The sequence below is a fragment of the Mixophyes fleayi genome, chromosome 4, assembly GCF_038048845.1.
Source record: "Mixophyes fleayi isolate aMixFle1 chromosome 4, aMixFle1.hap1, whole genome shotgun sequence".
NCBI lineage: Eukaryota > Metazoa > Chordata > Amphibia > Anura > Limnodynastidae > Mixophyes > Mixophyes fleayi.
In genome coordinates, this window is record NC_134405.1 from 104,305,054 (window position 1) to 104,449,232 (window position 144,179).

At 42.0% G+C, this 144,179-nt stretch overlaps 2 protein-coding genes across 3 annotated transcripts; one reads left to right on the forward strand and one right to left on the reverse strand.

Annotated features, from left to right (window-relative positions):
• The first annotated feature begins 6,464 nt into the window (after nucleotides 1-6,464).
• Nucleotides 6,465-70,540, forward strand: SLC27A2 (solute carrier family 27 member 2). The gene is made up of 10 exons (XM_075207927.1): nucleotides 6,465-7,070; nucleotides 40,958-41,167; nucleotides 43,058-43,216; nucleotides 45,284-45,408; nucleotides 47,698-47,892; nucleotides 57,626-57,716; nucleotides 60,744-60,942; nucleotides 64,747-64,844; nucleotides 68,330-68,460; nucleotides 70,262-70,540. Exons 1-10 carry the CDS (start codon nucleotides 6,593-6,595, stop codon nucleotides 70,436-70,438), a joined length of 1,863 nt encoding a protein of 620 aa, XP_075064028.1. The 5' UTR covers nucleotides 6,465-6,592; the 3' UTR covers nucleotides 70,439-70,540.
• A 21,437-nt stretch (nucleotides 70,541-91,977) lies between these two features.
• On the reverse strand, nucleotides 91,978-116,932 carry HDC (histidine decarboxylase). Of its 2 annotated transcripts, XM_075207930.1 has the most exons (12): nucleotides 116,879-116,932; nucleotides 115,150-115,322; nucleotides 113,169-113,282; nucleotides 110,300-110,422; nucleotides 108,457-108,591; nucleotides 105,024-105,167; nucleotides 103,148-103,214; nucleotides 102,879-103,041; nucleotides 101,802-101,892; nucleotides 100,593-100,691; nucleotides 97,005-97,106; nucleotides 91,978-93,030 (listed from the first exon to the last, which is right to left on the reverse strand). In XM_075207930.1, the coding sequence occupies exons 1-12, from the start codon at nucleotides 116,916-116,918 to the stop codon at nucleotides 92,344-92,346; spliced, it is 1,938 nt and encodes a 645-aa protein (XP_075064031.1). In that variant the 5' UTR covers nucleotides 116,919-116,932; the 3' UTR covers nucleotides 91,978-92,343. The 2 variants fall into 2 exon arrangements, with proteins under 2 accessions (XP_075064031.1, XP_075064030.1); XM_075207929.1 differs by lacking the exons at nucleotides 110,300-110,422; nucleotides 113,169-113,282; nucleotides 115,150-115,322; nucleotides 116,879-116,932 and adding an exon at nucleotides 109,113-109,985.
• Between the last annotated feature and the right edge of the window lie 27,247 nt (nucleotides 116,933-144,179).

Consider the following 144,179-nt stretch of genomic DNA (forward strand, 5'->3'; position numbering starts at 1 on the left):
TGACGTCCCGGTCGCCATAGCGACGACCGGGACGCCTACAGGAACCAGGTGAGAGTCGCGGCGGTGCCCACGGCCGCCGCGACTGCTAACAGTACCCCCCTTGAGGAGGGGTCAAGGAACCCCGACATCCAGGTTTCGTGGGAAACTTCTCAAAAACTCTTTAATGAGCCTTTCAGCATGGAGACGCCTCTGTGGTATCCAAGATCGTTCCTCAGGGCCATAACCCTTCCAATGTACGAGGAACTGAAGTTGGCCTTGAACCTTTCTTGAGTCAAGGATTCTTTCGACAACATATTCATGGTTCCCATTCACCATCAGAGGCCGGGGCCTGTTGGAGAAAGGTTGATTGAACTTGCTGGGAGCAGCGACTTTCTTCAGAAGCGAACAATGAAAGGTTGCAGGTATTTTTAAGGTGGTTGGTAGTTTTAACCTAAATGCCACTGGATTAATTTTCTTCTCAATTGGAAACGGTCCAATGTATCGGGGCCCCAGCTTTCTACAAGGTTGCCGCAACCTGATGTTCCGTGTGGATAACCAAACCCGATCCCCCACTTTCAATGAACATGGTCTACGATGACGGTCAGCGAAGACCTTGGATTTTCGGGAAGCTTGACCTAGTGCAGAGTGCACCTTTTTCCAGACGGACCTCAGTCTGGCAGTAAAAGCAGGTGTTCTGGAATCCCCGCAGGGAACAGTAGTAGAGAACGAGTTGGATTTTGGGTGAAACCCGAAGTTGCAGAAAAACGGGGATGTATGAATAGTGGAATGGCAAGAATTATTGTACGCAAATTCTGCCCAGGGCAAGAGAGAGGACCAGTTGTCGTGGAATTTAGACACATAGATGCGCAGAAACTGTTCCAGAGCCTGGTTCGTCCTCTCTGTCTGTCCATTCGACTGGGGGTGATAAGCCGAGGACAGACTGATAGAGATCCCGATGGAGTTACAAAAGGCTTTCCAAAACCGGGCAATAAACTGGGATCCTCGATCTGATACGATATCTTCAGGAGTCCCATGGAGACGAAAAATATGCGTAAAAAAACAAGGTGGCCAAGGTTCTGGCATTAGGTAACTTGGGCAATGATATAAAATGTGCCATCTTACTAAACCGATCCACAACTACCAGGATGGTGTTATGTCCTGCGGATACTGGTAGGTCGACAATGAAATCCATCGACAGATGGGTTCAAGGCCTGCTTGGCGCCAGCAAGAGTAACAATAGCCCAGAAGGACGGTTCCTATCAGTTTTGTTTTTAGCACACTCAGGACAAGTCCGAACATAATTCTCCACATCGTCTGATAAGGTGGGCCACCACAGCCAACGAGAAAGAACTTCGATAGTCCTACGAATTCCCGGATGGCCAGCGGAGCGGTTGTTGTGGCCTTCAATGAGAACAGATTTCCTTAAATGTACTGGGACAAATAATTTGTTAACCGGTGTCTGAACTGGAGCAATTCTCTGGAAGTGCCGGATAGTTGCTCCTAGATCCTGGGTAAGTCCAAGATGAACAGCAGTTGCAGAAACAATAGGCAACAGGTCAGGAGACTGAGGATGATGGGCCAAAAAACTTCGGGACAAGGAATTGGCCTTAGTATTTTTAGAACCTGGACGGAATGTAATAATGAACTTGAATCTGGTGAAGAATAAGGCCCAGCGGGCCTGCTTGGGATTCAGAGTTTTAGCGGTCTGGATGTATTGGAGGTTTTTATGGTCCGTGAAGATGGTAATGGTATGGGTAGCTCCCTCTAACCAATGTCGCCATTCCTCCAATGCCAACTTAATGGCCAACAATTCACGATTTCCGACATCATAATTACTTTCTGCAGACAGAAATTTTCTAGAGAAAAAGGCACAGGGATGTAACTTTTTGCTTCTTGGGTCATTTTGTGAAAGGATGGCGCCAGCACCGATATCTGAAGCGTCCACCTCTACAATGAATGGAAGTTTCGGGTCAGGATGTCTCAGCACTGGAGCAGAAATGAAAGCAGCTTTGAGTGCTGAGAAACTTGCCAATGCCTCCGAAGACCACTTTGCTGGTTTAGCTCCTTTTCGAGTGAGGGCAGTGATAGGAGCCACTAACGAGGAAAAAGAATCAATAAACCTACGGTAATAATTGGCGAACCCGAGGAATCTCTGGATCGCCTTCAGATTAGTAGGGAGGACCCAATCCTGGATTGCCTGAACTTTGGCAGGGTCCATTGCGAATCCTGATGAGGAGATGATATACCCCAAGAACGACACTGTGGTCACCCCGAATTCGCATTTCTCCCTTTTTGCGTATAGGTGATGTTCCCGTAATTTCAATAGAACTTGGCGAACATGCTGACGGTGCTGAAGTAAAGACTCAGAGTAGATTAAAATATCATCCAAATACACAACTACTGTTTTACCCAGGAATTCTCGTAAAACATCGTTGATCAGGTCCTGGAAAACTGCCGGAGCGTTGCATAACCCGAATAGCATCACGAGATATTCATAATGTCCCGACTGGGTATTGAAAGCGGTCTTCCACTCATCCCCCTTCTTGATTCGAATAAGATTGTAAGCCCCTCGGAGGTCAATCTTTGAAAATATAGTGGCTGATTTTAGTTGATCAAACAAAACCGAAATCAGCGGTAACGGATACATATTCTTGATTGAGATGTTATTCAGTCCACGGAAATCAATGCAAGGTCTAAGACTGCCATCTTTTTTTGACACGAAAAAACAACCTGCGCCTATGGGAGATTTAGAAGGACGAATAAATCCCTTCTTCAGGTTTTCCTCTACGTAAAGTTCCATGGCCTGAGTCTCCGGAATGGACAAGGAGTATAACCGCCCTTTGGGCAACTTGGAACCCGGGACTAAATCAATTGTGCAGTCATATTCTCGATGTGGTGGAAGGGAATCAGCTTTCTTTTTGCAGAACACATCACTGAAGTCCTGGTAAGGTACCGGCAACAAGTCTGGACTAGGCTGTAGGATTCTAAGCGGCAATGTCAAGCAAGACGTAGAACACTCGGAACTCCAACGGATAATCTCTCCAGTCTTCCAGTCAATAAGGGGATTATGACTGTGAAGCCAGGGATACCCCAATATCAAAGGAGCAGAGGAACAGGTAATAAGATAGAAGGAAAGTTCCTCCGTATGAAGGGCTCCTACTGACAACTGAACCATTAGAGTCCTAGCGAGAATCCTTCCCCCAGGCAACGGGTTACCATCCAAACCACATGTGGTGATGCTTGATCCTAGCTTGATATGCGGAATATCAAGAGTCCGAGCCAAACGTATATCCAGGAAATTACCGGCCGCACCACTGTCAAGAAAAGCTTTTAGATCCATGGATCTCCCACGGAAAGTTAGACGTCCAGGGACTAATAAAGAATTTTCTGAAGAGGTAATCTGAAGACCTAAGCGCACCTCTTCACCTGCACTTAGGCTTTGGAGTTTCCCGGCTTATTGGGACAAGAACGTACTAAGTGACCTCGCTGACCGCAATACATACAGAGGCCTAGTGAGCGTCTTCTGGAACGTTCCTCCGGAGGCAAGCGGTAAGCGCGCAACTGCATGGGTTCAGAGGAATCGAGCAAAGTGGTACCAGAACTAGAGAATAAATCCATAGGAACAGAGGACTCCCATTCAGTCTTCCTTTTTCTGATCCGACAATTTTTATGACGAGTTGCATCAACTCCTCCAGTGAATCGGATACCGGATACTGGACTAAGGAATCCTTAATCTGCTCGGTAAGTCCTAAGCGAAATTGACTTAACAGTGCAGGATCGTTCCAGGCACTATCGGTGGACCATCGCCGGAACGCCGCACAATATTCTTCCGCGGAGCGATGTCCTTGCCTCAACGCTCGGAGATGAGACTCTGCTGAGGCTACCCTGTCTGGGTCATCGCACAATAACCCCAGGGCCTGGAAAAAAGCATCCACGGACTGCAAGGCTGGGCTTGTTGAAGGCAAGGAGAAGGCCCAAGACTGAGGGTCGCCCTGGAGTAAAGAGATGATGATCCCTACCCGTTGTTGCTCAGAACCAGAGGAACGTGGTTTCAGGCGGAAGTACAATTTGCAGCTTTCCTTCAAATTATGGAAGGCTGACCGGCTTCCAGAGAATCGGTCCGGCAAGTTCATTTTAGGCTCCGGTGTGTCACCAGCGGGGACTTGCTGAAGCTGCAGGTTTCTGGAAGCCTCTTCTTGGACTGCCAACCGCTGGGATAAATTCTGCACGACTTGGGAAACCGTCTGTATCTGATTCGCCAGGATCTGGGCTGGAGACAGATTCGGTTCGTCGTTGTCCATGGCCGTCTAATGCCAATCTTCCTGGCCGGTTATAATGTTAGGAACTCCCAAGCCAGTACAGTGAAACTCGGGGACTACTCTGAAGGCCCGGTGTTCGCTGGAGCCCCTAGTGGTGGGGACAGACTTGGCTGTGTGCCGACCGAGGGTCGAGTAACGTATACTGACTTGAAGGGGCACCCAGGAGTGGAGTGATTGGCGGGCTGTAGTGAAGAGGGGATCCAAGGTCAAAGGTCACTAGCACAGGTACAAAATCCGGGGACAAGTGAAAGGTTAGACACACAGGCAAAAGAAGCAAAATCCGGAATCCAGGCAAAAAGGTCAGGGTCAGAAGCGAAGGTTCAATGGTCCAGGAACAAGCAAAGGTCAAAACACGGGTAGTCAATCCAAGGTAATAATAACCAACAGAGAGAACAAGCAGGCAGCAGAACTGAGGACAGAACGCTATAACCGGCAGTGAGGCTGCAGACCTCACTGCCTTAAATACTAGTACCAGCCAATCAGAGCTTAGCTCTGATATCACATGGGCAGGCTCAAACCTACAACATTAATCAGCCCACAGGCTTGTGGGCACTTCTGTGCATGCGCCCGGCTGTCCCCGGCTGCCGGGACGCAACGGTCAGGTGAACACAGGAAGTGACGCCCCGGTCGCCATAGCGACGACCGGGACGCCTACAGGAACCAGGTGAGAGTCGCGGCAGTGCCCGCGGCCGCCGCGATTGCTAACAGGACTAAACTGCTTAATATCCGTTGCATCTTGTATTCTGTTGTGTAAAGATCTGGGCATGTATTCCTTATTGAATGTGAATTTCTTATCTCCCCGTTTGTTCTGAAAACACGCATCGCAAATTCTGCACAAGATAAGATCAGTCATCAATTTATTAGGGGTCATATAGCTTCTATGCTTGGGGAGTATTTGCCTAAAAGATGTAAGAAGGTAATACTCAACCCAGATAATAGCATAACAATGATCGATCATGTTAAAATTCAAATTGAATTTATGTTTATGTTTATATTTAGCGTAGGACTGGTCAGAAGAAGAAGACTTTGGTGTGAGTTGGTCAGCTTAACGTATTGTAATATGTGAAACAAACATTCCCTGTTTAGTGCAGAATAAGTAGCTAGAATAACATCAACAATGTATTTGGAGGGTAATGTCTTTTTGTTTACACACTGTGGTCAACCCTTCTTGCACTTCAGCTTTCATTTAATTTCTTTACATTCATTAAATCCTTGTGGTGGGGCACAATACTTTTTAGTTAATTTTCAGGTTTCACAAGTAATATCACAGTGTGTGACTAGCAGCTGGGCTGTCTTAACACATGGGCACGCTGGGCAGTTGACTGGGGGCCCCACGAGCATAGGGGCCCCTTAGGCTTGCCAACTTTTCATTATATTATTTCAGGAGATTTATTCAGAAACTTCAAATCCTCTTTATTAAAACGTTTAGGTGGACTAATCACCTCAGTATCAGCTGATATCTGTATATGCAATCTCGCTGCTGTGAATACATATTTTGACCTTAATAAAAACAACGTACACATACTAATTGTACATAAGTGTGTGAGTGGTTGTGTAGGAAGGGCCCTGGTGCACTGCTTTGCCCTGGGGCCTATAATGCTGGTAAGATGGTCCTGACTAGCAGAGTTGGACATATTTTATTATGGTATTATATACTATGTAGTCTGTTGTGTATTGCTTTGAAATGGAGCAGGTCTCTTTAGATGGGTGTAGCGTTATAAATGCAGAGCTGTCAATTTAACAGAATTTGAGTCCCCCAAATATGACCGACCCCATTTCCCGATCTGACGATTTTATCCTCCAATCTGCCAGATTTCATAATCCATGCACATGATCATAAAAACAGTACGTCATGATATAGCTTGAAGAAGGGGAATTTGCACAGCACCTCTGTATTTCTATTGGATCAGGAGATTTGGATGACAGCATTTAGAGGCAGGTTATGTTTGTACTTGTAGGTAAACAGAAATATAATTTCTTTGTATTAGGTTTAAATCTGAACAAATGAGAGGAAACATTTCCAAAGTTTATCAAACTAATACACAGATCACACAAAAGTCAGTATTCAGTTTCACATCACCACCTGTGTCTGTCTGCACTTACACTGCCAGGATTACCTGTTGCCGTGTGTGGAGTGGGCGGGTAATGTAAGGAGAGAAGGATGTCAAAGTCGCCGTTCTAACCCCACCTTCGCTTGAAAGAGCTGTCACCTGTGCTGTCACTTATGGATAATCTTCCACACACAGCCAGGGAGACCAGGTGCTGAGCCCGAGTACCCTCACTAAACCCAACACATGATTACTATCTTCTTCACCGCCCTCCCCGGGCTGCTGCTGCTACCTCTCCTCATCAGCTTCATCTTCCCATACATCTTCCAGGACATAGCTCATTTTATCACCGTCCTGCGCTTTGGCATCAAGAGCAGACGGTATGCCCGTAAGACCCCTGCTCACACGATTGTGGACATATTCCTGGAGCAGGTGGACAAATGTCCTGACAAACCCTTTTTGAAATACCAAGAGGAAGTGTACACCTACTCTGAGATAGACAGGCTGAGCAACCAGGCGGCCAGAGCGCTGCGCAAACATGCTGGGGTCAGAACAGGGGACTGTGTGGCCCTATTCATGAGCAATGCACCCGCGTACATCTGGATCTGGCTCGGAGTGGCTAAATTGGGGTGTTCATTAGCCTGCCTTAATAACAACATCAGATCCAAGTCATTTCTACATTGCTTCAGATCTAGTGGAGCTAAGATCATCCTTGCAGAGCCAGGTGAGTACAGCCCAAGACTCGCTCATGTTACAGGAAACCGTAACGTATTTGATGTTATGTTTTATCCACATTTCTCGTTTTCAATTCTTTATTCTCATGTCTACATATGTTGTGTCTTTTCTGCTTTATCAAACTACGATCGTCTGATCTGACCAGCGGTAAACGATAAGAGCTAGTAACCTGTTGCTCACAGCTCACACATATCTCCTTATTTACTTCTAACACTTTGCTGTATTTTCAAGTATTTGGATCTTTATGTATTTTAATTTAATTGTAAACCGGTTTGTGATGGGTTGTGTGTATCAAAATGTATTGTATTTATGTGGTTGTGTTTCTAATATGTGAATTGTTTATTGTCTTGTGTAGAGCACTGTAACCAATCTCTAGATCATGTGTAAGTAACTGTACTAGTCTCAGTGTGCTTTGTAAATGTACTAGTGTCAGTGCGCTTTGTACCTGTGCTAGTGTCAGTGTGCTTTGTAAATGTACTAGTGTCAGTGTGCTGTGCACCTGTGCTAGTGTCAGTGCACTTTGAACCCGTGCTAGGGTCAGTGCGCTTTGTACCCGTGCTAGGGTCAGTGCGCTTTGTACCCGTGCTAGTATCAGTGTGCTGTGCACCTGTGCTACTGTCAGTGTGCTTTGTAAATGTACTAGTGTCAGTGTGCTGTGCACCTGTGCTACTGTCAGTGTGCTTTGTAAATGTACTAGTGTCAGTGTGCTTTGTACCTGTGCTAGTGTCAGTGTGCTTTGTACCTGTGCTAGGGTCAGTGCGCTTTGTAAATGTACTAGTGTCAGTGTGCTTTGTAAATGTACTAGTGTCAGTGTGCTTTGTACCTGTGCTAGGGTCAGTGCGCTTTGTACCTGTGTCAGTGCCCATTGTACCGGTGTTAGGGGGGTATTCAATTGTTACCGAATTTAGAAGTTCGAGCGTGAAAAGTAATTTTTTTGCTATTTTACCTTATTTTCGAGCGCGAAAACTTCTCACGCAATTCTATTCTTTTTTTTTTTTTACCGAAACGGTGTTATCGCACTCCAAGCGTTTGTCAATGTTAAAGTATAGGCTGGCTGCGAACCCTTAGCGGAAAAAGCTATTCAATTGTTTTTTAACGCCGAGTGTGAAAAAGGCAAATATGCTGTTTTATCTCGCACCTCCATGGTCTGCTCAAAGAAATTTTTTTTTTATTAAGTTAAGAAAAATATACATTAAACTGAGAAAATAGGTGTAAAAGTTCATAAAAGTACTAAAAAAAGTGTATAATAATTAATAATTTTTGGAAATTTCCCCCTTTAGAAATAACCATAGTGCTGCATGTATTTAAAACTTTTTTATATTTATTTATTTTTTTTAAGGGGGGGGTGGTTGTGCCAAAAAGTATCATGTTTTTTTATTTATATTTTAAAAGCAAAATCGTTTGCTCCCCACTCTATTTAGTCTTCACCCTAGTGCTGGCAGGCTATTGATGTGTGAAAAATTTGACGTAGGGTTCCCCCTAATTTAATTGAACCAGCACTAGGTAAACCAGCCGGGGTGATAGGCACTATAACAGGGGGGGGGGGGGGGGGGAACGCAGTTTGGGTCCCACGGCCATAATGACTAAACACCCACAGACTGCTCAGCGCTGGCCTGGATTCCCTAGGGATTGTGGTCCGCTGAAAAATGTAAGCGGGCCACCCCCCTAGGGACACCCAGGCCAGTGCCGATAGCACTAGGGCTCTTCCTACTACCCCTGGGCTGTGGGTGGTAGGGTAATAAATGGGGATTTTGTATGAAAAAAAACAAAAAAAAAAATGTTTTACTTGTGGAACTACATGTCCCAGCCAGCCATGTTGTCCTAAATAGTAGGGCATGCTGCTACTTGTCTAACTACAACCACCAGCGTACCCATAGCACCCAGGGCATGTTTGCACTTGTAGTAGAACCACAAGTGCCAACATGCTTTTACACCCACGGCTGGCTGTGATCTGTAGTTCCACAAAGCAAAATGTTAAATAAAAGCACAACACCCTCATTCCAATCACAAATCTTTATTAAAAATAATAAAACCCCAAGAAATACAGTAAACACCCTCATGTACACCATAGATTTTAATAATAAATAAAAAAAATACAAAATACTCACCATGGACGAAATCCTCAGTTTTATGATGCTTTACTTACACACACTCATTTACGCAAAGTCCCAACAAATATTTTTACCTTCGAAGAAAGGTCCGGCTTGCCCACTGTCCCACAAATATTTGTACCTTACAAATGTCCATGCTTGGCCAGTGTTCAAATGTTTGTAAATTTCAAAAAATGTACCTCCTTGTAAAATCTTTAATTCTGCTGTACAGGGGGGGCCATTGTTGCTTGCAGTGCTGGGGCCCTTCTTCATTGCAGTGTGGGGGCCCATTCTCTTGTGCAGTGCTGGGGCCCTTCTTGATTGCAGTGTAGGGGCCCAAACTCCTTTGCAGTGCTGGGGCCATTCTTAATTGCATTAATTTACTTTTATTTTTTAATAGTAAAATGAGTGCCTTAACCATTTCAAACTCGCCATGACCAATAATAGAGCGCGAGGGGGTGCATGCAAAAAAACAATTGAATTGAGGTTTTTTTTTTTTAAACGCGCGCGAAATTTTAACGCATCTCGCTAACAATTGAATACCCCCCTTAGTGTCAGTGCGCTTTGTAAATGTACTAGTATCAGTGTGCTTTGTACCTGTGCTAGTGTCAGTGTGCTTTGTAAATGTACTAGTATCAGTGTGCTTTGTACCTGTGCTAGTGTCAGTGTGCTTTGTAAATGTACTAGTATCAGTGTGCTTTGTACCTGTGCTAGTGTCAGTGTGCTTTGTAAATGTACTAGTATCAGTGTGCTTTGTACCTGTGCTAGTGTCAGTGCGCTTTGTACCTGTGCTAGTGTCAGTGTGCTTTGTACCTGTGCTAGTGTCAGTGTGCTTTGTAAATGTACTAGTATCAGTGTGCTTTGTACCTGTGCTAGTGTCAGTGTGCTTTGTACCTGTGCTAGTGTCAGTGTGCTTTGTACCTGTGCTAGTGTCAGTGTGCTTTGTAAATGTACAGTGATGGCCAAAAGTTTTGAGAATGACACAAGTATTGGTTTTCACAAAGTTTGCTGCTTCAGTGTTTTTAGACCTATTTGTCAGATGTTACTATGGTATACTGAAGTAAAATTACAAGCATTTCATAAGTGTCAAAGGCTTTTATTGACAATTACATTAATTTTATGCAATGAGTCAATATTTGCAGCGTTGACCCTTCTTTTTGAAGACCTCTGCAATTCCCCCTGGCATGCTGTCAATAAACTTCTGGGCCACATACTGACTGATGGCCGCCCATTTTTGCCTAATCGATGTTTGGAGTTTGTCAGAATTTGTGAGTTTTTGTTTATCCACCCATCTCTTGAGGATTGACCACAAGTTCTCAATGGGATTAAATTCTGGAGAGTTTCCTGGCCATGGACCCAAAATTTCAATGTTTTGATCCCCGAGCCACTTAGGTATCACTTTTGCTTATAGCAAGGTGATCCTTTATACTGGAAAAGGCATTGTTCGTCACCAAACTGTTCTTGGATGGTTGGGAGAAGTTGCTCTTGGAGGATGTTTTGGTACCATTCCTTATTCATGGCTTCGTTCTTAGGCAAAATTGTGAGTGAGCTCACTCATTTGGCTGAGAAGCAACCCCACACATGAATGGTCTCAGGATGCTTTACTGTTGACATGACAAAGGACTGATGGTAGCGCTCCCCTTTCCTTCTCCAGAGAAGCGTTTTTCCAGTTGCCCAAACAATCTGAAAAGGGATTCATCAGAAAAAAATACTTTACTCCAGTCCTCAGCAATCAAATCCCTGTTCCTTTTTATCAGAATATCAGTCTGTCCCTAATGTTTTTCCTGGAGAGAAGTGGCTTCTTTGCTGGCCTTCTTAACACCAAGCCATCCTCCAAAAGTCTTCACCTCACTGTGCATGCAGATGCACTGACACCTGCCTGCTGCCATTCCTGAGCAAGCTCTGCACTGGTGGTGCCCCGATTCCCGCAGCTGAATCAACTTTAGGAGACAGTCCTGGCGCTTTCTGGATGTTCTAGGGCACCTGGAAGCCTTTTCTCACAACTATTGAACCTCTCTCCTTGAAGTTCTTGATGATCCGATAAATGGTTGATTTAGGTGCAATCTTACTAGCAGCAATATCCTTGCCTGTGAAGCCCTTTTTGTGCAACGCAATGATGACTGCATATGTTTTCTTGCAGATAACCATGGTTAACAGAGGAAGAACAATTATTTCAAGCACCACCCTCCTTTTAAAGTTTCCAGTCTGTTATTCTAACTCAATCTGCATGACAGAGTGACCTCCAGCCTTGTCCTTGTCAACACTCTCACCTGTGTTAACCAGAGAATCACTGACCTGATGTCAGCTGGTCCTTTTGTGGCAGGGCTGAAATGCAGTGGAAATTATGTTTTTGGGATAAAGTTCATTGTCATGGTAAAGAGGGATTTTGAAATTATTGTATTTCATCTGATCATTCCTCATGACATTCTAGAGTATATGCAAATTGCCAAACTGAGGCAGCAAACTTTGTGAAAAATAATATTTGTGTTATTCTCAAAACTTTTGGCCATGACTGTACTAGTGTCAGTGTGCTTTGTAACTGTGCTAGTGTCAGTGTGCTTTGTAACTGTACTAGTGTCAGTGCGCTTTGTAAATGTACTAGTGCCAGTGTGCTTCCTTATTAGCTAGCAAATTCATTCCTCCCAGTACTGTTTGGTTCAGGTTCATGTATGTCTCACACACAACTGAGTTTATATGTGTTACTTTTGTGTGTGTTTAAATTTTTTATTACAATGAAACACATGTCTAAAAATGTAATTTCCCATATGAAGTTCCTTCTTTGGCAGAGAGGAAAGTGCTCTGCCCCCCCCCTCCCCCTCCTCCTGCTGGACAGGAGATGCCTCTATAAATGTGGATTATTCACCCCTTGGATCAAAAATAAATAATATCTACAAACAAAAAAATATTATTTTCTTTTACATTGTACCATGAATTGACCCTAATCCACCAACTAATAGATGTTATATTGTTCAACCTGCAGCCACTGCCTCCATCTTGGCCTGTAATCCCATGTGGTGCACCATAGATATGGCTGCATTTGCATGATGTCACAAATCAGCACTTGTGCTACATTTCTGTAAATGAACCTTACTACATCACATAAATTATGTTGTGTGCCTAGAGTATGTGTAAAATTATTTGATTATTGATTAATTGTGTGCATTATACAGATTGCAAGAGCTATAATTGTTTTTAGTAAATACATTTTAGACATTAATATAACTGGCCACATTAAGTAACATAAGTGCATACTTATGTACTATAGTACATATAGTATAAGTATATATACTTGCCAACTTTTAAAACCTGTCCTCCGGGAGATCCCCGAGAGATACCGGAGGACAGGTCATGTGACGGGGATAGGAGGGGGCGTGGTGATGCCCCGCCCCAACTAGAATTGAATAGTGGGGCGGGGCTTAATGACGCAATTCAGTGCTGTGAATTTTGCAGTTCTCTAGCAGCAACGTCACCATGACCACAAGGACTGTTCCCCTAAATTCAGGAGTCTCCAAGAAATTCCAGGAGAGTAGGCAAGTATACATAAGTGACATTGCAGAAATATTATTAAAAATTAAGCAACGGTAAAAGAATTGCATGTGATTATGTAGGATGGTACATGGATACTCTGAGGCTCATGCAGAGTGAGTACTATACTAGTTTGCATAGCGTATCTTGCATGAAATAGCAGTTGCCCACAAAGGTGGCCACATGCATATACGGCTTTGCAGATTTCAGTGATTCTGGCACTGGAGAGGGAAGGCAGGGGAGGTCACAGACACTTATATGCCTGTCCAAGCAATATTATTTATTCATGCTCAAGGGCATGCAATAATACTGGATGATGATGACGGTCACCAACAATAGTGAACCAGCTGATTGGCTGTTTGTGAATGACGCCGATAGATTCTTCCTTTGTTGGACGTGTGTGTGTGTGTGTATGTCTCTTGTAATAGAGAGGTTTTTGACGTTTTATTGGTGTCTACTAGCAAATACATATTTTGCCAACAATACAAATGGTCATAAACATGGGTATAAATGTATGTGATGTGTGCCTGGCATATAACTAAGTGTATGTAAGCCAGTGGTCGGGGAACCGGGGTAAATTACCCCAAATGGGGTAAAAATGAATTTCCTGGGGATAATGCTGCCGAGACACACCGTCGGCGGTCATGTGATTTTATTTTTTCAATCACATGACCCCGCGGCAGCTCCCAGCAGTCTCCTCTCATCCTGTCTACCACTGAATGTCGGGGGCGTGATGTCATCATGCCTGACGTCATTTTCAGTGAGGAGCAGAGGCAGAAGAAAACAAGACAAGAAGAGAGAAGAAAAAAGAAGTGAAAAAGTCAATAGAAAAGTAAGTAAAATAACAGAGGCACATAGGGTGAGGGAAATAAGAGACGTGAAACAAAACTATGGAGGCACATAGGGTGAGGGAAATAAGAGACGTGAAACAAAACTATGGAGGCACATAGGGTGAGGGAAGTAAGAGACGTGGAACAAAACGTTGGAGGCACATAGTGTGAGGGAAGTAAGAGACGTGGAACAAAACTATGGAGGCACATAGGGTGAGGGAAGTAAGAGAGGGGGAAACAAAACTATGGAGGCACATATAGGATTTCCTTCCTTTCAAATCAAGGGGGTAACGTTGGCGTATCTAAAAATATTTTGGGGTTAAAGGTAACAAAGTTCCCTGACCCCTGATGTAAGCGCATATGGTACTGGTGAAGACCTGCACGTATCTTGCAGCTTTGCACATGCCAGCAATTATGGCTGTTTTAGTGAACGCAATTTGTGCCTGCCATTTGGGGCGCATTTGCTTCCAACCAGGCATGTGGTTTCTTATGCAATTAGTTGTCTGTGATTAATTGTGAGTATAATAATTATGTGCCTAGTCTTTGCTACTTGAAAGGCAGAAATAAAAAGTATTTGGAAAAAGTACCTGGAAATAACACATTGCCACACATTAGGTTTGCCTGGGTACTGAAGGGGTTACTATGCAGCAGTAGAGGATATTAATAGTAACATGCTGTAGTAATGGCTAATTAAAATAAATACCCCCAGACTAAATTCATAAGGGGTTTGGGAACCTGGGACACATTCATTATTTAACCTCTTTGCTGCCATCAGAGTAGGGCTCTTGCCTGTTTGTACTGAGCATTAAAATGTGTTTTTCTTCCCCATCTGTGAATGATGTTACTGTGAATAAGAGGATGATAAGTGTTTGATCAATGCTAAAACAGAGCATTATATTTTCAGCTATTCCTCTTACATGTACTATATATAGGACCATCCCTGACCATGGACTGGTAGCTCAGGTAACATAACTAAATCATTGGTGCTTGGCAGGTCCATATGAGACCCTGAACCCCACGGGGTTATCTCTTAATGGGCTCCCCCTGGAATGTAACAGAGCCACAGCTGAACATGCTATGAAATATATTTCTCATCATTACAGATATCCCATGGGGGAACCTTAAGAGTTGTATTATATAAAGATGGGGGGTTGTTGTATTCACAGACATGATAACACACCACAGCAGCGTCCTGGATATGTATTATCTTAAAGGGAGCTTACCATTCTCACAACCAAGCAGTACAATGCACTCGGACCAGTTTGGCAGAGGGGCTTTTTATCATTACCCCAGCTCTACACTGTACAAGATAATTTTATATTCATTTTATATTTTTTAGCCATGTTGTCCAGCTTCAGCAACAGGACAGCATATGCATCTCCGTTTATAGGGAGACTGCAATAAAACACTTATATTGTGTAGCAACCGCAATTGTTTTGCTGCGTCCTCGGCACTTACCACTGAACGCTGCTGTAATTATACTTAGCGATGATCAATAAGAAATAAGTCAACTGCATAAATGTTGCTGTGGATGCTGCCCTATCTATATTCATATGTCAATGTACTCAGCTGTGAAACATAGAATCATGAAAAGTAAATACAGTGTCACTCCCACAAATCAATACAACCAATACAAACCAAGTTATGCTCTGTCACAATTTGGCTCTAATACGGTTTATAAATGAATTTTACTTTTCACCTTTAGATTAAGAAGATAATAAATATATTTTTTTCTCTTGTGGAAATGTTACTTTATGTAAGAAAAAAACCTCTTGCTACAAACAATATCCAAAAACTCCACGTTGATTTCTCCAGGCAGCTTAAATTTATAGGATGTTGCTTGTGTGATATTCCTCTTCTCCGTGGTTCTTTCACATGCAGATCAAAAAGATAAAAAAGACACAAGATAAAAAGATAGGACCTGAGTCATTAAGGAGAGCAAAGCAAAAAAACATTACAACACTGAAAAGTATGAAACCTCTCTTGTAAACCTTCCCCCTCTGCAGTGTTGGACTGGGGCACGAAGGGCCCACCGGGGGACTGCAACACTAGGGGCCCACCAGACTGGGTGTGGTCACCCATCATAGAGGCGGGACCAGACACTAGAGGGGGAGTGGTCAGTCCACGAAGGACAGCTAGCACTTTAGTGTAGTACATAAAGAATGCAGTGTGTGTATAAAGAATACACAGTCTTGACCTGGCCCTTAGATTGGGCAGAACAGTCACCAAAAATCAGGCTTGGCTAACCTGTGGCACTCCAGGTGTTGTGAAACTACAAGCCCCAGCATGCTTTGCCAATATATAGCAGCTTATTGCTGGAAGGGTATGCTGGGACTTGTAGTTTCACAACACCTGGAGTACCACAGGTTAGCCAAGCCTGTGCTAGACTCAGAACATTTGACAGACTGTCCTACCTGTTGTTGTCACTTTTATCACCTGTGGCTGCTGGTGTCTTTAGTTGCGGCTTGTCTGGATCCTGGAATGTTGAGGGCCCTATTTGAAAAAAATAATGGGTACATTTAGAAATGCCAACCTTCCCTGCCATTAAATCAACAGCACCCACATTTAATAATTAGGCCTCTCTCCAGCCTCAACATTAAAGTAAAAGTGCTCACATTTGATAAATAAATCTATTTCCCTCCAACCGACCCCAACATCAAATTAATAGTATTCCAAACAGACCCAGCAATAAATTAATAGCATTTACGTTTAATACATCCATTTCCCACGACCATTCCCAGCATTAAATAATATTCACATTTAATAGATAGCCCTCCTCCCCACACTCAGCCCCACATTCAATTATAGACCCAAACCACCCCAGCATTAAATTAAAGGTCCCATCACCCCCTCCCTATAGTGTTCTCTGTACAGCCCCCCTCCCTATAGTTTAACATGGGCAGTCCCCCCTAATTATAGTTTAGCATAGGCAGCCCCCCCTCACTATAGTTTAGTATAGATAGGCAGTCACCCTATGCCACATAGTAGTGCCCCCAAAACAATATTATGCCACACAGTAGTGCCCCCAAACAATGTTACTCCACACAATAGTGCCCCAATCTTATGCCACACAGTAGTGCTTCCAAACCATATTATGCCACACAGTAGTGCCCCCAATGTTATGCCACACAGTAGTACCCAAAATTCACATATACCAAGCAATAGTGTCCTCAAATCATATTATGCCCACAATAGTGTCCCCAATTTACATTATACCCGCAATAGTGCCCCCCAATTCACATATGCAATGAAATTCACACACACACACACACACACACATATATATATATATATATATATATACTCTCTGTTGTCAGTCTCTGCTCTCCCAGTAGCTAGAGCGCAGATGGGATATATATATATATATATATATCAATTCTCCCAGATATATCCTCATGACCTAGTAAGACAATTTATCATATATTGTTACTGTAGGAAGTTGAGGCATGGTGTCTGCACATTGACATAGTGGTAAATCTGATAGGGCATGTCAGCGTTAGCTCAAATTGAAATATACCCTACATTTTACATTGTTAATAAAACTTTTTTTAGTTACACTGTGTAGACTTTTTTTGTGTGTCCCCATTCTACTGAATTGACAGATGAATTTTAGTAAAAGGTGGCTGTTTAGTCTGTTGTCTCATCGTGGTGATTAATAAGCATAAATAAATAATAATGAGAGTGGTGATAACTGCACAGTAAGACCAACGGTGGGCAGATGAGTGACAGTTACATAACAATGGAAAAATGTATGATGGAGGGAGAAACAATGAATTGGATTTATGAGAGCCTAAATAATGTGCGTCAATGGATCCTAAAAAAATCTACTTACCCATATTTTGATTGATGCAGCCTCTCTGCTCCTCAGTCCTTCAGCGGCGGCAGGAGCATAAGACAGTCAGCTGACAGGAGGAGGGGGCGGTACACATGATCGCAGCTGCAATCTTATTTGAAAGATGACTGGCTGTCACTGACAGCCAGTCATCTGCAGCAGCGGGGATGCAGAGGAGGGCAGCGGGGACAGCGAATAGGACGCCGACCCCTAGATGAGTTGGATGGGCTCCGCCCACTTCTAGAAGGCGGTGTGGCCATAGGGCAGCGGGCCTACCGGTGGTTTTTCCGGTATCCCGGTGGGCCAGTCCAATGCTGTCCCTCTGTACTAAACACTCAGGGCCTGATTCATTATGGAAAGTAAGGCAAAAAAATTTGTAAGTTTGCTCCTGGACAAATCATGTTACATTGCAAGGGTTGCAAATTAGTTTATTATTTTGCACATAAGTTATATATTGACTGCTTTTTCATATTGCACACAAATAATTGATAGTTTTGATAGTTTTATTTTTACACTGAAATTTAAAGATTATCTTAGGACACACCCTACCCGTACTTTAAATCTGTCTAAACATTTTAAATTTACCTCCCCTCCTATGCAACATGGTTTTTCCCAGGTGCAAAGTTGTTCCTTTGTAATGCTTTATTCTCTTTAATGACTCCGGCCCATACTGCAGACTGCTACAATTGTAAGTGCTCATGTAAAGATTCTGCAACAAAAATATGCACAAATAAACTTGCCTCCAACTGGTGAACATACACCATGCCACCTCTCTTGTGCTGGCACTCACTTCATTTTAAGCATAAATAGGATATTTTCCATCATAGGTAGTGTATCATCCAACCATTCCCTCTCATAGATAAGAAACATAAAACATAACTGGCATAATACCTTCTTAATAAAATCTTAAAAGTTACACTATACACCAACATATAAAAGACAATAAATGGCATAAAACACAATAATGTTACAGGATCCCTTGCTGAGGTGAGGAAGTGTTTTCTACTCCCTTAACTTTCTTTATTCACTGAATATTTGGTGATTTGGGCATCTACCATTCATTGTGATGTTGGGCGTGAGTCACACTGTCTCCATCTTAAAGAGCTCTGCAGCCTTTGCCACTAATGTTGACATATAACTGATAATAGTCAGTCACAGACATACTTGCCAACTCTCCCTGAATGTCAGGGAGACTCCCTGAAATAGGGGTGATCTCCCTCACTCCCTGAATAGTCTGGCATTCTCCCTGATGCTGAGCCAGTACAAGACGTGGTTGGCTTCGCCATCTGTGGCATGATGACACAGTTCAGAAATTGTGTCCTATGTCCATGTATTGATGCCTATGGAGGTGGCCATTTTCATGGAGACCAAGATCTAATCAAAGACTGACAGGTAAGACAACATGACTTCAGTAATGTAGGCAGAAATGTAAAAGACACTTCAGTCTCTAGAGATTCTTTAGCTGCTTTTCTTTAACGCATAGTTATCTACTCTCCCGGAATGTATGCGAGATTCCCGAAATTTCTGAGAGACCACCCAGGATCCCGGGAGAGCAGGGCAACCTCCTGGTTCTCGGGCCCACAATAGGGAAGTGGTGGGGACAGGGGGGCTTCATGATGCAAATATTGCATCATCTTAGCCCCGCCCTCTGCTGTAATTGGCCAAACCTGTGACAATCGTTTAGGGGCAAGGCCAAAATGATGTGATTCGGCAAGCCCCGCCCCTGCACGCCCACCTCGCCTGGGATCTCCCTGAAGCCAACAAGAAAAAGTTGGCAAGCATGGTCACAGAGTACACTCCTAGTTGCTGCTACCATAGTAATATCAATCTTAGCCCATTCATTTGAGTAATTGATTTGAATTCCCAAGGCAAGGCAGAGATGATTTGTTGGTGAAATATAGATACATGGGTTAATACTGTACACATACAAGGCCTTATGTAAAGTTGGATGCAGCCTGCACTTACAACATAAGCATAAATTACATCCCATAGATTACTCAGTATTTTAAGCCGCATGTGTCTTAAGATACCTGTGAAATGGTATAAGAAAACATTTACTTATGCTTAAAGTGGATCTTATGTTAAAAGTGTAGGGTAAGCTTTAAGCACTTCCTATGCTACAGGGCAGGGCAGCACAGTGGCTTAGTGGTTAGTGCTGGGGTCAGGAGTTTGATTTTTCGACCATGGAGTGGTGTTAGTATTTTCTCCCCGTGTTTGCGTGGGTTTCCTCTGGGTGCTCTGGTTTCCTCCCGCACTCCAAAAACATACTAGTAGGTTAATTGGCTGCTATTAAAAATGACCCTAGTCTCTCTCTGGCTGTGTGTATGTTAGGGAATTTAGACTGTAAGCTCCAATGGGGCAGGGACCAGAGCCGTAACGAGGCAGGTGCGGGCGGCCACTGTGCCCCCTTGGGACTGCGCCCTGGGCGACGGCACCGCCCGTCCACACCTACCTCTGAGGAGACTGAAAAAAAATTAAAGAATAACAGACCTCAGAAACAGACTGCCGGCCGCCCGGCGCTTCCAAAATGGCGGCCGGCACCCGGCTCCACCCCCTTCTGAACTCTGCCATCTGCCCCTCAGCGTCTGATGTCATGACGTTGCTAGGCAGCAGAGAAGCAGAGAGGAGCCAGGCAGCGACGGCTGGACAGGAAGAAAGAGAAAAAAGGTAAAGGGGAAGGGGGATGTGTGTTGCTATTATGGAGGGAGGGGAGGGGGCGATGCTAATTATTTAATGGGTACTATTTTATTTGTGGGGTGCTGGTGGGTCAATTTAATTTATTGATGGGGCTTTTTAATTTAATGGTGGGGTCTATTAATTTAAGGTGAGGTGACCGGACCTTTAATTTAACGCTGGGGTGGTTTGGGGCTATTAATTAACTGTGGGTCTGAGTTTGGTGAGGAGAGCTATTTATTAAATTGTGAATATAAATTATTTAATTCCGGGGATGGTTGTGGGAAATGGTTATATTTATTAAATGTAAATGCTATTTAATTTATTGCTGTGGCTTGGAGGAAGGGAAATATGTATTTATTAAATAGGAATACTATTATTTTAATGTTGGGGCTAATTATTCGTTTTTTAAATTTAATGCACCAATTTTTTTTTCAAAATAGGGCCCCCAACATTCCAGGATCTAGATACTTCCTCTGCACTGAGGCCATGTTGTGCTGTCTCTGGACATCGTATGGTGAATAATTTTTCAGAAACTACAGTTACACACACTGAGCACGCACACACAGGTACAGATACTGGGCATACATGCACTGGTACATACACTGGACACACATACAGAGACAGACACTCTGGGCACACACATTTACAGTCTTTTGATGAGACTAAGGATAATGAGGGGGTTTAATGAATATGAATGAAATTAATTTATGACATGGGGATTAATGATTAAACTGGATGAGGGAGTTAATGTTGATAGGGGTTTTATGATGATCCTGGAGTTAACTATTTTGAAGAGGGGTTCATTCATGATTAGGGGTTGGTATTGTGAGGCAGTCACAAAAATGCTGTTTGTATTATATGGGGTCACTAGGATGGTATCTGTATTGCAGTCACAAGAATGCTCTCTGTATTGTATGGTGGTCATAGGAATGCTCTCTGTATTGTATGGTGGTCATAGGAATGCTCTCTGTATTGTATGGCGGTCATAGGAATGCTCTCTGTATTGTATGGCAGTCACAGGAATGCTCTCTGTATTGTAAGGCGGTCACAGGAATGCTCTTTCTATTGTATGGAGGTCATAGGAATGCTCTCTGTATTGTATGGCGGTCATAGGAATGCTCTTTGTATTGTATGGCGGTCATAGGAATGCTCTCTGTATTGTATGGTGGTCACAGGAATGCTCTCTGTATAGTATGGCGGTCATAGGAATGCTCTCTGTATAGTATGGCGGTCATAGGAATGCTCTCTGTATAGTATGGTGGTCACAGGAATGCTCTCTGTATGGTATGGTGGACACTAGGAGGCGCTATATATTGTATGTGTGTGTGTACATGTGTGATATATATATATATATATATTTCATTTAGTGTGATGGTGATAAGGGGGCACAATGTGATAAAGATGGCTCCATGGCACGGTGTGATAAAGGAGAAACTGTGATGGAGAGCACAGTGGGATGAAGGGGCAGTGTGATACAGATGGTACCGTTACAATTATGTTTTAATTTGTTTCATTGAGTTTTATTTCAATAACCAATTCATTTTTTATACAGCTAGCATGTAATAGCTGCATTTAAAGTACTTTGATTCTATGGAGGCTTATTGCATAAAGATCCTTACAAAGCCAGACCATGAAGAATGGGGAGGGAGGGGGTTTCAGTGTGGTTTAGAACTTGTAAAGTGCTAGCCACACCCCCACAGTAGGTTGACCACGCCCGCTCGACGATTGACACTCCCACTTAGATGAGGGGCGCCGGTGCCCTGTCTTGCCCAGGGCACTAAAATGTCTAGTTACGGCACTGGCAGGGACTGATGTGAGTGTGTTCTTTGTACAGCGCTGCAGAATTAGTAGCGCTGTATAAATAGATGATGATGATGATACTACAGTGTGCCCCTCAACAAAAGTCTAACCAGTCCTAGTGCTGCCAGCCTAGAGGTACTGGCAATATCACAGTAGACAGCCCCATCCCCCCAGGTATAAGCATCACTGTGCTGAAAAGCACAAGGGCTATTTCCACACCCTGGCCGGTGGGTGTGGGTTAGTTGGTAAAAAAAAAACTAAAAATAAAAAATCCCATGATGCACTGTAGATCCAAGCATGTCCAGAGCACCATTAAGTGTTTGTGCCCACTCCCTCCCGAGTTCTTCCTCTTTAAGGGGAGAGAGGTGCCCAGGGCAAGATACATCTCAGTCTGCTGTGATGCAAGAGCAGTAAGAGAAAGCACTCAGTTGGACTTGTACATATTCAGACCCTTGACCAATTCTCTAATTTTACTGAATATCAAGTCCTAGAATTAAAATATTTTTTTCTGTTAGTTTAATTTCAGAGCACTGAAACTCAAAATTAATTTTTCTAATCTGACATAAAAAAACAAAACATCTTATGGGAAAAAAATGAAATTTTGTTTTTGCATAAGTATACACATATATTGTAGAGCCACTTCTTTTTTTTTTTTTCTTTTTTTTTTTAGCAATAATAACTTTAAGTATAAGTATATGCCAGCTTTCCACATTGTTCATGAGTGACTTTGGCCCTTTCTTCCAGGCATATTTGCTTGTGGTTGTTCAAGTTAGTCAATGACGCTTGTGCACCCCAGTTTTCAAATAGTGCCACAGATCATCAATATGATTGAGATCTGATCTTTGACTAGGCCACTGTAGGACATTCACCTTTTGTTCTTAAGGCACTCCAGTGTTAGTTTGGCCTTGTGTTTGAGATCACTGTCCCGCTGGAAGATGAACTTTCACCCATTGTTATGTATTGTTAGATTTATGCCGCGTGTATTGCTTTGAATTTTTGCCAGAAATTTCTATCTTGATCTCATCTGATCACTAAACTTTCCCCACATAACAACTGAGTCACTTGCATACTTTTTGGCAAACACCAGACATGCTTTTATGCATTTAATTGTGAGTAATCGCTTTATTGTGCCCCCCATCCATACAGGACAGTCTTTTGCAGAGTTCATGATATAATTGGCTGCTGCACCATTACTCCTGTTTCAGCTATAAAACTCTCTTCAAAGTGATTATTGGCCTCTCTTTGGCTTCGCTCACAAGTCTCCTCCATGCTTATGCAGAGAAATTTGGGGCTTTGTCTTAAGATATTTTAGTGTTGCATGAAAAATAAATCAGTACTTTAAAATAAAAATATCACACAGAACAAAATTTCAGTGTAGGAATAAGATTCGATTCAGCAGCCTATTTTAAAGGGAAAAAAATTCAGGTGCCCAGAGACCCAGTCCATGGTAGCCCACTATGGGACCGGCCCGGTGGGCATATGCCCTCCTGCCCCCCAGCCCAGTCTGCCTCTGAGGCCCAGTGTGGATATCTGTGGGTATATATACATAGGGCATACTTCTGACGTGACTTTACTGCCTTTAAAAAAGACACTTTATATTTGTATTTTATGCGGCATTCTATATCATTAGTAGCAGTGACATCTTAGTGTTGTTACAAGTGGAGTGCTCATAATACGGTGTTTATGTAAATGAGACAAATATGTATAATATTCTATTTCAAATCTGTCATGTGATCACTATGGTAGTCCACAAGAATCCTATATAAATCAATAATCTATGCTTAATGCTTGATTCAATTAATCAAATTGTTTCACTATTGAAAAAGCTCATTTACAAGTAGAACTTTCATTAAGTCAAGTAACAATATGTTTACTGTATATACAGCAAATGGAACGTACAACATGCAAGAGTGCAACAATGTAGCCTAAATAAAAAACACATTTAGAATATACATAAAGATGGTGTTTCGTCATCAAAAATGTATACCTAATACAAAAACATGCATGGTTTAGTATTCCTGTAATATAAAGGCATTGTAGTCCAGCATGCAGATTAGTTGAAGAGGATGAAAAGTCACATACACAGTTATTTTAAATGAACTCAGGTGTATAATGGGGGAGATGTTAGGAGTGCCAGGCAGCCAATTGGGAAGGGAACTGGAACTAGTATATTACTAGGAGGAAATCAATGAGATGCTGTAAGCATACAAGGTATATGCAAGTGAGCTACCTTGAGACTTAGACAATAGATAAGCAGGTGACTCAGAAACAAGTTATGCATGAAGAAAGGAGAAAAACGGTGTGGAAGGTGAGTGAAATATGATAGTCATGGAAAACAGGTTCATACTTATGTAATATATTTTAGGTGTCAGCAATAATATTAACTGGAGTCCTCAGTTTTAGTGATTTATGCAGCAAATTTCAGAGTGAGCAGCTTTCCCAAAATGGGATATCAGTGAGCAGCTTCTGAGGGCATAGGTTCCAGACCTGTTGGGAAATAGACAATCACAATGTACTTACCATTTTCTGTTGTGGCAGTGTGTCACATTCTGAGGTGTCCTACATTTAGTGATGTAATATACAGACACAAATTAGTATTTTTTATTTTCACAGTGTTTTTTTAAGTATTCAAATGGTATATTACAACTGTAGCGTATAAAACAGCAATGAAGAGCAAATAATATATAAAGGTAGTGGCCACTATAACAGTGCTGATATCTAGCTTTTATAAGTCATATATAGGCGGACAGTAGCGGGCCCCAAAGAGGTAATAATAAATTTGCCCCTGGTGCACATCCTAACCTCTGTTAATGCCCATAGTACATACCGTCTACCTCCTATAATGTACTGCTGTCTACTTGTGATTCATAATGGTCTAAAGAATTTCATGTTTTATATAATGTGAAGTGTAAGTCTCTGACTTGGTCATAAAAACTCTGGAGCTTGCGTTCTAAAAAAGTAGCAGCAAGATTGAGTAAAATTCTTATGATACATAAGACAAAGCAGACTCAATGCTAGCTAAAAAGCTACGGCGAAAAAATAGCAATTGGCGTGATTGGAGAGCTCAAAAGTCAAAATGGGGCTAACTCAACCTATGAGCCTATACCCATCGCAAAGGAATTCAGAGACTATGAATCTCTATGTATCCTACCTAAACCCCCCATTCACTTAGACTCTGTATTTGAAGGCATTGACAACCTGTTGTTTCTAAATACGGATATTACTTTGGAAAAGACCCAGCAAGTGATCAAGTCATTGACAGAAACCTCTGCCTGACCATAAGGCCCTGATGGCCGAACTCCACAGTATTACAAATTGTATTACATCATACTAGCGCTGAACCTGATGGACCTATTTAATGCTAGAGGGGGGTCGCCTTTTGTTTGGGTACTATGTTAACCAATATAGTGGTGATTCCAAAACGGGAAGGGACCCAACCGATTGTTCAAATTATAGCCCCAACTACCACTACCAAAAATAGACCTTAAAAAGTGCTTGAAATTTATTTGAACTTCATTATAGCCTGACTAAGTTGCTTTTGTCCCTGCAAAGCCCCGGATAACTCAAGACAAACAATAGATCTTTTTCATAAAATACAGGAAGAAAAATCTCCACCTTAATATTGAAGTTTGACAGTGAAAAAGCGTTTGATCGCATTTCCTGTCCCTTCTTATTCTGCTGCCTCACTTCTATAGGTTTAATTGAAAAAGTTATTACCAACATCAAATGGGATCATGTTCACCCCTTTTGGAATCACCCATGGCATTAGGCAGGGCTGCTCCTCTCGCCATTCGTTTTTGTTCTGGTCAACTGCTGGTTTATAGCATTCACTTGACCTCCAGCATAACAGGTATAAACACAATTAGTTTGAAACACCAAACAGCACTCTATGATGATGACATACTGTATTATTGACAACAGCCCATCCCCAGGCTTCCCTTCCAGTGCTACTCAGGGAAATTGAACAATACAGCTCAATGTCTGGATATAAAATTAATATGCAGAAACAGAAGTTTTAGACTTCTAACTCTCTCTAGAGGCATAGCAGACCTTAATTACTGGGATCATCAATGCATCTTGTGGATCAGAAGCATTAATGCAGTAAAGATGAATATTTTAACGTGATTATTATATATTTTCCATGCCCTCCCAGTACGAGTACCCCTCCACATACTCAAATTTATCCAATATTTCACCTCCACATTTCTTTGGGCAGAAAAGCGTCAAACAATTTGGTTTGCAGATCCTGCTTAGCTTTACACAGGCTGGCGGGCTGAGTATTCCAAATTTAAAAAAGTACTAACTAGCAGCGCAACTCACCCAATGTGTTCAGAGCTATGTACCCAGATTTTCTAAGGTTTGATCTATTAATGAAGAAGAATATATTAACATGACAACGTTCTCCTCTCTTCTGTGGCTTCCACAGTATTAATGACTTGGGCTGTCAAAAATACACCCAGTTGGGGCCCTATCTCTGGCAGTGTGTGAAATAAACTTCCCACTTTTTTATAACACAGACTTTCATTCTGGTCGAGACCTATCGACTTTTGGACCTTGGTTGGCAAGCGGTGTTAGATTTATAAATGAGTTAACACTTTGACGTACATTTCTGCAGTTTTCTGACCTCCATGCCAAGTTCAGAGTCCTTCACAGAAACTTCCATCAGTTTTTGCAATTGTGAAATATTCATACTTCGGTCAGAGAGCACCTAACAGTTAGGCCCCTTGCAGTGGTTGAGTAACTTTGATTTAGGCAGGCTTCGTTGAAAGATTTGTTTTTGATGTTATTTCATGGTTACTAACTTTTCAATGTTTCCCTCAGGGAGAACCCGGAGGGAGGTGGGGTGTGAGGACAGAGGGAGGTAGGAGCAGCGAATCACGTCATTTTGGTCCCAGCCCACAACACACTGACGCGAAAGCGCCTTTTTCTCATGGCAGGCGGGAACAAAATGACACAATTCACTGTGGATTGTGTCATGGAGGCTCCCATCCTGCCCACTTCACAAGGAAGTGGGCAGAATGTGGGAGAATGCCCTGCTCTCCAAGTATGGGTTATATTTGAAGCTCACAAATCTGAGCTGTCTAGTGACATACATGAACTGACCTAATAGGTAGACATCACCGAGTCTTGACAAGGAGGAAAGGGGCAGAGATTCCGGAGCAGAGCTCTACTAGCTTTGTTTGATCACACAAATGATTATGTTGCGATATTATGTTCCAGTCAGACTTCATGGTATTTTCCCATATGTATTGCATAGAAGCTGGAAAGCTTGTCCGGCACCAGGTTCTTTCCTCCATATCTGGTGGTTATGTGCGAAACTCCAAGCGTTATGGAAATACATAAAACACCTAATCTATACAGTCATTTGAATGAATGTCCCTTTCAACCCCAAGTTCTATATTTTCACACTCACACCTACAGAGGCGACTCCCAAACTAATTCAGCATAGAACCATGGACCATGCACTTTAACTCCCGCTTAACCCACTTGGCTTAATAAACTGAGACTCTTCAGTTCTCAATGAGCTATCAGTGTCACCTACTCGCCTGGATCTGACTTCCTGAAAGCGTAGGTATAAGTTACGTCTGTTAACATTATGCAATTTAGGTAGTAAGTAAAGATAAGTGAGAGTCTGCATATTAGGCAAATTGCATACATATCAGTTAGATACGGTATCATACATTAAAATGGTATGATGATATGCTTTAAGCATAACATAAGTAAATTAAAAAAAAAGTTTTTTTCTAGGAGGAGGCTGCATTTTTTTGTGGGCCCAATTCCCCTAGGGAATTCAGCCCCATGCTGACCGGCTTAGGTCTGATTTCTACTTTGGCAGGGTGACTCCATGCTGCAGATTTTCCTGCTATATTGTCACCATCCCGGGTTGGCACAGCCTAGTGCTTGTATTGGGATCTTCAAGGGGACTCTTTTCAGACCCCAATTTTTACCAATACCAGTCTAGCGGTATTAGAGCTTGTTTTACTATTGGGGAGGGGGCCTCCCGTTAAAAAATAAATAAATAATATTTTTACAGGTGGGGTAATGTCTACTGATGATGATCAGCAGCAGCGGAGATCTTGGACCAGAGAGGGAGTAGGTACAACATATAAACCACATAAGACATTATCTGCACCTGCTTCCACCTCTACATACAACTAATGTGCACAAACCTGCCCTGCTCCATCTTTCTATGCTCAGAGAGGCGGAACAGAGGAGGAAAGGGTCATGCTTGCAATGGGCAGATAATTCTAAAATATGAACTAAGACATATGCATTTTTGCATTTACAAGTTATTCTTACACCCAACTCTAAATGAGCCCCTGAATGTGGCGTTTATTTTGCCACTCACCAACATGATGTCTATTGTCCTAATAATGACTACAAATCAAATTGCTGTTAAAAGGACCCAAAGCATCTACATATAGCATCTGCTAGTGTAGGGTTATTAACAGATAAACTGCTATAGAGAAAAATTGCAGCAAAACCTCCTGACAATCTGCCTGGCTCCTAACAGACTCTACTACAGCAGCCACCTGTGCAGCTCCCAGCCCTGCTCCCCTCTGTCTTCTCTGAGAGCTAAGAGAGGGGAGGGCCCCATCAAAATTGTACTAATTTCTAATTAGGCCTCTGTAGGCAAGTATATAACACTGGGTCAAAACAATGAAAAATGGGGTACTTTTAGGATTTTTGTCATCAGTCATTTTTTACTGGAATTCTCTCAGTACTGTTTGTTTTCTGCCATATACTCTTTTTGATAAATATACCACATTTTATCCCACCTTACATTAGAATTGTTATGCCATACCTGCCAGCATCCAAGATTAAAAAAAAGTATCAAGACAAATTAGCTGCTCCCTTGGCCCAACCAACATTCCTTTTTTTTGTTATGATAATGTCTCCAAAATGTAAAGCCACACACACTTTTGAGAACCTGAGACAGTTGGGAGAAATGTTATCCACACACATGAAAAAATCGCCCTACATTTTCTATTGCTCATCAAAGTTTGCCTATAAATTAACATTATATGCCAAATATAAGGGTACAGCAAGAATTTTGGAAGTTTAAAGATAATGATGACCTTTCCACTGTAGCTTTATGAAGAGAAAGGAAAGTCAAGATTAAATCTTGAATGTTTTCCTTGCAGATGAGAGTCCCATTTTCATATCCCCTTATTCCTTTCATGCCCTCTACTCCCTGCTATTTCCTTATTTTAAGTCATTGTTACCTACTATCATGGAATGTCCGGAAGACATCCGAATTAAGAGGGGGGCCTCATGGTCTCCTGAGAGACAAACAGTTGTCGCACAAGGGCACTTTTATGCCAGCAAGGTGTTTGGGGATGTGCCATGATGATGGAAATCTTGTCAAACTGACCACTGAAAGGGGAAAGGTATTATGTTGCATTTAGACTCATCACACAAATTGTCCTACTCACTTGATGACATGAATGGCATCATCAAGTCACGACAATATCTCTTCTTTTCATACCCGGCCTCCACATCAGCTTGACAGTCATGTAACCCACCCTGCATAAACAAGTCACGATTAAACTTGTCTAGGCCTGTAGTCATTGCCTGAACCTGCTTTCTGTTTTGTTAAGTTCTCAACTCTCAATGCAGTGTTGTCAACCATCTATGTGTTTGCTAAGCAGTACATTCCTTTATCAGGTTATGTTTCAGGCCAACTAGTATTTCCTAAACAGTTTTCTTTTACAACCATCCCCAGCAGGTCAGGATGCGAGGACAAGTGGGTCACTACGGAAGGGAGCCAGAGAAGAACGAGGTGCATATTAAGTTGCACAGAGCGTTTCCTCCAGACTATGGTCACCATTGCCAATTTAATAAAGGGGTAAATGGGGCATGAGTCCACCATGACAAAACACTCTCTATCCCAAAAGCAAACATCTATTTTGCCAATCTTGGACAATGACCTTTGTTTTAAAGAAGGGATTCTAATCTTTCAAGTTGTTATTTGACCAAAATGATGTGAAGATCTCCTTGGTTAAATTGGGCCCACTAATGTGTTTTGGCCTTTGCTCTGGTTTGCCCTTTTATACCTTAAAGCTGGCTTGGTTCTACGACACAATGCCATTTGTAATATATGCACTTACATTGTTTATCTGTCGAGCATTTTTTTGGGGGGTGCTTGGTGTTTAATTGATTCAAGTTTAATTGATTACACTGACACTGGTGCAGTCTATTGACACAGTGTACTGTTTAAGAGGAGCAGACAGTAATGTGCAACAATCCATAGCAAAATTTGAGAGAGGGGGCCTTAGAGCAAGTGGCTCTGTGTATGCCAGCCGTGCTAATGAGGTGGCTGGTAGGTCTGTTTGAAGTGAGTATGGATACATGAAAGGGTTCACAGTAAGTGAACCAATAAAATGTGTACTAGATTCATGCAGCTGAAACGGCACTAACTAATTTGACAAGGTTCATCATATTTAGTTTGGAGAGCCCCTATATGTTAGATATGGAGCTAAGTCTGAGTTAGTTGTCCTCTATGTCTAGCCAAGACAAAGGAGGCTATCGTTTGGCTTACGTGGGCTGCCCAATAGTAGACATTGACATCTGTGAAACCCATTCCACTTCAGTTTGTTGCTTATTTATTTTAACCGGGAGTGTCTGGAAAAAGAATTTGGGGAAAATATTAATTTTAATTGCAATGATCCTGTCCAGCCACAAGGTTATTAAGGACCTCCAACAGGTGCAGGTCAAATATAATCCTAGAAAAGAGACTGAGATTCTAGCTGTCATTTTGTAGAATGTACTAAATAAATGAAAGCTAGAATCTGATTGGTTACTATAGGAAACATCCCTACTTTTTCAAACCCGCAGCTTAGTAAATCTAGCCCCAGGTATTTATAATAATAAACATAAATAATATACATTTTCAATAGATTCTTTTTTACTGATTTGTAATTACTCTTGATTCAAAGTAAAAATAAACACATTACTGAAAATGGTGTTGTAGCAGCTACATTTTCGATAACCATCCACAACAGCTGTTTTTGCCGACACAAACACACATTCACATTGACGTTACACACCAATTTTTGCATTGATTGCTAGTACAGAATTAGTCTCTATATGGAGATGCTTTGAGCATGCAGAGGCCATGTAAGTGTATGCTTATAGCATATCCAAAGAATTGTTTGATCCTCCTGATGTTCTGTACTGGTGACTGACTGTGAGAGTGGGATGTGTATAAAAATTAATGTTGATTAATTATAGGGGAGAGCAAACAAAACCAAACAATTCAGGTAGGTTGCTGAGACTATTATAATAATATGATAAAGGTAAGTTCTTTCTCCTTTCTTATTATTATTATCAAAATTACATTTTGTTTTTTGGGTTTAATTCTACCTTTATCTGTAAATAGAGACTTAAGACCTACTCTCTTTAAATTAATGTTGACTAAATTGACTCTACAGTGCATTTGTATACCTGTATCGTAAAATTTAATTGTAAGGCCCTCAAACTGACCACATTTATAAAATTTTGAACCAGTTTTAATAATTTGAGTATCTCTATTTATACCAATCAATAGCAATTCAAAAACTGATCTGGCTCTTCATGCTGTCATTCACTGTCATGTTTAGATCATCAATTCCCCTTTCACCTAGTTTTATTGTTTTTGAATTGGAGACTTTTAGCCAGGTGCTGACTTTTGTACTGGTTGCTAAACACAGGATTAGCTCAAAGTTCAAATCATTACTAGATAAACCACTTTAAGCATATATCTATGTAGTGAGGAAGGTTTACTGCCATGATAAATAAGACTGAAGAGAGAGGAAGTTGTTGCAGTGCAATTTGCATTTCCCCGGAGCTTTACTAATTTAGGCAGTTTAACTTGATGATGATGATGATTGTTCATAAATAGTCCTAACAAGGACTGTTAAACAACATCCACAAGATGGTACACACTTTACAATGTTGTTTAATGCCCTTAATATACAGATTTAACACTCATGTTGGCAGCGGGTAAACCACCTCGCTGCCCATTTAAGCAATCCAGACTGATTCACACAGTTTGCATATGAATCAGTCTGGATCAGGGGCGCACGTAGGGGGGGTTTCTGAGTCTCCAGAAACCCCCCCCCCCCCTCCGCGGATTGGTCAGGCAAAAGGATCTTTTAAAAGCAGCCAAATAGTTTTTCACTTACAGCAATGACGCGATGCTTCTGTCACAGCGCCGCGGCTGCTGTATATCTCCTGTTCGGCAAGAAAGAGCTGCTGCGCAGGCGCGAGCGCAGCAGCTCCTCCCTTGAATACCCAGCATCACTGGCTGGCTTCCCTGGGGCACGGTAGGTCTCTTTCAAGTGTCCCTGCAAACATTAAATAATAATAGCGCTTTAGATACTGCCACAATTAATCTGATGTAGTTTATTTATTAAAGGACCAAAGACTCCATTTCTGGGCAGCCTGCAGGGTATGCAGAGCTGTGTTATTGTATATAAATATTTTATTATAGGATTAAAAAAGTAGAGGATTCCTCTACTTTTTTAATCCTATAACACAATATTTATATACAATAACACAGCTCTGCATACCCTGCAGGCTGCCCAGAAATGGAGTCTTTGGTCTTTTAATAAATAAACTACATCAGATTGATTGTGGCCAGTATCTGATTTCACCCTGTAACCCAATTACAAATATATATATATATATATATATATATATATATATATGTAAATATGTGTGTATGTATGTGTATATATATATATATATATTAGTCCAAACTTGTGTCATGTTATAAATGTTTTTTATTTAGTTTTTTTGTTCGTTTTTTTCATGTACATTAGCAATGTTATTTTTAATGTATGTTATGCTATTTTGATGTGCGGTATCAGTGTTAGTTTTAATGTGGAGTATCATTGCTAGTTTTAGTGTGTGTTATCAATGCTATTATCTTATTGTGGCGCTTTATTTTTTAAGTTGTATTTTTGCTTTGTTCAGAATTCAACTATTTGGAAACCCCCCCACCCCCCCCCCCCCTTAAAAATCCTGTGTTTGCCCCTGCTGGATGTAAAAAAAAAAAATCGGTGTCAGGATTTTGTGTTCTTCCCACCTTCTGCACACTGCCCTCTCCACTCTAGGGCCACTAAGTCTGGGAAATTTAATCTTATGGGAGATTTAATCTTAAAATTTCCCACCCAAAATACATCCAGGAAGCCTGTTAGGGGGCCTAGCTCCCCCCTTCAAGCAGAAATTGACTCCAGAGGGTGAGTGGCCAAATCCTGGAGCAGCAGTCTCCTTGTTGCCCCAGCTGGAGCTCCAGTGTGGTGCTTTGTCGACTGGGACTCACTGGGGGCACAGTACCTACTGGATTCATTTGAAACCAGGAGGTGCCACTGATAGTCTAGGATTGTAAAAATATTGGGATGCGATATCCTACATGTTTTGCTGCTTTTCTGTACAAATGTATAGACATTTTCCCATCCTGTTCCAGAACAGCAACATTCATAAAGATGCACACTTCGATTAGAGCACTGATGAGCTAATTGGGTGGTGAGAATCATTGTTCGTTGGTGGTGAGATTGAACCGTTTCATTGAAAATTCCCACAGCCATTCCATATAATGAACAGATTGTCCACAGATCGTAAAAATGTGAACATATTTTCACTGTATTCCTGATTTTAATGAGACAACATCTTTTAAACGCATCACTTATGGTCCATACTGACATGGATCTATCTATCTTACGAGTTAGTAGTGACTAGTATGGTCTCCCCTGGTTAAAAAAAAATAGTCAAAAATGAAGTTGAAGCATACAGTGTTTCACACCTTTATTACAATTTAGCTAAATCCATTGATTTTATAAAATAGGTTTCTCAGTGTCCTGGTTCCTGTATTTGCCATCACCCACTAACTATCCACGAGTTTATGTGGTCTGAAGATGGAGGCTATTGGCATGTGTGCGGCCATCTTCCCATTGCTCTTGAAGGTGCAAGTGCAGCATTAAAGTTCTAATATCATTGAATTCACAGTAAAACCAACACAGTGCGAAAACATGATAAAATGGGTCTGGTGTGGAAATGTAAACCACCTGGGTTCTTGAAGGGGTAAATAAATGTTAGCCTGTCATGAAACCTAAAATATTAGTGATTGTAACTCAAAATATCATATATATGTGTCCAGCATAAGTCACTGGAAGTCTGATGCACACAAAAAAAACCTTCCCCACGCATCCTGCATCCTGTAGCCAGAATTAGGAAGTTGTACTGTGTGGCTGGTCGTCATTAAAAAGCAAAAACATTGTTATGGACAAAAATGTCCATAAATAAACCCTGACTATCTCTGGTAACAAGACACAATTAGAAAACTAACAATAATTCAATCTTCAGCAATAGCAACCAAGTTGAATATATTCCTAAGCGGTATCATTTTCTCTCTCCCACCTATACATTTCTTCCCCTCATATGCCAGTTTTGCCTGTCAGAATAATATTTGTTTGTAACTGCATGTCAAATCAGGCACACATAGGAAACAATGAATGGATAATTTAATAATAAACAAAGTTCACTGGAAAGTAAGTTAAGATAAAAATAAAATGAATAACTTGGAAAGACAAAGGTCACCAAAAGGAAAAAAAAATTCTGAAAAACAAACAATGGTCAACATTGAAATCTGCAGCCAGTGCCTTCTGCAGTTGGGTTACTTCAAGTACACCCCCCCCCCCCACCCCCAAAAAAAAGGAAAAACAGGTCAGGGATTATATAGTTGAATAGTGACAATACCACATGGTACAATACTAATGCTCAGTGAAAATGGGCCAATTTGCAGGCATCTCATTATGTGGTCAGCATTACTGTATTACAGTAGATCATCAATTGTGTGTATGTTAGGGAATTTAGACTGTAAGCTCCAATAGGGCAGGAACTGATGTAAGTGAGTTCTCTGTACAACACTGCAGAATTAGTGGTGCTGTATAAATACCTCTGATGAATACCTCTGATGAAACCGCCCCAAGAGGCGGAGAAACGCGTCAGTTGTTTGCTAGTGGTAAGAAAATCAACCTCTCCAGCTTTTCAAGTCTAATCATCATCGTGTTTTTTGGATCCTTCCCAATTTCATAGAAATCAAATGCTCTTTGGGCAGTAAGGTACAACACTAATACAATTGTGGACAGTACAAAACAAGAATCTTTTTGGCTTCTTATTGTCGCCTAAAATGGACTGACTCTGTTGTTTTTTGAATAGTGATGTTGAGAAGTGTTCCCAACAGTGTTGTATCGAATTTGAATTATTTTTTCCTAAATAGATGCTGCCTCTTAAAGAGCATATATTTTTTTTGCATTGGATCCAGTAATTAATAGTGGCTAAAGGGTCAAACATACTGGAACTGTGAACCCTATGTATAACAGGATAAAGCTTTATGTGGATTTACACGGAGATGATGAAATATGAATATAAAACACAATTTGGCTTTGAATATATATAAGAAAAATTGGCATATGAGTGTCTGGAATACAAATTAATTTCATCTGGATAAATGAACGTATATGAGCCGACTCAGTATTGATTGGGAGGTTTTATGCTTTATTTTGTTTATTTTAATTTGTGTATTGTATTATTTTGCAAATGCTATCGTGTTGAATGCGTATATTGTTATATGTTACTTTTTATTTGTTTCCATTTAATAAATTAATATATATCATTTTTTACTCCAACAAGCGCTCATCAGTAATTTTGTGTTTGTTAGCCACTATATAAATAGATGATGATGATGATTATAGCACGTACTATTTACAGCCCTTGCTTTTGTTTCCCAGCTCAACAGAGTACAACTGCAGTGTCTAATTACATGTGGATAAGGGTACATTGTAGCTCTTTGTAAATATGTATATTGTTTATTGTATATAGTTGATATTGCAGTGAAGCTGTTATACATTGTTCTTAAAGTGAAAAGCCATGTGGGTTATGGTAAGGATGAGATTCCAGGATACAGGTGAGGGGGTTGTTGACACTTTTATTTCCTCCTTTCTCTACAGGAAGCAAGGAACAGCTGGAGACCATGTGACATCACTAAGTAGTGTAAGGGGTTAATTTTAGGAGGGGCTGATTGCTACCCTATTTTTGGAGGTGGGGGGCTAATTAGTATCCATTGTTCTCCATAGGACTTGTCCAGACATTTTGTCTGCAACCCAGCAGGGGGCTTCTGATATATATAGCTCATCTCCACTCCCCCCTCCAACCACCTGATCCAGCACCCACCAATGTTTAAAGAGGGAGAGAGCCAGTGGTTTGCCCAGGTAGGGGAAAACACTGTGGAAGTTTGACCCTAGATATAAAGAGCCACTCCAGAAGGGGAGAGGATGTTCATTCTGTGATTTGATTCTTGGAGGGTGCAAAATCTGGTGTTGAGTTGCCATTCTCTACCAGTGAAATACATCGGCAGATCCATGGGCCGTCAAGTCAGGACAGCCAAGTGACTGTAACTTCTTAAGCTAGTGGTGTAAGGGATAGATAATGTGGTGAACCTGCCGCACATTTAAATACTGTGTGTATATAATATTGTAGTGATTGTTTTTATTACAATAAATGTATTGCTTTACTTTCTAACTGCATTTGCCTGATTGACTATACGAACCTTAGAAGGTACTGGGGTAGGCTTCCCCGGCATAGTAAGGCACCCCTGGGTGGCCAGTCAGCGTGAATTGGGTAGAATTTGGCCAGAAAACCCGGTATCTTCACATTTTTTGTGGCAAGCAGGGGGGGGAGGGGTCACTCAGTCCTAGGTCCTCTCTGGGTAGAGCTGTTGGGGAACTGTATTGTGATACATTCCAGGGCTCTGCAAAGCAGTTAGTACTAGAAACCAGTTACCACATTATCCTGAACTTGCTCCTAAGGGCTTTAAGGTAGAAAGTGTATAAAAGCGTTGTGGGCTTTAGGCGAGGGAAGATGCCGCCTAAGTGCCAATTTGATAAGAGAAGGCGCACCCCGCTAGTGTAGAACGGAGGATGGAACCGTGTCTCAAGGAGGGGAAATCACAGTGAGGTGATCCCTGGAACTAAAATGGGTGTGAGCTCTGGGAAGAAGAGAGCAGATCATGACCCAGTGTTGAAAAATGTCCCAAAGGAAGAGATGAAAAATTTCAGTGCACCCAGGGGAAAAGATTTCTGGGATGAAGGACTGTGGCAGTGTCTGCAGGATGGGGATATGTATGTGTTGCACCACCCCACCACAATGCAGAACATTTTGGATTATTGGGATGATAAGTACCCAAAGATTATTATGTGGAAATGAGCCAGCCTAGAGGAGATATTAGATGTGTTCCTAATGTTGAAAGAGGAAGCAAGTGCCTGGAGTTTTCTGGATGAACCAGAATAGGCTGAGTTTACAGATGAAAGTATTTGCACTATGCAGAATTTAGCCAAGGAAAAATCCAGTTACAACAATAATCAGCAGTACCCATATGAAATGTCATTGACAACCAAGATAGAGGAAAGCAAAGACAAAAATGGACTTTTACAGCACAAGGATATGCCTGATGAATCCCCTACAAATGTACTAATAAAATGTGGCCCATTAGCAGATTCTACAGATCCACTAGAGACAATCGGTATGGAGGAGTTGTTAGTGGAATGCCAGATCCGGGGTGTACCATACCTGTACTGCATGCACAGGAATATCCTCAAATGTCTTTTAAAAGATCAGGAGAATCCCATCAATGCCTTTAGTGTCTGTAGGAAATAGATGCTCACTTTAGGTCCCCACATACCTCTGTGGGAAAAAATGTCTGCAACAGAGTTTTGAATAAATAGAGCACGAGGTATGGCGACAAGGACTTATTGACACTGAAATGTGGGCAGCACGGTGGCTAAGTGGTTAACACTTCTGCCTCACAGCGCTGGGGTCATGAGTTCAATTCCCGACCATGGCCTTATCTGTGTGGAGTTTGTATGTTCTCCCCGTGTTTGTGTGGGTTTCCTCCAGGTGCTCCAGTTTCCTCCCACACTCCAAAAAACATACTAGTAGGTTAATTGACTGCTATCAAAATTGACCCTAGTCTGTCTCTTTCTGTCTGTCCGTCTGTGTGGGTATATGTTAGGGAATTTAGACTGTAGGCTCCAATGGGGCAGGGACTGATGTGAGTGAGTTCTCTGTACAGCGCTGCGGAATCAGTGGCGCTATATAAATAAATGGTGATGATGAAATGTGGCAGGATCAGTGTTATCGAATAAATACTGAAAAATGTCAATTACAATATCTTTTGTCACATTCTGAAAAAAGGGCTGCTCATTATGTTAATCAAGGGGATGTCCATCCCAGTGGATTATACACAGCTGCCCAAGCTACTATCTTGGGGGAGGCTGGAGAAGAACTGCATGGGGAGGATGTTGTACCTCTGACTAATCCGAAAGGATTAGGAGAAATCCTCCCATTTGGTTACTTGGATGGAAAAAAGCTACCATGTAAGTACCAGTACCATGTAGTAGCATCTTCTGATAATCTGCCAGCGTTTTTGGCACCTGAGACTGTGTCTGAGTCAGAATAGAATAGCAGAAAAGGTCAGTCAGTTATCAACCCCTGTTGTGTTTGAAAATGTTTTATCCAATGAAGTAACGCAGGATAATACATGTGTACTCTCCAGTGCAAATGATGTACAGCTGTACCCAATTGTGACAGAAGAGAAACATAAACTTGCTCAACATATGATCTCAGCAGAAATCATGATCACAGACTGTAGGACATTTTATGGGAGATGATGAAGGAACTGTCATGTCAGGGGCCACTACCATGGGGCCCTGGGAAAACTACTCATACACCTTTCCCTATACAGAATTGGCAGATGAGGAGATGTTGACTAAGTGGGTGTCTGAGAGGGCACCAGCACAGCAAGATTCACCAGCCCCACAAGCTTTAAAGCATCACATTCCAGCTCCAAATCTGGGGACCCAGGACGCCATACCAGAGGCCTGCACAGGACTATCCACACTGATTTGCTGCCAGGAGTTCATGTCTGGGTCCAATGAGGATTTACGCTACCCCGATGCGCCAGAGGTGATAAAAGTAGTGCAACAGGTGGATGTGGTAGTGGGGGAGGGGAGATGCACCCCAACATACATACAGGGGCACCCACATGTGTATTGGGAGGGGGACAGAGGATTACAAAGCAGCAAAGAATTACTGGAGACCCCATATTTTCCTGCCACTGGGCAGTTGTCCCTTGAATCTTTGGGGGAGGGGGGATTGGATCTTTGGAAGAAGGACCCGGACAAGAACCCCCAAAGATTTCCTGCCAGTTTTTATTTTGGTATGTGGGGGAGGGGAGCGTGATCTCCAAGGGACTATTTGCAGTTGGGTATTTGAGGGTGGACAAGGCACCCAAGGGGTGGTGGACTACAACTCTCCTACAACGGATGTGTGCACAGGAGTGGCCCAGTTTTATTGTTGTCTCATCTTATGACACAGGGCAGTATAAAGCCCCACTCCAGATGGGTGGGATGACGCATGGGACCCTGGTGGGAGATTGAGGAACTGTGTACTGCTGTCTACATTACCATCAGACCCAGGTAAAACCACAGTAGGCCAGAGACTTTGGACTTGGGGAGATAGGTTTACTTGGGGCAAGGGAGCCACTGGGAAGCAAAGGCTTACAAAGTGAGATAGGTGTATGTTAGGAAACAAGTTTGATAACATTTTAACCAGCCTGTCCCTCGTTTCTCACAAAATGGGGATTATAGCATGTAAAAGCCCTGCTTTTGTTCCACAGATCAACAGAGTGCAACTGCAGTGTCTTATTACATGGGGATAAGGGGATATTAAAGCTCTTTGTAAATATGTATATTGTTTATTGTATATTGTTGATATTGCAGTGAAGCTGTTATTCATTGTTCTTAAAGTGAAGCCAGGTGGGTTACGGGTAAGGATGAGATTCCAGGACACAGGTGAGGGGGCTGTAGCTACATTCATTCTCCCCCTCATTCTCTACAGGAAGCAAGGAACAACTGGGGATCCTGTGACATCACAAAGTAGTGTAAGGAGTTAATTTTTGGAGGGGCTGATTGCTACCCTATTTTTGGAGGTGGGAGATTCTTATTACTATCCATTGTTCTCCATCGGACTAGTCCAGACATTTTGTCTGCAACCCAGAAGGGGACTTCTGTGGAAGCACAGCTCATCTCCACTCCTCCCTCCAACCCCCTGATCTAGCAGTCACCAATGTTTAAAGAAAGAGAGAACCAGGGGTTTGCCCAGGGAGGGGAAAACACTGTGGAAATTTGACCCTAGATATAAAGAGCCACTCCAGAAGGGGAGAGGATGTTCATTCTCTGATTTAATTCCTAAAAGGTGCAAGATCTGGTGTTGAGTTGCCATTCTCTACCACTGAAATACATCGACAGATCCATGGGTCCTCAAGTCAGGACAGCCAGGTAACTGTAACTCCTTAAGCTAGTGGTGTAAGGGACAGATAATATGGTGAACCTGCCTGGCATTTATTTACTGTGTGTATATAATATTCTAGTGATTGTTTTTATTACAATAAATGTATTGGTTTATTTTTTAACCACTATAGGAACCTTAGAAGGTACTGGGGTAGGCTTCCCTGGCATAGTAAGGCTTCCCACTTCACGCTGGCTGGCTATCCAGGGGTGGATAGCCAGCCAGCGTGAAGTGGGTAGAATTGGGTCAGAAAACCCGGTATCTTCACAGTAGTCATTCTCATTAGTCCCTGCCCCACTGAAGCTTACAATTTACATTGCCTTCCACGCACACACACTAGGGACATATTTGTGTATGATAATAATGTCACCTACAACACACTTTATTTCCAATGTATAAAACATTGGTGGTAGCAGAGAATATTAATTGAATATAGTAATATTCCTTGCCCCCTTCCTAAATTTATACATTAAAGTATGCAGCCATCTGACAACTTCACTCTGTTGAGTATATTGTGCACGTTTTGGTACAAAGTATCATTTTCATTCTGTAAAATATGCTTTCTTGTAATTATAAGATAGTTACATTTTCATTGTGAAAACGTAAATCTTTCATACATAACGCTGATTCGTCTGCCATTATTATTATTATTATTATTATTATGCTTGCTAATTTTACATTGTTCTATTATTCTACTGACTCAAAATTGTATGATTGTGTTTTATTGCTCTAGAACTGAAGGATGCCATAGAGGAAGTTATGCTAGAACTCCATAAAGACAATGTCACAGTTTATTATGTAACAGAAACACCCATGGGTGACGGGACTGAAACATTCCTTGACAAAGTTAAAGCCGCATCATGTGACGCCGTTCCAAAATCCTTGAGGTCATTTGTCAGTGGCAAATCACTTGCAATGTACATCTACACATCTGGAACCACAGGTAACTCAAGATATGAACTGATACTCATTAAATCCCTAACAGTTTTACAATAGGACGTCACGAGAATCCTGCCGCATAACAATATAGTTGTGTCTCTGATATCTTCAGTTCTGACATCTCCTTTAGCTTTACATATATACACGTGAGCGTTCCTTTATAAAGAAGAGACTGGTGTTAAAAAAAGCAATTTGTAATAACATGTATTTAACCATCAACATCATATCTGTGCAATCAACGTATACAATTAATTTTTATATTTGCCGGCATGTTTAGGGGTTTAAAAGTACTTGGAATCCCATTATGTCAAGAATTATTGTTAAATACTTTCTAAAAAGATTTCTTTAAAATGATACAGTATAAATTAGCAGCAACACTGTGAGAGTTCCCACATAGCTTATATTTGGAATCTTTCTCTGATTAAAACACTAGTAAAATTAATAAATCTATCATTACTACTAATATAATTTAAAAATTCACCAAAACAGTCCCTCGTTCAATTAAAAATGTAAATAAATCTTGCAACTCTAGTCACTTGGACATAAATTCTTTCAAAAAGCTAAATTTATAATTACTCAATTCCAAAAATTATTTAAATCACATATAATCAAACAAACTTGAATTCTAGTTAACAGTCCTCAGATATATAATATAATCTCAGGTATGTTTTCAATCTGATAATACCTTATGTACATTTATAATTAGATAAATGTGATGTGAAATTACCCATGCTACAATTGGACAACTGGGAGCATTTTGGATCATTATCATCACCATATATATATATATATATATATATATATATATATAGCCCCACTAATTCCGCAGCGCTGTACAGAAATCTTGTTTACGTCAGTCCCTGCCCCATTGGAGCTTACAGTCTAAATTCCCTAGCATATCCACACACACAGGCAAGAGAGACTAATTTTAATAGCAGCCAATTAACCTACTAGTATGTTTTTGGAGTGTGGGAGGAAACCGGAGCACCCGGAGGAAACCTATGCAAACACGGGGACAACATACAAACTTCACACAGATAAGGTCATGGTCGGGAATCGAACTCATGACCCCAGTGCTGTGAGGCAGAAAGAAATAAATGTTCTTTTTCTTTTTCCATCTATTAATAGTGCTCATAGAAAAAAAACAAAACATAAAAAACATCTTAAACCTGTAGGCAACAACATTTTCCATTTAGCCACTTTAAGACAAATATTATAATTACAGTAATTCTTTCAAGAACTGACTTAGTAAAATTATACAATTCTTTTAAAAGTGCCAACAAACTGATTCTGGCTTCTGATCAAAATAACGTGGAGGCATTGCAAGGAGTGGCATGGCTAAAAGATTCTGCTCTCATCAGAATCTATAACTTTTCAGAAATATGTGTGAATATTAAATTTTTCAAATATTTCTAAATGCACCGAAGGGGTGAACCGTATAAATTGAACCTTGCACAGACACTGCAAAAGGTATGCCATTTTGAAACTGAAATTAATTGGAGAAGTACATTGCTATAAAATCCATGGATTATGGGAAATGAATTACTTAAAAACTAAGAGTCATATCATTGCATGGTGGAATGTTCACTTTTGGGTCCTTCTTGAAGTCCATGTTCTTTAATTCCTACAATATGTTCTGTGTTCTTCCAATAGTAAAATGTTGTAGAGGTTATGTATGATTGGTTCTCATAAAGCACAAGCAGTGCTTAGAGGTTTCTCCAATCTAGACTGGCAGAGCCCGCTAGACTCACTCTTATCCCAATGACCCCCTCAACGCAAGGCTATTGCTGCTTCTAATCAACATCTTGGTATATTCTTGAAGAAGAAAACAAAAGCCACCACACATTAAATCTCAGTAATAATAATAATAACGGCACTTATTATGTCTCAACAGGGCTTCCAAAAGCAGCTGTCATAAATCACAACCGCATAATATTGGCTAGTGGCATGTTTCAAATGTGCCACGTCAGAGCCAGAGATATTGTGTACATTAGCCTCCCATTGTACCACAGCTCTGCCATGTTGATTGGAGTTCACGGATCTATCCTTAAAGGTAATATTTCTTACTGCTATGGTTTGTAGCTATCTAGGGAATCTGACCATGGTCCTTTGTGCAGGGTTACCAACACATGAAGATAGTTACTGACAATATTCTTAAACAAAATACTGATGGCTAACATTTTCTGCTCACTGATTGTTTTTGTTAATAAAATTAAAGTTATTATCATCTAGAGCAGTGTTTCTCAACTCCAGTCCTCAGGACCCACTAACAGTGCAGGATTGCCAGCTGACCAGTGAAATAATTATACCACCTGCTACACTGTGTCAGTCAGTAATGAATACACCTGTGCTCCAGCAAGGAGATATGGAAAACATGTACTGCTAGGGGGTCCTGAGGACTGGAGTTGAGAAACACTAATCTAGATGAAAAAGTGGCTCCAGACAGAAAAGATAAGACTTTTATGCCTATTCAGTCCTAAAGTATTGTTAGAGGACGTTATATTTTGACAGTACTTACGGAATGTTCGGGAAACTCCAGGAAGAGTGAACCACCCTCCATGATCCTGCTTCTCGTTCTTGTGTAGTGGGCGGGACTAGATCCCACCTCACTGCGCAGTCGTGTGTGGAGGCGTGGTTATACAAATCGCCCACCTCATTTGCCCCTAGGTCCAAGGGAGGTCCAAAAAGTAGGCTAGTATCATTTTTACTGATCTCTATTTTTTTTATTATTGACTGGCTAAAAATGTTTCTACTGACTGGTAGGCAGTTGGCTCACGATCAGCAACTGTAAAGCATTTCTTTAACTAAACAGCCGGAGATTAACATAAGTGTCATTTAAACTCAAATGCCTGCAGAATCTTTTGTTTCATCGGTTTAAGTTTAATACACTGTCTTCTAGTGGGGGATTGGCAGCAGTCTGTGGCAAATTCAGAGTTAATACTTTACTTTTTAACAGACCTGCAGTGGAAAGTCAAGTTAATAATGTATTTTACCTCCATGGGTCATATCTCAAATGTTTCATTTGATGTTTAGTGGTCCTTTAAATGATTACATTGTTAGAAGTATAAATCAAAATTGTTTTTCATTTGTAAAAATGGGTTCCTACACTGACCTTCAAAATTCAATTCAAACAATCCTCTGTAATAGCCAATAGGTAAATTATGTGACGGAGCAGCAGCTACTTGTACATTTAAGGAGCAGCCAGTCAGCATCATTAATAAACATAAAAACTATTGGAGGCCATTGTTCAGTTAAAGTATAAAAACTGCACTTTTCCACTTGACCTCCGTCACCTCCCTGGCCATCTCTCTGTACACTGAGATTCACTGATTTGGAGATTGTTCTCTCAAGATTACTCTAAAAACCTAAGGCAACAAATGTGCCTGTTGCATTAAAATTGGGATTTGTGATAATCTGGGAGTTAAATATTTTTAATTCTAATGAAAGCAAAATAAGATACAATTAACTTTAACAATATTCTCTAATGCAAGTGATTCCAAGCCATTGAACCCATGCATATTTACCTAATTTAATAAGCACTTCATTGAATTGACTTGCATTCTTTTTCCCATGCATTTAGTATGGGACACTGCCCATCCCATCCAACCAGAACTAGCAAAATTGAAGCCATTCTGACGCTCTAGGCCATGCGCTTACCAATATAAATGGGTGCAATAGCATAAAAAATAAGTGAAAGACGTATTTTGAGATAATATAACAATTTTTTTTTATTTTTTACTGTATTTGGCACCCAAAATGATTAAAAGCACCAGGAAATGTACTTCATGACTAAGATTCATGAGATCTGACTAATATCATGAGGCTGCTTTTCCCTTATTTTGGTTTAGAATGGCTGCTTTCATTACATATAGAACATTCCATCTACAAAATGTCTGTGTTCATTATGTGCATATATTGTAGTAATGGGGGACCAGCATTACCCTGGGGGACCTTTTTGTGTTGCCTCAGGTTTTGTTTAGTTAGACCATTATCTTGTCTTATTTTGTCATATTGTCTGGCTCGGAATAATATTGATATTTACAATGGTGTGTGTGGTTTTTTTATGTAATCTGTCTCGTTTAGTGTTTTTGTAATCATTGTGTGTTCTTGTTGCTCTCAGGAGCCACTATAGTCTTGCGTAAGAAGTTTTCAGCCAGCCAATTTTGGGATGACTGCAGAAAGTATAACGTGACAGTTGTGCAATACATTGGGGAGGTGCTACGATACCTCTGCAATGTTCCGAAGGTACGTTTACTGTCTGGAGTATTGTATACCTTTAGTATGTTTTTAATTTGGGTTCAGCAACTCAGACAGTCAGTACAGCATGCATAAATACATATAAGGATAGTACAAAAATGGTTACTTAATATAATTAAAAAAAACACATTTAATTCTTGCTACTGATTAAAGTTTTGGTTCATAAAAAATATGTTTTTCTAAATAAAAAACAAATACAAATTAATTGAATCAAGCACCTAAGAACACCATATATCATTCTAAATTTCAGAGGCACCCAGTATTGAGCCATGTCCAACAAAATGACCAACACTTTAGTGTTTTTCCTACCACAAAAACTATTTTTGTTTAGTGACTTTTTTACATATATATGTTGAAGTCCAAGTACTGCCTACATCCCTCCCTCTTATTAAGGAAGATGTCCATCCAATAAAAACGAATCCCATTCAACCCCTATGTCAACAAACAGTATTTACTAAATATATTAATCATTCTTGTGTTTGTCAACAAACGTCCAACCTTCTATGTCATTCTGAATTACAGCAGGCTTTCACTAGCACTCACCTTCATGTGATCCTGCTGTCAGTCTGCCTAAAGCTGGGTACACACTACAGAATTTTTCACCAACTTTTTATGCCGATCGATTTTACATGCGATCGATGGTCCGATCGCTCGGTCCATGGACTGCATACACACTAGCCTTGTTTTAGACGATAAAGGGAAGAGCGGACATCCCGTTAGCAACTTTTTACAACCATGTTGTCGTGAGCAATGATTTTAATTTCGTACACACTGAAGCAACATTTGCGCGGCATGTAACGATATACCAAAGACATTACCATAAAGGGGCAGAGCTTTCACTATAGCTAACACCCAAAACTGCATAAAAAGAGACCACACTGTTGAACTAGGACACGTCTCCTCACATCGCTAAACCTGTCCACACATTTTAAGTTTTGTTTTGCCAAGGTGCAAAATTGCACCTTCTAGCTGGATTTACTGGGACCGATTGTGATCAAATAACACGTGGAAGTATGGAGGGTCCAACTCCCTGAAAAAAGCTGTGACCCTTTATAATTAAAAGGCACACAACCAATTGAGCTGTCAACTCATCGTTTTCTCATTGTCATAGAAGTTTTGCAAAACCACATTGTTGTTTTTGTTATGTTTCAATGTATTAGCCTCAAAAAATGTGCTTACATAGTTATGGCTACGCAGAACCCTGCCCATTGATTAGTTGAAAATAATGCTTCAAAGCTGCCGTCTTGGCAATCAGAAGCAGATACAAAGAGAAGAAGCAGATGCGATGACACCCCAAAAGCAAAACTTAGGCCTTTACAATATACTATGTTGCATTTACCCATCATACCCACTGTAAAAAGTGACTTATACCTCTGCCCCATAAAAAAATACAACGGTTACGTGCTATCTCTTTTTGTAAATATCCTATTAATAGACATATTAACAATTAACAATATGTAACCATAGCACAACCTATCGTTTATTAGCTCAATGAAAACCGACAGACAATTGAGGCAACGGGACTTGTTTAAGAACATGCGGCGATTACGGTGATTGCCTATCGCTGCTTATCCTAGAAATAAATGCCGGTTATAACTACAATTTATCATTATCATCATCACCACCAACATTTATTTATCTAGCGCCAGCAAATTTGGTAGCGCTTTACACCTGGGGCCAAACGTAGTAGTAGATAATACTGGGTAATACAGATAAAGAAGTGAGAAGCTCCTGCTCGCAAGCTTACAATCTATGGGATCATTAACATCTCAGCTGCATTGGTGATACTGGTCTGGACCAGTAAGGGTTAACTTACCATTTAGCCGGGGCAGTCTGAGCTGACATGCTCCTGTGTGACCCGACTAGCCAGTTCTTACATGCTCAGTGGAATGGAAAATCAAGACTCCGTTCAACTTAGTAGAAAAAAAAACAAAAATGTGTTTATAAATAGAATAAAATAAGTAAAAAATATCATATATTTTAAAAATATGGATAATTTAACAAAAGTTTTACTATCGTCATCCTACTGCAGTGCTTGTTTAATAGGCTTTGCCCATTTTGGCCTATCAACTGGCTTTTTTTGTCCTATGATAAATATGCCTGAAAGTGAGATGAGGTATTTAGAAAAAATATTACAACTATTTATTATGTTTTCAGCAGTACAATCAATTGAAATAAAAACAATCAATATAACCTGCAAGGTTTAGACTGCGGTTCTTTGGTTGTTGTTGAACTACAGATACCGATGTTCTGTTTTGTTATTTTGGTTTTCTTCAGAGTGATGACGATGCCTCCCATAATGTCAGGATGGCTATTGGGAATGGTCTGCGGACTGATGTCTGGAGCGAGTTCCTGAGGAGATTTGGCGACATCCAGATATACGAGTTTTATGCAGCTACTGAAGGAAATGTTGTCTTTGTGAATCATACCAACACAGTTGGTGCAGTAGGAAGAGTCAATTTTTTATACAAGGTACGTTAATATAAATCAGTATTATCCTTGTTGATCTGATGTATGAAGTGCCAGTCATACCATCTAGTTTCAGAGACCACTGCTGATTAATAACTAATATATTATGTGTATTCCACACATTTTATACATCAACTGCACGCTGTGTAACTGTGCTTCCTTAACATAAGGGAAATCAGGGCACCGGGCATTCGCCAACAAGACAATAGTGTTTGCTTGGGGTTTAATGAGGATCAGTGCAGGAGAGAGGCCAGCTGTTTCTGGCTTAAATGCTCTGCCTTTAGTGACACTCACCAATCTAATAGATGTTTTAGGAGGAATAAAACAGCAGAAGAGAAGGGACAGGCCAGAGGTCTTAACGGTAAGGACTCAGATACCATTATTGGTGGAAAAGTTGCTGCCAAGGCTCAGATGCTATTTTAATAAGGAAGGACTTGTACAAGATTTATTATACCTGAAAGAGAGCAGGGCACCCCGGGTAGAGAGAGGACTTAGCATTCAGCACTGGAAGTGGTGCAAGAGAAGTCGGTGAAAGAGGTGACTTTAGGGAGAATGGTGGGACCCTTTGATGGTCACCAGTACCGAGTTTCAGAATATTGTCTTTGGGCATAGTGCTGAAAGCAGAGCTGAGGGCATTCAAAATGATGCCATTGACCCTGAATTATGCAGGATAGTATCCACTTATTTCATCAAAACACTACTAAAAGCCAAAGACTGTGGAAAAGGAGCATTAATGGCAAAAGCTGATATAGAGACATCCTTTCAATTAATCCCCATACGTCGCTCTTTCCATTTGCTGGGTTGCATAGTAGAAGAATGTTACTTTGTAGGCAGATGCTTTACCATGGGCTGCACCATATCCTGCACTCAGCTTCTCCCATTAGTCAGAATCGAGTAACAAGTGGTGTCCCTTTACCTGGATTTCCTATTTTGTGGTTACATTGCATGTTTTCAGGTCAAATTCTGGTACCATTAGCACCAGAAAAGCTGGTAGGTGCTGAAATATTTAGGCATAGAAATCAACAAGGTTTAGTAGCCATTTTGTTTACAGGAGCAGAAGCTGGAGGATATGACAGAAAGCCGCCACACTGAGGCAATTACAGTCTCTAGTTGTACATTTGGTATTTATAAATAGAATTATGTCTATTTGACGAATCTTTTGCAGGCGAATCATTGCTGCAACAATTGAGGTGGTTAGGACCCACTTTTTCATAAGGCTTACAAAAGAAATGAAGAAGAATATGAATGTAGAGTTTGGAGCATGCTTTGCATTAAAAAGGTGTGTGGAGAGGTTACCCATCTGAGTGGGTAGAAATAGGCCTGAGTCCCAGTGTGGCGTTGTTAGAACTGTTTCCAGTCTTGGTAGCTTTAGGGCTATGGAGAAATGAGTTAAAGAACAGACTGGTCTGATAATGAAGAAGTTTGAACACTTCGGGCTAGATTTACTAAGCTGCGGGTTTGAAAAAGTGGGGATGTTGCCTATAGCAACCAATCAGATTCTAGCTTTCATTTATTTAGTACCTTCTACAAAATGACAGCTAGAATCTGATTGGTTGCTATAGGCAACATCCCCACTTTTTCAAACCCGCAGCTTAGTAAATCTAGCCCTTCGTCAGCTAGAACACCTCTAGTGACCCTAAGATGCCTGAAGCAAAATATTTGGGTAAAAGCCATGCATATACCAGGGGTTAACAATTAACTAGCAAATGTGTTATCTAGGTTATCAAAATTTAGCATCTTGGCTTCACAGGCGGATGTGGCTCCACAGATTCCCTGCTCACCTTTGGGGCTTGAAACCACAGGAGTGTGGAACTAATTAAGGCCTCCTTACCTTAGAATACTTGGACAGTTTATTGCAGACATTGTAACTGGGTAACTTTATTCGGTATGGCACCTTGACCGCACCCTGCTGTTACTGTGCCGGTTACACTAGCCTGCACACAGGGTCTACGGGCATCCACCATGGAAACACCTCCTGCACGGACACCTTACTCGCACAAGTACAGCAGCGTACGCTGCATTCTACTGTGTTACTGACCATGTTACTAGCTTGACTAATGTACCATGGGCCTTGTGCCCAACTAACGTGTTTCAGGCTTAGACACAGGGGTGCGGCCTGAATAGCATGTGCCTGAAGGCCTTGAATTTCGTAGCTTTCAGCATCAGCAAGTTGATCATTATCCTTCCCCTGCTGCCTTTTTGTGGCTGCCAATGTTTTCTAGTTTGACTCAGTGTCTTTTTTGCTGAGTCTGAAGTCCTCTTTCTTGACTCAGAGCTCTCCGCTGGGCTTGGCTGCAGTCTTCTTCTTCAGAGCTCCTCGTTGGTCTCTCTCGCCCACTGGCAAAGGCCGGTTATATGGCTCACCACGACAATTTAATAAAAAATTCCCACAGTGATCTCTGATTGGTTTGCTGCGGCGTCCTCTGATTACGCCAAATGAGAATCTTAACAAACTTGTTTGTTCCAGGACTGGAGTGAGACGCCGCATCCAGCGAAGTAAGTTAGATTCTTCTTCCGGGACCTTCTTCATACAGTCAATAGGATTTCATGTTTTATTGATGATTTCTAGGGATGAGCGCACTCGGATTTCTGAAATCCGAGCCCACCCGAACGTTGCGGATCCGAGTCGGATCCGAGACAGATCCGGGTATTGGCGCCAAATTCAAAAGTGAAACTGAGGCTCTGACTCATAATCCCGTTGTCGGATCTCGCGATACTCGGATCCTATAAATTCCCCGCTAGTCGCCGCCATCTTCACTCGGGCATTGATCAGGGTAGAGGGAGGGTGTGTTAGGTGGTCCTCTGTGCTGTTTAGTTCTGTGCTGTTTAGTTCTGTGCTGTTTAGTTCTGTGCTGTGCTGTGCTGTGCTGTGCTGTGCTGTGCTGTTTAGTGCTGTGCTGTGCTGTGCTGTGCTGTGCTGTGTTCTGCAGTATCAGTCCAGTGGTGCTGTGTGCTGTGCTCTGTCCTTCTGAGGTCAGTGGTGCTGCTGGGTCCTGTGCTGTGTCCTGTTCAGTCCAGTGGTGCTGTGTCCTGTGCTCTGTGCTTCTAAGGGCATAGTTATTTCCCCAATATTCCCCTGTGTTTAAAAAAATAAAAAAAAGTTTTTTTTAAAAATACCAAAAACTACTTTAATATTTTTTAATTACCACAAAATTTTCACAACCAATCCTGCAGTATAAGCCCATTGGTACTGCAATATTACCAAGTTCACACATTCAGCAGTAAAAGTCCAGTGGTACTGCAATATTACAAAGTTTACACATTCTGCAGTATCAGTCCAGTGGTGCTGTGTCCTGTGCTCTGTCCTGCTGAGTTCCGTAGTGCTGCTGGGTCCTGTGCCGTGTCCTGTTCAGTCCAGTGGTGCTGTGTCCTGTGCTCTGTGCTTCTAAGGGCATAGTTATTTCCCCATTATTCCCAAGTTTTTAAAAAATAAAAAAAAAGTAAAAAAAAATAAAAAATGTTAAAAAAAAAAAAATATATAATAATTATAACCAAATTTGCAAAACCAATCCAGCATTATAAGTCCATTGGTACTGCAATATTACCAAGTTCACACATTCTGCAGTATCAGTCCAGTGGTGCTGTGTCCTGTGCTCTGTCCTGCTGAGTTCCGTAGTGCTGCTGGGTCCTGTGCCGTGTCCTGTTCAGTCCAGTGGTGCTGTGTCCTGTGCTCTGTGCTTCTAAGGGCATAGTTATTTCCCCACTATTCCCAAGTTTTTTAAAAATAAGAAAAAAGTAAAAAAAAATAAAAAATTTAACAAAAAAATAAAAAATAATAATTATAACCAAATTTGCAAAACCAATCCAGCAGTATAAGTCCATTGGTACTGCAATATTACCAAGTTCACACATTCTGCAGTATCTTGTGCTACATATAATGGAGACCAAAAATTTGGAGGATAAAGTAGGGAAAGATCAAGACCCACTTCCTCCTAATGCTGAAGCTGCTGCCACTAGTCATGACATAGACGATGAAATGCCATCAACGTCGTCTTCCAAGCCCGATGCCCAATCTCGTAGTACCGGGCATGTAAAATCCAAAAAGCCCAAGTTAAGAAAAAGTAGCAAAAAGAGAAACTTAAAATCATCTGAGGAGAAACGTAAAGTTGCCAATATGCCATTTACGACACGGAGTGGCAAGGAACGGCTTAGGCCCTGGCCCGTGTTCATGACTAGTGGTTCAGCTTCACCCACGGATCTTAGCCCTCCTCCTCCTCCCCCCCCCCTACAAAAAATTGAAGAGAGTTATGCTGTCAGCAACAAAACAGCAAACAACTCTGCCTTCTAAAGAGAAATTATCACAAATCCCCAAGGCGAGTCCAAGGGTGTTGGTGGTTGTCAAGCCTGACCTTCCCATCACTGTACGGGAAGAGGTGGCTCGGGAGGAGGCTATTGATGATGTAGCTGGCGCTGTGGAGGAACTTGATGATGAGGATGGTGATGTGGTTATTGTAAATGAGGCACCAGGGGGGGAAACAGCTGATGTCCATGGGATGAAAAAGCCCATCGTCATGCCTGGTCAGAAGACCAAAAAATGCACCTCTTCGGTCTGGAGTTATTTTTATCCAAATCCAGACAACCAATGTATGGCAATATGTAGCTTATGTAAAGCTCAAATAAGCAGGGGTAAGGATCTTGCCCACCTAGGAACATCCTCCCTTATACGTCACCTGAATAACCTTCATAGTTCAGTGGTTAGTTCAGGAACTGGGGCTAGGACCCTCATCGGTACAGGGACACCTAAATCCCGTGGTCCAGTTGGATACACACCAGCAACACCCTCCTCGTCAACTTCCTCCACAATCTCCATCAGATTCAGTCCTGCAGCCCAAGTCAGCAGCCAGACTGAGTCCTCCTCAATACGGGATTCATCCGAGGAATCCTGCAGCGGTACGCCTACTACTGCCACTGCTGCTGTTGCTGCTGTTAGTCGGTCATCTTCCCAGAGGGGAAGTCGTAAGACCGCTAAGTCTTTCACCAAACAATTGACCGTCCAACAGTCGTTTGCCATGACCACCAAATACGATAGTAGTCACCCTATTGCAAAGCGTATAACTGCGGCTGTAACTGCAATGTTGGTGTTAGACGTGCGCCCGGTGTCCGCCATCAGTGGAGTGGGATTTAGAGGGTTGATGGAGGTATTGTGTCCCCGGTACCAAATCCCCTCGAGATTCCACTTCACTAGGCAGGCGATACCAAAAATGTACAGAGAAGTACGATCAAGTGTCCTCAGTGCTCTTAAAAATGCGGTTGTACCCACTGTCCACTTAACCACGGACATGTGGACAAGTGGTTCTGGGCAAACGAAGGACTATATGACTGTGACAGCCCACTGGGTAGATGCATCCCCTTCCGCAGCAACAGCAACAGCTGCATCAGTAGCAGCATCTACAAAATGGCTGCTCATGCAAAGGCAGGCAACATTGTGCATTACAGGCTTTAATAAGAGGCACAACGCTGACAACATATTAGAGAAAATGAGGGAAATTATCTCCCAGTGGCTTACCCCATTTAGACTCTCATGGGGATTTGTGGTGTCAGACAATGCCAGTAACATTGTGCGGGCATTAAATATGGGCAATTTCCAGCACGTCCCATGTTTTGCCCACACCATTAATTTGGTGGTGCAGCATTACCTCAAGAGTGACAGGGGTGTGCAGGAGATGCTTGCGGTGGCCCGCAAAATTGCTGGACACTTTCGGCATTCAGCCAGTGCCTACCGCAGACTAGAGGCACATCAAAAAAGCTTGAACCTGCCCTGCCATCACCTCAAACAAGAGGTTGTGACGCGCTGGAACTCCACCCTCTATATGCTGCAGAGGATGGAGGAGCAGCAAAAGGCCATTCAGGCCTACACAGCCACCTACGACATAGGCAAAGGAGTGGGGATGCGCCTGAGTCAAGCGCAGTGGAGACTGATTTCCGTGTTGTGCAAGGTTCTGCAGCCATTTGAACTTGCCACACGAGAAGTCAGTTCCGACACTGCCAGCTTGAGTCAGGTCATTCCCCTGATCAGGCTGTTGCAGAAGCAGCTGGAGAAAGTGAGGGAGGAGCTGGTAAGCCATTGCGATTACAGCAAGCATGTAGCTCTTGTGGATGTAGCCCTTCGTACGCTTTGCCAGGATCCGAGGGTGGTCACTCTTTTAAAGTCAGAGGAATACATTCTGGCCACCGTGCTCGATCCTCGGTTTAAAGCGTATGTTGTGTCTCTGTTTCCGGCGGACACAAGTCTACAGCGGTGCAAAGACCTGCTGGTCAGGAGATTGTCCTCTGAAGAGGACCGTGACATGCCAACAGCTCCACCCTCATTTTCTTCCACATCTATGGCTGCGAGGAAAAAGCTCAGTTTTCCCAAAAGAGGCACTGGCGGGGATGCTAACATCTGGTCCGGACTGAAGGACCTGCCAACCATTGCAGACATGTCTACTCTCGCTGCATTGGATGCTGTGACAATAGAAAAAATTGTGGATGATTACTTTGCTGACACCATCCAAGTAGACATGTCAGACAGTCCATATTGTTACTGGCAGGAAAAAAAGGCAGTTTGGAAGCCCCTGTACAAACTGGCTCTATTTTACCTGAGTTGTCCCCCCTCCAGTGTGTACTCGGAAAGAGTTTTTAGTGCAGCGGGGAACCTGGTCAGTGAGCGGCGAAGGAGGTTGCTTCCTCACAACGTTGAAAAAATGATGTTTATAAAAATGAATAATCAATTCCTCAATGAAGTACAGCACTGCCCTCCAGATACTACAGAGGGACCTGTGGTTGTGGAGTCCAGCGGGGACGAATTGATAATGTGTGATGAGGAGGAAGTAGACACTGTAGGGGGAGAGGAATCAGAGGTTGAGGATGAGGACGACATCTTGCCTCAGTAGAGCCTGTTTAGTCTGTACAGGGAGAGATGAATAGCTTTTTTGGTGTGGGGGCCCAAACAAACCAATCATTTCAGTCAAAGTTGTTTGGTAGGCCCTGTCGCTGAAATGATTGGTTTGTTAAAGTGTGCATGTCCTATTTCAACAACATACCTCTCAACTGCAGCTCATCCCTCCTCTGCGGGGATAATGTCTCCTGTGCTCTGACACGTCACTCTGTGTACTCTCAGCCTCAGGATCTGACACTACAGCTACCATGCCTCTTGTAGCAGCCCTCACTCCAGGGCCTCTTCCATGTGCAGTGTCCCCCTCTCTCTTGGGTTCACTATAGTGGCATGGAGTTCTCCCCCTCATCCAGGGCACACATTCCTTGCCCTGGCTCAGTCACCACGCTCAGACTTCCAGGCAATGCTGGGGGAGCCTGGGAGCTTCCACCCCAGGTCCCCAGCTACAACTCTCCTCTCCTGTGTCTTCTCTCTCTTTCTGACACTTTAAAGATCGTGCCTTTAAATGAAAAAGTCAGTCTTCATTGCACGACTATGTGCAAGTGCAACAGGGACATTTTTTTGGGTTTACAAAGTCAAACAATAACACTTCGACCCTGTCTGTCTGGGGTCTCTCAATGACGAATTGTCTGTAGCATGTTTGGAGGAGGTATTGTGGCCCCGGTATCAAATTGGGTACCGGGGCCACCCCACTATGCAGTCCAGATACTTGTTTGGTGGAATTCCGACACGTGGAGGGTTTTTTAATTATATTGTGGCCTCGGTACCAAATTGTGTACCGGGGCCACCACACTACGCAGTCAAGATACTTGTTTGGTGGAATTCAGACCAGTTGAGGGTTTTATTATTATATTGTGTGGACCACTCTATCTATACCACACTACAACTCTATACCACTCTATTTCCTACTTTAATTCTATTTAATTCTATTTCCTACTTTAATTCTATTACTAATTAATTACCATAAAGAGGAACAAAAAAAAACAATTTTACCAAAAGTATAATATGACTTAGACTTACAAACACTACACTTTAAAGATCGTGCCTTTAAATGAAAAAGTCAGTCTTCATTGCACGACTATGTGCAACAGGGACATTTTTTTGGGTTTACAAAGTCAAACAATAACACTTCGACCCTGTCTGTCTGGGGTCTCTCAATGACGAATTGTCTGTAGCATGTTTGGAGGAGGTATTGTGGCCCCGGTACCAAATTGTGTACCGGGGCCACCACACTACGCAGTCAAGATACTTGTTTGGTGGAATTCAGACCAGTTGAGGGTTTTATTATTATATTGTGTGGACCACTCTATCTATACCACACTACAACTCTATACCACTCTATTTCCTACTTTAATTCTATTTAATTCTATTTCCTACTTTAATTCTATTACTAATTAATTACCATAAAGAGGAACAAAAAAAACCAATTTTACCAAAAGTATAATATGACTTAGACTTACAAACACTACACTTTAAAGATCGTGCCTTTAAATGAAAAAGTCAGTCTTCATTGCACGACTATGTGCAACAGGGACATTTTTTTGGGTTTACAAAGTCAAACAATAACACTTCGACCCTGTCTGTCTGGGGTCTCTCAATGACGAATTGTCTGTAGCATGTTTGGAGGAGGTATTGTGGCCCCGGTATCAAATTGGGTACCGGGGCCACCCCACTATGCAGTCCAGATACTTGTTTGGTGGAATTCCGACACGTGGAGGGTTTTTTAATTATATTGTGGCCTCGGTACCAAATTGTGTACCGGGGCCACCACACTACGCAGTCAAGATAGATAGATGCGTATTGCGTATCATAGATAAAGTACATTCAGTGGTGTGGGGCAAATTGAAAAATATTCCAAATGCACTGACATTATCAAAAACAAGAGGTTGTCACACGCTAAAACTCCAACATGTATATGATGGAGAGGATGGAGGAGCAGCCGTATGTGTAGTGTAATGCAGATCTGTTGAAGGTTTTTTATATATTTTATTGTGGTGCCCAGTGCCCACTCCTCTACGCAGTCCAGATACATTTATTGGTGCGAATCATAAAAGTTCAGGGTTTTTAATATATATTGTGGTGACCCACTCCTATACGCAGTCCAGGTACATTTATTGGTGCGATTCATAAAAGTTCAGGGTTTTTAATAGATATTGTGGTGACCCACTCCTCTACGCAGTCCAGGTACATTTATTGGTGCGAATCATAAAAGTTCAGGGTTTTTAAGATATTGTGGTGACCCACTCCTCTACGCAGTCCAGGTACAATTATTGGTGCGAATCATAAAAGTTCAGGGTTTTTAAGATATTGTGGTGACCCACTCCTCTACGCAGTCCAGGTACATTTATTGGTGCGATTCATAAAAGTTCAGGGTTTTTAATATATATTGTGGTGACCCACTCCTCTACGCAGTCCAGAAAGATACCTTGTTGCAACGTTTTGGACTAATAACTATATTGTGAGGTGTTCACAATACACTGTAAATTAGTGGAAATGCTTGTTATTGAATGTTATTGAGGTTAATAATAGCCTAGGAGTGAAAATAAGCCCAAAAACTTGATTTTTAAACTTTTTATGTTTTTTTCAAAAAAAATCCGAATCCAATACCTTAAATCCGAACCGAGACCTTTCGTCAAGTGTTTTGCGAGACAAATCCGAACCTCAAAAATAACGAAAATCCGGATCCAAAACACAAAACACGAGACCTCAAAAGTCGCCGGTGCACATCCCTAATGATTTCTATTATAAATATTCTGTGCTTCGGTTGCTGAAGTGATTTTAATTCCCCCATATGTGTGTATATATCGCCTTCAAATGTTGCGTATGTCTGAGTGCTAATTCACCCTGTTTTCCTTTTAACAGAAAATATTACCATATGCATTTCTTAAATACGATATTGAAAAGGATGAGCCTGTCAAAGATGCCAAAGGACGTTGTATAAGGACTCGGAAGGGTAGGTAATGCCTGGTTTGTTCTTTATGCACTTTCACAAGTAATAGTTTTGCCACTCTAAACAATTGTGAAGAAACACACACTTGAAGGAAATGTCCACGTTCAGATATAGTATGAGAGGCGGATGACTGAGAGTGGACAGCTTCTTCAGTCAGTAGATTACTATGCTCGTGAATAATGGGCCATTGCACAAAATGGCTGCCTTGGTGCTGGCGGTGCGTTAACTCCCCAATAGAGTTACTAGTTAATGACTAGGCTTTATTTTCATGAATACTGGCTAACAAATAACTGCCTTTGTGTGTAAGACTTGGAGCAGAAACCCTATTACATGAGATGCTACATACTCCTTCATGCCCATATTGTGGCAATTTCATGCACAATGAACATTTACTTGTCATGCAATTAGACAGAGATATAAATGTAGGATTTTTACATTCTGGGCAAACCATCCTTTAGTGTCTGTGGGAAGTTTATTCTCCTTGGATTGGACCAAAAACCTGAAAGCACAGAGATCATTGAAGGTTTGACAAAAGCCCGTTGTGGTTTGAAATGTCCCTTTATCATTATATTATATACATGTTCTTGTCACTTTCACCACTTGTGACTGCTGATTTCTTTATATCAGTTGCTGCTTGTCTGGATCCTGGAATGTTGGAGACCCTATTTGGAAAAAAAAATGGGTACATGAAATTTAGAAACCTCCAACCAGTCCCGGTGTTAAATCAATATAGCACCCACGTTTTATAATTCGGCCTCTCTCCAGCCCCAACATTAAATTAATAGCATACACATTTAATAAAAATACCTATTTCCCTCCAACCAGCCCAAACATTAAATTAATTGTATTCCCATTTAATAAATAAACCTATTTCCCTCTCTCCAAACAGCCCCAGCAAGAAATTAAATATCATTTAAGATTTAATAAATATAACCATTTCCCACAACCATCCCAGGCATTAAATAATTCATAATCACATTTAATGAATAGACCTCATTTTCCCTAAACAGCCCACATTTAATTAATAGCTCCCAAACCATCCCAGCATTAAATTAAATTAAAGGTCCAATCACCTCATCTTAAATTGATAGGCCCCACTATTAAATTAAATTGCCTCAACATCCCCCCACTAATAAAACAGCACCCAATAATTAGCCCTCACCTACACTCCACCATTAAATTAATAGCCCACATCCCATATTATATTAAGACCCCCCCCCACCCGTCCCTCACACATAATATAAATACACTGGCTCCCCTCACACAAAAACACATAGTTTATATACACTGACCCCTCACATACACACACACACACACATAATATATATTAATAATAAAACCGCACCCAATAATTAGCCCCCACCTGCACTCCACCATTAAATCAATAGCCTACATCCCACATTATATTAAGACCCTCCTCCCCCCTTCCCTCACACATTATATAAATACACTGGCCCCTCACACACACACATAATATATATATATATATACATATATACACTGGCCACACACACATAATATATACACATCTGCCCCGCACACTCACACATAATATATACACACTAGCCTCTCACTCTTCTCAAGCATCGGGGTGGTACATCCTGTTCTAGTAAGGCCATCTGATGATTTTCAAAAACCACTATCGACACAAATGATAAAAGGAGAAAACACAAGTAAAACTTGTTTTATGTGTTATGAGTCATCCATCATTTGTAATATAAAGAGATAATTCTAATCTAATCTTACTCTATAATCTTTGTGCAGTGCCTAGTAAATCAATCCTTTGGACTAAATAAAACACATAATATCTGTTAGATTACATTTGTTGACATTTGTTCATGTGAACAAGCTGAACATAATGGACTGCTGGCAACCTCTACCCAGTTGTGAGACAGATAAATGCATGTCAAAGAGCGATAGTTGTACTATGGAAGTGGATCAACTCTTTGCTCTTCTGTAGTTTTGTGGTTTCCAACTAACATGCCTTCTATGTGGTTAATGTTTTTCATAACAAACCAATATATAAAAATGATAATACACCATACCATAGTCATAAACAAATATGAGTAAATTAAAAAACATCAAGGTAAGTTTTTTCTTCCCCAGTGTAAAATTAAATATTAGCATAGTTATATTACTTTAAGAAGCCTCTCTTACAGCACCAATTCACCTATAACTTCTTGTGCAACATGCAGCCTGTTATGGTGATATACAAGTCATACTTGTCTACTTGGCATGTCCAGGAGACTCCCAAATTCTGGGTGAATGTCTTTGACTCCCAGGACTGCTGCCCATTCTCCCACATACTCCAGGAAGTGGGGCCTTGATGATGCGGTTCACCACAAAGCGCATAATTTTGGCCCTGCCCCTTGAGATGATATACCACAATTATGTCATTTCATCACTGGGTTGGGGCTAAAACGATGTGATTGGCTGTGCCTCACCCCCTCCATATCTGCAATTCACCTCGCCTCTGGATCTCCCTCCGGGAGGATAAAACTTTAAAGTAGGCAAATATGATACAAATGTGTCTCCGCACACTAGTTGGGAGTCCCTGCTGTAGTGTTACAGGGACATATTTAAAAAGCAGAAAATGAAAAATAGTTTTCAATTCTTATTGCATTGATAAGGATTTCTCATATTTATCAAAAAATCTTCACAGGAAGAGCCGTTCCGAAAAACGTCTGTTCCTGTGAAGTGTAACACTTACCTTTACACTGGCTCTTCACTTGCGGTCTTGATGGGGATCTGGTTTCCTGCTTTGAAATTGGCCATACGCACAGAGAACCCTACTGTGCAGTGTGAAGAGCGAACAGTTGTCATGTGACAGGGAGAGATCACATGATCCCTCTGCACATGCGCTGTCCAGATCTGCTCTTCGGAGCAGAGCTGGACAGAAATGAAAAGTGAAGAAAAGACCAATTACGAAGATGTACGTAAGTGTCCTTTGGGTAAATTAAACTAGTTGATAAATAGGCCCCTAAGACTGGGGATTGTGACTCATACTATAATGGGACTTTCCTTTTCCAGGTCAGCCTGGGCTTCTTGTCAGCAAGATCTCTACTCTGTCCCCTTTTGGAGGCTATGCAGGAGATAAGTCTCATACGGAAAAGAAGATCCTCAGAGATGTGTTCCGGAAAGGAGACATGTACTTTAACACTGGTGATATTTTAATGGTTGACCAGCAAAACTTTGTCTATTTTCATGACCGAGTTGGAGACACTTTCAGGTAACTAAGTAAAATCATGGTGTTAATTTATGTACCCAAGTGTATGGTGTACAGCTTTCTTGCCTAGAGTTGCAGAGTTCAAATATTATAGAAACATATTATAGCACAAGTTAACCCGTGCATGATACTCATGCATTCTAGTCAAATCAAGCTACTTAAGGTGTTAAAAAGGTTCTTGTCATGCATTTGGGCCTAGCCCAGGCCTCCTCAGGGGAAGAGCGTTACTTCCGGACGCAAGCGCCCTTTTTAATGTGTGTTCATGAGGTAAAATTACCTCACGAAAATGAGTTTGACCCCTTAACTCGTAAATTTAGCCTTTACTACCCATCCCACGGGGGTAAGGGGGGATGATGGAAGTTAACTGACTTCACTATTCTAATTTTTTTGTCAAATAATGTCAGTATACCAAATTTCAGGTCAATTAGATGAGCCCTTTCTGAGAAAATAGTTTTCTCCACACACACACACACACTAACACACGTCGCTACACATGTGTGTTCATGAGGTAAAATTACCTCACGAAAATGAGTTTGAGCCCTCAACTCGTAAATTTAGCCTTTACTACCCATCCCACGGGGGTAAGGGGGGATGATGGAAGTTAACTGACTTCACTATTCTAATTTTTTTGTCAAATAATGTCAGTATACCAAATTTCAGGTCAATTAGATGAGCCCTTTCTGAGAAAATAGTTTTCTCCACACACACACACACACTAACACACGTCGCTACACATGTGTGTTCATGAGGTAAAATTACCTCACGAAAATGAGTTTGAGCCCTCAACTCGTAAATTTAGCCTTTACTACCCCTCCCACGGGGGAAGGGGATTGATGGAAGTTAAATGACTTCACTATTCTAATTTTTTTGTCAAATAATGTCAGTATACCAAATTTCAGGTCAATTGGATGAGCCCTTTCTGAGAAAATAGTTTTTTCCACACACGCCGCTAGGCTTTTACTTTTATACAAGTTAACCCGTGCATGATACTCATGCATTCTAGTCAAATCAAGCTACTTAAGGTGTTAAAAAGGTTCTTGTCATGCATTTGGGCCATAGCCCAGGCCTCAACCACCAACCACTCCCCACTGTCACCCCCGGCAACCACCAATCACTCCCAACTGTCACTTCTCCTTCAAGAAATATATATATATATTTTTTAAATCTTTATAAACACTTTTAACAATTAACAAATTAAATTAACAAATTAAAAACATCTTAGTATACCAAATTTCAGCCCTTTCTGAATTTTTTTTTCCACACACACTAAGAATTTAGTAGGTCAGTGTATAACTCCGCCCAGCAGGTGGCGCTGCAGCTTGGTTTTATTTTTTCCACACACACACACAGACAGACAGACTAACACACGCCACTAGACATTTATATTATAGATATTAGATATTAGATAATGCTAAGAATTTAGTAGGTCAGTGTATAACTCCACCCAGCAGGTGGCGCTGCAGCTTGTTTTGCTTTTTTCCACACACAGACTAACACACGCCGCTAGGCTTTTATATTATAGATTTTATTTAATAGAGTCACTGGTGCTTATTGTCACATCAACCCTTGTAATAACCGCGATAGTGAATCATTATGTAAGATGATGGTACCAAACACTCTGAAAAACAATATGACATAGCACATAAATCTATATTTCATAATGAAATAAACATCACTAATATTTATATTTTACATAGTTAAATAATATATCTAATTTAATAATAATTTAAAAAACAATGGCCTCACCACTTTTCTAGTTTATCGTCCAATATCCTTTATTGATTCTACTAAAATGATTTGTTGTACTCAGTCAATATTAACAGAAATATCGATGTAGAGCTCTGTTTTTGCTTCTATAAGAGAGGAGATATAGGACAGATCTAATGAGTAACAGTGGCCACATATGAAGTCGTAACGTTAGGAAATCTGGTGTTTTGTGAACAATAACCCAGGCATAGCTCCATGTGCGCTGCTAAAATGACCAGCAACACAATCAGATTGGAATCAATTTAAATTGTACAATGACCACAAGCTGTGTATGTTTATCAGACAACAGTTCTACTAGGGCCTCACGTATTCTGATCCCACCTCACCAACATACTAACACGTGTGTGTGGCCGAACTGGACACATCTGGATATTACACTAAGGACTCATTAACATGTTTTTTTCTGGTGGTTATGAAGCAGTTTTTCATACTCACCTTAAAAATAGAACACATTATCTCTATGGGCTTGTTCCCACCAAAGCATCCTTAAGCTTGTGTTAGCACTTTGTGTAGAGATGTTTTATAAGTATGTGTTGTGTTTCCTTTAACATTGGAAGTATAAAGCCTAAAAACTACTTTAGATAAATCTAGAATAAGCTTCAAAACCACCAAAAAGACCTGTAAATATAAATGTAATTTATTCTTATATACACACCCCAACCGCTGCTTCTATTCATTGCCCGTCCCTCCTACAGTCTATAGACGAAGGGGGCGTGGTTAGCTAAGCAAGAGGCTGCTATTAGCACACAAAGAAAATTACTGTCTGGATCATGTATGTAGGCACCCAAATTTTACATTTTAAATTGTGTGTCTCTCCAAAGAACCACCATGTCAGAAGCTGCTTTAAAATACATACTTCATTTATTGAGAAATTTCAAACGTTGCACCCTCTAGAGTGCTGGAAGCAGGAAGGTCAAGAAACCACAGATATATTAGACTGTCACCAATATGGTCATTTTAGGAACACAGGACAGAGCTGATGAATCTGAGCATATATATTGTGCTTATTAACTTTAAACGTTCCTGAGTGATGACAGATAAATGCTTCTGACCACTAGCATAAGTAAAGAATGGAGACAGGTCACTGTTTCTTGAAGCATTTCCTTTAAATGTGTCACCTTTGGTTCATAATAAACCACTAGCACTTGGAAATGTTGTGCTCCTGTCCCTACCATTTCTGCACAGAACACTACTGACCCAAAGCACAGACCCAAACCTGTGCAATACCAGCTTTACTATGTCCGGCATATGCAACTCTGTCAATGAATGGAATATGTATATTAATGTATCCAGCACCATTGTGATTTCTTGAAGAGAGGCAAGGAAAGGTCAAATATAAATGGTATCCAAGGGAACGTGTGCACAGCTTTTCTACTTGATCCAGATATGGTGTTTTGGTGGCAGATTTATTACAACAGCCATATGTTGATTCATTGCATGGATTTAGCCAAGGCTGGGTACACACTACAGAACATTTTGTCCCAATGCATTATCATTAACGAATTTACCAATGACTGAAAGTTCAGATCACCAACTGATTCATGTGTACACACTATACACGTTTTACACGATTTACCTTCAGATCTGTGCTCTACATCTGTCATAACCAACAGCTGAAAATATTTTGACTCTGTGCACTCCATAGAGATCTATGGTACTGCCGGTCCTGAGTGCATACACACTGCAGAAATGGAACTACATTATTCCAGCGTTAAACAAGATTTTTAGTTTGGTTTAAAAATCAAATGAAATGATACAATGTGCTTTGGAATGATAATCGTTCAGCCTTGGAGCGTACACACTAATGTGATATCGGGCCGAACGGTCGTTTATCTTGATTGGCCAGATAATTTGGTAAAAAAAAAACCTGTAGTGTGTACCCAGCCTAAAGGAAAAGAAGGAAAATACCATATGCAAAGATAAGTTATTTTATGAATCTCTGCTTTTTACTTGAGATACCGATTTTCCTCCTGATGTAGATCTGAAGGTGTCTGTGATAAGTAACAAACCTCTGTAACATGATATCATCTGTATTTTCAGGTGGAAAGGAGAAAACGTAGCTACTACAGAGGTTGCTGATATTTTGGGTCTACTTACTTTTATTGAAGAAGTGAATGTGTATGGAGTCCCTGTCCCAAGTAAGGAAGGTCCTTTAGTTGTAGTCATCTGTACATACCCGTATTTGTGTCTTCAGTTGTGTGTTTAGATTCTTTCCTGCTGGCCTGAAGTATATGTACAAGATTCCATGTCACAATGACAATCATATGCTTTGTAAATATACATTTTTCTTGCTATGTGTCTATATAGTATCTGTATAGTAATGCTCTTGGTCTATTCTGCTGCTGATCCCATATTAAACTGGAGAAGTCTAGAGCTGAATAGAGCTCCTTCCTGTCCTTAGATGTAACTAAAATAATTTTATTGAACGTCACACGATTTGTAATACGAAGCCTTAGATTTATGATCCCTGTCTGTTTCCGTATGGTTTAGGCAAAATTAAGTTAATTGGCTATTTAACATTAGCATAACGCAGGAGATATCACTTGCCTTAAATAAAACTACTGCACAATACCACAGTCCCAATTATTCTCAATGGGGACTGTGACCTGGGCCAATTTATCAAGCTCCAAAAAGCTTAGCTTGACCCCAACAGGTAGAGCCATCTAAAGATAGTGTTAGCCGTTCTGTATTATGGGGAGAGCATCACAGGAAAGGGATACAAGTTACTGGGCGGTTGTTAGTGAAACTATAGAGTTGCACCAAACTGTATCTGGATAATCTTCTGTGTGACTTATTTCCAACACAATATTAAATATCGGTGGTTCTCCGACTGGGTACTGCTGGCACTGTGTAAGTACAGACTATTACAGCTTTCTGCCCTGGCAGAACATTGAACACAGCAAGACAACTGTATTTTTAGAATTTTACTTTACAGTGAACTGGAATAACATCCCAATCACAGCTTTAGTATTACACTATGGCGGCGGTTCCCAAAGTGTGTGCCAGGGGTGCCGCGGTGCTGTCACTAGGGTGCCGCGGGCCAGCCCTAGAAAAAAGAAAGCAAACAGAAACTTACCAATCCGCGCGGCGCTAGGACCCTGCAGCCTCCTCTCTCCCGCAGCTGTCACTGAATATCGATGTCAGTGACAGCTGCATGACGCGGGGCAGAGGAGGAGGGCAGATGCCAGAGGAGGGGGAGAGAGCAGAGGAGGAGGGCAGATGGCAGAGGAGGGGGAGAGAGAGCAGAGGAGGGGGTCAAATGGCAGAGGAGGGGGACAGAGAGCAGAGGAGGGGGACAGAGAGCAGAGGAGGAGGGCAGATGGCAGAGGAGGTGGACAAAGAGCAGAGGAGGAGGGCAGATGGCAGAGGAGGGGGACAGAGAGCAGAGGAGAAGGGCAGATGGCAGAGGAGGAGGACAGAGAGCAGAGGAGGGGGACAGAGAGCAGAGGAGGAGGGCAGAGAGCAGAGGAGGAGGGCAGATGGCAGTGGAGGAGGGCAGATGGCAGAGGAGGAGGACAGATGGCAGAGAAGGGTGACAGCGTGAGAGAGGGCAGAGGAGGGTGACAGCGTGAGAGAGGGCAGAGGAGGGTGACAGCGTGAGAGAGGGCAGAGGAGGGGGACAGCGTGACAGAGGGCAGAAGAGGGGACAGAGGGCAGAGGGGGCAACGTGAGAGAAGGCAGTGTAAAAATTTGGGAACCACTGCACTATGGTGAAGAGTTTCCTTTACAATAGCGCTTAACTTAATTGTATAATTATCAGGGGACATCTTTCCCATGTCAATTTATAATATAAAGATATAGTAAAGAGATGACAGCCGTATCTGCTGTTCTGATCAGCCACACCTCCTTTCTCCTGTGGATTTGAGGAATGGGCTTGTACTCTGCTGCTGACTGGTGTTACATTAAAACTATTCATTAACAGGCTTCCTAATAATGTGATTATTAAGCCTAATGTGGATTTAATTACCACCAAGTATGTTGGCTGTTTAAATCTCTTTATAAAACAGGAGCAGCATAAAATGAGAATAATGTAATATGTAGTTTAGTTTTGGACCAGATAGAAAACCTGGTACAAAAGAGCCCTCAAAACCAAGAGGTTAATGGTAACTGCCCTGTCTCTAAAACCAGGGGATAAATGTATCAAGCTGGGAGTTTTCCGGCGGGTTTGAAAAGTGGAGATGTTGCCTATAGCAACCAATCAGATTCTAACTGTCATTTTGTAGAATCTACTAAATAAAAGATAGCTAGAATCTGATTGGTTTTTCAAACCCGCCAGAAAACTCTCAGCTTGATACATTTACCCCCAGTAGTAATATTGTGCACTTCATTAGCACCTGTGACTATCTGCTCAATATAAATATACAGCTTTTTACCATTAAGTGGTAATATGGATTACCTATGTGTACACATATCCTCAGTGTTATGGTGCTATATAAACAATAAGAATAGTGATGCAGAGTGATCCATAGTCTTGTTATTTTCTGTCCTCTGCTATTTATTTCTCAAGTACATAATGTTTATATCCACCAGAGGTCAGCTATTCCCCATGCCCCCACAAAGTAACTCTCTCATGGTAATTAGTTTTACAATGTTAATAACAGAAAGTCTGAAATGTTTTGGTGACTGTAAATAAAGCAAATTAATTTGAAAAAAATTAAATGTTTGTGCTACAGATTTGACGGGAAACCACTTTATTCATACAGGACATAGAGTAGTGTCATCGGGGGGGGGGGGGGGGGGGGGTATTTGGGAACTGGTGTGTAGTATGTTGTGGGAACTGATGCTTGGTTAGTGGTATTGGGGGTTAATAATATGTGGATAGTGGTATCCCCCATATCAGTCCCACATAACATTAACCCTCCCATATGTTATGTGGGGGCTAAAGCGCTACAGAATATGCTGTCGCTATAAAAATAAATATTGATGGTATGTGTGTGTGTGTGGAGGGGTTAATGTTAAAAGGGGTGGGCATACTTGGCAACTTACGGCAAGTGTATATCGGGAGAGGGGTGTGACTAGAGGGGGCGGGGCAGAGCCAAATGCATAATTTTTCCCCGCCCCCCGCAACGAAAATGCCGTTTTGTCGCGGGGCCAATTTAGGCTGGGTAGGTTTGGGATGCAGGAGACTTCCCTGCTTTCCCAGGAGTCCGTGAGACTGACCCAAATTTCGTGAGTCTCTCGGACATTCCGGGAGAGCTGGCAAGTATGGGGGTGGGTGGTGGTGAGTATGATGCTCTCTGCTATGTATGGCGGTCTCTAGGATGCTCTCTGCATTGAATACTAGTCCGATAGGGCTTGTAGCTGTATTTGATTATGATCCTTTGACATGACAATTTATCATATATTTCATTACCTATGTGAAATCACACCAGCATGGTTTTTGTCACACTCATTATTCTGTTATGGCACCCTGGTAAAAGTGCCTGACCAATTTGCTTGTGTCTCCCAGGCCTTCCCTGAGTAGCATTGTGTGATGTTATGGCTGCTGGAAATTCTATTAGTGAAAGCACTGAGTCTAACTTGTTACTAGAAGTTCTCTGAGCTCCAAGTGTTTATGCGGGAATACAATATATTAATTTTATATGCCGTTGTAATCTGAATTAGTAATTTCTTTCTTTAATAGATCAAGAAGGCAGAATAGGAATGGCCACTCTCAAACTTAGGGAGTATGAGAACTTTGATGGTAGAAAATTATATGCACATGTCCGAGACTTCCTACCAAACTATGCAAGACCGAGGTTTATTAGGATTCAGGTATGGTATATTTTACTTTCCTTAAACTTAATTCTGTTCATTTTATCTGACACTGTAATCTACTGCATAGTTGCTTACTGTCCCGGAATGTCTGGGAGAATCCCAATTTTTTTGTGACTTCTCCCGGATTACCGAGAGAGCAGGGCAACCTCCCTCTTCCTGTCCTCTTTGTTGGTGAAGTGGTTGGGGGTGGAACTAATCGTGGCATCCTGGCCCCGGATGTCACAATCTGTGTGGCCACGCCCCCAGGATACAGCTGCTTTGGTGATCTCCCGGATGGGAGATCACCAAAGTGGACAAGTGTGATCTACTGGCATTATTCCAGTAGGTATAGTGTCACAAATAGTTGTATTTATTCTTCTGTATATGTTTATGAATATATTATAGCATGGTGTCACAATAACTTATCTGCCATTGCAATCTACTGGTATTATTCCTATAAGTACAGAGTCATAAATAGCTGTATTTATTACAGCATGGTGGCAGAATTGTTAGCATTACTGTCTGAAAGCACTGGGGTCGTGGATTTCATTCCATCTATGGCCCTGTCAGTGTGGAGTTTGCATGTTCTCCACATGTTTGCATGGATTTCATACAACAGTCCAAAAAAATACTGGTTAGGTTAATTAGCTAATGACACAATGGAACCCAGTATACGTGTGTGGTTGGGAATTTAGAATGTAAGCTCCAATGTGACAGGGACTGATGTGAACAATTAGTCAGTATAATGTTGCATAATATGATTGGCACTATATAAATAAGCAATGATAATGAATATGCTGTCTACATGTTGTCTACATGCTCTATGTTTACCCCAATATATCCTAGGAGTTTAAGCATAACTATTAGTAAATTGACAAGGCACATAAAAGGGTGAATTTAGCATAGATTTCACAGCACTAGAGCATTAAACCTGTTAATATATAATGTGTGTATATATGTGTGTACACATTATACATTTATAAGGCACCACCATTAAAACATACAACAAAATTATATAGGTGCATACAGATAAGAATAATGGGTACAGATAAGCAGAAACGCATGTATGCAGTTAACAGAACAAATCACATGGCATTCAAGAACAATTCAGCATAAGACCAGACAGGGACAGAAAGGAGGACGGAGAGCAGGCAGACATGAGGCAGAGTACAGACATGAGGCATAGGGTAGAGGATCCTTCTGTGAGAGCTTACATGATAAAGGGGAGGAAAACAATAGATGCAAATGAGAACAATAGACATAGTGGGGTTCCCTATGGTGCAGGGATCTGCAAGATAAAGAGGCCAGGATTTAGAGGTGCCGGGGCCTAGGTGGTACAGAGTCCTGGAGGGGCTAGATGGTGCAGTGGGCACATTGGGCATCATCCAGGACAGTGCAGGGGCATAGAAGGTGCAGGAGCCATGATGGTGTCTGGGCCTAGTAAGTGTAGAAACCCTGGAGGTATGACAGTGGCAATGTCATCAGTGGTAAAACAACAGTAGGGCAACACTAAGGCAAATCAATGTTTTGGTAGAGCAGTGGAATGGCAAGTACAATGCAGTACAATAATGGTAAAGTTAAGAGCAGTAAATACAAAGGTAAGGGAGAATTAGTGGCAGTAGAACAGTGAAGAGACAGGAGTGAAATCGTGAAAGTAGTAAGCGAGATGATTGGGGGCAGAGAGAGGAGCAATCGAGCAGCGCACACACACACACACACATATATATATATATATATATATATACACTTTGCCATCAAGCTTTTTATTGTGACTTTATCAATCTTTTGTGCTGATCATATATTTTTTATCTCTGATTAGGAAGAATTGGAGACCACAGGAACCTTTAAACAACGTAAAGTAGAGCTTGTAAAACAAGGGTTTGATCCTTCTACCATCACTGATCCCCTCTATTTCCTGGATGAGAGAGAAAAGAAATATGTGCCCATGACTCAGACCATTTATGAAGACATCAGAAATAAAAAAATTAAATTGTGAGACTGTGTAATACTTGTAAACTTTGTTTTCTCTGCATCCATCTTATCCTGGGTGTTGACATTGCAGCTGTGTATTTTGCATTAAAAGAGATTGTTAATATAAGTGTATGTTTGTTCTTTCTTAAGAGGGTTACTTAGTAACAACATCAGTCCCATCAGGGTGCCATTAAGTGCCCCATTGGGACCAATTTGTCATCTCTGACCCTCTGCACTGGTTACAAAAATAAACAACATAAGCGGCATATGTTGTAATACAGCTGCAATATTCAGCACTGCTCATTTAGTGCAATCTTTGTAACACATTACAAAAGATGATACTCCTTACCATTTAAATGTAGACTGACAGGGAGCTTAAGTTACCCTATACAATCCTCTTGGAAGGACACCGTTGATGGCCCTGATCATGGCCTCAGTGGGCTGGCTTATCATTAAACGCATAAGAGTTATTCCAACTGCACTCAGACTGAGCCTATTGTCTCGCCACATTGGACAGATCCAGCTGTCACTGACATTGTCAAGTCCTTCTGGGACCTATATATAGACAATTGTTCTCTTAAAGCACACAGTATACATTAGCCCATTTTTATTATGTACGAAGTCTCTTCATATCATGTATAGTACACATTTTCCTCACCATACTATCAACTTAATAGTGAAACATTACTAGTGGGTAGCACTAACTTACAATTTTACAATCACCAGCTGATACAATTGTAGCCATTCTGAGAAAATATATCTCCTTTGCTCAAAGTAAATGTATTCTGTGAAACAGAGAGCATGATAGCTGCATGTTATTATGTGAGATCTATACATTGGGTGGACAGTGTCATTTGGATTGGTTTCCATTACCCTCTTTTCTGCAAACAGTTAAAATCAAGCGCTGATCATTATCATTTTTATATTATTCTGTACAAATTCCTAATATTCTTTATTATATTATTAACAATAATAAACAGTAAAACAATTGAAAAGTGTGTACATAAATAGAAACTGAACCAGGAGCTGTGAGTGGATTTTACCAACACAACTGGTGTCCTTGTAGAAAAGGTTAAGAATAGCTGTACTGCAAGGTCTGACATGCTGGGTCCCCCATACCCTTTACTTAACCCATCTGAATTTATCTTTTCATTATTTTATATATACTCTGTTTTCACAGCTCTCCAGTGCTGCAGAGCACTATGGTTCCCTTAAAAATCAATAATAATAAAGTACTTTTTTATAACAATTATGTCATTGAACGTGTATTTATGTTGCATGTAACAGTAGAGAATAACAGGTTATGTCCCAACCAGCTTCAGTGTCCTTAAACATAACAGAATATATGTTATGAATTGCTCTGAGTAACTAACTAGAAGTAACTGATATTGTTTCGTCCTCTGATTTGGCTAGAAGTGTAGTTCAACTCTTGGCACTATGATGGGTGTAGACTTTGCTGTCTGTGTGACTAGGGGTTGGAGCTAGCAACACTGAGGTTTAATCAGTCTACTAGAATATGGGATAAAAGAAGATTACTATATGGTATAGTATTTTTCATTTAGCAAGTGGATTACTAGCAGTGCCAGACCAATAGCAGTAATAATAATACACAACTCTAGTTGCAATATGCCCATTATGCCTCTTGGTAGTAAGTAATGTGTTATAGATATGTCCTCATGAACCATTACTATTAGTGTTCTGCCTATTATCATCATCATCATCATCATTTATTTATATAGCACTACTAATTCTGAAGCGCTGTACAGAGAACTCACATCAGTTCCTGTCCCATTGGGGCTTACAATCTAAGTTGCCTAACACACACACAGACAAACACAAACAGACAGACACACTGACTAGGGTCAATTTGTTAGCAGCCAATTAATCTACCAGTATGTTTTGGGGTTTTTTTGGATTGTGGGAGGAAACCGGAGCACCCGGAGGAAACCCACACAAACACGAGGAGAACATACAAACTCCTCACAGATAAGGCCATCGGGACAAGGTCGGGAATTGGACTCATGACCCCAGTGCTGTGAGGCAGAAGTGCTAACCACTATGCCACCGTGCTGCCCAATACTGGAATACTGGAATATTAATATTATTACACTAATAGGCATAGCACTAATAGTAAGAACCAGTAGGAGAAAAACATTGGCCAGCATCCTTCTTTTCTATTCTTTCTTAGTCCTGACCTATCAGTGTTCAGTGTCACAATGCGGTAAGTGACAGTTATTTCACAAGACTCTATTAGCTCACCACCAGTGGCCAATTAGCAGCCAGGAGCACTCGTGGTTATGTTGTGTGACATGTATGCACCATTGGGGAACTGCGTCAATCAGTCCCCAGCCTTTCAATGAAAAAAAAATTTTTACACCTGAATGCGCCCCTTTCACAACCCTTTCTTTGGTGCATGCGCACTGTGGGTAGCTTGATTCATGTGTATATAACCAGTATAGTCACATTTGTGAGATGTCCTACCAATGTAGCAGCTGAAGAATGATGGCAATAAGCCCTGCCACAACAAGACGTCTTGGATTGTATATGTGGATTCACACGTATCTCGAGGATCTATGTGACTCAGCATATAGGAGTAGATTTGCAAACTTTTAATTTGCACAATTTTTCAGAGTAAATAACTCTCATTTTGCATTATGCTCTGCATCAGGTAAAATAAAGAATATATTATTATACTATATTTTTATATTATATGTTGCTTATTTTGTATGTTGTAGTCCAGAGAAAATAAGATGGCAGATCAGTGAAGGACGACTTGAAATAGCTAGATGGCCTCCAGCCTTCACAGGCATCGCACAGTGGAAGGAGGGAGAGTACTTTGTACCTGTTGTCCACTGTTGTGCTAGATTCATTTAAATAGCAGACTTTGGTTTATATACTAATGTTTTCATGTAATTTACAAAATATAAAGTAACTATTGTTTGGGTTTGATACTATGCTTTCAATGATTGACAAAAATACACTTTACATTATGGTTTACTAATTGCGCCATTTAGGAGTATAACAATCACCTTATATCAGAATTAGAGATGGGCGGGTCCGGTTCCCCGAGAACCGAACCCACCCGAACTTTGGTTATCCGAGTACCGAGCTGAGGAGCTCGGTACTCTCCCGCCCGCTCCGAATCCAAATCGAGGCCGAACGTCATCCTGACGTCGTCGGATCTCGGGACTCGGTTCTCGCGATACTTCAAGATTATAAATACACGCCTCCACAGCAATCCATCGCAATTTTACAGAGGGAGAGAGCAGTAGTCACAGGCTGATTAGAGCAGGGACAGAGAATCCAATATTCTGATTCCAATTGTTGTAACAAAAATCGCTAAAGAAGAGAGGAGGATAGAGGTTTTCTTTTTTTTCAATATTTGGCACTCCCCAGTGCTTTTGGGGTGTCCCCCATAATTGTGCATAAATATTTCTGGCTGTCAAAATTACTATCTGTCAGCAGTATCTACCAACTAATTTTTAGCACTCCCCAGTGCTTTTGGGGTGTCCCCCATAATTGTGCATAAATATTTCTGGCTGTCAAAATTACTATCTGTCAGCAGTATCTTACCAAATAATTTTTAGCACTACAAGTGCTTTGGGCTCAGAATGGATTCAAAGCAGTCCACATATGATCAGAATGAGCAACCAGGTTCTGTCACCAGTCCTGATGTTAGTGTTCCCAGTACGTCATCTGGGCAAGGCGATGTCAAACTACACAGTGTTTCGAAATCAGTCCAAAAAACAAAAAAAAAAAATTACTGTGTTGAAGCGAAAAAGAAGTGTTACTGAGCAAAAGTTAAGTGCCGATAATTTTTTTTTTGCCAACATGCCATTCTACACACGCAGTGGCAAAGAGAGAATGAGGCCTTCACCTTTGGCTATTAGTGGCAGATCCCAAAAAGTTACCAAACCTACAATTGCTGCACAACTACTGTTACGCGTCAAAGCTGAGCTGCAAGATAACAGTAAGACATTAGAGAATAATGTTTGCTCTGATTCAGAAATGACACCAATCCCTGTGGAGAGTCCATCCAACAGTGGGATGTCTAATCGTGAGCATTCTGCTGATGTGTGCCTTAATAACCCGAGAGTAGCCAATGATACACAAATTGAGGATGCCACTTTGGAATTAGAAGAAGATGAGGGGGAGATTTGTGTAGGCGACGAGGGCGCTAATGAGGATGTTGATGAGGATGAGGTTGTTTGTGTAAGTCCTGCACCATTGGCAGCAGTTCTGGCACGTGACAAGAAAAAGGCTATTGTCATGCCTGGGCATAAAGCAAAAAAATCCACTTCTTATGTGTGGAATTATTTCTACCCAAATCCAGACAACAATTGTATAGCCATTTGTAGTGTATGTCAAGCCACAGTCAGTCGAGGGAGGGACCTTAATCATCTTGGAACCTCGTTTATGTTACGCCATTTAACGAGAGTTCATGGCAAAGTGTTGGGAAAAGCTGAAAGTTCTTCCCAAAAAATTACAAGCACTCCATCATCAGCTATGACCCTCCGCTCACCGACATCCCGACGGCTACAAAATGCACCCACCACACCATCCTCATCAATATCCTCAGTAGCGCTCAGAGTTAGCCCGGCATCCCACTTATTAAGGTTGGATGACTCCTGCACTATTATTGATTTCTCTGAAGAAAGTGTTAGTCCCACTGCTGCTGCTGCTGTTGCTGCTGCTGGGGGTGAATCGTCAGCCCAGAGGCAGGTCAAGAAAATGAGCAGTCCTACATTTCAACAATTAACTGTGAAACAATCATTTGCTAGGGGAAGCAAATATGACAGCAGTCACCTAGTCGCCAAGCGAATTACAGACGCCATGGCTGCAATGTTAGTGTTAGATCTGCATCCAATCTCCACAATAAACGCAGCTGGTTTTTCACAGTTAATTGAGGTTTTGTGTCCGCGTTACAGAATTCCATTGCAACACCATTTCTCCCGTAAAGCAATTCCACAACTATACCAAAAAGTGTGTAAAAATGTAGAGATTGCGCTGAAAAATGCCATTCTGCCCACTGTCCACTTAACCACAGATATGTGGACAAGTGGAAGTGGGCAAACCAAAGACTATATGACTGTGACAGCCCACTGGGTTGGTCATTCACCTTCACCAGCAGGAACAGCAGCAGCATGTACACCACTATGTAACATTTGTCACAGGCAGGCCACTCTTTGTATCACCGGCTTCACTAACAGGCATACAGCTAACAATTTGTTACGCAAACTGAGAGATGTGATTGATACATGGCTTATACCACTTGGACTCTCCCCAGGGTATGTCATTTCTGATAACGCCAACAATATAGTGTGAGCATTACAGCTGGGTGATTTCCAACACATTCCCTGTTTTGCTCACACCATCAACTTGGTGGTGCAGAGCTTCCTACGAAATAACCGTGAGGTGCAGGAGATGCTTTCGGTGGCCCGTAAAATTTCAGGCCATTTCAGGCATTCAGCCACAGCATGTAGGAGATTACAGCAGCTCCAAGAGCAGTTTAACTTGCCCTGCCACCAACTTAAGCAAGAGGTGGTAACTACGTGGAATTCCACCCTGTACATGCTTCAGAGGATGGAGGAACAGCGCAAGCCATCCAAGCATATTGCACAAGCCATGACATTGGGAAAGGAGGGGGGATGTATTTCACTCTTGCACAGTGGGGAATCCTTTCAGTACTGTGCAAGGTGCTGAAACCATTTGAAGTTGTGACGTGTGAGGTGAGTGCAGACTCTGCTAGTTTGAGCCAAGTCATTCCTTTAATTAGACTATTGGAAAAGCAGCTTGAGAAGATGAAGGAGGAGCTGAAAGCAAGCAATTCAGCAAAGTATGTTGGCCTTGTCGATCAAGTACTTAATTCGCTTCACAATGATCCTCGAGTTATTAAGATCTTGAACTCGGATCAGTACGTTTTGGCCACTGTGCTTGATCCAAGGTTTAAGATCTACATTGAGTCTTTACTTGTAAATGAGCGAGATGTGAACTTTTGCAAGGAGCTATTGCTCAGCAAGTTGTCCGCTGAACTGGGCCTCAGCTTGACGACGTGTCCTCCTTCACTTTCTCAAGCTGTTGATGCTTGTAAAAAATTAAATTTCCTAAAAAGAAGCAGGGAAGACGCAGGGGGCAGACCAGAACAATTTAACATCTGGGGGTAAATGTATTAACATGCGGGTTCTTCAACAAGCCGCGAGTTCAGCGTCTTCGGCGATTAAATTTAAAGCGGCGCTGCATTGTAAAGGGAAGTTTCCCTTTACAATGCAGCGCCGCTTTAAATTTAATCGCCGAAGACGCTGACCTCGCGGGTGTTGAAGAACCCGCATGTTAATACATTTACCCCCTGGGCTGATTTGAAGGATTTTTCGAAAAAAAAGTGTCACTTTGCCCATAACTCCATCCAATATGAGTATAAACATCCAAAGGGTGGTGGAGGATTACTTTCAAGAGGTAGTTGATATGGAAATGTCAGGCAGTCCCTTTCCTTACTGGGAAGAAAAGCAGGCCATTTGGAAACCCATGTACAAACTTGCTTTGCAATACTTAAGCTGCCCACCCTCCAGTGTGTACTCTGAACGAGTGTTCAGCACAGCAGGGAACTTAGTCAGTGATCGCCGTAGAAGGTTACTTCCCAAAAATGTGAAGAAAATGATGTTTATAAAAATGAACTACATCTTCCACGAGGAAGATGATGATGATAACATCTTTTTAAAACTTTCTATGTAAGTGTAGGGTGCAATCTACCCCCAAAGAGGAAAGGGACTTGTGGCATTTCCATATCACGTGCCGTCTTGAAAGGCTGCTGTTTGGGCAATTTATCCTTAAGGGTAGGGTGTCATAGACAGAGTGACCCGAAACTGGCTTTGTCCATTTCTCTTAATATTGTACAGTCTATAACGGCTGAATTTTTTAGTATTTTCGACAAGTGGAGGGGGGCCTAGAGAGACAGAAAGCAAACTGCCTTTTTTCCATTTCTTTACATATTTAACTATAAGTGTAGGGTGTAACATACATCCAAAGACGATGGCTGCATTGCCAATATGCATAGATGGAGAGGAAGACAATCTGTTTTGTGTGTAGAATAAATGAAGGCCTACCTACCAGGAATTAAACAGTTTTTTGGATGATTTATTACCTCTACAAATAGATTACTTATCTATGAAACAGTTGGAGCACTAAATTGGGTTATTTTAGGCCCAAAAACATTGATTTTCCAACAAAATAGCAAAACAAAACCAAAAACAAAACCAAACCACGCAATGGCGGTTTTGCAAAACAAAAACCAAAACATGACGGTAATCCAGATCCAAAACCGAATCCAAAACATGGGGGTCAGTGACCATCTCTAATCAGAATCATAATCCTCAGTAAAGGCAAGTGGCAGTAGAAGTTACTAGGAAGAGCTATGAGACAATCACAGATTTACTTCAGCTGGTTCATAGATCAGCTACAATGCTTTACACTACAAGACAACTACTGTATTTCCCCATGTATAAGATGCACCTTTTTCCCAAAACTTTTGGGTCTACAAACTGGGTGCATCTTATACAGTGCCAGCGCTATTTACCTCCGAGTCCAGAATGCAGCATGAAATTGCTGACAGAGACTCAGCCTCCCGCTCCCTCGCTCTAGTCTCTTCTCTCTCGGAGCTGTCAATCACGTGACCGAGAGTTCCGATGAGCACCGATGAGTTCCGATGAGACAAATCTACTTGTCTACTGCACAGTGTTGTTGACAAGAGACAAGTCACGTAGACACGCTAGGGGCTTGTCTACATGACTTGTCTCTTGTCAACAACGCTGTGCAGTAGCGCTGCCTTCCTGTAACTGAAGTGGGATTTTACTGTAAACTCTGCTGTAGACACCTGGGGGTGCGCTGCCTTGTAAAGGGAAACTTCCCTGTACAAGGAAGCGCCGCTTTAAATTTAAGCGCTGAAGACGGCGAACTCGCGGGAGTTCAACAATCCGGAGGTTAATACATTTACCCCCTGATGTGAGATTTCTGCCTTTGTAGACTGAAATCACAACCAGACGAGACTTATGCTTCCTCCTGCTGCAAACCGCATATAATATAAATGCGATTTGTCATCAAATACAGATGAGGAGAAGCTAATGGCTGAGAGTTTTGACAGTGATGAGTAGTTTTATGTAATACATTTTTTTTTTTCAAATTTTGGGCCCCAAAATTAAGATGCATCTTAAACATGGGCGCATCTTATACATGGGGATATACGGTATATTTATATGAAAGAGCTACCACAAACTTTGACACACCTTTGCCAACAACCATATAAAAATGAGGGACACCAATAAATCTGCCCCAACAACCATACAAAAATTAGGTGCACCACTATGTCTGCCCCAACACTAATATAAAAATGAGGGCACCACTATGTCTGCCTCAACAACTATATAAAAATGAGGGTACCACTATGTCTGCCTCAACAACTATATAAAAATGAGGGACACCAATAAATCTGCCCCAACAACCATATAAAAATTAGGTGCACCACTATGTCTGCCCCAACACTAATATAAAAATGAGGGCAACACTATGTCTGCATCAACAACTATATAAAAATGAAGGTCGCCACTATGTCTGCCTCAACAACTATATAAAAATGAGGGCGCCACTATGTCTGCCCCAACACTAATATAAAAATGAGGGCACCACTATGTCTGCCCCAACACTAATATAAAAATGAGGGCAACACTATGTCTGCATCAACAACTATATAAAAATGAAGGTCGCCACTATGTCTGCCTCAACAACTATATAAAAATGAGGGCGCCACTATGTCTGCCCCAACACTAATATAAAAATGAGGGCACCACTATGTCTGCCCCAACACTAATATAAAAATGAAGGTTGCCACTATGTGTGCCCCAACACTAATATAAAAATGAGGGCACCACTATGTCTGCCTCAACAACTATATAAAACAGAGGGGCACTACTAAATCTGCCTCAACAGCCATATAAAAATAAGGAATACCACTATGTCTGCCCCAACAACCATATAAAAATGAGGGGCACCACTAAATCTGCTCAAACAACCATATAAAAATGAGGAACATCACTACGACTGTCCCAACAACTTTAAAAAAATTAAGGGACACCACTATGTCTGCTTCAACAACCATATAAAGACAGGGAGTAACAATACACTCATCCACTATAAAGACAGAAGGGAACCACTACAGATGTACCCCTACAACTGGTCCCACAAGTACTCGCTAGTATTCTCTTGCCATCGCCTACTCCATCTCCTTGCTTATAGATTCAATTCTCTTCCACATTTTTAAAAGACCTGGTACTTCCTCTTAATTATCCCTCCTAAAGAGAAGGTCCTAGGCCCTCATGGAGTGGACATTGGGACTACATCGGCTAAATTCAATCACCCTCCCCCTGGCAGACCAGCACAGGGTATCCCAACCTAGATGGCCTTCAATCTCCTTTAAAACCTTTATTTCCTTAATGCGCCACTGATATAACTATTGTTTATATATACAATTCAAGTATATAACAGGGTACTTTAAAGAGAATATTTAGCTTACTGTCTAAATGATCTACCACATCACACTTACCAGCTCTGAATCTAAGCTATTAATCCTTTAATTCAATACTGAATATAGAACTGGGCCAGCAAATGAAAAAAAATCTATATACAAAACACTGAAACAAGTAAAGTACCAAGAGAAACAGATCCCCACAACTGTGTTTTGCTTTCAACAATTTAATGTCAAATAACTTGGGCAGCTCTGTTACAGAAATGTGTATATTTGTATAATTGACAGGTATTGTAGCTTTTATGTTTATACAGTTTTTATATGCCTATGACAGTCGATGTCTAACTCAGTATTCCAGTTTATTCACGATAGTACTCTGTTGTCCTTACTGTTCACTTTTTATTTTCTATCAAAGCATTATTTATCCTCTTGTGTATTTTCCAGCTCCCTGTGGAATTAATTTATTCAAGTCTTCTTCACAATGCAACAGGGGAGCCTTACCGAAACAAACATACATGTGTAAAATGCACAATTATAAACACCAAATTAAAGGCAGGTCTAAATTTAGCCAGCTAAACAGTATCATTAGGGAACATATCTGCATGGGAAGGTGGAGATGAAAGTTGTTATATTTAGGAATACAGAAAAATAGACTAATTTCTTAACCACTGTTCCACGGATCTTTTAAATATACCTACTTCTCAAACAGTTGTATATATAATATAAATATATTATATAACATATATTTTATTCAATTTGAACCATTATGCTCATTATTTAATATATATAGAAACTAGAAAAGTTTGCAAAGGAAAATGTTGAAGCGTCTAAAAAAAAACCAAAAGAAACCCAATATTGTTGCCTACTTAAAATCATTATGTTGGGTACTAAAGCTTACTAAAATAACTCATGCTACATGAAAGTGTACTTGTATGTGAACAAAGGGCTCGACCCTGAGGTGACTTTGGTGGTGGGCCATGCTGGTGGCACTGGGAGTTGTTGAGTCAATTTGGTAGGGTCTTGTTTTTGGGTGAAGGCCTGGCCCGACATTGTATTGTTTGGTGAGGAAGCGGCATAGAAGCTGTCACCCCTTGGCTGGTCATGGTGTACATGGGAGGCTATAAAAGTGCTAAATTACCAAAAATGTCTAGTTACACCCTGGTAACGTTGATAATTAGGCACATTTGCACAAATATAAATGTATTTGGTACCTGCATATCCCACGGTTAGTAAAATAACTTTATTGTATAACTCTCACTTGACAGTAGAAGCTAATTGCCGGCTGGTTGCTGTGAGTTAGTGCAAATCCACCTAAATGTCATTTTAGGAAATACTTCTACCTGAGAGAGGTCATGTGATGGAGGGCGTTGCTTTGTGATTAGCTTATTTTCATTTGATTGAATATATTTCTGATTCTACTAGGGGTGGTTTTTGTATAATTTTTCAACTGTATGAATCCTTGATGTTCACATTTGTATATACTGTATGCAATTACTATGCTTACAGTAGACGGTTGAATGTTTTGTGAAGTGAAAAAAACTCAACAGACTAAAATTCCTAATTAAAATGAATATAGATGGTGGCAGGTTTTATACTGCAATATATGGACGACATAGCTGCCAACTTTTCTTAATTCACAGCGGCTGTACTAGATTTTAAAGATTTGTCCCTATTATTCATGAATGACCACTTACTTACTACTCTCATTCTCTATATTGGATGCAATATATTTTCTTCATACTTACCTACTTTTAAATTCTCTTCTCCGGGCAATCCCAGAGGAGAAGTTATGTGACCCCTGCAGGAGGGGGGCATGGTGACACCATGGCCCTGTCCCCTGCTATGAGATGGCGAAATTCACGGCATTGCATAGCAGTGGGCTTAAGCCGCACCTCCTCAGCAATCTGGGAGGATGCCTACTCATCCGGGACTACCTCTGATGAAACTGCGGTGAACGCCGAGAAACGCATCAGGAGACTTGAGCTGCTTTTTTTGGAAAATAGTATTTTATGGACCAGTTCAACAACCCCGGGGTTTGATTTTTTCACTTTTCCTCCTTTTCATCATATGGAACTAAGTGCCCGTGGGCGGATTCCAGCAGGATTACATCGGAGTTATTTACAGGTTGGAACAAATTTTTAAACCTAACATTGAGCAAGTGCTCTTCTACATATACCTGTTATATAAATCTATATGGACATGCACTTCAAATTGTGCGGACTATCATTACCGTGAGTTATCTATGAACTAGCCTTTTACCATTAAGGCATCAGTGTTTATCTTTTCTCACATACCTGGCACTTACAATTGCAAGTGGTTATATACATCCTATTGAGCAGACGGTTATCATAGCCAGCGTGATTAACTGGCATTCTACTATTATACCACACTGTGCTGGATCATATTTTCATTGGATTCGATATTTTCCACTATATATTGGCACTGATATTGAGGATTGTGTCAATATTATTGCTATTTCTGGTCCTTTATGAAAATTTTATTGCAGTCTCAATTTTATCTATGTAATAACACACTGTATATTAGTTATTAAATTGTTTTATATAAGATCTCAAGCTTTGCGCTATTTCTGTATCTTTTTTTACATATGTTCATGCTCTAGCAGGACCCAGAACCTGCACAGAACAGCTGCAGCTTGATTTTATTGTCCAAGGTTGATTAGCGCCCGCACATTTTGCTGTTTGTGTGTACTCTTCTGGGAGTATGGGAGGACTCCCCGAAATTTGGGAGCATCACGGAAATTCCGGGAGAGTAAGCAAGTATGATTTTCTTGTAAGGATGAGCGGGCTCGGATTTTCTAAATCCGAACAGCCCCAAACAGTGCGGGTATTCCCTACGATCGCAAAACTCAAAACGAGGCATTTCGTCATAATCCTGCCGTTGGATCTCGCGAGATTCGGATTCTTTATATTCCCCGCTTGCCGCCGCCATCTTCACTCGGGCATTGATCAGGGAAGAGGGAGGGTGTGTTAGTTAGTGGTGTCCTCTGTCCTGGTCATTCCTGTGGTTCTGTCATGCTCAGTCCAATGGTGCTGTCTTGTACTCTGTCCTGCTCAGTCCAGTGGTGCTGTCCTGTGCTCTGTCCTGCTCAGTCCATTGGTACTGTCCTGTGCTCTGTCCTGCTCAGTCCATTGGTGGTGTCCCGTGCTCTGTCCTGCTCAGTCCATTGGTGCTGTCCTGTGCTCTGTCCTGTTCAGTCCATTGGTGCTGTCCTGTGCTCTGTCCTGCTCAGTCCAGTGGTGGTGCTGCCATTATTCCAGTGGTGCAGTATTAGTCCATTGGTACTGCAATATAATAACTACGTTCACTGATCCTGCAGTATAAGTCCATTGGTACTGCAATATAATAACTACGTTCACTGATCCTGCAGTATAAGTCCATTGGTATTGCTGTATAACTCCAGTCCAGTGGTACTCTCCTGTGCCGCATATAATTTTTAAAGGCTTTGCAGAGTGTGTGTGGTTTAGGTCTCTCTTGTGCTGCATAATGGAGAACAAAAATTTGGAGGATAAAGTAGGGAAAGATCAAGAACCACTTCCTCCTAATGCTGAAGCTGCTGCCACTAGTCATGACATAGACGATGAAATGCCATCAACGTCGTCTGCCAAGGCCGATGCCAAATTTCATAGTAGAGGGCATGTAAAATCCAAAAAGCCAAAGGTCACTAAAATGATCAAAAAAAAGAAATTAAAATCATCTGAGGAGAAACGTAAACTTGCCAATATGTCATTTACGACACGGAGTGGCAAGGAACGGTTTAGGCCCTGGCCCGTGTTCATGACTAGTGGTTCAGCTTCACCCAAGGATCTAAGCCCTCCTCCTCCCCCCCCCCTCTAAAAATATTAAGAGAGTTAAGCTGTCATCAACAACACAGCAAACAACTGTGCCTTCTAAAGAGATGGCATCACAAATCCCCAAGGCTAGTCCAAGGGTGTTGGTGGTTGCGAAGCCTGACCTTCCCATCACTGTACGGGAAGAGGTGGCTCCTTCCACCATTTGCAGCATGCCCCCTGTATATGCTGGAAGGATCACCCACAGTGCAGTTACAGATTTGGATAATGAAGGTGTCAATGTTGTACACCGGGAGGAGGATATTGATGTAGCTGGCACTGAGGAGGAACTTGATGAGGAGGATGCTGATGTGGTTATCTTAAATGAGGCACCAGGGGGGGAAACAGTTGTTGTCCATGGGACGAAAAAGCCCATCGTCATGCCTGGGCAGAAGACCAAAAAATCCACCTCTTTGGTCTGGAATTATTTCTATCCCAATCCGGACAACAATTGTATTGCCATATGTAGCTTATGTAAAGCTGCAATAAGCAGGGGTAAGGATCTTGGCCACCTAGGGACATCCTCCCTTCTATGTCACCTGAAGACCCTTCATAATTTAGTGTTTAGTTCAGGAACTGTGGATAGGACCGTCAGCAGTCCAGGGACACCTAAATCCCTTGGTCCCGTTGTATCCACACCAGCAACACCCTCCTCGTCAATTTCCTCCTCAATCTGGGTCGGAGATAGTCCTGCAGGCCATATCACCGGCATGACTGAGTCCTCTTCAATCCGGGATTCTTCCGGAGGATCCTGTAGCGCTACGCCTACTACTGCCGCTGCTGCTGCTGGGAGTCGGTCATCTTCCCAGAGGGGAAGTCGTAAGACCGCTACGTCTTTCACAAAGCAATTGACCGTACAACAGTCGTTTGCCATGAGCACGAAGTACGACAGTAGTCATCCTATTGCAAAGCGGATAACTGCGGGCTTGACAGCTATGTTGGTGTTAGACGTGCATCCGGTGTCTGCCATCAGGGGAGTGGGATTTAGACGGTTGATGGAGGTATTGTGTCCCCGGTACCAAATCCCGTCTAGATTCCACTTCACTAGGCAGGCGATACCCGGGATGTACAGAGAAGTATGAAAAAGTGTCCTCAGTGCTCTGAAAAATGCGGTTGTACCCATTGTCCACTTAACCACGGACATGTGGACAAGTGGTTCAGGGCAAACTAAGGACTATATGACTGTAACAGCCCACTGGGTAGATGCATCGCCTTCCGCAGCAACAGGAGCAGCAGCATCAGTAGCAGCATCTCCAAAACGCCTGCTCGTTCCAAGGCAGGCAACGTTGTGTATCACCGGTTTCAGTAAGTGGCACAACGCTGACAACCTCTTAGAGAAACTGAGGGAAATAATCTCGGAGTGGCTTACCCCACTTACACTCTCCTGGGGATTTGTGGTGTCGGACAACGCCAGTAACATTGTGCGGGCATTACATATGGGCAATTTCCAGCACGTGCCATGTTTTGCCCACACAATAAATTTGGTGGTGCAGCATTATCTGAAAAGTGACAGGGGTGTGCAGGATATGCTTGCGGTGGCCCGCAAAATTGCGGGACACTTTCGGCATTCTGCCACTGCCTACCGAAGACTGGAGCAGCATCAAAAACGCCTGAACCAGCCCTGCCATCACCTCAAACAAGAGGTTGTGACGCACTGGAACTCCACCCTCTATATGCTGCAGAGGATGGAGGAGCAGCAAAAGGCCATTCAAGCCTACACAGCCACCTACGACATAAGCAAAGGAGTGGGGATGCGCCTAAGTCAAGCGCAGTGGAGACTGATTTCCATGTTGTGCAAGGTTCTCCAGCCGTTTGAACTTGCCACACGAGAAGTCAGTTCCGACACTGTCAGCTTGAATCAAGGTGATTCCCCTGATCAGGCTGTTGCAGAAGCAGCTGGAGAAAGTGAGGGAGGAGCTGGTAAACCATTGCGATTCCACAAAGCATGTAGCTCTTGTGGATGAAGCCCTTCGTACGCTTTGCCAGTATCCGAGGGTGGTCCCTCTTTTAAAGTCAGAGGAATACATTCTGGCCACCGTGCTCGATCCTTGGTTTAAAGTGTATATTGTGTCTCTGTTTCCAGCGAACACAAGTCTACAGCGGTGCAAAGACCTGCTGGTCAGGAGATTGTCACCTGAAGAGGAACGTGACATGGCAACAGCTCCTCCTTCATTTTCTTCCACACCTGTGGCTGCGAGGAAACAGCTGAGATTTCATAAACGACCCGCTGGCAGGGATACAGAGAACATCTGGCCCGGACTGAAGGACCTGCCAACCATTGCTGGCATGTCTACTGTCGCTGCATTGGATGCTGTCACCATTGAAAAAATGGTGGAGGATTACTTTGCTGACACCATCCAAGTAGACATGTCAGACAGTCCTTACTTTTACTGGCAGGAAAAAAAGGCAGTTTGGAAGCCCCTGTACAAACTGGCTCTATTTTACCTGAGTTGTCCCCCCTCCAGTGTGTACTCCGAAAGAGTTTTTAGTGCAGCGGGGAACCTGGTCAGTGAGTGGCGAAGGAGGTTGCTTCCGCAAAATGTTTAGAAGATGATGTTCATAAAAATGAATTATCAATTCTTCAATCAAGACCAGCAATGGCCTCCAGAGACTACAGAGGGACCTGTGATTGTGGAGTCCAGCGGGGACGAATTAATAATGTGTGAGGATTAGAAAGTACACACTGAAGGGGGCGAGGAATCAGACGATGAGGATGAGGACGACATCTTGCCTCAGTAGAGCCAGTTTACTTTGTACAGGGAGAGATGAAAAGCTTTTTTTGTGTGGGGGCCCAAACAAACCAATCATTTCAGCCACAGTAGTTTGGTAGGCCCTGTCGCTGAAATGATTGGTTTGTTAAAGTGTGCATGTCCTTTTTCCGCAACATAAGGGTGGGTGGGAGGCCCCAAGGACAATTCCATCTTGCACCTCTTTTTTTCTTTGCCAGCTCGTTTTGTGGGGGTTCAAACGAACCAATCATTTCAGCCACAGTTTTGTAGGCCCTGTCGCTGAAATGATTGGTTTGTTAAAGTGCGCATGTCCTATTTCACCAACACAAGGGTGGGTGGGAGGGCCCAAGGACAATTCCATCTTGCACCTCTTTTTTTGGCATTATGTGCTCTTTGGGGCCTAGTTTTTGAAACTGCCATCCTGTCTGCCACTGCAGTGCCACTCCTAGATGGGCCACGTCTTTGTGCCGCCCACTTGTGTCGCTTAGCTTAGTCATCCAGCTACCTCGGTGCAACCTTTTGGCCTAAAAACAATATTGTGAGGTGTGAGGTGTTCAGAATAGACTGGAAATGAGTGAAAATGAATGTTATTGAGGTTAATAATAGCGTAGGAGTGAAAACAAACCAAAAAACTGTTTTTTATCAGTTTTTATGCTTTTTTAAAAAAAAAAATCAGAACCCAAAACCCAAAGCCTTGAGGGGGGTGTTTTGGCAAAACCCATTAGAACCCAAAACCTTAAGGTAATCAGAACCCAAAACACGAAAAGTGGCCGGTGCACATCCCTATTTTCTTGTTATCGTTACAAATGATGTCACTGTGAGAGCACAGCTGTTAACTGTCCATAATTTGCAGGGAGAGTATATGTTTTTTAATATTGACCAGCTGCACACAAAAATACCTCTTTCTCTGCATATATTCATACTCACTGTGCTTTACCAGTTAATAGTTATTGTGAAAGAGTATTAAAAATGCAAAACAACGGCCCTGATCAAAGCACACCACACATGATGATGCAAAGTGCCCCCTGGAATTTATTTTGAATTGTTACCAACTATGGAATTGTAATGTACCAAGGGCCATCTAGACTGTACTGCATGTTATGTGCTTATATACACCTGCCAACGGTTTAATATTCCACTCTGTTTCTTCCATTGAACAAATGGGTTGCAGTGCCATCTAGTGGTTACTGTTTTGCATGAAGGCATTTGATTAGGGGACATGAACATGATCCAGCAATACACCTTGGAAGTTGTAATTGTACATGCAGAGTTTATAGCAATTTATAGTGGTCTAACCTACAATCCATTATAATCTACTCTCTTTGTACTGACCAAAACCAGCTTGAGGAGTGGCGCTTATATTAATTTGCAGATATATATATTCAAAAATGCTATTTAAGTTCAATAGTTAGTTGTAGTAATAAATACCAACATTATGCGGTCAGTTAGTTTTCATAATTTAAATTAATATTGGTGGCTTAATATTAATTTGAAATGTTTTATAATTATTTGAAGACTTCACGGCTTAAGCACCATAGTTATGTATCTCTCCCTTCCCCATTTAGGGTTGCCACTCTTTCCAGAAAAAAATATTGGGTTTCCTATTGCTGTTATGCTTCTTCCCTATTAATAACATTGGCTCTGATTCCTGATCAGGCCAGTAAATGACAAGACTGGTAGCAAAAATACCATCATGTAGCTGATGAGAGTCCTACTCAGGGCACCCCTCCATTACCTGTAACCTGATTAGAGTCCTACTCAGTGCACCCCTCCATTACCTGTAACCCGATTAGAGTCCTACTCATTGCACCCCTTCATTACCTGTTGCCCGATTAAAGCCCTACTCAGGGCACTCCTCCATTACCTGTTGCCCGATTAAAGCCCTACTCATAGCACCCCTTCATTACCCGTAACCCGATTAGAGTCCTACTCAGTGCACCCCTCCATTACCTGTTGCCCGATTAAAGTCCTACTCATAGCACCCCTTCATTACCTGTAACCTGATTAGAGTCCTACTCATGGCACCCCTCCATTACCTGTAGGCCGATTAGGGTCCTACTCATGGCACCCGATTAGACTTCTACTCATGGTACCGCTGCATTACCTGTAACCCGATTACTGTCCTACTCATGCACCCCTCCATTACCTGTAGCCCGATTAGGATCCTACTCATGGCATCCGATTAGAGTCCTACTCATGGCACCCCTCCATTACCTGTAGCCCGAATAAAGCCCTACTCAGTGTACCCCTCCATTACCTGTAACCCGATTAGTCTTACTCAGAGCACCCCTCCATTACCTGTAGCCCGAATAAAGCCCTACTCAGTGCACCCCTCCATTACCTGTAACTCGATTAGAGTCCTACTCAGGGCACCCCTCCATTACCTGTTGCCCGATTAAAGCCCTACTCAGTGCACCCCTTCATTACCTGTAACCTGATTAGAGTCCTACTCATGGCACCCCTCCATTACCTGTTGCCCGATTAAAGCCCTACTCATAGCACCCCTTCATTACCTGTAACCTGATTAGAGTCCTACTCATGGCACCCCTCCATTACCTGTAGGCCGATTAGGGTCCTACTCATGGCACCCGATTAGAGTCCTACTCATGGCACCCCTCCATTACCTGTAGCCCGAATAAAGCCCTACTCAGTGCACCCCTCCATTACCTGTAACCCGATTAGAGTCCTACTCATGGCACCCCTCCATTACCTGTAGCCCGAATAAAGCCCTACTCAGTGCACCCCTCCATTACCTGTAACCCGATTAGAGTCCTACTCAGAGCAACCCTCCATTACCTGTAGCCCGAATAAAGCCCTACTCAGTGCACCCCTCCATTACCTGTAACTCGATTAGAGTCCTACTCAGGGCACCCCTCCATTACCTGTAGCCCGATTAGAGTCCTACTCAGTGCACCCCTCCATTACCTGTAACTGTATTAGAGTCCTACTCGTGACACCCCTCCATTACCTGTAACTGTATTAGAATCCTACTTAGTGCACCCCTCCATTACCTGTAACTGTATTAGAATCCTACTTAGTGCACCCCTTCATTACCTGTAACCTGATTAGAGTCCTACTCATGGCACCCCTCCATTACCTGTAGGCCGATTAGGGTCCTACTCATGGCACCCGATTAGACTTCTACTCATGGTACCGCTGCATTACCTGTAACCCGATTACTGTCCTACTCATGCACCCCTCCATTACCTGTAGCCCGATTAGGATCCTACTCATGGCATCCGATTAGAGTCCTACTCATGGCACCCCTCCATTACCTGTAGCCCGAATAAAGCCCTACTCAGTGTACCCCTCCATTACCTGTAACCCGATTAGTCTTACTCAGAGCACCCCTCCATTACCTGTAGCCCGAATAAAGCCCTACTCAGTGCACCCCTCCATTACCTGTAACTCGATTAGAGTCCTACTCAGGGCACCCCTCCATTACCTGTTGCCCGATTAAAGCCCTACTCAGTGCACCCCTTCATTACCTGTAACCTGATTAGAGTCCTACTCATGGCACCCCTCCATTACCTGTTGCCCGATTAAAGCCCTACTCATAGCACCCCTTCATTACCTGTAACCTGATTAGAGTCCTACTCATGGCACCCCTCCATTACCTGTAGGCCGATTAGGGTCCTACTCATGGCACCCGATTAGAGTCCTACTCATGGCACCCCTCCATTACCTGTAGCCCGAATAAAGCCCTACTCAGTGCACCCCTCCATTACCTGTAACCCGATTAGAGTCCTACTCATGGCACCCCTCCATTACCTGTAGCCCGAATAAAGCCCTACTCAGTGCACCCCTCCATTACCTGTAACCCGATTATAGTCCTACTCAGAGCAACCCTCCATTACCTGTAGCCCGAATAAAGCCCTACTCAGTGCACCCCTCCATTACCTGTAACTCGATTAGAGTCCTACTCAGGGCACCCCTCCATTACCTGTAGCCCGATTAGAGTCCTACTCAGTGCACCCCTCCATTACCTGTAACTGTATTAGAGTCCTACTCGTGACACCCCTCCATTACCTGTAACTGTATTAGAATCCTACTTAGTGCACCCCTCCATTACCTGTAACTCAATTAGAGTCCTACTCAGAGCACCCCTCCATTACCTGTAGCCCGAATAAAGCCCTACTCAGTGCACCCCTCCATTACCTGTAACTCGATTAGAGTCCTACTCAGGGCACCCCTCCATTACCTGTAGCCCGATTAGAGTCCTACTCAGTGCACCCCTCCATTACCTGTAACTCGATTAGAGTCCTACTCATGGCACCCCTTCATTACCTGTAACCCGATTAGAGCCCAACTCATGGCACCAATGCATTACCTGTAACCCAATTAGAGTCCTACTCAGGGCTCCCCTCCATTACCTGTAGCCCGATTAGAGCCCTACTCATGGCACCCCTCCATTATCTGTAGCTTGAATAAAGCCCAACTAATGGAACCCCTCCGTTACCTGTAGCTTGATTAGAACCCTACTCAGGGCACCACTCCATTACCTGTAACTCGATTAGAGTCCTACTCATGGCACCCCTTCATTACCTGTAACCCGATTAGAGCCCTACTCATGGCACCCCTTCATTACCTGTAACCCGATTAGAGCCCTACTCATGGCACTGCTGCATTACCTGTAACCCAATTAGAGTCCTAGAGTTTGCGGAGAAGCAGTACTTTGCACTGGCTGATGGTAGGAGTTTGTAGCGAAGCAGTACCTTTCACCGACCGATGGTAGGATTTTTTAGAGAAGCGAATCCTTTTCTGGCTGATGTTAGGACTTTGTGAAGAAGCAGTACTTTGTCAATGGTAGGAGTAAGGGCAGAATGATGCACACTGCAAATTGATTTGTTTTTGCTCCGTGCGCCAAGCAAACTTTCAAGTTGTACACCTACTCTCCACTCTTGAAAGACACCTTTTTAAACTAAAAGTGAGCCTCTCCCAGCTGTCAAACACCAGGGTCTAGTCTGTAAGGAAGTCGTATCATTCCCAGGTTGTGAGAATCTCTATCATGTGCTTCTTTAGCAAGCAAGAAAACAAACATTGGTCTAGGGTCATAGAAAGTGTTTAATATTTATTTTAAATTTTTGGGGGAAATCAGTGATAAATTTGGTTCATTAAACATGAACAGAAAATATAACACATACTCATAAGTGTATATTAATTAAAATTACATAGTTGCCCAATTCACCAGCTGTGTTGGTACTTGAATGAATCTGCAGAAAAATACTACAGGTGGGATGGAATTAAAGGTCCTCTGGCTAAATAAATTTATGCAAAACATTTCCAGAGTAATTTTAAACTGGGAAAATTGGTGGGTACTTTGTAAAACAAATAAAGTATCTTAGCAGTTTCACCCATGGACATGTCTGAACTATTTGAGCTTTAGACATTGAATAAAAGGGTCATCAATTTCATATTTCAAATTCTATATAGATATGTGTAATTATGTCTTGCATCAACACAATAATAAATTAGATTGCATATGAAGGTTTTATTTATTGGTACTTAGTAAATGTGCAGTGAACTTTATATTATACTCCAATGTCAACCTTCCAATGAATAGGAATATTTAAATACAAGCTAAAATGTACCCCAATACTGGGAATACAACTGTTTGGTATACTAAAGTGTACCCATCACCTACAAACAGCGGGGGCAGCCATCATATGTACTGAACCAACACTTATGAAAATTCTATGCAGGAACCTGAGAACTGATGCACGAGGCAATCAGTGATCTGATTAAAGCATAGTGAAGGGATAGGCTGAATATCTGTTTAACCCAAAATGGCTGCCTCAACTGTGTGTACGCAACAGATTTCAAAAGTAAGTCTTTGTGTGACTTACACTAGTGCTTGGAGTGGGCAGCAGGGCAATTTAAGACCACACTGAATGCTTATTTCTGGGAAGCTGGGCACACTGTAAAACTTAATTAATTTCCTGAAGGCATTTTTTTCTAGAATCATGACCTTACCTGGGAGTTTGGAAAGTATGCTACCATCTTTCTGAAGTTCAAATTGGGGCACAATCTTTTCAACCATGGCCTCCCTTGGATTATTATGTCCTGGAACACTGTTACAACTAAGGGAACGAGCACTCTTTTTCTTGTTTTGGGTAGACCAATATCGATACATGAAAGACACTGGTCTATGTTTGCTGGCCACTGGTACACTCTCTGGAAAACAATCATCAAAGGGATCCAAGTCATCTTCAGACATCTGCTCAACCCAGTCTTTAGGACTGAATTCCCCATGTTTGGGCTGTACTGTGATCCTCTGGACAGAGTCCTCATCCCTCTCACCTTCCATGGTTTGCTTGTCATTGGGTATGGTACTGTGATGCCAGTTGGTGATATTTATTGCAGCCTCCCTGATCAGATTCCAATCACGCTGAATGTCTTCTCTAGTGGTGAACTGAGATGTGACAGTGAAACGTATAATAAACTTGTCATTGATAGTGGCTGGGACAAGGAACATGTTCCCCGACCTGTTCAATTCTGTCAGCACCTGTTCTGTCAGAACGTTTGGGCCCTGATTTTAAGAACAGAGAACATTAAGTTAATAGGAGAAAATACATCTAGAATCAGACTGAATAGCAAGACAAGCTGGTGTGGCCAAACACCAATTTTTAAGTTGTCTCCTGAAAGGATAAACCTACCACTATTGATTCAACTTAATTAGATCTTTGGGTCATTTTTAATAAATACTTTCCATTAGAGTCGATTGATTTTCCCTGTTCCCACCACCATCTCACTGCCTGTTTCTTTGACACATATATATGGGTTTGAAATCTCTACAACAGATAATTGTCCATGATGGAGATTTTAAAGCCAATGCATACAATGATGTGATAGTGATTATATGGTAGAAATTTATTCAGCGAGTTTGTAAACCTTTCTAGATAGTGTGTAAGAGTTTAATTAGCATGGATAAACGGTTATATAAAATAACAAGGGTGCAGGGCTGCTTCACTCAACCTTGTGAATCTCGCCATAAGCTTTCTGACTTTCTTCCAGCAGTAGTAGTGCAAAAACAATGGTTCAGTCTAGCAAACTGTACCCACGCCTGTGCTGAGGGCCATAACAAGGCACTTCACTGAACCAATGGAGGAATATTATTTACATGCCCCTAAAGTATCTCTTGGAAAGTCAGCAACTCCAGTGGGTCAATTAATACTATCATGAGGGTTTGACGTGTTTGCGGTCAATTCTTGAATGAGAACAGACTAAATAAGCCTGAAACATCTAAGTTTTGAGGAGTTGTAATAATAGACAAGGGCCTGAGTCATTAAGGAGAGCAAAGCATAAAAAAAGGAGTAACTTTGCACCTGGGCAAAACCATATTGCATTGGAGGGGGGAGGTAAATATAAAATGTGTGGACAGATTTATAGTTAGCGTAGGGCATGTTCTAGATCAACTTTACATTTCAGTGTAAAAATAAAGCTATCAAGTATTTGTGTGAAAGTATTTATCTTATGTGCAAAATAATAAACTTATTTGCCCCCCTTGCCAGAGCCGTAACGAGGCCGGTGCGGGCGGTGCCACCACCCCGGGCGCAGTCCCAAGGGGGCGCAGTGGCCGCCCGCACCGACTTCTGTGTGAGGAGTGAAAAGAAAAAAAAAAAATTAAACAGACCTCAGATTCAGACTGCCGGCCGCCCGGCGCATCCAAGATGGCGGCCGGCACCCGGCTCCACCCCCTTCTGAACTCTGCCCTCTGCCTCAGCGTCTGATGTCATGACGTTGCTAGGCAGCAGAGGAGCAGAGAAGCAGAGAGGAGCCAGGCAGCGACGGCTGGACAGGAGGTAAGTTTCAAAGCAGGGGAAGGGGGATGTAAGCTTCAATTATGGAGGGGATGTAAGCTGCAATTATGGAGGAGATGTAAGCTGCAATTATGGAGGGGAGGGGGGGATGTAAGCTGCAATTATGGATGGAGGCAAGGGGGGGGGGGGAATGTAAGCTGCAATTATGGATGGAGGCAAGGGGGGGGAATGTAAGCTGCAATTATGGATGGAGGCAAGGGGGGGGGAATGTAAGCTGCAATTATGGATGGAGGCAAGGGGAGGGGGGAATGTAAGCTGCAATTATGGATGGAGGCAAGGGGGGGGGATGTAAGCTGAAATTATGGAGGGAGGCAGGGGGGGAATGTAAGCTGCAATTATGGAGGGGGGAGGGGATGTATGCTGCTATTAGGGAGGGGGGGAATGTGTGCTGCTATTAGGGAGGGGAGGAATGTGTGCTGCATCTTGCTATTATGGAGGGGGGGGATGCTGCTATGCTTTATGAGGGATGGGGTGGTATGCTGCCATAATGTGTGAGGGAAGGGGGGTATGTATTAATATAATGTGTGATATGAGGGTAGGGAGGTTGGGTGTCTTAGTACATGGGTGGGAGTTAGGCTATTAATTTAATGGTGACGTTTAGGTGGGGGCTAATTATTTAATGGGTACTAGTTTATTTGTGAGGTGCTGGTGGGTCATTTTAATTTATTGATGGGGCTTTTTAATTTAATGGTGGGGTCTATTAATTTCAGGTGAGGTATTTATCTGTATTGCAGTCACAAGAATGCTCTCTGTATAGTATGGCGGTCATAGGAATGCTCTCTATATTGTATGGTGGTCATTGGAATGCTCTCTGTAAGGTATGGCGGTCATAGGAATGCTCTCTGTATAGTATGACGGTCATAGGAATGCTCTCTGTATAGTATGGAGGTCACAGGAATGCTCTCTGTATAGTATGGAGGTCATAGGAATGCTCTCTGTATAGTATGGAGGTCACAGGAATGCTCTCTGTATAGTATGGAGGTCACAGGAATGCTCTCTGTATAGTATGGCGGTCACAGGAATGCTCTCTGCATAGTATGGAGGTCACAGGAATGCTCTCTGTAAAGTATGGCGGTCACAGGAATGCTCTCTGTAAGGTATGGCGGACACTAGGAGGCTCTTTATATTGTATGTGTGTGTGTACATGTGTGTGTATATATATATATTTTTTATGTAAGTGCACATCCACATTATTTATGTAATAAATGTATTGCTATACAGCATTACACTATGTGAGTTTCTTCCTCTCCATTATCCTGAATACTACTGAGTATATATGAAGTGCCAGTTCCGGAACTTTTCAACATTGTATGAAGCATCTGCTATTCCCATGGGGTAATAAGGCTCAACTTGATTGGTGAAGATACCGGTTATACCTACAGATAAGCTTTAAAGATCTTTTATCTGGTACGCATATTATATTGGCACGGCGCTGGTGTTCTAGAGTGGTTTCTCATTTCCTTCTTCCTGTTGATCCACTATTATTACCTGAGTGTCTATACCTATTTAGTGGTTAAGATTCTGACTTTTGGTACACCTTTCTGTATTTTTATATACAGTATTATACTATTTGGCGCTCCCTCCCATTTGTTTTGTGTTTATATATATATATATATATATATATATATATTATATTTAGTGTGATGTTGACAAGGGGGCACAATGATAGAGATGGCTCCATGGCACGGTGTGATAAAGTAGAAACTGTTATGGAGAGCACAGTGGGATGAAGGGGCAGTGTGATACAGATGGTACCATTACATTTATGTTTTAATTTGTTTCAGTGAGTTTTATTTCAATAACAAATTAAATTTTTTTATACAGCTAGCATGTGATAGCTGCATTTAAAGTACTTTGATTCTATGGAGGCTTATTACATAAAGATCCTTACAAAGCCAGACCAAGAATAATGGAGAGGGAGGGGGTTTCAGTGCGGTCTAGAACTTGTAAAGTGCTAGCCACGCCCCCACAGTAGGCTGACCACACCCACCCGACAATTGACACTCCCACTTAGATGGGGGGCGCCGATTCCCTGTCTCGCCCAGGGCACTAAAATGGCTAGTTACGGCACTGCCCCTTGCATTGTAATATGGTTTGTACCGGAGAACAGTTGCTCCTTTTTTTGCCTTACTTTCCTTAATGACTCAGGCCCAATATCTTTTTTAAACTGTAGGGGCTGCTTCCTGGATTTGCTCATTCTTTCCCAATTTGTATTTTAAAGTCACTCTAACCTCATTTTAAAGCTTTTCAATATGTTTTATCAAATAGAAAGAAATGCAGATTTGTGTGCTTGGATACATTCAAATTACTTATTTCAGGCCTCTATTTACACCACACTGCCCGTTTGACTATTCTTTACACAGCACCAATAAATATATTGAGGTTAGTGTCCCTTTAATTGCATTAAACTGACATTTCTGGGGCTGTAGCACCACATTCATCTGCATTAATATTTTGGGTATACGAAAGGACATTGGTTTCACTGAATCTGCACAGTCCATAATGTAACAATATACATTTTGAAAATGAAATGTAGAAATCTACAATATTAATTTTCTCCCATTATCACCCACACCCTAAGTATATCAGTAGTCTTAATTATTGAAGTATTAATATTCCAAAATCAAGTAGCAGAAGTAGAGACAGTGCTAAGAAATACAACAACCCCCAATTATCAGTTTACCTTTAGACGGAAGACAACCAGTCCCAGGTGTCGCTTAGCAGGAACTTCAAACAGCTGGTCAGATTTAACCAAAGACTCAAAATACTGGGCCAGTTCTGTGCCCTGAAATTGTGAATACAGTCAAATCAACTGATGCACAGTTTCCAAGTCGTAGGGTCTGATAAGAAAAAAACAGCTGCTGCAGCTACAATCTCATCTACACACAAATAGTGGTTCACACTACATCAGTGTCTCTACTACTGACACATCCTCCCATGTACTCCCTCTATCTGTTGGAGTCCTTCAAAGCTCTGTTCTCAGCTCTCTGCTTTTCTCTATATATACCTCTTCTCTTGGTGAACTAATATGCTGCTTCAGCCTCCACTATCACCTCTTTGCAGACGACACAAATCTACCACGCCTCCCCTGACCTCTCTACTTCTCTTTTATCCTGTGTGTCCATCTGCCTCTTTTCTATCTCCACCTGGATGTCCCAACGCTACATACAGATCAACATGTCCAAAAACAGAGCTCAATGTTTACCACCCGCTAATGTCACTAGTGTCATTAACCCTTCTCTAGTCTTCCTCACGATTGATAACTTCATAGTCACTCATTTTCCCCAAGCCCACTGGCTTGATGTAATTTTCAAATCCACCCTCAGTATCACTCCACACTTACAGTCTCTTGAACTGTCACATTTCCACAGGATGTTGCCAAAACCATTACCCATTCTCTCATTATCTCCCACCTTGACAGCTGCAACCTCCTCCTATTTGGCCTACTCCTCATTCTAAATAAAGCGGTAAGACAGATGTTCCTGCACCACTCTCTAAATCCTTACACTGGCTCCTCATTAGCTTCAGAATTCAATTCAAGCTACTCACTCTCAACTTCAAAGCCTTCAGCAACTCCTCTCCTTCAGCTCTGACATCATCAGAAGATACACTGCCTTTTGCCCCCTTCTATCTGCCTCTGATCTTCTTTCAAGCACTCTCTCAAAACACAACTCTTCATTCCTCAAATCCCAGCTCTTCACTATAGCCTAGCCTACCACTACCTGGTACTACTGCCTCTGCATGTTCAACTAGCCACCGTCCCCTTGTACACCCTAGCACCTATTGTCTCAGCATTGCCCTCTCTAACTCTCACAAACAGATTCCTCACTACCCTTTGTCTCACATTTGTACCTCCTTCACTAACCTTGTATGTACTTGTTCTGTTTTTATGTGCGATTGTATTTTGTAGTATTTGTATCTCTGACTGTCTGGCATTGTAGAGTTACTTACAAATAGACGATGATGATATTGACACACTCTCCCATGTAGATTTTATGAATTTCTTCAGTTTCAGTTTATATTAACAAATATGATTTGCAAGGGGTATGTCTGTGTCTGAAGAAACAAAGCAAAAGCCTTCCAGTTACATGTAGTGTGCTACAGTCACTTGTTTGTATTTAGTTGTCAGCTGTCTCTAAACTCTAGTCAACACCAAGTTTGGTAATTTGTCCTTGTAAATGTTAGCTGACAATGTTCCTGTACAATGCTACTTATCTTGTTCTATATGTTAGTAGTATTCTAAGTCTTACTATTTGTTCCAACAAAATTGCATTTTGGTCATGTTACGTAGGGGTATTTTGTTAAGGTTTTTTTATTTGTAATGTCAATGTGAGTGTAGTCAGTGCACTGTACATGCTAGGGGCGCACTTAGGGGTTTTTCCTGTTACCTAGAAACCTCCCTTTCTCTAATCATGGAACCGCCCAGTAACTAGGTATAGTAAATTAACTATAACTCATTGTCTGCAGACTAGGAAACATTTCCATGAGCATCTGCATATGTTTTCCACACAAATTGGACTCAACAAAATGGCCGTTGTCACTTTTGTCTCTAGTGTATTATTTTTACAGTTTTGTACCTATAGATCCAGTGTTTGTCTGACATAGCAAATAGAAAAGTAAATGATCTGTTATTATCTGCAGTGTGATGTCCAGCACTGGGTAAGCGACTAGAACACTAATTTTAATAGTTTTTATTGTAATTGGGTGTGAAGGAGATTAATATTAGTTTTGTAGAGCATTATTAAATTGGTGAGATTGTCAGATTTATTTATAGAAGTGTTCACATTAACATACAGCTTACTTTATGGGGTAGTTTCAATTAGTAGATTCTAAAGAACAATGCGGCCCACAAACTATTACTACGGTAATAGGTGCGCTTTATTACCATTACTATGGTAATTTGTCCTTTGCATATGAAGACAGAGCGCACAGGGCTCTGTTTATTGGCGTATCTCCCTGTTCTGGGCATGCACAGAGTGATTTTGTGTACAATAAGCTCAAAATCGTCAGATATGTGTCTTTATGGATGTGACTCAGCAAACTTCTTATTTACAGTCAAACAATTTAAGTAAAAAAAGTGTCTGTCGCTGATTTATTGCAGTAAGATTGTTTTTATTTTGCTTTTGCTTTTGCTTTGTTCCAAAATTAAACAGTTGCAACCCACCTTCTAGAAATCCTGTGTTGGCCCCTTCATATATATATTGATGTATTTCCCAATCAGCTAAGTGTAAATGTTTGCAAGTATGTAAGTACTGTTATGTTCATGATGTTACATTTTGTTTTGTTAACAAAAATGCACTGCTACCATCTCGTGGCTGTTGACATAGTTACAATGGAATTGATAGGTTCACAGATGTGAACCTGTGTAATATTTTTGCAAACAATACAAGATATATTTTCTTAGAGACTGTATTTAGTGCTTAAGCTTCTGCCTATAGCCAGCCACCCCACTGTGCCGACATCAGTGGTTTGAACTGAATACCATGAAGGTCGGGTTTGCACTTGGCATCATATTCCCAGTCCCCTGATCATGGCATAAGATGCAGTACAGATGAGGCTAAATACACTCTGCTATAGTGTGTATCTGACAAACAAATACAGATAGGATGGAGACGAGGGCATTTGCGCGGAATAAATATGCTTTGTGTAAAATTTGTCCACTTTTTTTTTAGTTTCTTTTAACAAAACTGTTTTATTTTTATAGGAATAACATGGGCCAGTATTTTGAGCTGCATGCAGCCCCTTGCTCTTGTAGAGGTGAACCATGGGTGTTCACGGTGAAGGGTATTTCAGTAAGAGCGTGTAGAGCGTGTAGACAGAAGTTAAGCATGCACCTTCTGGATGTCTTCTATTTACAGTCACACATGTATTTGAGATAGGTTCTTTACCAAAGGCAGATGCTGTTGCCTACACAAGCCGCTGCAATTTTAGAGTTCATGATGATGATTGCCTTAGCTTTGCTCGAGATGCAAATAGGGGCTGACTGGCAAATTTTAGCCTGTGCGGTGAGACGCGGCTCAGCAGCCTCTTAGGAGCATTTTAAAAGTAAAAAAATGCAGGTGACCCTAGCCCAGTATCAAATCGGCCTCTGTATGCAACTATACGCTAGATTTAAGGCTTCAAAAATCTTGATATGTGTAACAAAAAATAGTAGTTGAGTAAATGTAAGTGTGCAAAACCATATTTGCACATAGGCACAACAGGCATCTTTTGCATTCACTCTAAATCACCCACTATGTAGCAAAGTACAGCTATGCTGCTAAATACTCACGTGTCTGATGTGTGCCTGCAGGTTTTTAATTCCAAAGGATCGAATGACAAACCAGAGCTTGATGGAGCGGAAGCGGCGACTCAAAGGAATTTGCCAATGCTAGAATTGAAAAATACAAAAAAAAAGCCTGGTGCAATTACACTTTTCTGAAAACAAACCCACCCAACACAATTAAGAATATTGATGGAGACTTTAGATGTGATGGACCATCCTGCAGCCTACATGTCGAACAGCAGTTGTGATTTAACACATACCTGTTATGTCATTTTGAAATATATAACAATAATCATATGCAGCGATTACTCCCATTTTAAAAAAACAAAATTCTGATCCTAACTCTCTTACAAATTACCGCCCCATCTCCCAGCTCCCGTGCCCCTCCAAGCTTCTCGATAATTGCCTACACTCGCCTCACACACTTTCTTACAGCAAACAACCTGTTGGATCCTCTTCAGTCAGGCTTTCGCTCTCAACACTCCACAGAGACTGCGCTGACCAAGGTTGTCAATGATTTGATCACAGCAAAAAGTAAAAGCCATTACTCTCTCCTAATTCTCCTGGATCTCTCGGCTGCATTTGACACTGTTGACCACTCTCTCCTCATACAAACGCTACAATCATACAAAATAGGTATTTTTATTTTAAGCACCTTGGTTTTTTTTAACTATAAAGTTTTTAAATTATATAAATAACAATTCAGCATAATGTACTTTAGATAGCTGGATAACAACAATTTCTTTATATTTGCTGTGCAAGTAACTTAACAAACTCTACCCTAACTATAAATGATATGGTAAATCCACTCTCCTCCCAAATAGCAGAACCTCACTGGTGCCTCTGTAATGGTCAGTTCTACAGGAATTACAGTGCTTAGATACCTCTTGAGTTGACCTTTCCCAGTATGAGACCTGACCAATAGAGGTGCCAGTGGGGTGACTATCTGAGAAATGCAGGGGTTCGACATTAGATCACAGTGTGTGTGTGTGTGTGTGTGTGTGTGTGTGTGTGTGTGTGTGTGTGCTGTGTGTGTGTGTGTGTGTGTGTGTGTGTGTGTGTTAAGAGGGCTTTTTTTTTTTTTAAACAACACATATAATATCTTAAATCCACTTGAATAATTTTGCTGACTGTTAGCTTCAGTTCTATTATGCCAGATTTAGTAAACGTCCTCTATGTGGCAGTTGTATTGTTATGCCATATATAAAAGCTTACCATGAAATCCGTTGCAGCTCCACTGTTGGCATGCCGGAGGTAGATGGGGTTGACAGTGAATGTTTGCTGAAGCTTGTATTTATCTTTCACCCTATAGAAATAGAGCAGATGTATAACCAAAAACATTTTGTCATAGGGGAAGCTGCAGCTCTCAGGTTGCCGGCACTCAGCTTTCTTTGTGAATGTAGTTTTAACTTTTTTTCTCAATTACATTATAGAGCTTCCATATTATGGAACAGGAGACAGGCACCCATGTAGTGGTGTAGCAAATAGCTATGGTGCCTTAGGTTGAGCATATGCTAAGGCGCCCCTCATGCATGCACTGCTAGTACTGGTGAATGGGTGCATGACCAGCATGCAGAGGACAAGATCACAGTGTGGAGGAGGGGGGGGGGGGGTGGTCAGCATGCAGGTAATAAGTTAGACTGGAGGGTTTCCAGAGGTACGGCCACCATAGCCAACATCCGGAGACCTCCTTTGCCAGATGATACTGTATATTCAGCAATTCCTCCACAATGGGGAGATTGTTTCTTTACTTTATTCAGACTTTTGATGTGTATTCTCTCAGTGATCTCCTCTGCAAAACAACAGGTAGAATTCGATTGGTTGCTATGGCCAATATCTCTACCTTACCTTTTTAGAAGCTTTAGTAAATCTACCACTAAGTGTTCTCTGTTATGCACAGGCAAGCAGTCAGTATGACCATTCTATGTGTCAGTGTGACCATTCTATGTGTCAGTGTGACCATTGCCTTTATACTAAATTAACCATTTAAATTCACATTATTAACTTTTTATTCATCCTACTTTTTTCTACATAACATTTCAATAACGGATATTTATTGCATTAAGATTATTCTGCAGGTAGAGTTTTACAAATGTTTTCTTTTATGTGTCAGCTTTCCCATTTCTTGGAAGGGACAAACAATATGTTACCATTTATTCTCCTGAAATCACAAGCCATTCAACACATTTTGAATTTTTCAGGCTTTGCTGCCTAGAAAATTGCTAGAGATAACAAGTGAAGGCATCTGATTCTCCCTAATGACCAGGCTAACATAACAATACCGGAGCTCACCAAAGAGCAGTGCAGTCAAAATGAACCATCATCCACTTTGATGGATTAAATGTGAAAGAATCAGCATAGTCCACTCCGTTGAGCAGTGATCGGAATTCAGGACACATAAAGGCAGTGCCAGCATAAGCAGCATCAATGTGGAGCCACAGTCCTTCTTTGGAACCTGGACATAAGATCACAGTCACACAGTAGAGTTAGGAAATTAACAATAGCAACACAAAAATGTATAGTCACATAAATAATCACTATTTAAGAATTATCCTACTTACATATTGGTCCCAATTCTGCAAGGTTATCAAAGGCACAAACGCCCGTTGTACCCAATGTTGCACAAACCTATAACAAGACAATTAGAAGACATAAGGGATTGTCTCACTGGGCATTTTCTAGTATTGTGTGGCTTTAGAAGAAGCCTTTGACTGCTTGTTGTCTGCTTCTGAAATAAGCATAAGAGTGTAAGTTCCAAAGTAAATAAGAACTATTGAGACAAATATGCATAACTTAACTCTTTATACTATTTACAGAACAAGGATTTGCTCATAGTATTGCACAGTTATCAATTTTATACAGCGTGCCCTATGAGTCTTTTCCATAAAATAAACCAGTCAGTCACTATCACTTTTGATTTTACAGTGGATAAATAAATATGTCACAAATATCCAAGAAATACTCCATTACCGTTTACCGTATAGCCTGTCTTCTCCATCCCTAATCCCGCTGATATTGCAGATAAAGATGGAGTAGAAAGCTTCAGTGACCTAACCCTGGGTACACTACACTACAAAAAAGTTCTAACAATGCGATTGTTTTAGCGATTTTACCAACAACAGGGGGGTGACCTGATCAGTATGCTGATTCATGTGTACACACTATACCCGTTGTACATGATTACCCTCAGATCTGTGCTATACATCTGTCATAACCATCGGCGGCAACAGTGACAGATGTCCATAGTGACAGATGTCAACTCATTGTCTGGAGAGACGTTCTGAAATCTATCTGTGCTTTGATATTATTTGGTATTTGAAACTTCACTACCGTTCCCTATTTTCTATTTGTTTTCTACAGTTGATCAATGTAAAGAAAGGGTTAATTACTAACACATTTCCGGGATCCTCAGTTTGGTATTCACTAAAGCAGATGTATTTATGCACAATATTTATTCTAAATCCAACCAGGGTTACAAATTTGTATTTTAACAATGTAACAAAATAAAAACTCTACTGAACAGCCCATCCCGTGCCAGTAAGTGCTCCATAGACTGAAAGTACAGTGCTGGAGACCACCCTGCCAGATGACTTAAATAAATATCAGGAAGGTGAAGGCACAGCTGGTTTCACCCCTCTCCACTAAGAGGTTAGATATGCCCCCGGGGCAGGTGAGAGTGTCAGTAAGTAATGTGCACCAAGCCTTATTTTTGTAGGTTAAAATAAAACTGGATCTAATCTCTGTAGTTTCAGGGAGAACAATGAATAGATAGATGGTTTTATGTGGTAATGCTGTCATATCTTGGTAATTTAACTGGATATTCTGACAGTACCAATTGACATTTGAACAGATGTTGGTCAGTACTGCAAGTTGCTTTGAGACTACACAAACTACAATTTCATGCAGTTTGGTCTAAAATCTACAAACCAGTCATCCAAAACCCTGCGTGTATAGGTATATTAAGTCTAGGTGTATACTGTGCAGAGAGGAAATATTTAATATCATAAAATAAACTTTTACATAGCTGAAGTAACCCTGCATGGTTTAATTTTGGTTGGTTCATTTGGTTATATAGACCAAATTGAGCAACCATTGTAATCATTGTGGACTCCTCATACCTAGTGAAGATTTAATCTGAGTGATCATGGGGTCAGGGGAGGGCTGGCAAATTTTAGCCCGGGGGCAAGACTCGATTTAGCAGCCTATTTTAATGGGAAAAAATGCAGGTGGCCCAGTGACCCAGCCCAAGGTCGTGCACTATGGGACCGGCCCGGGGGGGCAGATGCCCCCCTGCCCCCCAGCCCAGCCCTGCCCCTGCATTGGGTCTATCATTCTACATGGAAGTGCTGAATCCTGTGCCTACAACATGATCTGGTTGTTCAACACCATGGCGGAACACACATATCAGTGCAATATGGCTACACACGCGTCACTCACAAAGACAGGAACAAGCCCGCGTTTTCTATCTTCTTCCACTGCAGCTTTTAATGTCTCTCCTCGAAGGGAGAAATTTTCATCCACAGGCAAGAAACGGACTTTTACCAGAGAAATCAGGCCGGCCTTTTCCACTGAAGAATGAGCCTGAAGAAATGAAAGAATTTGTTGTTTTTTTAATTGCCAATAATAAACCAGTGTGATTTCAGCCTGACACTTTGCAACTTGATATCGATTAATAGACCGCTGTTCATCTAAAATGGAATGTGCGTATAGTGGTCTAATTCACAAATCATAGTTTCCAGCATCTATGCAGTCAAACCTTATTTGATGCATGAAAACACATTAAAATGCAGGTGACTATAAAGGTCATTGATCCCTAAAGCCACCATTAATAAATCTCTTCAACAGTGGTTATAATGAAATGCAATGAAAGTTGAACATGCTGCTAATTCTGTGTATATGACCACTGCCGGCCAAGAAGTATGAATCTGACTGAACCATGCGGCTGTTTCTAATTGGTTATACAAATATAGGCCATCATAGGAATAAGTATGTAGGTAAATAATCACCTGTCACTTTAAATTCATTCTTACTATCACATTTTTTGGACTGTGTCGATAAATAATGAAAACATTCCTTTTGCTCCTAAAATAATGTTCTTTGTGGCCACATTTATGTCTCAAATAATTAATGAGAGCAATGTGACATCAGAACTGTTTTATTAATGTGTCTCACAAGTTGGTATTTATTTCAGCATCAGAAGATGGTCCGTTGAAAATGATGGCCTGCGCTTGATCATCTCCAACCTAGAGGTTGTATGAAAATCTAGTTCTCTTGAGGGACTAAAAAGGCTGATGCAAATACAAACCACTGGGGCACCCACTAAACTTATGGCTCTCATAAATGTGAAATGATCAATCAAAATTGTCGATGTGACCCAACATTTGCTCAAGTCCTAAGATTAATATAGTTTTGGGTCCCACCCTGTGCTATCATCGTTTTCTTTACTGATAGACTTGCTCAATGGTGAGTGCCAAGTGACATATGCAAAAGTTTCCCTTAAGTAAGAGGACAAGGGGGTCAACGACGGGTCCCACCAGATAAGTTTCATGTCCCCAGTGTCACCACAACCATAGATTCAAAGTCTTGAACGTGATCAAAGAAGAATCCCCGAGCCCTTTTGGCTCAGACCGGCAGAAATTAGACGTACATGTAGGATATCAATTTTTTGTCCATAGGAGAGGAAAGACTAGGGCCAGGGGGTAAATTTACCAAACTACGGATTTGAAAAAGTGGAGATGTTGCCTATAGCAACCAATCAGATTCTAGCTGTCATTTTGTAGAATGTACTAAATAAACGACAGCTAGAATCTGATTGGTTGCTTTAGACAACATCTCCACTTTTTCAAACCCGCAGCTTTATAAATTTACACCAATGTGCAAAAATAACAACATGTTTTACTATGTAATATTTCCATTAAAATGAGCTGTATAGAAGAAAAGTTATTGTAACAATTAAAGTGTGTTCAAAGAATATTAAATGCACTTTCAGGCTGGTAGCCCAAAAATAATGGGAGCAAATGGGCCTGCTCATACACACTTTCTGACATGCGTTTGCTTTGCATACATTTTGGCATTTCCTGTAAGTGTTCAGAATTATAAACCATCAGTAAAAATAGAATGGACTTCTTTGGGAATGTTCATCAAGTTCATAGTACACTATGCTGCACATCTAACGCTGCAATAAAGTTAGGACGAAGTACAAGGCTTTGTCTACGCCATAACTAACATTGTTTCTCAACACCTGTTTGTACTTCCTGACACAGAGATTGGTATACCAGTGTTTATCAGCATTCTTAGTTTGAAATATTGAAGAGGTTACTGACCCACTGAAGTAGATATATTTAGATAAAGAAAACATAGTACATAAGGTCACAGTTCATAAACTAACAGAGCTGTTTACAGTGTGTAATTAATTTGATCCAGCATATTCTCAAATAAAATAATAAAATCTGTTTTAGATATTTGAAATGAGAGTTCGTAAAAAACAAACAAAAATGGTGAATATAATGATAATATGTCGAGAAGTGTTTCTCACCTTAAATTAGTGATATACAAAGTATAATCTGTGAATGTATTTTATTATTTAGCAAGATTGTCAAGGGGTAAATATTATCAAGGGGATCTAAATGTATTCTTTAACCTCATGCATCATGTATGCGATGTATAATGTGCCTGTAGAAACGGACATAGAGGAAGGGAAAACATCCACTGTTGTTAGATATCTATGGAAACATATTTGCAGCCATTATCATAGGAGATAATTGCTGTGGATACGTCACCAGTGTGACACTAAACTTACTGCTAGTGGCAAATGCCTACTAACATTTACACAACCAAATGTAGTTATATATACTAATTTTAGTAGTAAGCCGTGCACATGATATAAATACACTTACATGCACATGGAGTAAATCTATGAAAGGTCAAAAAGTCCTACTGACACTCATTTTCACTGGCGATAGGGCTTCGCACTATACATCAAGTGAACACCACTGGTGCTAGCACTGCTATTACCGACGGTAATCCTGCACCGAAGGTAATATTCTCTGTGTTTCACCGATGATAGATTCCAGATGCATTTTTATCATGCTTGCCAACTCTCCCAGAAAGTCTGGGTGACTCCCGAAATTCGGGTCAGTCTCCCGGGCTCCCGCGAGAGCTGGCATTTCTCCCGCATCCATGAATTCCCTGGTTAAAATGACGCAATTCACAGAGAATCGTGTCATTTTGGCCCCACCCCCTGCTACAAAACGTCATTTTAATCCTGCCCATTAGTCATGCCCCCCTCCCGGACGTCGCCTACTAAAAGTAGGCAAGTATGATTTTTATGCTATTTAATAAGGATCGTAGTTGTAATCATCCTTTTCCTGTTATCAACTTTTCAGGATAATATTGCTATTTTATTTACTTATTGAGTTCTTTTTTCTGAGTAGAACTGAAGTCCCAAGTCGCGGCAAAAATGTTATTAAAATCTGCACTCATTTTCCCTTGAGTTCCATAAACATGCGAGGGAAAGTGAGCTGAGATTTTAGTACGGTATTAGCCAGCAGGGTGATGTCCGGCAGCACCTTGTGGCTAATTGAATCTGACCGTTAGTGTCAGCTCTTGTGTCTAGACTATTTCGTTGACATTACAGTGTTAGGTGGGAAATATCATAATCTATATCTTCCAATGCATTTTACACTGATGTGACCAAGCAATACAATAATATATTTGTGGTAGCACTTTGTAGATTCCTCTTTTCATTTTATTACCTAAATACCTGAAACACCAGAATAAAATGTAAAAACAATCTTGTCACAAAAAAAGGACTGAAATATGTATGTATATTTTCTGTAGATGTAAAATGTATGAGTGTTAATGGCTGTACCTGATTAGATGCGTAAGCAATGAGTCGGGAATTCAGGTTCGAATCATCTGAATCAGGTTCAGAGATTTTCATACTCAGGATTTTATCCTTCCTGGCAGCCAGTATTGCTATCAATGTTGACTCACTCACAGTGCTCTGAAAATGAATAATAATAGTTTAATATATTAGAAAAAAGTTGCAGCCCACTATATTGTTTCCCAATTTTTACAGAACAGTCTCTGTTTTCGTCACTGGAAATCCTCAAACCTTCCACCTTATAGTAGTAGGAAGATAATTTCACAGACATACAAACTATGGAGTTCCTGTGGCTTCCCAGCTTCACTGTAATGTGCTATATGCGGTAAAACATTATAATAGAGTGCAGGCCTGATGAAAGCTTCAGGCCGACCTAGGCTAATACACTCTTTTTACTTTAGAGAACAACTATTCTCTGGTATTGTTAAATGAATTTCAATGTATACCTCTCCTTGCCACTATTTTGCTCACCCAAAAAGCCCCCACCCCCCCCCTAAAAGCCTTGCAGCCTAGTCAGTCTATTGGATAATCAGGTCCTGGTGGAGCATAGCACTTCCAGACTAAAAGACCAACTACAGGATTTTTATATAACACTATTTATTTTTATACAGTATTATTATACTACTCACTACCCCACTTACCAAAACCAGCATTATCCCAGCATTCCTTGTTGCACGTGGATGAGACTTGTTTCTACAGGCCATAGTGATAGACCTGGTATTAATTGGGGCCCAATACACTAACCCCTTACCTCTGACAGCTCCCTTAGAGTACTGCTAACATTGTTGAGGTTATTCATTTGATTACAGCTTTGTTTATCATGAGGTTATAACTACATATAAAACAGGGGAGTGGGATTATTTACATGTATATAACATGCTGCTGTGTCCAGGTTGTACCACACTAACTCTAATCCATGTAGTCTGGTGACCAATCTTATGCTCCAATACTGGCTATGCCCATTACTTTATTAGGTAGTCATTTATGTCCTAGGATCACTGGCAATTACTAGCTAAATTGTGATGAATCCTGATTGTGGTCTTTTACACTACCACCTTTATTTTACCAGTTGTCCCATCTGGAAAGATGGCAGATGCTTTTTATACTTATAAGAGTGGGATGCATTATGCCCACTGCATGCTATTTATACAAAAACATGTCCAGTGCTGCTGGCAGGTGACTGTAAACTGTTTTCAGGATAAGGTAATAACTCTCCCAGACATACAGTGAAAATTCCAACATGACTCTTAATGGGAAAACAAATACATTTGCAGATATGGTGCAAGGCTTTAAACATGACCTGCCCAACTTTATGTTTGCCAGAGAAATGCCACAGGAAATAATCAGGTTCTTCCTGTATAATAGAAACGTGCTTCATCCAAGAACCTTGTTGAGCAACACTTAGAGTGGAAGTTAGCACAAATAAATGACCAAACCTATAAGCACCTTTCTGCCTCTAATTCCTAACAGAGAATTACCCAGCTACCTGACCTGGGAATATATATAATATATACATGGCCTATAGCTGTTGGATCTTTTGCACATGATGGCAAACAAATTTGAGGCTGCATGAATAGGGCCATTCTGCGTAGCACGCACACTGAGCGTTACCAATTATATGATGGTCATAGACGGGAGAGGACTGAAACAGAAGACTGCAGAAGCCGCCGTGTTAAAGGACAACCAAGAAAAGTGTATTTCTAAGATTCATTCAATCTTTGCTTTATATAGTTACTCAATAAATAAGCAAATTATATAGATTACTTACTGTGTCCTTTGTACTGTGCAATTCATAACTGTACACGAAATACACTTCAGCACAACTTACTTGTAGCACGCCTCCCCCCTTGCTCTCTGGATAATGGTGAAGAAAATGACAAGGAAGTCCCAGCATTTTAGCCAACCAATCCATCACATTCATTTCTAACTCAGTGCATGCCGGACTGGAAGCCTATAAAATAACAATAAACTGGAGTCAGCACCAGGATATCACATTACGTATGAATTAGAGAGATTTACTGCAAATACAATATATTTGTCTCTTCGCCTGCTTGTGTGGTCTTACTAATGGTAATTATTAATAAGAAGCAATTCTCACATAATACACAAGTAAAATCTACAGTGTTATAAGTGTTGAATGTTGACATCATCACATCTGCATTATTGACAAAGTTATAATTACTGTAACAGCCGTTTTAAGCATGTGTAAAGTGACCTTACATTTCCATACATCATACTGCCACAGTATTACCAATAGAAAAGAATGGACACCTTTTATTTAAAATTGTGTCGTAAATTCACCCAAATAAATGTGGCCTATCTTTAATATCATACATCCTGCTCATATCAGTTCAAATGAAAACTGATGCACACTAAGAAAGAGTAACTAACCCTGAAGAAACCTTTTTATATATATATATAATATATATATATATATATATATATAATATATATATATATATATATATATATATATATATAGATATATATATATATATATATATATGTTGTAGAGGACAGTCAGATATATTGTGTTTCCTTTCAGAACAGCCGTGGATAATCAGAAGTAGATGCTCACAGCTTGAAGCTGACTGGTGCCATATTTCTGTGACTGGCTCTCCCACATTCTTAGTGTCAGACTTTAATCAAGAAATAAACAGTCCGTTGGCACATATTTATGCCTTAGAATACTTTTTTTAACATCAGTTTACTGTTTATAATTATATTACAATAAAAGTTAATCAGAGTAAGACATTTCCATCATAATATAATTTTTTTCCTATCATTATATAGGGAACAGCAACACCCACAACTCATTATTACAGCTCCCAGGCAGGTAACACTTATATTACTAAAGTCAGTACAAGAAATCTCTCTGTGACCCTCACATCTATCACAAGATGCATCATATGTTTTTTGTTAAAGGATTGTGTTTATTTTTTTAGTTTAAAGTAGCAGTTCCACAAGTGTTTTCATTGCTGCTTTAATTCTACATTAAGATTTGATATAAATAAATTTACTTTTTATTACATTTAAAGGCACTCGTTCATTCAGCAGATAATTAAACACAAAGGGCCTGAGTTATTAAGGAAAGTAAAGCAAAAAAGGGACTAAATGTTCTCCGGGACAAACCATGTTACAATGCAAGGGGTGCATTATTTTGCACATAAGTTAAATACTGGCTGTTTTTTCATGCTTGCCTACTCTCCAGGAATTCCCAGGAGGCTCCCAAATTTCGGGAAGTCCTCACGGACTCCCGGAAGAGTAGACAAAGCTCCCGCATTTGCCGAAATTCACAGCAGTGAATGGAGGGGGGGGGGGCTTAATCACATAATTAATCTCCGCCCCCTCCATTCAATGCCAATAATTTCGGCTTTTCATAGTGGGAGCGGGGCTATGGTGACGCGACCACGCCCACCTCCTACCCCATGTCACATGACTTCTGCCCTGGATCTCCCGGGGAGAAATCTTAAAAGTTGGCATGTATGCTTTATTTTTACACTGAAATTTAAAGTTGATCTAGGACATGCTCTACCCCAACTATAAATCTGTCCCCACATTTTAAATTTACCTCCCCCTTCATAATGACTTAGGCCCAATGTATCATTTAAAAAAATATATTACTATACACAGTTACAAGCAACACAAATGACCAAACTCATGATAATGCACAGGGTACAGAGTTTATACTACAGGAAGTAGGTTGTGTAGTATAGGAACTCAAAGAGACACTTTTGGGCATGTATAAATGGATGTACTATGCACCAGATCCAAAGCAAGGAAAGAGGGCAAGGTAGATTTGGCTCTGTATAAGAACTGACAATACAGGAGCATTAGAGTTGTGGTACGGTGATACTAAGCTTGTGATTTGGTGGCTTTACATGGTCAATGAGCTCCTCTGTGTAATATTCTTAGAGATTACAGTAGGGAATACATTATTATCTTGTTTCTATCTCAATGCTTAATTTAAATTGTTACTATTTGCCTTCATTTGTATTTATAATGTGAGTTTCCGTTCCCATTGTTAACCTATTTTTATTGTTTCTCTTGTATGTTTGTAATATAGTGAAAAGATTACAAGAATAAATTACCGTCCCTTTAGCAATAATTATTACATAAATTTGTAGGCGACATTCATTGTTTCACAATGCAGAAAAATGTCTCCCAAACCAACCAACCAATCAGATTCCCATAGACATTTTTCTAGTACAGTTTAAAAAATGAAAGCAAATGTACAATTGATTGCTGTGGGATCACCTTTGTTCTACCTTGTTACCATGTGTTTACACAGTTTCCTGTAGAACAGTTTTCTATATGTCCTCCAATATTTCTTATAGCTGTACTACTGCTCCTCCACGCTTGAGTAGGGGGAAGTGGGAGGGCCAATCACAAGCAGCAATCTTAAAGTGTATTTTTTAAGTGGCAATCTAAATCGATTTACCAGTTCTGTATCACAGAACCAGCATAGGCTATGAAAAAATGGCTGCGTGCAGCAGTCACCAGAGATCCGGCTAAGGTAAAGGGCACCTTAGTGAAATATTTTACCAAGGTGGCAATGCAGCTTTAAGTATCAAGGACAGAAATGGGCTCTATTATCAAATATTAGATAGCTGTGACTATGCTTTTTCATATTAAGTGTATATCAATCTAGGAAAAAACAAACATACATTGAGCTGAGTTGGACAGGTTCAACATACCCATGTAAATCCTAAGCAGTTTATAGCATCTGCGAGCATGTCTCCAAGCAAGGAAGGCCAGGAGGTTAGTGCTGGGAAGTATGCGTGCATGTGAGGACTCTGCCAGTGGACAACCTGCAGGAAAAGACAATGAAGGATTTATACATTGCAGGAAATTACTATATATATCAAACAAGATAGATAGCGATATATATATATAGATAGACAGACAGACAGACAGACAGACAGACAGACAGATAGATATCTTTCAACAGTTCTAATCAGTCATGAACAAGAAACATTGCCTATCAGCATGGGAATGTGATATATGGCCCAAAAAGAGAGTAGTTTGAGCAAATAGCGGCATTGCCTAATTTGTCTCCGTATTCAAAATAGGGATGTTTGCAGGTGAGGAGAGACAGAAGTGCTTGTTTTTACCTTACATACAAGAAAAATGGTGAACGTGTAAATATGCCAAAAAGACAACACAAATTGTTCCTTTTGGTGTTCTTCCTATTAATCTGTTTTTGTGCAGTTTTTGACTGTATGGGAAAAAAGTCAGCTTCTATTAGCACTTCAGCAAAGCATTTGTTTTAGAAGCATTTACTCACAGTCCAATTTCCCAAATGCAGTCGCAGCATTCTGGATTACAAAAAAAAATCATAACTAAATGTCCTTGTGACCTGGTGTAAAATATAATTGTGGGCCCCTACTCACAACACCCACCAATAATTGCACCCACCACAAACACAAAAATCACATACATCTCTTCGGACACAGACATTTCAGCTATACTGTGGGCTGCTCCATCTACTGCCTGAGGCTGTAACCTCCTATTCCTTGTCTGCCCCCCTTACGCTCTCTGTGAGCCTGCACAGCATATAGGGGAAGCAGATGGTTCCACAGGGAATTTGGATCCACTAGCTATTGCTGCTTCGCCTATGGTTTCATTACAGAGAGAAATTCAGTTAATACAAAGTATGAATGAAACCATTTGTTTTCTTTTTTAGCCATTTTTTCACGTGATATTTTTGGTTTTGTACCTCTATTTAATGACCGGTGCCCATATGTTCCCTTTCTAAATGTTACATAGGTGGCGACACGATCGTCACCTGAGCCTGCATCACATGTGTGACAAAGGGTTAATCAAAGACAACCACCTGGTCTGTATAAAAATGATTAAAACTCTCCCTGTCTATCACACACACTAACTTTGCCTTACCCATTATGCCACCACCAAGGTTTTTGCTGAAGAGCTGACACTCTAAGGCTGGGTACACACTCCAGGTTTTTCAGCCGACTAATGGGTCAATGGAGCGATAAAAGACCATTCCGGCCAATATCGCATTAGTGTGTATACTTCCTTTGATTGTTCAGCAGAACTATAAATCTTGTTCCAATGTCGTTACAATCATGCAGTGTGTATGAACTCACGATCAGGATCTCCATAGAGTTTACAGAGTCATGACTGTTATGACAGTTGAAGAGCACAGATCTAAGGGTAAACCTTTTGGAACATGTATAGTGTGTATGCATAAATCAGCATGCTGATTAGGACTTTTTTGTTTATAACACATTGGTCACAAAATTCTGTAGTGTGTACCCAGCCTTAATCAGGAAGGCTTCAGATCTCCCTTTAAACTGATATATCATAATTTAGTTTCATCAGAGTTATCATAATCCAGATGATCTCCTCTGACCCAGTGTAATCATAAACCAAATGATCTACTCTGTTTCAACTATGTAGACTATGTAAGCTACATGGCAACGCTGTGGACAGTGGTTAGCATTTATGCTAGGTTAATTGGCTGTTGACAAATGAAAACTTGTCTTTGTGTGTGTGGTAGGGAATTTAGACTGTAAGCTCCGATGGGGCAGGGACTGATGTGAGTGACAAATATTCTCTGTACAGCGCTGCGGAATTGGTGACGCTATATAAATAGATGATGTTGATGATAGGTAACATTTAGAGGTTTCTTATACAGAGACATATCCATTTTACCCCAGGCATGATGATGTCCTCAATGTCCCTGAAGATGTTGTCCCAGCTCTCCGATTCCACTGGGGCACTGTCAGGCAACAGCCCTCTCATGTAGCCAGGCTGCACATCTGGAATTACCCGCCTGTCTCTCACAGTGCTGAGGTACTGACAGATATAATCAACCAATTCTTTGCCTGGGTATGGAAATAACATTTACACAGAGACTATCAATATGTGCACTAGTAAGTACAGGAATACAGGGGCACTTAATCTGAGCTAGTACATTTTATACTACACTACTAAATTTATTGGTACTTTTTGGTGAGTCTCAGATTTATCCACTTGTTTGTTTATAGAAAATTACTATCTGTATTTTTCTGCCTTATTTTAAATAAATAACATTTCATTTCAGTGCATTTGTGTTCACATGTATTATTGATTTAAATGGCCTTACAGTCTTAAATCTTATAGCATTCTATTCCAAATATCTTTAGCCCCATCATGATCAGAGGTAATTTAGACATTAGCGATCATACCAATTTTTTTTTTTGTTGCATTTAACTTAAACAGAGAATAACCCTCAAAGTTGAGCTTATATTGTCTTTCTTGTTAGATTACATTTTAATGTTTTCAAACAAATTGTTTGGGGGGCTAGACAAAGGTAGTTTGAGAAAGTGGGAACGTCTTTTATGCATAGGAAGATAAACAACTTGAATGATAAAATAAGTTTTTTCCTTTTTACCTCTTGGAACTTTTACTTAGTATATATACATTTTAAACGTTTTAGTTACTTCCATTCCTTTTATTTAAATGCTAATTAGGATTTGGCGCAGCATTAATCCAGCCAATCCAGGTTAGATTCTGTATTTGTATAACACAATAAACTCTGGATTTGAGTCCTCACTAGTTCTACCTATCACCATCTCATACTTGTATCTGTCCATTTTTACCCAGACTATTAGGTAATGAATATAGGTTAGGTTTACATTTTTAGTAAATACACTTGTAATACAATGATTTGTCTTTCTTTAGCTTGCTTTTTAAGAAATACTAGTATAAACTCAAGGTGTGCCCTGCTTTCTGTGTAAATATATGTATCAATAAGGGAATAAAAATACAGGAGGTCTTTTATTAAGCCCCGAGGCAAACACACAGCTTAAGACCTTTGAGGGAGGTGACATGAACCAGAGTTTGCACAAGTGCTCCTAAATTTCTGCCAACGTGTATCAGCCTACACAGCAAGAGGGAGGTGTTCAAGGAAGAGCAGAAGTTTGGGCCAGCAGATGGGCTAGTGTTTTGTGCTAACCATAGAATAACACAAAAATGTAAATTGAACATTCACAATTGCCGATAATCCCAATTTTCTAGGGGCCGATTGTCACCTATTCTTCCCTATTTTTAATACAGACCAACTGCGCAGTACCACTTTTCCTATTCTGAGCATTGCAATGCTATAGATATAATTATATTATGATGGGAGGCAGGGTGTAATGTCCTATACTGATGAAGAATACTGTATGTAAATCTGTCCTTCAGCAGAGTGTCCCTGGAATCTGTATGTGAATTTTACTAACTATGTATAACTGCACATTTCTATAGATCCATATATGTACCATACACTGTTTCAATGCACACAATAGTTTATTTAATGAAATAAAAAATCATCTGTCCAATATCTAATATAATTATCAAATAGACAGTCTTCGCTAACTGCTATATTACCTATTATGTGAGGGTCCATGTAACATACCTCTCTTTCTGTATTCTTCTGATTCCATTGCAGATTGCATATCAAGACGTGAGATCCCGCTTTGGCAAGGGCTGTCTGTATGATCCTCCCTCTCATGTCTAAAATTTTATACCCCTGTTATCTCTCAGTCATACGTCATTTACATTTACTCATAGTAAACAGTTTATCTTATTCCATTTATTTCAGATGCCACTCCACCAGGTTGATTTGAACTAAAAGAAACTCTCAAGCACTGTTTGCTTTCTCTGTTATCTTTGATGTCTTCAGCTGAATCAACACAGCCCTTTCCATTCATAATCAGTACACTGGGGGCTTGAGGACCAATATTCTCTGCTGGAAACACACGTAGCCAGCTGCTGTTTTATATTTTTCTAGATTTGAGGACAGAGGTTACTATTTTCACTGCCACTGACGGTCAGAGAGTGAACTCTCTGGTTCTCAGTACAAGGGTGCTTACCTGGTTACTTTAATATGTGCATCATTTGGACAAGGTTTAATTATGTACTGGTACCCGTGCCTCGCCCCCATGTATAGCTAATAGCTAGGTCTCCTATACAGGTAACAGCATGGGTTCCTGCATAGGGGGAAAGTGAGCTATACATTGGGGTTTAGAGTTGCTTAAGGACCACTTATGGACAACCCCTTTCAGTTTCAACTTTTTGCTTATTAACTCGAAGGGATATACCAAGGAGACTTGATATATGGATGTCCAGAGGCAGCTGTCTAACAGGACATATGTGGTTTGGAGGCATTGCTATTTTATTATTGCTAGCTTTGTAGATAACATTCAATATACATTTATTATTCTAAACTGAATAGATTTCTAAATACTACTACATATAATTCAATTATAGATTGAGTACAGTAATGATGGGGTTGCTGTAGAGGAAGCATTACTAGTAAATCTTATTCTACATACAAGTGTCCCAAAGTAGTCATAATATAGGGCATAAAATATTAATATTATATTTTATAAAAGAGTTGTAGGACATAACGTTCATTAAAATAAGGGGAATGTAAAACAATTTATAACAAATACAAAATGATACCATTCTCTAACAGTAAAAATTAAGGAGAAATTATAGTTTTCAAATGACAACTAAATTATACAGAATAATAAATGCTAAATTTAACAGTGTGCCTTGGTCCAAAGATTGTCCATTGAATTACATTTGACAGATTTTGCATACTCGATCTAAAAAAAAACCATTTTGTAGCAGTTTGTTGTAGTATGTATTGTTTGTGTATCCCTTAAAACTTTGATCAACACTACTGTGACAGGATAGACCGTCTATGCTACCCTGTCTGTTGTTGCTGGGAACCGGCTGGGCTTACTTTGCCACCGTTCCCTTACATTATCCCAAATGTGCCCCTTCTTGCCGCAGTAGGAGGGACTTACACATGCTGCCACCACTGGACTCCTTACCGGCATCCAGTACTGGGTTTCTTCTGGGTAACTGACACTGCGAGTGTACCCCGTTACTGGTGTAACTGGGCTGATACTCCTGACCTCTTACTATGGATCAGGGAAGCTGTGGATTGATCCCCTCTGGCCTATCACATTGACCAGGGCTGCATGGGTAGCAGGCAGAGCGGTGGTACTGGAAAAGTTTGGGTCCAAACCTCAGAGACAGCCGGAGAAGGGATTAGATTTAGGGTCTAATCTGCAGGTCACAGGAATACAGCCATATTGAAGATGTTTCCAAGCAGGTCTTTGAAGCAAGCTGTTTATTTGTTCACACTGGTTAAAGGTACCAATGAGCAGGTCAGATGAATTCAGAAGATCAAACTTCCAATACAAGCTAGTGCCTTTTATACAATTTAGACACAGGCTATTTTTAGCATCAGGATATAACCTGTTTACACAAACATGGATTTACATGCATTGCAAAGCCACTAATATTTACACTTAGCTATGAAATTCTTAAAAACCTTGCTGTGATATCCTGGATCTTACTTCAGAGGCAGGAGACCCACGAGCAAGTCAAAAGGTCTGACTGGCATGAATACTTCACACAGTCGCCGAATACACATTCCCAAAGAAAAAGTACAAACCTCAAAACAAGCCATTTCATCACATCACAATACACAAAAGGCTTTTCAAACAAAGGCTCATTGTATCAGAATATATATACATCAGAAATTGCCATTTGCTTTAGAAACAAAAAAAATAAATTTTCTACCCTGGTCTCAGAAATAACGATTTCCTATCTCAATATATACACATATCAAACATAAGTGCTTGTGCAAATATATAAATAAGCACCCTGTGCTATTTTCTTTAAATAAATTCATACCAGAAGTTATTTAACAGTGATCCAGTCACAATTACATAAAATATTGCCAAAACAATAATAATAATACTATTGCCATTACACATTTACAGGATTTTTTACATTTATTACAATAGCCCCTTTTTCCGCTTTGCAGGGACCCAACCCAGCAATTTGTAGCAATAATTTAAGCTGGTGCTGCAAATTTTCTCTATCTCTTGGCCCTATAGCAGATGTTTTGTAGTGTAGTGGTTATCACGTTAGCCTAACACGTGTAAGGTTCCTTTTTTCTACAAAGTATGTCTGATTTATGTTTCACAGTGTATTTTGTTTCAGCTGCGCAGTGACGCAGTTCACTTGGATAAAATGTCTTATGTCTGTTTTTTATAGCTTTATGCAGGCACGGACTGGCCTCTGACACTTCTAGCAAATGCCAGAAGGGCCGATGGCTAAATTGGCCGATCTGCTGCCCCAACAACTGCATCTCCCGGCATTAGGGGCAGGCTGGGCCAGGAAAAAACTTACTTTGTTAAGAGCTTTTTGTCGCTATCCAATAACGATTGTCGAATCTCGATTTGTGTTTCCAACGCACAAATATTTATTCTCAAAAGTAGCAGAATAATTCAAGCGAAATAATAATAAGTACAGCCGTTACTTATCGCAGGCGCTCTGGATCCAGCGAACAGTCATTCAATCCTGAAGTCTGTGGACAAGAAGTCTGTTCACTGGATGTGAGGCTCATGCTTATATGCAAATAGAAATACAGTAAAACAATGCAGATGATGTGGCTTGCTTCTATTGGTCCAGGTTTAAGGAAGGTCCAGGGGGTTGTAGATCATAGGCAGGTTTAATCTAAGGAATCCAAAGGTGGGGGTCATCTCTCCAGGGGATGAGCTCTGTTCTTCCCATCATAACTCCAATTAAAACCAGTCCATTTGCATTTTACAGTCAGAATCATATTAAAGGTTTATTCCCTAACAACAATAACTAGAGTATGCAATGTGCGATCTCTTCGCGAATGCACCGGACAGCTGCTGATGTAAAGGGGATTAATATGATATCAAACATGACACATTTCCCTTAACCTGAACCATAGGTTTCACTAGTATGCATATACCTTCTTTATTAAACATGAATTCTACTATATTTCCACATAAATGACTGTGTTGCAACTACAATTAATGTGTACTATTTACAAATGTTTATGTTTGCGCGAATGTGTGTAAAAGTGTAGAAACTGTTTATTGCCCCGTGTTGCGGCTGGATACGCCCTTTCACGCCGTAGCATGCTCTACGCATAATTTCAGACAAAGACAATCAAGTTTACTCGATATTAATTGAAATGACTTTATCCAATTAGCTGACTTCGACAGCTCCACCCTTTGATAGTACACCAAACTATCACATGATAACCATTTCAAGTTCAGGATTATACAATATTTCTTCACAGACCAAGATCTCGGTATCTCTCACCACCCTTTCAGTCTCATTTTCAGTGTTTCTCTCAGAAGACTGTTTTCCACACTTCAGCACAGTAGGAACACATTTGACACATAAACCAATTGCTAAGATGACACCAAGTATAAGGAGAAGGAGCTTACCTACACTAGCAACTATTCCTGTACCCACTCCCCTAAATCGGAGAACCATTTTACAGGGTTCAACCACGAGAACCAACCTGCCACCTTTTCCCCGACATTATATAACGAAGAATTATGATTCCTTCGAAATTCCCATTTCAGCTGCAGAATTTCTTCCATCTTCTGGTCTATAACCTCTTTGGGGTCATCTGTATTATTGGTGATGTACGTGCAACACTTGACACCAAACTGGGTAGCCAAAGTCACACAGTATCCACCAGTAATAGAGGTAAGATAATTCAGTACCAACCTATGTTGCACCAACTCCTGCTTGTACGCTTGTAGCTCCCTTCCAGTATACCTGAAAGTGTCATCATACATCTCGGTGATATTATCTATCAATTTAGCTAGGTCTTGAATATATTTAAAATTTAACGTTCCCCGAGCGGTCCTGGTGAGGTCTAGAGCAACCATAACTTGAAAACCAGCAGTTTCACTAATCAATTTTGTAGCTATGGGCTCCTCACCAGGAATCAGATTTCTCTTGTCACGGTGTTCATACTGTGTGTGTATGTATGGTGGTGATGTAGTCTTGTGAATACCAACCATTTCTTCATGAGTAATTGTCATGATTTCCGGAACCAGTTTAGCTAAGAAACACAAACCCTTGGAACTCGGAGTCACCCAGGAATAAGCTTTCCTCCCACAAACAAAGTACACATAATCAGGGAGAACATAAGGAACGATATGCACATTAATTATATCACGTAAGGTTTTGACAAAACTACCCATGTCTAGTGTCTCCATTTGTTCAAGACACGTGTCGGCATGGATAACATTCTTACAATTACCTATAGAGACCCTTCCAATGGATACGTTCTTATGTTTAGTTACACGCCCTAATTTGTGGTGTCCATCAACAGTCCTGCTTATTGGTGACCTTGCAAGTCTCCCTCCAACATGAGTGTGGCGAGCCATTGTTTGATCTGATAGGTTAGCTTCCCAATTCTCCAGACGCTTTGCATGAGAGATGTTTGGGCACAGTAAAGATCTGTCTAAGGAGTATTGTCGAAGCTTCAGACTAGGGGACCTAGTGTTATTGTACCTCCCTTCTATGGGTCTCCCTCCCCTCAATTCAAGTACCTCAGAGATCTTTAGTGGGAACCGCACTAGTCCTACGTTATGCTGTCCCTGAGGCACGTGTGAGCACACCCAGCACTCAGTTTGATTTAGAACCTTACCCACTAAGGAGTGATAATCCTCCAGAGGATGCCCGCCCATGTCCAGGGTACTGGTGGACTGGCATAGCTGGATGCACTTCTCTTCAACTAGGGAGTCACAGAACTTACAGATGCAATACTCATCAGACAATAGCCCCTCACACTGTCTCCGAGTTCCCGAGCTAGCAGACCTTTTCATTACCCCTGGACTAAGCTTGATAATGGGTTGCTCTGGGTATTCTACTAACTCCATCCGTATCACTACCAGAACCTGCCTCTGTCCTTCATCTTCCTTCGCAAAAATCGAATGTCCTAGAAAAAGTAAAAACAAGGAAAATCCTGAAACAAAAGAAAAACAAAAACGCCACTCCATCGCTGGAAAGATAGTTCTGAGGCAACGTCTCTGGTTCAGGTGTCTTGACTGCAGGCTTCAGATCTCCCGCAACAGGTTTACGAGTGACAGATCATTGTCGTCGGACTCAGCTTTATCTCGCACTTTCTACGGGTTCCTGACTTTCCTACAGTGGGTGAAATGGACCCAAGTGTCTCTCTCTGCAACCTTCAGTGATGTGGTACTGGTCAGCAGCACTTGGTACGGGCCTTCCCAACGGTCTGTTAAACAACCTGAGCGTAAGAAATTGCGGATCATAACATAGTTCCCAGGTTCAACATCATGACAGTTCGTTTCTGGCATACCAGGTGACAGCATTTTGAGTTTTTGTTGTTGTTGTTTTAGCTGTCTGCTCATTTTGATAGGATATTATACAGTCATTTCATTATTACACTTTAAGTCGTCTTGCGGACTCACGATCAAATGAGGTTGTCGGCCGAACAGTATCTCAAAGGGGGACAGATTAAGAGGAGGTCTAGGAGTGGTTCGGATGCTATGGAGGACTAGTGGCAAAGCTTCAGGCCACGCTAACCCAGTCTCAGCCATTACCTTACCAAGCTCGTTCTTAATAGTACCATTTACTCTTTCCACCTTACCACTGGCTTGTGGTCGGTAAGGGGTGTGAAGTCTGCTACTGATTCCCATGAGTTTACACATATTTTGGAAGATATCACCAGTAAAGTGGGTACCCCTATCACTTTCAATGATTCTAGGGATACCGAACCTACACACAAAATCTTGTACAATTTTCTTTGCAGTAAACACAGCAGTATTAGTGGCTGCCGGATATGCTTCTATCCAACCGGAAAACACATCAATACATACTAACACATACTTTAGATTTCTGAAAGGTGGTAATTGGATACAGTCAATTTGTATAACCTGAAAAGGCCCGTCTGTAGGAGGGATGTGGGATGGCTCAGTTGGAATAGTTTTCCCGACATTTTTCCTTAAACAAGTAAGACATGACATTGCTTTCTTACCAGCCTGAGAGGAAAATCCAGGAGCACACCAGTATGCTCTCACCAGTTTGGACATACCTTCTTTACCCAGGTGAGTCAGACCATGTGCTGCTTCAGCCAGGCTTGGATAGTATGTTCGGGAAGCTACAGGCTTACATTGTCCATCCCTCCAGAGTCCTGAGGACTCTTGACCACATCCCTTTGCCTTCCAGACCGCCTTTTCCTGCAGGGAACACAAATCTTGCATTTCAATTAATTTCTGCATGTCTAATGTCTGAAAAACCATCATAGTCTCGGTCGATACAGTCAAAAGTTGTCCTGTCGCTCATTTAGCAGCTTCGTCTGCCCTGTTGTTGCCCAATGACACCGGGTCTTCTTCAGAGGTATGGGCTTTACACTTTATGACGGCTACCGTCCTGGGTAACTGTATCGCTGTCAAAAGTCCTTTTATGTGTTGTGAGTGTGCCACTGGCGTACATGCTGCTGTCGTAAAGTTTCTAAGACGCCAAAGTGCCCCAAAATCGTGCACTATCCCGAAGGCATACCTAGAGTCAGTAATCCTCATAGACCACCGACTTATTAATCTTTACATTCTTTATAAATAAGGCTCTTGAATTTTAGTCCCAAGTGAGCAATTTAATTAGTCATAAACACAGATTAATCATACATCAACACAACAATGTATATCGCTAAGTTGTCTGTTCTCTTTAAAAATCATTTCGAGGCTGGATACCTCCACAACCTTGCAGCTCCCTCCCACACTAATCTTCAGCCCAAGCAGGACTTTGCCTGCAGTTCCACAGACCTTCTCACCATATTTCAGTCTGTCTCTCCAACATAGCACTGGTGAAAGAAGGCAAGTGTGCGGAAATGTAATGTAATGTGGATGGAAGGTGGACTAATTTATGTTAGGAGGTTAATTTAATGGTAGGATGAGGGTGGGGGTTTATTAATTTATTTGTTGGTGATGGTGGGGCTATTTAATTTAATAGTGGTGCCTATCAATTTAAGGTGAGGTGACACGCCCTTTAATTTAATGCTGGGGCTTTTAATTGAATGTGAGGTTGGGTTTCTGGAGGAGTGCTATTTATTAAATGTGGATATGAATTATTTAATGCCGGGTATGGTTGTGGGAAATGGTTATATTTTTTAAACATATTTGCTATTTATTTATTGCTGGGCTGTTTGGAGGGAGGAAAATAGGTTTATTTATTAAATGTGTATACTATTAATTTAATGTTGGGGCTGGTTGGAGGGAAATCGGTCTATTTATTAAATGTGAGTACTGTTATTTTAATGTTGGGGGTTGAGGGAGGCCTAATTATAAAAAGTAGGATCTATTGATTTAACACCATGGCTGGTTGGAATTTTCTAGGTTTCATGTACCCATTTTTTTCCCCAAATAGGGCCTCCAAGATTCCAGGATCCAGACAAGCAGCAACTGATCTAAAGAAACCAGCAGCCACAAGTGATGAAAGTGACAAGAACAGTAGGAGAGAGCAGGACAGTATGCCAACTGTCCTGAATCTGGTGCGGCGGTCCCAAATTTGAGTAACTGTCTCGCTTAATCAGGATTTGGTCCAACTAGAATGACAGTTGAGTGACATGCCCTGCCTCACAGTGTACTGCTTGTAAAGGTAGAGCTGCGTGTATCTAACAGTAGTGCACACAGTATTGACCGTGTATTCTTCTAAAATTTGTCTAAAATGATAAACATGTTACATAATAGGGACCCCCTTTCTTAAATACCCCAGGCCCCTCAAGCCTTAGTCCAGCTTGGGTTAGCAGGAGGAAGCTGATAGCTGCTCCCAGTCGCGGGATGGGACACAGCCTGCAGAGCAAGCCAAGGAGCTCTAAGTATCACAAGATTTGAAAATCTCATGAAATTATGAGCTTCCCAGCTCACTCTACAGGAAGTTCCCATCCTGATGGATAGATAAGGACAGTGGACTGGGAGTGTAATAATGTGCTTGGGGGATTGGCGTGATGTGACTGGGGAGGGCATGATAAATGTAATGTTTTATTATAATGTATGTATCAACGCCCCATGTTGACCACGCCCCCCAGCACAATGTGGCCACACCCTTGGTGGCTCCGTGGCGGCACTCAGTTTGTTTCCTGCCCATCAACAGATGTGGGCCTGTGTGCTTTAAATGCCAGGGCTGATTTTTAGTCCCAGTCCAGTCCTGGCTTTATGCAAAATAAAGTTACATTTTAAAAGCAGAGATATGATGGATTTTGAATTGTCTTTCCTATGACTGCAAGACTTGTCTCCTACTGTATCTATCTGTACTCCCGGGAACTGCAGCTGTTGAGAATGCACAAGGTGACTTTTTGTTGTATTTATGATCCAACCATGTTCCTGTAGGAAAGAGATTACATTGACCATTGGATTTGATCTCCCTGTCACCAGAAAATTGTCTAGATAGGGCAAGACTGTAATTCCTAACTTTCTGGGGGTCCATAAGTAACACTAAATTTGGTGGAAGTTCATGAGGATGTGGACACACCAAATGGCAGCCAAGTAAACTGGAATGGTGCCCCACAACTAAGAATCCAAGAAAACAAAGATGCTGCTCTTCCACTAGGAAGTTGAAAATCTCCTATCAAAGTTTACTAATTCCATATTGAAATGTTCTGTTCTCACAAAACGATTGAACCTTCTTAGGTCGAGGACAGTTTGAAAATCTCCTGTTTCTGTACTAGATAGAAGCTCGAGTAAAAACTGAAGCATTTTTGAATGGCGGGAACTAAAGTAATGACTCACTTTTCCATCAATGTCTTCCATTTGTTCTGGGAAAACTGGGCCCCGGGGTTTACAAAAATATCCTCATCTGTATGCCTCGAAAATCTCTTTTGCATCCTGTGTCAATAATGTCCCATTTCCAACAATTCTGAGTGGTGAGTTTCCAACCTTCTCTATAATTCGAGATCCTGCCACCTACTAGACTTGGTGGAGGTAATGCCAAACCCCAGTGACTGGAAATGTTACGTCCATCTTCTTTCTTTACCCTTGAAAGGATGAAAGGAGAGCTTAGAAGTATTACCCCCATACTGTCTAGGGCAGTGTTGGCTAACCTGTGACACTCCAGGTGTTGTGAAACTACAAGTCCCAGCATACCCTTACAGCAATAAGCTGCTATATATTGGTAAAGCATGCTGGGACTTGTAGTTTCACAACACCTGGAGTGTCACAGGTTAGCCAACACTGGTCTAGGGTATAGTCTGCAAGCATGATAACGTTGGGCTCCCTTAAAGTGCTACTGTAACTAGTGTTTCTTACCTTGTCTGGGTGCCTGCATTGTCAGCAGCTCTCTGCCTCTGCTCACGCCAGTTTCAATCAATGCAAGCAGCTTCCAATGGCGATGTGGTCATATGACCGCAGGGCGAGGAATTCAAATCCCCTGCACTATATGCACATGCAGGTAGTTCTTTACAACAAAGTTTCTTTGTAAGTAGTGGGACACAGGACTATGTGGTGTAGTGCAATAAAAGTCAGAATAATTTGAGCACCAGATCATCTCTATTGAAAACTGAACTATTTAATTACACTTCTCTTCCTCCAGCACAATAATCATAATTGTTGCAGCAATACAAAAATATATACAGCTCCTCATTCTCTCCCGCACAGTTCTTAATGAGCAGTATAAATACGGTTGCTAGTATGTCTCCTTACTCTTCCTGCACAGTTCTTAATGTTATCTAGATGTAATATAACACAGTTCACATGTCTTCTATACTCCAGTACTCCATACTTCACTGCAGTTCACCTCTTCTCTGCAGAGACATTCACATGGATGCTAATAGGCAAACATTTTCCTTGAGCAGGCAGCTTCTCCTCAAAGCACTTCTGACATACGCTGTGTAACTCTCAACTGTAGCTCATCCCTCCTCTGAGGGCTATGACACCTTTCATTGTGTTCTCTCAGCCCCTGGGCTCTAACACTTCTCTGTGTTCTCTCAGCCACTGGGCACTGACACTACTACTACACTGCCTCTTACAGCAACCCTCTCTCTAGGGTCTCTTCCATGCAAACTGTCCCTCTCTCTCTCTCTTGGGGTTCTCTTTAGGGATATGGGCCCACGCCCCCTCTCTGGGTTTGGGGACTTCTTCCCTCTGTATATGCAACCACATTGCTGCATGCAGCAACCCCCCCATTCCTCTTTTGCGGTCTCCCCTGTATGTGGCTCCCCCACTCTTACTTAGGGGACAGTAGTGGGGACCTCCACCATCCCAGGTCCCCAGGTTGTCACATTACCACTGTCCCACTGTCCCTCTGTCTTTCTCTCTTTTCCTGCACTTTTCTCTGGCTTAAGCCCCTATGTGAAAGATGCGCCTCCTTTTCCTCCTGCTCCTGTTGCTTTTTTCTCCTCCTCTTCAATACCGTCTTGCTGACAGCCCCTCCTGATTCTCTTGGGTGTGTTGTCAGCACAGTAGCCAGCCTAGGTCATTGGGGTGTGTGATTTACTAAAAACGCCACTAGGGAGCATTATATATAAAACATATTAAATTATGTAAGGTTATCTACCCTGCGTCCCCACGTCTCCTGTGTACAATTACCTTTCCTCTATGTCCCTCCACCTCTCCCTCATGTCTCCTTTGTCTACTTAGATTTTCCCTCATATCTCCATAATAATATAATAAAGCTTTCCAAAATCCCAAATATATCCCTTATTACTTCCATGTTACTCTTTACCTTTTCCTTATATGTTTCCTTTCTCTGTTCTTATGTGCTTCTATCTTCATTGCAGGTATCCACCTCTCTCCCCCCTACCTGCTCTCCCCTGTGCCTCACATCCTGCTTCTCTTGCTCCCCCCTTACTCCATGATCCTCTCTATGTATTCCTGTTCTTGCTTCTATTTTTCACTAGTAATTTCACTTTTGCCCCTCCATCATCACAATGCACCCTCCTTCATCACACTATCTCCCTCCATCACACTGATGACCTCACGCCTGACAGTCAGTCAGTGAGAATGGATCAGGAAAGAATAGAGAGCCACCACCTGCCGGATGTAGCACCGGTCGATAAGTGTGGAAAGCAGGCAGAGCGGAGCACCTCTACGGCATGGCGCTCCTCTGCCTTTGCCTACCCTGTTTACCACTGGCCCTGGCTGTGAAGAAGTGCCAGTATGTCATACCGGTACATACCGCCTACTTCGAGCACTAGTTTGAAAGTATTTTCTCACATTCATCAATCATCAGTTAAGATACACAATGGTCTTCCTACTTCATAGCAAGGATGAAATATTGGGGGAAAAAATATCTTGCTCAAATAAGCAACAGATATGGCAGAATGCATATTGTACATAAATTAATTTTTTATTGTTTCTCATACTTGCAAACACATGTTCTAGCATACATACATGTCAGTCATCACTCAAAACTGCCCTGTAGCTGTTGCAAATGATATGACTAAAAAAAACTTACCTAAGAGATCCAGTAAGGAGCAGAAATAAATATGAGCTGCAAAATATGAGAATATTTAGAAGCAAGGCTTTTGTACACTTTTCTTTGGAACATGTACAAAGTGGGAAGTTCATGCAAAAGAAGAGTTTCTGGTAGGCTACATGAAAGCCAAAAAGAATTCTGCACCAAGACACTTAATAATTAACAGAAGTATGTTGATTGCCAGACACTCACAAAATAGCACAAGATCAATCGAGTCAAACACCTATTCTAAGTGAAAACAAAAAAGGCATACCAGACAAGAAACTAGAAACTTACAGCTGGAGACATGTGTGTTGCAGCAAATTGCAAGATTTGTTCTATAATAACATCATGCTCTTTTACTTCAGCTTGCCTGTATAATGTCCTGAATTATCTGCTGCTAATGTCCCTACATCATCTAGGGCCTGATTCCTTAAGGATCTTAAATGAAGAGGTATCTTATTTCAGTCTCCTGGACAAAAGCATGTTACAATGCAAGGGGTGTAAACTGGTTTTCTGTTTTGCACATAAGTTAAATATTGACTGTTTTTTCATTTAAGATCCTTAATGAATCAGGCCCCTAGACTCTAGAGGGACATGCTCCTTCTCCCAAATTACACACCTCACCCCAAATTTAGCTTTAACAAATTAATTATTTAAGTAATTAAGATACCTTCATACCATCTACTGTACCATACACTACACACACACATCTCATGAGGCAGCACGGTGGCTTAGTGGCTAGCACTTCTGCCTCACAACAGTGGGGTCGTGAGTTCGATTCTTGACCATAGCCTTATCTGTGTGGAGTTTCTCTGTTCTCCCGTTGTGTGCGTGGATTTCCTCCAGGTGCTCCGATTTCCTCACTTCAAACCAAATACATACTAGTAGGTCAATTGGCTGCTATCAAATTGACCCTAGTCTCTCTCTGTCTGTGTGTGTATGTTAGGGAATTTAGACTGTAAGCTCTAATGGGGCAAGGACTGATGTGAGTGAGTTTTCTGGATAGCGCTGCGGAATTAGTAGCGCTATATAAATAGCTGATGATGATGATTACACAATATCATCTCTCACAAACACAGATCCTGTCTAATTGTGTACACTTTGATGAAGTATGCAGGCTTACTATTACATGCCATAAGTTTGCATTATAACTGCACCTCATTCTACCACCATTTGAAAAATGTGTCTCTCTTTCCCGACTCAGAACGTTGGGAGCTATGTTCCTCTGAAATAGAGATGCTGGATTTGAAATGTGCACAGAAAGAAATACATCCTCCATGATCTAAACTTAGTCTCAAATGAGTTCAGTTCTGAGGTTCTTAGGTTAGCGAAACAATTAAGCATATGTTTGTTAACTACTTTTGGGAGGGGAGGGCATGAAAATGTGACTCTCTTGATGCACCCCCGCTTCCCCAGGACAATGAGGTGATCAGGAGTGAGGTCCCAATAGTCGACAAGTATGATGCTCCCTGATATATACCATACCTGGAAGATGTCCCAGTGCACACACAGAAAGGTGTGTGATCATGATACACCTGGGCATGGCCATGTTACATTGGAAGCATTGGGCTGTCCCCAGCCCCTCACCTAAAAACTTCCTTGCAATGTCACATGCACCTGTCATTGGTACACGCCGCATTGAAGGGGCACCTGGGAAAGTTGGGAGGTGTGATATAGTATATATGTATATCCATAGTGGCAGTGTTGCATATTATTTGATACCTCAGTGCCAGGAGTGTGTGTTACCTTGCACTAAAGTCTCGCTCTTATACTCTTCTAGTTACTCAGTATACCAGACCCTCGGCTTTTCCGTGACCACAAACTCTGAAAATCGCGAATTAATATCTGCAGTGCAAAACAGTGTATCTAATCTATCCCAGTGAACCAGACGTTTGGCTTTGGTACAGACTACAATTTCTGATTTCCAGTATGCCAGATCTTTGATACCGATTCAGGATATACAGTATACTTGCCCTGGGACACTTGTATGTTCCATTACTCATTGTATCTTGCCAGTGCATACTACATATTGGACTGTGATCTGGATTTGGGTCCATCTTCTAAGATACAATCAGCACATAATCATGACGTAGGCTTTATTTTATATAGCAGATATATTTCTTCTTGACAACAACTGAAAGTAGCAAAACAATCATTTTTATAATTATAAATACCCCCACAAAATCCTACAATATAGGCAGAATCACATAACATCTTCAGAGGTGAATTTGTAATCTGTCAGTCAGAAGCAGTTAGCTAGTGCCGGTGACTGTCATCATCAGCATGTATTTGCACCAGCCCACAGGCACCTGCAACTGATATGGCTTTAACAGATGTGTCTGCATCTCAGTTCAGGCCTGCATCTGTTCGCAACTGTAACGCCTGTGGGGAACAGGACAGACGCACACGGATGAATTTACCTTACAAACGTTGGTCACTTCCCGTCCGCTTCCGATGCCCCCCAGCCGCTGTCCTATCCCAGCAGACCAGCAACCGAACCTCTGTCACTTACAACCACTTCCCTCTGAGGAAGAAACAGAAATTACGGCCGTTCCTACCAGGAAACGGCTGTCCGAGACCACGGTAATGAGCAGAGACACTCACGTCAACCGCGCTTGCCGGCACCTCGTTTTACTCTTGCCAAGGGCGCGGGACTACGGGTACTTGAGACCAGGATCAGTCCCGCCTCAAGTACCCCACTCACCTCTTGGTGAGGGCCTAACCGAAAGAAGGAATCGAGCGTTCTACTCACCGGGCACTCCAACTTCTGGTCCCTGCTCTCCTGCTCCTTCCCGACACCTGTGGATGACAAGCAACACACAGCCTCCCTCTACTCTATCAGTACTAGTAAGTACACCCACAGAACTGCACTAATTAACAACAGGCTACCCGACCCTAACAACTAACTAATGGCCGGGGACGCAACTTGGCTATATAACTGTAACTGGGTGTAGTGTACTACCGGGACCTTCTCACTCTACTTTATGGGGAACACCAGCCGGTGTTCACGGTCTATTCCGGAGGGCTGTTCCTAACACCCTCACCCAGGTCGTACCGAGAAGACAGTCTTCTCGCAATGGGGTCACCCACGGAAACCTAAGGACCGGTGCACCGGGCCTGAAAGAGGCTTACTGGAACAGCAGACCACCGGAGTGTTAACTGCCGCACGGAACCGCCAGTCGTCACTGCCGGAACTCGAAACGACTGCCTCCACTCAAGCGGCACACCTGTCCCAGTCCGGAACCTCCAGAGAACCTGCCGGAACTGAGGACTGGAACACTCAAACAGAACCACAGGCCGGCCCTGGAACTAATTGAGCTGTGCTGCACTGTGAGATACTCAATCACCACCTCTGGTAACCAACGTAACCCCAGGGACCTACGGGACAGGAACACTACTGTGTGTTCTCCCCTGGCTATGTGTATGCTCCAGGGGCGGATCTAGACATTTGTCCTACCCGGGGCAATTTTAGGGGGGGCGATTTAGGCCCCTCCCCCTTTCTGATGTCTAATGCTGCCGGCGGCTGCACAGTATGTGCAGGTCTGTCCAGCAGCACACTGTCACTGGGCAGCACACTGTCACCGGGCAGTACACTGTCACTGCTGGACGGACCTGCACAGTGTCGCCCCGATCGCCCCCCCTGGATCCGCCACTGGTATGCTCTTAACTACACCTTGTCCCCACAGTACAGGTCAATGCAGGAAAACAGCAAGAGCCTACCTTTAATGGGGGCCTGACGTCTTGAACCTGTAAAGAAACACACAGCACACCAAAATACAAAGCACAATGCAATATTCGCCGCACAGGCGGAATAATACTCTGCTTCTGTACCTGGAAGCTGTCACATAGTACACACACACCTTAGTATACACCTCACATGGGACGGCACCCTACTCTCTCAGGGCTCTCACGCCGCTGCACACAGGGTCTTACTCCCTTTACACCATGGGCCTTATGCCCTACACCATGGGCCTTTCTGCCCAGCTGACTACAGGGCCTTGTGCCCTAACTATGGGCCGTAGCCCCCTTACTGCCTTGGGCTCTGAGCCCACTAATTAGGGTCTTGTGCCCTGTCACCTAGGGGTAATAACCCCTAACTAGGCCCTGTAGCCTTACCTGACTATGGCCTCTAGGCCACTAACTAGGGCATTGTGCCCTTTATGCACTTTTGGGCTTTAAGCCCACTAACTACCTATAAGGGCCTTGTGCCTTGTTACTCCTGGGCCTTGTGCCCCTAACTGGTGGTCACGGGCCTAGCTCCCGACTTAATGCTGAATATACTTACCTGCTCTATGCAGGATACTGAGCTTGGCCCTGCAGTCTTCTTTTCCGGATCTTCCAGACCTTCCAGCCGGCAGCGCCTCTTCTCCACTTCGTCTCCCGCAGCTCTCTGGGCGGGGGCGCTCTCAGGCCTTACAAGGGCTCCGCGCCGACGTCTCCGTCAGTGATTGACAGTGGCTGGGTAGCTCCTTGCACTGACAAGGGCACTCTGCCACTTCCGACGTCCTGTTCTTGATCAGCCACTCCGGACGTCCCACAATGTCCTCTCCTCACTCCGCCGCCGAACTTCTGAGAAGATGGCGCCGCCCGGCGGCTTGTACAACCTCCGGTGCGATGTCACCACTGGGCGCGGCTGCGAGCGCTCATTGGCTCGCCACGGCGCCAATCTTTTGAACAGCCAGAGGTAAGCCGTGATTGGCTCACTCATCCGGCCGTCGATTGGCCAGCGGGGGAAGGCGAGCCCTGATTGGCTCATCCTCCCTCCGCTGCCAAAACCTGCGGAGGAAAGAAAATACTCACCGACGCTGGATCGCAGGAACGGTAAGTAACTCTTCTCTTCTTTCTTCATCCTCTTCATGGGCACAGTAGCTACGATCATCTTCTGCCTCTTCTGGGGCACAGCGGCAGCCTCCGGATCCATCTTCGTCCTCTTCACGGGCACAGGATCCGGAGCCAGGGGGCACATCTCTACACAATTACACAAACACACCCTTACTGTACTTGGCCTACATTAGACTACATTTTGTTTGAGGGTCAAGTACTGTTTTGGCACTCAAGCTATCCCTAGATGGAGTTTAACCCCTACAACACATATGCTCCCCTCCCAATATTGTTGCACCTCAACATGGCAATTGACCAGTGAGGTGTCCACAGCTTTTCCCATCTCACTTAAACAAAATTGTAATTGGCAGCACTTGCTACCTGTCAGCTATCACACAAAGGCTTTTGGATCCAAACAGCCATACTGATTTAACTATACCCATAGTGGAGGTGGGGAGTATAGCGAAGGGTAAGGATTCACCACGGACCTCCAAACTAGATATGAGCTTATCTGCTATCCCTCTGCAGGTCGGTGAACTCCGTACAGGTATCAGGCAAATAGTACGGGACCCTCAGGAACACAATGGAACAGGTGAAAATAACTAGGAACACAACGGAGTGAATATACAGCAGAATATTGGAGAAGAATTCCCAGGAATATATTGAAGGAAACAGGAGCCAACTTGTCAGAGCAAGAGACTACATCTACTGGCATCATCTTGCTGTGAGAGGACATATATATTATAGTATATAGTACAGAGGCAATTAGGGTGCAGGGAGGCAGGACCCAATAGCAGTTTAGCTAGTTTATAAATAAAACAGGCATGCTCGCTATGGTGCCAATGAAATGGCATCACCCCTCGAACAGGGATGAGGTCAGCAGAGCAGGTAAGTATTTTTGACTACAGCTTTGGTTGTAAGCTTTATACATTTCTATTATTACATTATAAACTACTCCTTAATCACTATAGCTATAAATTATATCTACTGTACCAAATATAGACATTACACAAAATCAGGAATCTTTCTATTACATAATTTTTCTCAGAAGCTGATGTCACAAGATAAAAACTACACTAAAACAATGTCTAAACTGAAAACACTTTATATAGGATAAAAAATATATTAGTACAATGTAAAAAGTATTATAGGAAGTACTGCATGATACATTTCAAACCATCTATTATCACCATCATTGTTTATTTATAAGGCACTTAAAATCTCTGCAGTGCCAGACAGTCGGTATAACAAATCATACAAAGAAGTAATTTATACATAGAAACAGAATAAGAATATACGAGGCTGAAGGAGAATGTGCAGACATGAGACAGAGGGTAGAGAAGGCCCTGCTCGTGAGAGCTTACAATCTACTATACACATTTTACACATGGTTAGGGCTCCACTTAATTGAGCACTCATTGAACAGGTAAGCAGGCTTATCCCTCCCTACATGTCAAAGTTTGTTTTATAAGTAAACCTCACTCAACCTTTTTTTACCCTACATTCAATAATGGGTATATTTTGCTAGTGTCTCTAATATGAATGTGATTTCTATAGTGGGTGAGAAAGGTGTCATATCATGTGTTATTGGACGCAGCAGAAAGTCTAGGCAGCCCCCTGAATGGAAGTATGACTTAGCAATGGGATGAATAAATGCGTAAAATAAGAAAGGTTATTTACTTCTTTGCTGCTTCTTTGTGTATGAAAGTTTGCCCGTTTCCCGGTTCTTGAAATTGTCCCTGGATAATCAGCAGGGAACGACATTGTAAATGTGGCTTCTAACCCTCATTTCAATCAAAATAATGTTACAAAATGTAATTTCATTCAGCTATCTGTTCTTCTCAAGGAGTACCCCAACTTCGCCCATTAGGCCTATTTGCCTGCAAATCCAAGAGCTTGCCCGTACAATGGGGTGCAATTGCATAAAATGTTTACACTTTTGATATTCATAATAAGCCTTAAAGCCACTGTTACCTGCATTTTCCTTGTGTGTGGCATGTTCATGGGATTATATTATGATGTGCTCCCAACAGAGAATAAACCTTCTCAAAATAGGAGCTAGCCATTCTTTAACTTTATTATTCATTTTGAATATTGTATTTCTAATAACTTCTTAAAATAATTTGTATTGTTGCACTAGTATTATATGCAAGATAATAACCCGAAACCATGTATATTGGATATTATGATATCATATTGATGTGAATATTCAGCATTAGTTTACATGGCAGCGAGGTGCCACCCGCCAGTTGGAAATAACATAAGAGCAAAAAAAAAGAAACAGAACTGGTATAGCCAAGTGCACTAAATCTTCATTGTCACTTGGCAAAAGTTATTAGAGCTCCTATCGAATGTTAAAACTTAACCTTTATGTTACGACAATAAGTGCAGCATAAACTTATAGAACAGGTAGAGGAGGTCTTTTCCTTTAGCAGCCGCTTTTCCCGTAGAGATTGATTATGCTCACAGGTACTCATATGCCCCAGGTCTTAAACTCAAAGTAGTATAAGTTTATACTCACACGGCTGCGCACAGGTACAGCAGATGACACACGGAACAGAAGCAGGCCAACGATCTGCAGTCTGGACGGAGCACCGGAGAAGTCAAGTATCAGCACGGTCAGGGTCACAGGCAATGGTTCAGAATCATGGGACAGGCAATATGTCAAGGTCAAAGGCAATGGTTCAGAATCAGGAGACAGGCATTAGGTCAAGGCCACAGGCAAAGGCTCAGAATCCAGGGACAGGCAATAGGTCATGCACAGGTAATCGATCCAACGGTTCACACCAGTTGCTCAGGAGCAGGCTAGGCACAGAAAGAACTGAACTATAACCGGCAGGGAGGCAAAGCCCTCCCTGCCTTATAAACAGACTGTCACTCACCGGACCGTGAGTGCCTCTTCCCGGACATTTAGGAACCGTGGCCGTCCTCCATCCTGAGGGTCTGCGCATGCGCAGCCCTTTTCTACCCTTCAGTGTATGTCCCTTTAACTTAATTGGCAGATCAGGCAACACTCCCTATATTAAGCACCTGTGGTCAACACCACGTTGCCTGATCTTGGAGTCTCATTCCCCATGAGTCTCTGAAGGTGTTCCTGTGTTTCCTCATGTATTCAGCGCTGCTGATTCCTGTGGTTTCTAAACCACTTCTACCTCTGTGGTTTCCAAACCACTTCTACTACTGTGGTTCCCATACCACTTCTACCATCAAGTGTATCATCGTGACTGTTAGCTGATTTCTATCCGCTGCCTCCGTGCACTACAGTCTTCTAAGCCACTTCAACTCTATCTCATATCATTGTGACTGTTTGCTGATTCCTATCCGCTGCCTCCGTGCACTTCAGCCACTCTCCACATCTACTCACCTGTTCATCATCTAGACTGTGAGCTGATTCCTATCCGCTGCCTCCGTGCACTACAGTCTCCAGCTTGCAACTCGTCTGTGTTTCCTCATCGTGACTGTTAGCTGATTCCCATCCGCTGCCTCTGTGCACTACAGTCTCCAGCGTACAACTCGTCTGTGTTTCATCATCGTGACTGTTAGCTGATTCCTATCCGCTGCCTCTGTGCACTGCAGTCTTCATCTCATCTCTCCCGTGTTTCCTCGAGACTGCTGCTATTATTGCCATCCGTTACCCTCCGTGATCAACAGCCCCTGGTCTACTCTGCTCACCCGTGTCCCATCGCTATTTGCATCTGCTGGTTGCTACCGGTTACCACCGTGTGTCCGCAGAGTCCTGCTGCTGCTGCGAGCGCTAGTCTTCCATCTACTGCTGATCCGCTTTCCACGCCTTCCTGTGTTCCGCTGGTCTCTACCCGCCTGTCCGCATTGGATTCGTGTCTCATCCGCTATCCTGCTGCTAGGTCATCACCATTCTCCTGGGTCCTCCAAGAGTCCAGTTCCGCGTTCTACCGATTCCTGTGGATTCGTGTCCCTGTTGGTTTATTTACCTGTGCGCTGCACCTACTAGACCTCTGCTTCCTCCATCCAGGGACTTCTCATCCTGCCGGCCTCCTGCCGCTCAGGTATCGCTGCACTCCTGTCTGACTGCCTGCTTCTGAACCACGGTATGCATACTTCTCATTGACTGTACTGGTGTATTGCATATCTTGCTGGACTGTGTTGGTTCTCCTCTGGAGTCTGCTATCCGCGGAGTCTGTTGCCATCATTGACTGTACTATCTTGTTCCGGATTACTTCAAGAGACTTTCCATATTTGCAGTGCTGTTCAGTCATTCATATATCTATATTGTGCATATTACTGTGGATCGTGTTAAGGTGCCGTGTTTACCCTGTGTTGCAGTCTCTCCCCGTGCACCTCCTCACATATATATTCAGTGGTACAACTTGCTAGTAGCAGACCACTGATCCCTGTTTCCAGTTTCACCTGTTCCAGTATCCTCCCACATAGCAGTGGTACAACTTGCTATCGCAGACCACTGACTCCCCGGATACCTCCACTTGGATTCCATTCCTTCACTCAGACAGCGGTACAACTTGCTATCCGCAGACCGCTGACTCTCATCACCTCCTCGTTTCTGTTGGACATTCCTCCTCACTATAGCAGTGGTACAACTTGCTATCGCAGACCACTGACTACCTTCACGTGTCCTTGTCCATACAGTTCCTCGTGTACTATTACCTCCATATTACCAGTGTTGCTAGTCATAGACTTTCCTGAGCATCTCATCATCTGCTATTTACTGTTCCGTGATCACCCTGCTACCAGAGTACCCTATTACCACCTACATTGCTCTGGTAAGCCTACCACCTGGTGATCCCTGGGTAAAGACTCCTAGTGCCCGTGACAGTAAGATCAGGCCATGACAGACCCAGATACGGAACCTACCGCCAAAGAGATGCTGCAGCATCTGGTCAGCCGTGTGGAGCAACAGGATGCCCGCCAACAGCTGTTACTTCAGTGTTATCAATCATTAACCTCCCAAGGAACATCTGGACAGACTGTGACAGCCACTACTGAGGCTCCTGTGCTTTCCTCCGTTTCCCCAGTGCCATCCCAGGTGTCTACAGCTTCCACGCTTCACCTGCCTACTCCGTCAAAGTACGATGGGGACCCCAAAACTTGTAGGGGTTTCCTTAACCAATGTTCAGTCCATTTTGAGCTCCAACCTCAAAATTTTTCTACCCATCGTTCCAGAGTGGCCTATCTTATCTCTTTGTTTTCTGGACAAGCCCTGGCTTGGGCCTCCCCTCTGTGGGAAAGAAACGACCCAATATTGCAAGATAGTGCCAAATTCATTTCTACATTCCGAAGTGTGTTCGATGAACCAGGTCGTGTGACCTCCGCTGCTTCCAGCATCCTCCGTTTGCGACAAGGATCTCATACAGTAGGCCAGTACGTCATTCAATTTAGGATCTTAGCCTCTGAACTTCAGTGGAACACTGAAGCCCTAGTTGCCGCCTTCTGGCAGGGGCTCTCCGATAAAATTAAAGATGCACTGACTACCCAGGAGCTTCCTTCGTCACTTGAAGATCTGATCTCTCTTTGCCATCGTGTTGATATGAGATTTCGTGAAAGAGAGGCTGAAAAAACAACTTCTGCTAAAGCACCTCTTCGTTCAAACCCTCAATTTCGTCCAGTTTCACCCTCTGTGATTCCCATGGAGATAGGACGTTCCAAATTATCTTCAGAGGAGAGGAAACGAAGAGTCAAGAATAGACTCTGTATCTATTGTGCTGATTCCACTCATATGCTCAGCTCTTGCCCTAAGAGGTCGGGAAATGCCAGGCCCTAACTAGTTCTGGAGAGGTGAAGTTAGGGTCCCTGGAGTCCTCACCATCTTCTATGAAATCTAAAGTCTGCGCTTTTGATGTTACGATTTCCTTTGCTACCAAAACCTTTGAGTCACAGGCATTGATTGATTCCGGAGCAGCAGGAAATTTTATTTCCAAATCATTAGTGCATCAATGGTCTCTACCAGTAATTACGTTAAGAACACCCATTACTGTGACGGCTATAGATGGATCACGTCTCATCAACGGTCTCATCACTCAGAGTACGTCTCCAGTAACACTTCAGATTGGTGCCCTGCACCATGAAGAAATATCGTTTTTAATCCTTCCAGTTACGACAAGTCCGATTGTCTTAGGCCTTCCATGGCTTCAGTGTCACTCTCCCCAGATTGACTGGCGCACTTCTCAAGTTACATCTTGGGGAGCTGAATGTCATCATCGTTGTCTCTCTCAAGTGGTTTCATTCAAAAGACAGCATTCGTCTATTCCACCAGGTCCTCCTCCACAGGATCCTTTATCTACGGATCTGTGCGATAAGGTTCAGTCTGAACGCCTTCCTCCTCATCGGGCGTTCGTGACGTCATCGGACGTTGAAGATGGATCTCAGGAGTCATCTTCAAAAAGTCAAGGGCTGGTGGTTCACGGTCACCATCCATCTTTTCCGGAATTTCCTGCTCTCCCTCCCACCCAAGTTCCTGCTGTGGAGACTGCTTGTCAGACCTTCAAAAATATCTGGTCTCAGGTCAAAACCTGTTTAAAGAAGACATCTAACAAATATAAGTCTTTCGCAGATAAGAAGAGGCGGGCTATTCCACCACTAAAAATTGGAGATCGTGTCTGGTTATCTACCAAAAATATTCGTTTGAAGGTTCCATCTATGAAATTCGCTCCTCGTTTTATTGGTCCATATAGGATCATTCAAATAATCAATCCAGTATGTGTTAAACTTCTTCTTCCTAAGAATCTTCGGATTTCCAATGCCTTTCATGTGTCTTTACTCAAACCTCTTATCATCAACCGTTTCTCAACTCCTCCCTCAGCTCCGCAGCCAGTTCAAGTTCACCAGGAGGAGGATTTCGAGATTACTGAGGTATTGGATGCAAAAATTTCGCGAGGAGCCCTCCGTTTCCTCGTTCATTGGAAGGGCTTTGGTCCTGAGGAGCGCTCTTGGATCAAAGCTGAAGATCTTAATGCTCCTGCCCTTTTGAAGAAGTTTTATTCCAAAAATCCGGACAAGCCCGGTTCCAGGCGTTCTGTGCCCACCTTTAAAAGGGGGGGTACTGTCACTCACCTGACCGTGAGTGCCTCTTCCCGGACATTTAGGAACCGTGGCCGTCCTCCATCCTGAGGGTCTGCGCATGCGCAGCCCTTTTCTACCCTTCAGTGTATGTCCCTTTAACTTAATTGGCAGATCAGGCAACACTCCCTATATTAAGCACCTGTGGTCAACACCACGTTGCCTGATGTTGGAGTCTCATTCCCCATGAGTCTCTGAAGGTGTTCCTGTGTTTCCTCGTGTATTCAGCGCTGCTGATTCCTGTGGTTTCTAAACCACTTCTACCTCTGTGGTTTCCAAACCACTTCTACTACTGTGGTTCCCATACCACTTCTACCATCAAGTGTATCATCGTGACTGTTAGCTGATTTCTATCCGCTGCCTCCGTGCACTACAGTCTTCTAAGCCACTTCAACTCTATCTCATATCATTGTGACTGTTTGCTGATTCCTATCCGCTGCCTCCGTGCACTTCAGCCACTCTCCACATCTACTCACCTGTTCATCATCTAGACTGTGAGCTGATTCCTATCCGCTGCCTCCGTGCACTACAGTCTCCAGCTTGCAACTCGTCTGTGTTTCCTCATCGTGACTGTTAGCTGATTCCCATCCGCTGCCTCTGTGCACTACAGTCTCCAGCGTACAACTCGTCTGTGTTTCAACATCGTGACTGTTAGCTGATTCCTATCCGCTGCCTCCGTGCACTACAGACTCCAGCTTGCAACTCGTCTGTGTTTCATCATCGTGACTGTTAGCTGATTCCTATCCGCTGCCTCTGTGCACTGCAGTCTTCATCTCATCTCTCCCGTGTTTCCTCGAGACTGCTGCTATTATTGCCATCCGTTACCCTCCGTGATCAACAGCCCCTGGTCTACTCTGCTCACCCGTGTCCCATCGCTATTTGCATCTGCTGGTTGCTACCGGTTACCTCCGTGTGTCCGCAGAGTCCTGCTGCTGCTGCCAGCGCTAGTCGTCCATCTACTGCTGATCCGCTTTCCACGCCTTCCTGTGTTCCGCTGGTCTCTACCCGCCTGTCCGCATTGGATTCGTGTCTCATCCGCTATCCTGCTGCTAGGTCATCACCATTCTCCTGGGTCCCCCAAGAGTCCAGTTCCGCGTTCTACCGATTCCTGTGGATTCGTGTCCCTGTTGGTTTATTTACCTGTGCGCTGCACCTACTAGACCTCTGCTTCCTCCATCCAGGGACTTCTCATCCTGTCGGCCTCCTGCCGCTCAGGTATCGCTGCACTCCTGTCTGACTGCCTGCTTCTGAACCACGGTATGCATACTTCTCATTGACTGTGCTGGTGTATTGCATATCTTGCTGGACTGTGTTGGTTCTCCTCTGGAGTCTGCTATCCGCGGAGTCTGTTGCCATCATTGACTGTACTATCTTGTTCCGGATTACTTCAAGAGACTTTCCATATTTGCAGTGCTGTTCAGTCATTCATATATCTATATTGTGCATATTACTGTGGATCGTGTTAAGGTGCCGTGTTTACCCTGTGTTGCAGTCTCTCCCCGTGCACCTCCTCACATATATATTCAGTGGTACAACTTGCTAGTAGCAGACCACTGATCCCTGTTTCCAGTTTCACCTGTTCCAGTATCCTCCCACATAGCAGTGGTACAACTTGCTATCGCAGACCACTGACTCCCCGGATACCTCCACTTGGATTCCATTCCTTCACTCAGACAGCGGTACAACTTGCTATCCGCAGACCGCTGACTCTCATCACCTCCTCGTTTCTGTTGGACATTCCTCCTCACTATAGCAGTGGTACAACTTGCTATCGCAGACCACTGACTACCTTCACGTGTCCTTGTCCATACAGTTCCTCGTGTACTATTACCTCCATATTACCAGTGTTGCTAGTCATAGACTTTCCTGAGCATCTCATCATCTGCTATTTACTGTTCCGTGATCACCCTGCTACCAGAGTACCCTATTACCACCTACATTGCTCTGGTAAGCCTACCACCTGGTGATCCCTGGGTAAAGACTCCTAGTGCCCGTGACACAGACACTGGCCAATGGGGGCAGGGATGCAATCAGCCCTAGAGGCTGTCATAATGATTTTCATATGCTGATTAGCGTGGGCCCCGGCTGCACCTAATGTCGAAACGCGGCGCTATATACTGCAGCGTCCCGACCTTTGCCTAAACTTGAAGCGGGTAAAGAACAAAGCCCAGCGTGCCTGTCTGGAGTTAAGACGTTTGGCCGATTCAATAAACAACAAATTTTTGTGGTCTGTGAGCACAGAGATGACATGAACAGCACCCTCCAGCCAGTGTTGCCATTCCTCAAACGCCCATTTAATAGTCAAAAGTTCTCGATTACCCACATCATAATTTCTTTCAGCAGCAGAGAATTTTCGTGAGAAATAAGCACACTGGTGCAACTTTTGATCCCAAGGATCTTTCTGGGACAGAACAGCACCTCTATCAGAGGCATCCACCTCGATGACAAACAGCAATGCAGGATTGGTATGTCTTAAGATTGGAGCGGAGGCAAAGGCAGACTTCAGGGTTTCAAAAGAGGCAACAGCATCAGAGGTCCAATTAGCGGCATCATCCCCTTTATGGGTTTGGGCAATAAGAGGAGCTACAATGTCGGAGAAAGAATGAATAAGTCTCTGGTAATAATTTGCAAAGCCCAAGAATCTTTGTATGGCCTTCAGATTGGTTGGGCGCACCCAATCTAAGACTGCTTGGACCTTGCTGGGATCCATGAAGAAACCCTCCGGGGAGATAATATATCCTAGAAATTAAACTTATTGGACCTCGAATTCACACTTTTCTAGCTTGGCAAAGAGTTGATGTTGCCGAAGTTTAGAAAGGACCTGTTTCACATGAAGGCGATGCTAGTCAATGGATGAAGAATATATCAGGATATCATCCAGGTACACTACGACAAAGCGCCCCAAGAACTCTCGTAGAACATCGTTAATTAGAACCTGGAAGACAGCAGGTGCGCTGCATAAACCAAAAGGCATGACCAGGTACTCATAGTGGCCTGAATGGGTATTGAATGCGTTCTTCCATTCATCCCTGTCCTTGATGTATATGAGGTTGTATGCTCCTCGTAGACCTATCTTGGTGAACACTGAAGCGCTTCTGAGTTGATCAAACAGAACCGATATGAGTGGAAGTGGGTAAGTATTCCTGATGGTGATCTTATTCAACCCACGGAAGTCGAAACAGGGTCGAAGAGAGCCGTTCTTTTTAGACACAAAGAAGAACCCGGCTCCTACCGGGGATTTAGGCCTAATAAGCCCCTTTTTCAGGTTCTCCTTAATGTACTCCTCCATGGCCTGCATTTCAGGAATCGAGAGAGAATACAATCTCCCATTAGGGAGTTTAGAGTCAGGAACTAGGTCAATTGCACAATCATAGTCACGATGAGGAGGTGATGTGTCAGCTGCCTGTTTAGAGATTACATCTTGAAACTCATGGTAGGGTATAGGCAGCTGATCGAAAGAGACCTGGAGCAGACGAACAGGCACAGAAAAACAGGATGAAGAACAAGACGGACTCCAGTGAATGATGTCTCCCTTGTTCCAATCAATGACCGGATTGTGGAGCTGTAGCCAA

What these genes read in the sequence shown, in the direction of transcription:
- HDC (XM_075207930.1), bottom strand. Translation starts at nt 116,918, where the DNA reads ATGCAATCTGCAATGGAATCAGAAGAATACAGAAAGAGAG. An exon ending in TTGCTTACGCATCTAATCAG is followed by an intron (nt 105,168 to 108,456) that starts GTACAGCCATTA and finishes TCATTTCTTCAG; the next exon opens with GCTCATTCTTCAGTGGAAAA. An exon ending in GAGCTGCAACGGATTTCATG is followed by an intron (nt 100,692 to 101,801) that starts GTAAGCTTTTAT and finishes TTTCAATTCTAG; the next exon opens with CATTGGCAAATTCCTTTGAG.
- SLC27A2 (XM_075207927.1), top strand. Translation starts at nt 6,593, where the DNA reads ATGATTACTATCTTCTTCACCGCCCTCCCCGGGCTGCTGCTGCTACCT. An exon ending in GAGTCAATTTTTTATACAAG is followed by an intron (nt 47,893 to 57,625) that starts GTACGTTAATAT and finishes TCCTTTTAACAG; the next exon opens with AAAATATTACCATATGCATT. An exon ending in CGAGGTTTATTAGGATTCAG is followed by an intron (nt 68,461 to 70,261) that starts GTATGGTATATT and finishes ATCTCTGATTAG; the next exon opens with GAAGAATTGGAGACCACAGG.